This window comes from Lepus europaeus, chromosome 7 (assembly GCF_033115175.1).
Source record: "Lepus europaeus isolate LE1 chromosome 7, mLepTim1.pri, whole genome shotgun sequence".
Lineage (NCBI taxonomy): Eukaryota > Metazoa > Chordata > Mammalia > Lagomorpha > Leporidae > Lepus > Lepus europaeus.
The window spans coordinates 112,994,264-113,138,442 of record NC_084833.1 but is presented as its reverse complement, the minus strand read 5'-3'; the positions used below and the strand labels follow the sequence as shown (position 1 = coordinate 113,138,442).

The following is a 144,179-nucleotide window of genomic DNA, read 5'->3' as shown; positions in this document are numbered from 1 at the left end:
GTCCTAATTTGCAGAAGGCTTCTGCATTTGTAGAGTAGCCATACTAGCTGTGTCTGATCTGGAGAGAGAGAGGCTGGACTGTAAAGGCAACACCAAAAGCTGAGTGCATAAGGCTGAATGTTTCTCCAATTCAGACTGTGTAAGTGGAGAAGCTACAACACAGCAAGAGGATTTGAAATATGTACCCATATCGCTCCCAAAGCATACATACAAAACTTCCAAACATTCAATAATGATAAAATAAGCTCAAATATTCTATCAGTATCTTATATCTACTTTTTATGACATTATTTAAAGCCTTTGAATTTGAACAATTTTAGTTACAAATATTATAAAATGTCATTTTAACTAAAAAGTTAAATAAGTTACATTTTTCAGTTCAATACAAGCAATCTGTCCTGAAAAATGAGACTGTTGATTTCACAGAATTGACCCAGGCTATTTGCTGATTTGTCCTCCACCAGGGAGTACTCCTTACTACATCTAGTACTCAGACCACAGTAATGTCCTATGCCTGTGGATTCACATTGTAGTTTTTTGTTGAGTACTAAGTATTCATAGACATGGATGTCATGGCCCTTATTCTATATCATTTTTGAAAGCATGTGAACTTTCAAAATAAATACTTTGGGCAAGTGATGGCTCAAGTACTTGTATCCCTGCCACCCATTTTGGAGGTCTGGATGGAGTTCCTGGCTCCTGGCTTCTGGCCCAGCTCCAGTCCCAGGCTATTTAGGGCATTTGGGGAGTAAACCAGCGCAAGGAAGCACTCTTTCTCCTCTCTCTCTCTCTCCTTTCTCCCTCCCTCTTTTTTTTTTTTTTTTTTGACAGGCAGAGTGGACAGTGAGAGAGAGAGACAGAGAGAAAGGTCTTCCTTTTCCATTGCTTCACCCCTCAATGGCCACCGCGGCCAGGAGCCAGGTGCTTCTCCTGGTCTCCCATGGGGTGCAGGGCCCAAAGACTTGGGCCATCCTCCACTGCATTCCCAGGCCACAGCAGAGAGCTGGACAGGAAGAGGAGCGACCGGGACAGAATCCGGCGCCCCGACCTGAACTAGAACCCGGTGTACTGGTGCTGCAGGCGGAGGATTAGCCTATTGAGCCATGGTTCCGGCCCCCTTTGTCTGTCTTTCTTGCTCTTGCTCACTCTCTCTGTCCCTGTGTATGTGATTTTTCAAATCTTATTTTTCAAATAAAAATAAATAAATGAAATCTTTAAAAATAGTAAAATACGTACTTTAGGTTGAAATTCAAACCAAATCAGTTTAAGATTTTTATTTAACTAAGTACTATAATGAATATAGACAAAAGAAGTATAGAAGTAATACAAAGCATTTAGATTCTGATTAAGGAATGAAAGTCTTAAAATTATAATGGTGAGATCAGGATTATCATAAATGAAAATACTTGGCTCTTCCCTAAAACAATAATTTTACTCAGATTGAAGTAAAGATCATAGCTGGCATCATTATCTTCTAAGGCTAATCTTAAAAGCCAGTCTTTTAAAAATTTTTCAAAAATCATGATAGATTTCCATAAATATAAAAATGCAGTGGTAAGAACCATGGTCTCTTGAAGACTACACTGAAATCATTCAAAGTAGGGATGGATAGGAGAGAGCAAAATATGAAAGTACTACTGTGAAAATCATGACCCGTCTCACCAGGAAAACTTGACCTAAACTCCTCAGTCTTATCATCCCAGAAAATGACTGACTATTGAAAGAGAGCATGACGAAGCTTTTTCTTTTTGCCCATCCTATTTACCCCATTTTAAAATCAATCTTTAAAGAGTCATGAGTGTGTTCTCATTGGCCATCAAAGTCTGTGGTTCATCTGTCAGCATCCTGGCTGAGAGTCAATTCCCATACCACTCACACTTTTGGCCCATTCTACAAGAGTTCTCCAGAAGTTCTCTCTATTCTTTCACAATTTCTTTCTTCATTTTTTTCTTTTCTCTTTCTTTCCTTCCTCTCTCCTTCCTTCCTTCCTTCCCCTCCCTCCCTCCCTCCCTCCCTTCCTTCCTTCCTTCCTTCCTTCCTTTCTTCTTCTCCCTCCCTCCCTTTCATTTCTTCTTAGCATGTACAATGGTTTGAAAAACTAGTAGCCAACTGGGGAGTAAACCAGTGGATGGAAGACCTCTCTCTCTCTCTGCCTTTCATTCTCTCTCTGTGTAGCTCTGACTTTCAAATAAATAAATCTTTAAAAAAAAGAATGAAGGAAAAACTAGCTTCTATGTGATTAGTTGTGCGGCCTAGAAAAAGTCATATAACTATATCCTAATCATAGGATATGTAGGATATTTAATAGGATTTGTAAAGAAGGTGGCATACAGTAATGAACTCAGATTCAATTATTTCTTCTAAGAAAAAAAGGATAAATAAAATTTACATATTAAACAAACAAATCTCAATTAAGCAAGATCCTCACACATGTTTTTGTGTTTTAAAAGAAGTAAATAGAATTTCCTTTACAAAAGGAAACCCTGGTTATACAACCAGGGCAACAAAGACACTTGACATCACATGCGGCTCTTGATACTGTAAGCAGGAATATCATCGTGTAATTTTTCATCACAATCACAGACACAATCCACATATAAATGGAAAAATTATCAATATTTCAATTCTATTTATCACAAAGTATCAGTTGACCCAGGCCTTGTTGTTTTTGGTGGAGTTTGAGAAAGGTGGGCAGAACTGTGAGCCTTACCTAAGCATCAATTACAATAGAAACTTAATCCAATAAAGTATATGGTCCCTATATAGATATGAAGCTAAAAATCCAGAATAAGAACCATGACTGAAAGAATCCTAAAAAATTGACATCTGTACCATGCCCCAAGTTCTGTCATGGCTCCTGTTTTAATGCAGTTTTAAGTAGTAAGATACTTGAAAGAGGAAAGCACTCTATGTGATAGTTTCAGAAGAGGAAGAAAGAAATGAACACATTGGACAGTACCCAATGCCTTGCCTTGCCTTGAATAATGAAGACACATAAGAAATAACTAGTAAGTAGGTTACCTTTAGATAGGAAAGGATATCAGCTCAGTGTCTGCATCAGGTATAAAGATGGAAACTGGGGCAGAGCCCCCTTGGGACCAAGATGACCCTCATCCAAGGAAAGACACATGTAGCTGTATTGCATGCAGAGAGAAGAAAGTGTTTTAGAGTAGAAATCCTGCCAAGACTATAGAAAGAAAGAAGAAGAGAGGAAAGAAAGAGACTAAAAGGAAGTTTACAAGGAGGTGTAGGAAGAGGACAAAACGACCTTGCCACGGAAAAGGACCAACTCAGCCCTAGCGGTGCTGCTTAATTTGTAATTCTCTTCAGAGTTTTCTTCAGAGCAAGTTTGACATCCTTGTTTCTGAGGCTATAAATGAGGGGGTTCAGCATGGGCACTACGATAGTATAAAACACGGAGAAAATTCTTCCTTGGCTGAAAGATTCAGCAGAAGATGGCTTCACATACGCAAGCAACCCAGATCCATAGAACAGGCCAACAGTTATGATATGGGAACCACAGGTGCGGATGGCTTTGGACCAACCTTTAGCTGGAGACATGTGAATGACATTAAAAAGAATGAAAGCATAAGATACTAGGATAATGAGGCTCGATGCAATGATAACGGTACCCACAATGACAGAACTGGCAAGCTCATTGGCATAGGTGCTGCTGCAGGAGAGCTGAAGCAGGGGGAAGATGTCACACATGTAGTGGTTGATGGTTTTGGAATCACAAAAGGTGAGCCTAAGCATAAGCCCCGTGTGGACCATGGCACCAGAAAACCCCATCAAATATGAACCAGACATCAGCAGAAAACAAACCTTTGGGGACATGACAATCGTGTACTTCAGCGGCTTACAGATGGCCACATAACGATCATAGGCCATGGCTGTCAGCACGTAGCACTCAGAGTTGACAAAAAAGCAGAAGAAAAATAGTTGAGCCATGCATTCTGGAAAGGAGATGATGTTGCTCTCTGAAATAAAGCCCATCAGCATTTTAGGGGTAAAGACAAATGAATAGCAGAAATCAATGATGGACAGGTTGCAAAGAAAAAAGTACATGGGGGTGTGAAGGTGCAAATTCAGGCAAATTAGAGTAACTAAGCTCAAGTTGCCCAGCACAGTGACCACGTAGTTCACCAAGAACAGAAAAAACAGGGGCAGTTGGAGCTCAGGTTGCTCTGACAATCCCACAAGAAGAAACTCCACCACTGACGAGTTTTTTTCCACAGCCATTCACTTCACCAGTAGATCTGTGAGCAGAGGAATACAAGGTGATATTAACAATGAACTTCATTTTTGTCTCCAGAGGAGAAGGAACTTCAGGGCTATCTGGACTCAAGCAAGATCTCCAGGGAGCGAGTTTTCTTGGGCTGATTCCTGAGGGTTCCCCATCTCCTCCTTCCCTCACCTGTGTGTGTGTGTCTGACCAGGAAGAATGCTGATACACCTCCCAATGTCTCCGCACTTCATCCCCCTGTCTCCTCAGTCGTCACTGAGTGCTGGAAAGAGCAACACAGGTGGTAATACTCATAACCCTTCATTTATATAGTTTTGGATTTGAAGGGAAATTATTGAAAGAAAGGTAATTCAGTGCTCACTTTTCTTTCTCAGCAAGCCTCACTGAGCTGCACATTGAGGGCTCATCCTCTCCACTCTACTGAGGAGACAAAGCTTCTAATAATGAAAGAAGTTGCAGCCATCATCACCGACCTCAGCCTTTGAGATGTTAGAAGAGCTATGAGAGAGGAAAGGCCATGATTGCTATTTAAGAGCTCTCCCAGAAGTTTTTTTTTTCTTTCCTTGCTAAGAGGTAAACAGTAATCTTTTTTAAAAGCTCCACAAGTCATCTGATTCATATGAAAATCTGTTCCATGTTTCATAGTTCTGAGACAAATGAGTAGAAGTACAGAACACTCTTCCTGCCTTTAAGTTTTCTTCCCAATTGGCTGAGCCCCTTGAGGGTATAAATTACTGAGCATGTGTTTACACTCTGTGCATCATAAACCCAGTACCAGATCTCTGGGGACTCGAATTTCTACTCAATTTACCAACAAGAATTCCTCCTGGTCCTCAGTGCAAAGTAGTGCCCATTCTCCCTACACAGCTCTACAGGAGGAAAGTCCCTATCCCTAATGCTGCCCTACAAGCACCTTGGGACGGAAGTAAATAATACTAAATCATAAAGTTAATACCCCATATACTTGTAGATCACATCCCCTGAAACAGATATTGTAGCAAAGTGATTGATAAAGTGCAATGAGCCTCAAAGTTACTGAGTTGAATCCAGACTTCTCAACTTCCTGATGTGAGATGGTAGACAAGAGATATTGCCTCTCTCTCTCTCTCCCTCCATGTGTGTGTGCATATGTGTGTGCACACACATATGTAATATATATATACACACATATATATAAATCTTTAACATTGTAGGATTGTATCCAAGTGATAAAGTCTCTCTCTCTTTCTCTCTTCTCTCTCTCTCTCTCTCTCACACACACATACCTCTGTCTATTAGTAATGGAGTTAATAAAAGAACTGTATCATTGGGTTATTATAGGAATTATGTGAAATAATTAGCATAAAGTAATGCTATGTGCCTGACCCATGAAAACAGCCCAGTAGGTTATAAATATCTCTTTCTCTATTTGTCCTCTATATTCATGCAAACCAGGATTTCTCAGCTTTGGCACTACTGACATTTTGGACAAGATGATTTCCTGTTGTCAGACTTTCCTGTGTGCTAAAGACACATTGCAGAAGGCCACATATTGAAGAGACCAAGCTGGGAGGAAGAAGGTGAAGATCTGAATCCCAAGTTTCCTGATGATTTTATTTTAAACTCACAAGTGAGGGCTATGGAAAACATTGGTATCTTCCCTGCCCTCAACATTGACTCTGAGTTGAGGTGAGGTGGAATGAAGGGGTTTAAAGGAGGAAAATCATTCTTTTCTTTTCTCTTTTTTTCTCTATCCCTCTTTCTTTCCTCCTTCCCTCCCTTCGTTTCTCTACTCTGATGAGCTAAGTGGTGGTAACATTGTTCTTAGGGCACAAAGCAAGGCATTGAGGGATTAGGCTGGGAAACATTTGTAAATTCCTCTTCATGGAGACCATCATATTGCATATTACACTGTAAGGAAATCACCTCAAAGGTGAAATCAACACAGGTGTTGGCTGATGGAAAAGCAGTGATTGGAAGTAATGACAAGGGTTTGTGGTACTGGGCAATATTCTCCACTTCTTAAATCAGCGGTCAATTAACTTTTTCTGAAAAGTGCCAGATAGTAAATAATTTAGACACTGTGAGCTGTATCTTCTCTGTTGCCATTACTCACCTCTGTTGCTTGTTATGCTAAAGCAGTCATAGGCAACATGTAGATGAATGTACGTTTCCTGTGTTCCAGTAAACTTTCTTTAATAAAACAGGCAGTGAGTAGGATTTGTCCAAGGCCCTTACAATAACCAGATGGCTTTTGGCTGTTCCCCAACACATATTACCAAAAAGAACAGTTGGTGTCTCTAGGGGTACATGAGTTCACAGCCAAACAATAGACAAGGAAAAATGTAGTTTTTATTATAAATAAAGACAAATATCATCATATAAAAACTGAAGTGGAATTACTCATTAGAACAAGAATTTAAAATTTACAAAATAAGGATACTCCAGGATTTAAGGGAAGATGTTAAGAAACTTTAAAAGGACAGAAAACCACATTGAGGAGCCAAATAGCAAATGTTAGTATGCAAAACACAATTGTTAAAATAAGGACCACAGTAAACTCTAGGATTAATATAGTTAAGAACCATATGTGAGTTGAACAATTGCACTGAGGACTCTTCTGAAGGCAACAGAATAGGATAACAAGATAGAATGTGTTTAGAAAGCAAAACAGTAAAACACAACAAAAGCTAAGATGTCGTCTACAGATTGGTCTTAGTAGGAAATAAGAAAAATGGAGAGACGATGGTTTTTGAGGAAATCATGGAGAGAAATGTCTCATAACTAGAAAAACAAAAAAAAATTGCAAATTAAAAGGCCTAAGAGAGTGTTAAACAGAAGAGAAAATTAAAACCATATCCCTACAAACCATATTGCATAAAGGAAGACTCCAGATGGATTAACATTTTTAATGTGAAGACAAAGTGAAACAAAATCAAGAAACAAATAGAAGAAAATATAAGATAATATCTTGTAATATGGGTTGGGATGCTTTAATTTAGATCTTAAAGTTATAAAATATAAATCATAAGACAGATGATTGATAAATCTGAGTTACCTTGATTTCACAGTATACTACAATGTACACTGTGGACAAGCTTAATATATAGATAACTAATTGGGAGACATATTTACAATTTTTATAACCATGTAGAAGTAACAGTCATAGTGTTCATAGAACTTCTACAAGAATAATACAATAAGAGTAATACAGTGAACACAATAGAAAAATGAGCAAAATTCAGCAATTTAGAAGAAAACTAGATAGAAACATGCACATAAATGTAAATTCTAATTTGTCAATAATCAACTGCAAAGCCAAACAAATGACGGGCCCAGCGCTGTGGTGCGGCCGGTTAATGCCCTGGCCTGAAGCGCCGGCAACTCATATGGTTCGAGTTCTGGCTGTTCCTCTTCTGATCCAGCTCTCTGCTGTGACCTGGGAAAGCAGAAGATGGCACAAGTCTTTGGGCCACTGCACCACATGGGAGACCCGGAAGAAGCTCCTGGCTCCTGGCTTTGGATTGGTGCAGCTCCAGCCTTTGCTGCCATCTGGGGAGTGAACCATTGGATGGAAGACCTGTCTGTCTCTACCTCTCTTGATAACTCTTTTTTTTTTTTAATTTTTTAAGACCAACTTATTTATTTATTTATTTATTTATTTTTATTTTTGACAGGCAGAGTGGATAGTGAGAGAGAGAGAGAGACAGAGAGAAAGGTCTTCCTTTTTGCCGTTGGTTCACCCTCCAATGGCCGCTGTGGCCGGTGCATCACGCTGATCCAAAGCCAGGAGCCAGGTGCTTCTCCTGGTCTCCCATGTGGGTGCAGGGCCCAAGCATTTGGGCCATCCTCCACTGCACTCCCAGGCCACAGCAGAGAGCTGGACTGGAAGAGGGGCAACCGGGATAGAATCCGGAGCCCCAACCGGGACTAGAACCCGGAGTGCCGGTGCTGCAACGCGGAAGATTAGCCTGTTAAGCCACGGCGCCGGCCGATAACTCTGTCTTTAAAATAAATAAATAAATCTATTAAAAAAAAAAGGAGTGAGAACATGCAAAAAAAATGACAATAGAAAGGAAGATAGTGAGGAAGTCAAACAAAGCTCAACTATAGATTATTAAGCTACTGTCAGGAGGAATGAAGCTGACATACACATAAAATCATGCTCATATCTGTGAAACATAATTCTCAGATAAAACAAGAAGCACAGTATGATATATAAAATAATGCTATCTGCATACATTAAAATTTTGCACACCATCAAAGCAGACCTTGCACCATGCAAAGTCAAACAGAGAGGACTTTATTCACAGCTCTTGCCATAGGAGAAGGAGGCTGGAACTCAGACTGAACTCAATTCCACTGAGATGATGTGAGAGGATTTTACCAGTACGGTGAGATAGCATAAAAATGATATCATACTGCTTATTAATAATCCTCAATATTAATATGCCTGTGGGCTCTTGCCACATATTCCGAGAAGAATTCTAAATACTGGCATAAATAGACCAGACAACGTGGTTAAGTTTTAAAGGATTTTATTCAGTGAGAGAAATACGCAGGAGAGTGAGGGCTTTGTACAGGGCAGAAAGGGAAGTCTAGAAGCTAAGCTGGGTCCATACTAAGCAGAGAGCAAGTAGGCAGGCAGGAAAGCAGAGAGCAGGGGCCCAAAGGCCACGCACCTGCGGGGCAACAGGGCAACAAAGGGAGGGGCCCACCATACTCCAGGCCTTTTATCCACTTCCAAAGGGGAGTGGTTATGTAGCCTAATGGGCAGGTGGGCTTCTACTAGGGGCATGAGATCACACAGGGGCGTGGTGAAAGTGTTGTCTTCCAGCTCACAGACCTAATCAATTTTATCCTGAATCTACCTGCCTACACCAAAAGTACTAGGGGATATTGGGGGAGGTTCATCAAGGGGATATGTCCAGCACAGTGAATTATGCTTAATCGATAAGTGTTTTCCTCTGTAATTAGACCATCAATGCTTGCTAATTGGGGCCCATCAAAGTTAGGCTCCTACAATTCCATAGATACAGGTAGAGTAGGGGCACTACTTTCATTGCTTAAATTTCAAAGGGACGATTCTCTGGTTAGAGTAGGATATCCCCAGGTCATGAAACTGAGGACAAGGTCTTGACGCTATTTGCATCTCAAAGATGGCAGGTTTTCTAAAGAACTACCTAAATGAAGACTGCCTGTCTGGAGAGGCTAGGAAAGGGGGTGAGGGGAGGGAATTGGGATAGAAAAGGAGTAAGATAAGTGAGGGTAGAGAAAGAGGAAACAAAAGGAAAAAGAAGTAAAAAAGCCCAGAGCTTCCTGATAATGATACTGTTAATCAGATACCCAGGATTCTCTAGGCTATCACGATAAATAAGCTTCTTAATTCTTTAATCAACTGCAGTGCTCACAACTCACTTTACAAATGAAAGTTCCCTGGAGCTGTGGATCCATACTGAATCAAACACTCCTACCAATGCTCATTTTTTATTTTAAAATGTTTTTCCTATCAACACCTACTTGCATGGTATACTTCAGTACCAGTTCGTCATAGTTTTGGATTGTGCCTGTGTTCCTGATTAATATGTTGGTCTAATCTCTGTTCCACTCACTTATCTGCCTCACCCCATAATCTAAAATGGTAATCCTAACTGTTCCTTTATTGATCAGTTCTGCCTAGGAGAATTAGCAAATTGTAGTGCTCTAGTACAAAAAATAAACAAATGATTGAATTTTGTGTGAACCTGTTGGAAACACAAGATACTGGATCTCAATTAAATTCAAGTAATTTAGTTCTGCATTTTTGATAAGCTTCCTAGGTAATTTGCTTGCATAGTAAAGTTTGATTAGCATTGATCTAAGTTTTGATGAAGTCTGATGTCCTAGGTAATAGCCGCTTTATTTTACAGCTGAAGCAATTGAGAAAATAGGAATGTATTGATTTACTTGAAGCTGTTGCTTTTGTTTGTGGGTGGGCCAGGATTGGAACCCAAGACATTTGATCCTCATTTAAGGACTACTCTAATTCATAATGTAGCTCGCCATTTCCAGGTTTCCAAAAATTAATCTTTGAACAGGTGTATACTTCTCTAATCTGTATCAGTTTGTCACGAGTCTCAGCTGTTCCTGTCAGCTGCTCCTTCGTTTGTCAATCCTGTTACGGTCCATTTATAGGAGACAGCTGTGTGTTCCCCACCAGTGCCCTTCCTGGCACTGTGTAGCTGCAATATGTTCTCATGCATGAAGAATAGTGTGTACATTTACACTCCCCATCAACATGCCATGTAATACAGCCCTAACTGAAAATTTATGTCACCTATGCCTTATTACTGTTCAAAGGCATGAGAATAGCTGTTTAAATCCAGAGAATTGGGTCAGGCATAACCTTCTGCCACTCCTGGTATTGGAGGCTTCTGCTTCTTACATTTATTAAGAATCAATTTTTTGCTAAATGAAATGTCAGTCTTCCACTCTGTGAACCTGGTTCTGCTCCAAGATCAGTTGAGAATTTGGAATTGTTATGTAACTTACTGAATTTTGCAATTGCTAACTATTTCAAACTTTATCTGTAAACTCTTTATCAGTGAATTTCCTTTATCTAGAAGATAATCTATGAACAATAAAAAGTGTGATTGCCCATTTTTGCTCTGTACAGTTTTTCCTGAAATTTTAAGATTTGTTTCTCAGGTAGAAATCAACAGAAAGAGAGGTGGCGAGGACCTATGATACCAAACCCTTAATTTTGTGACCAGCTGTCTCCTGTAGCCGTAGCCTCTCCCATGGGTCTCTGAAGAACAAGAACAACAAGAGGAAAGCTCCTTGTTGTTGGCCTTGAAGCCTACTCGAGATGTATTCTGGGTGGTGTAAGACATGCCAACACTCCTCTTGCCCATTACGGGAGGGAGGCAGATTTTGCAATTCAGAGTCACTCTCCTTCATATTGGACCTTGGTATCTCACACCTGTGATGGCGAAAGGAGCATAGGGGGACTCTAAGGGAAAGCACCACCTGTAAAGAGTTTTGCTCCTGATACGCAGAGCCGCAAGTCTACAACATGAACTACATGTTTCTCTTTCCCTATACCGTTACTAATGTGGAAATTGTAATAGGGGGACATCTCTCTTCAGCAGTAGGAGAGTACAGGCTGCTCTTACAGCCCAGCTACACAGGGCTTCAAAAAGTTCCTGCAAAATGTTTCTTATGAGAAAACTATGCATAAATTTCAATCATTTTTGCACCAAAAATGTTTTAATTCTGTTTTTGATGAACTTTTTGAAGTATCCTTGTATAAACGTGAAAAGAGGAATCTAAGAATTCTTAAACTCAACGATTGTGCCTGGTTCACTTAGTGTATCCAAAGCACCCAAACACCGAAGTCCTAATACATATTTTCAATTTATTTTTATATCAACAGATGAAAGTATGTTTATTGTGCACGACACCTTGCTTTGAAGTACATTTACATTTTAAATGACTAATTCTAGTTAGCCAACACTTGGATTTCCTTACATGGTTACTATTTTTGTGGAGAGAACCGATTACATCCACTCTCCTAACATCTTTTAGAATAGATCTCTTGATCTTATTTCTCCCATACTGCTGAAATTTTGTATTCTTTTTTAAATTAATTTTTTTAAGTTATGGTTTGAAATTTTGTATTTTTTGACCAACATCTCCCCAGTGCCCCTTTCCATAGCTAGGTCCTGGTAACCTTGCTTTGATGAGATCAACTTTTTAAGATTTCACATATGAGTAAGATCATGTAATATTTATCTATTTGTGCCTGGTTTATTTCATGTAACATAATGTCCTCCTTGGTTCATTAATGTGTTGGAAATGACAGTTTTTCTTTTTTTAAAGGCTGAATAATATTCTATTATGTTTACCTACATCATATTTTCTTTATCCATTCATCCATTGATGGACATTTAGATTGATTCCACATTCCCTTTTGTGAATAATGTAATAAACATGCAAGTGCTCAGTTTGACATACTGATTTCATTTTAAGTACATATATAAATGTAATAGCAAGTAGGGGCTGGTGCCGTGGCTCACTTGGTTAATCCTCCGCCTGCGGTGCCAGCATCCCACATGAGTGCCGGGTTCTGGTCCCAGTTGCTCCTCTTCCAGTCCAGCTCTCTGCTGTGGCCCGGGAAGGCAGTGGAGGATGGCCTGGGTATGTGGGCCCCTGCACCCACGTGGGAGACTGGGGGGGTGTGCCTGGCTCCTGGCTTCGGATCGGCTCAGCTCACTGGCAGTGGCGGCCATTTAGGGGGTGAACCAACGGAAAGAAGACCTTTCCCTTTGTCTCTCTCTCTCTCTCTCTCACTGTCTAACTCTATCTGTCAAATAAAAAAAAAGTATTTAAAAAAATAAAAATAAATACCAAGTAGTAGATTTGCTGGCTTATATGGTATTTGTATTTTTAAGTTTTTGAGGAACTTCCATACTGCTTTCCACTATAACTTCACATCCTCACCAGCACTTACACCATTTGTCTTTTTAATAGTAGCCATTCCTCCTCCCCTCCCCCCCCACTGGAAACCTTTTATCTAAGATATACAAACTTCATGCATTTCGTAAATACAACTTTAAGAACATAGTGATTCTCCCCATCCTACATGTAATCCTAGCCATTCTAAAATAATAAACAAATAAACATTAACATTATAAGTAGAGGGTCCCTATGAAGAAAGTAAAGAGATCTTGGAGATATGGTGTATAAGCAACCTTACATCTGTGACCAGAGAAGTAGGGATAATGGAAATCCTTCTCATTTCTGGTTTGAATATAGCTTAGTTCCCCTATCTATAGCAGGAATACCAACAAACAAAACAATATATCTACCACCTCAATGATCTGTGTCAAGGTTGTGGAAAGGCAGCCCTTTGTCACTGACACCCACTTTCATATAGAGAATAGACAGCAGTGACCATGAGGAAGCTTATCCCGCAAGTGGCTTGAAAGACTGTAATTCAGGGCAGGACCACCTGAGTCAGAATATTATTAAGTGACAACTCATAAATATAAATATATATGAAGCATCCCTGGGGGATTCCAGGATACATTTGGTAGTACACAGGAGAATGAGAGCCTATGGAATGTGTCAGGGTAAGAAAGATGGACAAGGCCGGCGCCGTGGCTCAACAGGCTAATCCTCCACCTTGCGGCGCCGGCACACCGGGTTCTAGTCCCGGTCGGGGCACCGATCCTGTCCCGGTTGCCCCTCTTCCAGGCCAGCTCTCTGCTGTGGCCAGGGAGTGCAGTGGAGGATGGCCCAAGTGTTTGGGCTCTGCACCCCAGGGGAGACCAGGATAAGCACCTGGCTCCTGCCATCGGATCAGCGCGGTGCGCCGGTCGCAGCGCGCTACCGCGGCGGCCATTGGAGGGTGAACCAACGGCAAAAGGAAGACCTTTCTCTCTGTCTCTCTCTCACTGTCCACTCTGCCTGTCAAAAATTAAAAAAAAAAAAAAAAAAAAAAAAAAAAAAAAAAAGATGGACAAGGGTCAGGGACACTTGGAATTTTATTTTGACGTCCTCCACAGACTGATGGGGCCAAGAGGAAATTGGGTCACACTTCCTGAATGGAGTTTTGAATGTGAGAGAAAGAACAGAACAAATAGAAATCACCCTTTCTGGGTGCACTTCAGGCAAAAACATTCCTGCAATTTTTGTTTAAATATTGGATAGTGCAAATTTTAAATTGCTATTGATAGATTTTATTGCATTCTTTCTAGTCAATAGTTACTCGTGGACCAATTTGATCCTTTTAAAATCTTGTTTCAAAATTGTGTTAAGCGAAAACTAAGTTTGCTTTTACTCTAGGGATAATTTATGTTTATTTCATTATCTAGTGCCCTATATATTAAGAGGTATTTCCAATATGACTGATAGGAACACAAACTATTTTCATCCCTATGTTAACACTGAAAAATATTTGGCCTATTGGTTTCTTGTGGATTCTTTCATACTTCCAGGTAATTTCTTTTTCATGCATTTTTTTTCTTTTTTTTAAAGGAGAGAGAGAGATTTCTTTCTCTCTCTCTCTTTTTTTTTTTTTTTTGGACAGGCAGAGTTAGACAGTGAGAGAAAGAGACAGAGAGAAAGGTCTTCCTTCCATTGGTTCACCCCCCAAATGGCCGCTACTGCCAGTGAGCTGCGCCGATCCGAAGCCAGGAGCCAGGTGTTTCCTCCTGGTCTCCCATGCGGGTGCAGGGCCCAAGCACTTGGGCTATCCTCCACTGCCTTCCCAGGCCACAGCAGAGAGCTGGACTGGAAGAGGAGCAACTGGGACAGAATCCGGCGCCCAAACCAGGACTAGAACATGGGATGCCAGCGCCGCAGGCGGAGGATTAGCTTAGTGAGCCGCGGTGCCGGTCTCATGCATTCTTTTTTAAAAAACTATTTACTTCCATCTTATTTGAAAGGAATAATGACAGAGAGACTGAAGCACAGACATACAGATAGAGATCTTCCATGCCCTGATTCACTACCCGAATTCTTGCAATAGGCAGTGTTGGGCCAGGCTGAAGCTAGGAACCTGGAACTCAATCCAGAGCTCCCATGTGGGTGGCAGGGACTCAAGGACATGCTGCCTCTCAAGGTACACAGTAGCAGGAAGCTAGAATCAGAAACAGAATTAGGACTCCAATCCAGGCACTATGATGTTGGATTTGAGCATCTTAAATGGTGCCTTAATCACTGCCCCAAATGCCTGATGCATGCTGAGCTGTGGCTTCAAAAGCCAGAAAAATTTCCACGCTCTGTTTGCATGTTCTCCCACATGCTGCATTCTAGTTGTAGGCCAGAGCATTTGCTTCCCTTTTCTCCATGATTGCAGTCTTTCATTTCCCACCGTGCAGTGTCTGAAAGTGTTTGCTTCATGTATTTTTGTCATTTCTTTAGTTTCTTAAGTCAAAAGATAAAACAGAATCTCTGTTATTCTACCTTGGCCAAAATCATAAATATTAATTCCTTTATTTTTAGAATGTGTCAGTCATGAAATTTTCTTATATATCCATTTCTCTCAAACTAAGATATAAATTACTTATTTATATCCTGTTCATCTTTGTATCATTAGCACCTCCCATAAAATTTTAGAAAAGGTCCTGGAAAGAATAGACAATATTTATCCAGTGTTTCTATAACATACACTGATATAACTCCTTTCAAGTTTATGCTACATTGTCCCTGCAAAAGCAACTATTTTGGAATTCATTTTGTTGATAAGAGAATTGAGATAGAGAGGATGATGGAACAAAGACATAGCCTCAGACATTTTAGGTTTCTTGTTACCCCTGCCTTCTTTCAAAAGATCAGCTCTGTCTCACACCCTGTATTGTCCCCCACCCCACCCCTGCATTCTTCCCCAGGTTTGGAAGCCAGTGGGCCAAACCTGAAGAACCAGTATAGAGAAGTTCATCTCTGTCTACTGCCCTACCAGTAGCCAACCTAAGATATAAAATGCGCCAGCCTGCTGGGGTCAAGGCCTCTGCCATTTTTGGTTTCTTTGGTCTGTGAGCATGATGGCAATTGATCGGCCTCTGCAGATTTATTTTCTCTGAATAAATCTGGTCTGGCTGCGAGTTCCTATTCTGTTTCTTCTCTGTTTTGCACTCCTGTTCTTACATTTGGTGTCCCGTGTGAGGAGGCACCAAACTGCATTCTTTTCCTAACAGAGAATAAGCGACTTGTCCAGGATCACAATTCAGTAAATATACTCAACATATCTTTCGTGAATAAATACTGAGCTGAATAGTGATAATCATACATACGACTGTAATTAATTCATATAAACTAAGGGTCAGGCATTTGGCATGCTGGCTAAGATGCTGCTTGGGCTCTTCCCCTCCCTTATCAGAGTGACTGGGTTCAAGTCCCAGCTCTGCCACCACTCACAGCTTCCTGCTGAAATTCACCATTGATGGCTGAAGTACTTGGATCCCTGCCACCCACATAGGAGAACTGGATGGAGTTCTGGGCTCCTGGTTTTGGTCTGGTTCACCCATGACTGTTTAAGGCATTTGGGAGTTGAATCAGTAAATCATTGGATGGGAGATCTCTCATTCTCTTTCAAATGAAAATGAAAAGAAATCATATGAACTAAACTTTTTTTTTTTTTTTTCAGAACCAGAAAAAGCTAGAGAGAGTTGGAACATGGAAGATTTAGGTGAGTGAGGAAAGGACTGGTCGATGGGACCTCTTTATTTGGTAAGTCTGCCTCATTTCATTGCCAGGTGCCCAAGGCTCATAAAAAAAGTTATGAGGGGATTTCAAAAAAACTTGTGGAAGGTGGAATTAAAGGAAATGCTTATTTTGGTGCAGAAAATTTTTGATATTGATGCATTTTTTTCATAATACACTTTTCTCATGGGCTTTCTGAAGACCCTTTGTATTTATGGATTTCGAAATTTTTATGCCCAAATAAATTTATCTTTTAATTTGAGTTTTCTGTGAACTTTCTTAAGCACCCTCGTACTATGTTCTGTATGACTTAAAAGATCACTTGTCAAGTACATTTTATGGCAATTTTTTTTTTTTTGTGATATTTAATCAAGACTCTTCTTGGGCCCAGCAGTGATGCAGGCTTCTTGGTGATGGTAGCTAACCTGGTTCTCCATCATTCATGGTTCTCAATCTTGGCCTGCTTCAGGATCAGCCACAAGGATTACTAAAACATGTGTTGCTGGGCTTCCCCTCCAGGGTTTTCTGATGTAGTGGGTCAGGGTTGTATTAATTTCTTATGTCTTTCCAAGTGATGTTAGTGCTGCTGGCCCAGAAGCCAAATTTTGAGGACCACTGGTGCAAATTCTATTTCAGATGATCTTTTTTATTTTTTCTTTTTTAAATCTTTAACTTCAAATTGTTATGGAAGGAATTCATTGAAAGAAACTTTCAGAATGACGCTATGAGTAAATCATATGGCTTTACTTGATCGCTTTCTTACATTTGGTTGCCAACATGTGACAGTTACTGATGGCCAATTCCTTAGCATCTTGGAATCAGTTCAGTCTTCTAGGTATTCTCGCTTTCACTTAGAGTGCCATGTGTTGATGAACTTGGGTCCCCTCGGCAGCAGAGGCTCTCAGATGATTTCTGCCCTTGGTGAATGATTGATACAGCACAAGGACCTGCTTCTTACACTCTGGCTTGCATGTAATCCTTTCTCCCAGATATCCACATGCCTCATACACTCATCTTCTTTTCATCTTTATTTAAAGATCACCTTCCCAGAGAAGGCTTTCTTAACTTCCTCATATAGAATTGAAACTCATTCTCTAGACTTCATGTTCCCCTTGCCTTAGTTTTTCTCATAACATTTGTCACCTTGTATCTTTTCATACAGTTTTTTTTCTATATTTTATTTGTGATGTGTCACCACCTACTGTATTTAAACTGATTGAAGTCATATATTTTGTTTTTTCTGTTCACTGTCATACATAATAGGCACTAAAGCATATAGCAAATGGATGACTAAATAATTTTTGACCTCTGAATAAATAATACATGGTAATATTCAATGATGGACTTAATTATTTTGTTCTACTTTGCATATGTTATTAAAGTTATACTTTTTAAAAAAATTTACATTGACTTATCAACTTTATTAATTATTTTTATTTGAAAGGCAAAGAGACAGATAAAGACAGAAACATATGGAGAGAGAGAAGCCCAGAATTCCATCCAGTTCTCCCATGTTGGTGGTAGGGAGCCAAGTCCTTGAGCTATCCCTGATTCCTCTCAGGATAAACATTAGCAAGAAGGTAGAACTGGAAACAGAGCTGAGACTCAAATTAAATTATTGTACCAAATGCCTACCCATAATTATACTTTATTTTGTGATCATTTTCTACTTGCAGTCAAGTGCCAAGCCTTTAGGTCTTAAGATTCACTTTAGGGTAGCTGTCAAAAGGCACTGTGAGGGACTGGTGCCATGGTACAGTGGGTTAAGCTGCTGTCTAGTGCTGGCATCCCACATGGGTGCTGGTTTGAGTCCCAGCTGCTCTACTTTTGATCCAGCTCTCTGCTAATGTTCCTGGGAAAGCAGCAGAAGATGGCTCAAATGCTTGGGCCCCTGCACCTACCTGGGAGACATGGATGAAGCTTCTGCCTCTTGGCTTTGGCCTGGCCCAACCTTGGCTACAGTGGCCATTTTGGGAGTGAACCAGCAGATGGAAGAGCTCTCTGTGTCTCTCCCTCTCTCTTTTTGTAATTCTGACTTTCAAATAGATAAATAAGTAAACAAACAAACAAATTATTTTTTTTTTAGTGCACTGTGATAATTTGCATGTTACGTGGTATGGCTCCTCTTCTCAATGCATCCATCTCTAGTTACTAGTCTGTAATCCAAATTTCTCCCAACAACTAGCTTTCCACTAGTGTTCCAGATGTCCCTTACCTTTGGCCATTCCTGGGAACCAACCCAGTGTTACTCCTCCCCTGTGTCCTGTAGCCTCAGCCTGTCCCCACATCTGCACTCTTACAGCCAACATTTCACACAAATGTATCTTGTATTTCAAAATAATCTTTGCTTTAATCCACATTTCCTTCATATTACAGCACTGCTTATATTCCAGACAATTTTCTTGATAGTATTGTATTTTATGTTCCCTCTTTCTTTTTTAGGTTTTATTTCCCAGATCCTATATATATATTTTTTTATTGAAGTCATTCAGATCTGTTGCCACTGCATGTAGAAGATACTTTCAATCTGTCACATTGCTACTTGAAGTGTTCTCCCCTTGCCTTTTAGCCTATTCTGTGGTACCATACTCTCTTAATTTTTCTTCTTTTGGTTGCCCATCCTTCAACTAATTTGTAGATTGTCTGCTTTTGTTATCTTCCCTGGTGATCTAGGTCACTTTTATAGATTTAATTATTGTTAATATATTTGATGGCTTCCTAAACTTCCTCTCTAGCTCTTATCTCTTTCTTATAATTATGCAACTGACAACTTACAATTGCATGTCCACAGAAATCTCTAATTCTACCACTAATCCACCTCGTGTTCCTTTTCACCTGAGATGTCTCCACCTCTCACTCAGTATAGTTGGAGGCTTGATATCCTGGGTTATACCTTCTTTTCCATCATTGCTTGCATAATATCTATTTGATCTGGCTAACAGAGGTTAAGATTAGGTTCCTTGAAATATTCAAGAATATTTGATAAGAATCACAATTCTCTAGCTTTACATGCCTCATGACAAATAGGGACATTTTATTACTTATTATTTCATTTGGAGATGGAGACATTGAGGCTCACATAAATTGTGACATGACCAAAGTTCCTGGAAAATGATTAGGATTAGAATTGGCGGCCTATAAATAACTGCAAATACAAGACAGACCATGGATTGGATTCCTTTCTATCCCTGGACATGAAAAGAATTTTCTTTCAGTTTGGTACAGTCATTGCTCATCCAGTTGACATGGTCTCAAGTTTCTGGCATACTATTATATCACTGTTTTCAAGCAGAATGAAAGTGCTGAAGATAAGAAATGTTTTGTGATATACTAAACACCAGTGGCGAATTTTCCTTAGTATCAAGGACACAATTCTGTCCTTTGTCTCTCTCAAATCTTCTTTTACAATTTCCAATCCTCAACCTGCAGATGAAACAGTTCAGGAGGGGTGTTACTACTGTAGTGAGAACAACAGTGACCTTGTCAATATCCAGTGAATGTGTCTAATTTGATCTTGCATACACAATAATGTTGCTTCCATAAGCAATAGAAATGACTATGATGTGAGAAGCACAGGTAGAAAAAGCTTTCTGATGGCCTTGGGCTGAGGTGATGGGCAGGATGGTAGAAATGATGTAGGCATAGGCTCTAGTAGTGAATGCAAAGGAGCTCAGAATGACAAGGGCAGAGGGGAGAAAGTTTATCTTCTTAATGTGGGAGTATCTACACTGGCCACCTGTAGAAGAGGGGCAATATCACAGAAAAAAATGATTAATTTTTTCCCTACAGTAAGGTAGCCTTGTCACTAGAATGGTTGGTACCAACATGGGAGGGCTGCCACCCAGCATCCAAGAACCAGCAGGAGGCAGGCCCTGCTGTTCATGATGATGGTGTAGCACAGAGGGTTACAGATGGCCACGCAGAAGTCAAAGGACATAATTGCCAAGAGGAGAAACTCCACTTCCCCAGGAAGAAGTAGAAATACACTTGAGTTATGCAGCCAGCAAAGGGTATGATCTTTTTCACTTCTACCAGACAAGCTAGCAACTTTGGGGGGTCAACTGTAGTGTATAAAATACTGAGACAGGACAAATTGTTGAGGAGGAAGTACATTGGGGTTTGCAGGTGATCGTCCGTGCATATGAGGGAGATGATGATAACGTTCCCTATTGCTGTTAAAATGTAAGTCAGCGAGAGAAGTGCAAAAAGGAATATTTGAATCTCCAGAAGACCTGGAAAGGCCGTCAGGATGAATTCAGTGACAGTGCTCAAATTTCCCATGGCCACTGCTACACAGTTGGCAGGCTGTCCCTGAAGAAACAAGGAAAGGAAACTCAGCTTGGGTGATTGTACAAATAACCATCGAAAGCGTATTATTGAGAGTGGGTTATATTGAGAACTGGGTCACGGCATATCGTCCTCCATGTAAAGTCACTACTGTGGCTTTGACAAAGTCAAAATACTATTTAGACACACTTCTGTAAAACTAAGAATAAGATTGCTTAAAAATCTCTACACTTCCTTCAGTTATAGAATTCTATACTTTTTAATGGGGTGGAATTTTGTGCATTTCTACTCTTTCAGCTTCCATTATCCAGCAAAAAATGTGCTAAAGTGCTGACTCATGCTTTAAACATGGAAATCTTTGTCTTTGAAACTTCCAAATACACATTCACGTACAGATCGGACAGAGCAAACATCACAACAATCCTTCAGACACCACCACAGTCCAGACACCATCTTTTCCCTGCACCATCTCAACAGAGTGATTTTAGCACCATACAAATTCTAGAGTTTGTTTTTGCAGTTAGGAAATATGATGGATACAGGATGTGGTCTGACAAAGCTAGGGGGAAAACACAGTCATAGCTGGAATATAGTAGAGCGGTTCTGCCTTCCATTTAAGAAACCTAGAAAATTATTGATTTATAGTTCCCAAATATTCTCCCCCACACAAAGGCTATGTTTTTGTGTCTCTTGTTAACTCTCAGTCATTGAAATTATTTAGTATCAAGCCTTTTAAGATACAGAATCCCATGTAGATGTGGCCAATGAGGAATCCTTCCTAGGCTCAGTGAAGGGCCTCAGGGACGTTTTTGATGTCTTGCTCTACCTTCTGGTTACTAGAACATCCTGCCGTTGAAGCTTTTACTAAATGCTCTTGAATACTCTAAATGATTCCCCAAAATAAAATGATTGAATCTTTAAAAATTTGCTTATTTCCTTTTCTCTGTATAACTTCCTTTTTTTTCTTATCATTTTTTTTCCCCAAGTGGCTGAACTATGTTCCACTCCTCCCCGCCATGGGCTTGTTTGCCTTAGAGATTTAGATTAGAAAATCTCATGGGGATTTGGGTCACAAGAAGTTAATTAACAATCTTATTGTAAAAGAATGTTGGTTTTGCAATAACTAATCACAAATACAAAGTTTTAGAAGGGACCAAGCAGACTTGCTAGGGGATCTTTGGGGATTTCCCCAGTTAAATTGATTTATTCACTTAAAGGAAAAAGAGTAGTTTTTTAAAAAACAAAAAAACAAAAACAAAAACAAAAAAAAAAAACAAAAACAAAACTATGAGGAAGCTGAAAGCATGGAACGTGTGTCATATTTCTTAACTCATTGATACAATGAGAAATCTACTCCAACTACCGAATATTTTAGCATTTCAGGCACCATGGTACTTCCAAATATATTAGCATAGAATTAAAAAAAAATTCCAGATGAAAATATGGTCATAGTAAATTCCATGTTTTTTTTTTTTTTATCCAAGTGCTGTTCCTGTTAAAAAAGGTGAGCCCTTGACTTGAGCTCAGCTCAGCACAATTCTGTCCAACAGTCTCCACTTATGTTCCACAGCTGCAAGCTTGCCCTAAACTTCTGCTGTTTCAATAAAAATTCCCCTTAAGTATTCTCTTCTTGAATAAAAAGTCTACTTTTTAACCTTCACAGAAATCTGGCTTTTACCTAAGAACCCTGGTTCCCCTGCATGTCTTTCAAATGAGAATGGGCACCCTGTTTTCCATGTTCCAGAGGGTTGGGCTGGAGGAAAATCCTAATTATAATAATACAATAATAAGGTTATGTCATTTTATATTGAATTTTAATTACCTCATATCAAACTTATTAATTTATTAATATCTTAAAAATTTTTTTTTGACAGGCAGAGTTAGACAGTGAAAGAGAGACAGTGAGAGAGAGAGACAGAGAGAAAGGTCTTCCTTCCGTTGGTTCACCCCCCCCAAATGGCTGCTACGGCTGGTGCACTATGCTGATCCGAAGCCAGGAGCCAGGTGTTTCCTCCTGGTCTCCCATGCGGGTGCAGGGCCCAAGCACTTGGGCCATCCTCCACTGCCTTCCCAGGCCACAACAGAGAGCTGGACTGGAAGAGGAACAACCAGGACAGAATCCGGTGCCCCAACTGGGACTAGAACCCAGGGTGCCGGTGCCATAGGTGGAGGATTAGTCTAGTGAGCCGCGGCGCCAGCCTGATTTATTAATATCTTAAAATTAATTTATTAATGTATAATATACATAATTTAATCAGTTCATTAATTTATTAATTGATTTATTAAATCATTAATTTAATTGATTATTTTATATCGATTTTAATTATGTTACGTGGTATATAATGTATTATATTATTCATTTTGTAAAAAATCATTTTGTTACTTTGCTCCCAATTACAACTTGAGATTAGAAAATTATTTCAGTTTTTTATGAAACTCCTCTGAGGGTTGTAGGATGTACTTTTGCAAGGTTTTTCATTCTGCCATTTATTGCTTAACTGAGTTTCAAGAAAGTAGTAAAAACTCTTAAGCAAAACAACTATGGAAGAGGTTTTTTAAAAGACTGGACTTGAAAATCCCCATTCACACTGTTAGTAAAGACTATTTTACTGGATGGTGTGAATAGTTCACAAAAGGCCCTAAGATTTGCATAGCTTCATCTTAAGTTCCACGACCATCTCCTGCATTCCTCTTACATCATCAACTTCACTAGGAGAACTGCTCAGTCTCTGAAGTTCCAAGCTTCAGAGTTTCAATCTTGGACCATTACCTCCAATTAAACAGTCCTTTATATTTTTTAAATTATTTATTTTAAAGTCAGAGCTATATATATATATATATATATATATATATATATATATAGAGAGAGAGAGAGAGAGAGAGAGAGATCTTCCATCTGCTGGCTCAGATTCAAATTCACACCTGTACGGGATGCGACATTGTAGGTGGCAGCTTTATCTACTTTGCCACAATGCTGCCCCTTCCCCCCATTAAACATCGTTTGGTTCCCAAATACTCTCCCCATGGTTTCCTTCAGACGTCAGCTTCTGAATGGCTGTGTGTTCTCTCAGGCCTTGTGCCTTGAGCTGTATGTGAGTGTGTGAGGGCCCTTCAGAAGATTCATAGGAAAACGGAATTGTAAAGTAAACTGAAAATAGACCTTTGTAAAAGTTAAGAATGGGAATAGGAGAGAGAGGAGGAAGAAGGGTGGGGGAGTGGGCAGGAGGGAGAGTAGGATGAGAAGAATCACTATGTTCCTAAATCTGTATATATGAAATGCATGAAATTTATATACCTTAAATAAAATTTAAAAAATAAAATTACTACATAATAAAAAACAAATCCATTCAGAAAAGTAAAAAAAAAGAACATTTTCCATAAATGTGTGAAGACCATAGTTGAAGATTTGAATGAAGCTAAGAGTACATATATATATATATACCCACACATATAAAATATATATAATAATATTGTAGCAAGTGCACTTATGTATGTACATGGATGTACACATGAGGGTACCTCATGGTTTGTGGAAAAATGGAGTTAAAAAATAATGCAAATTTTAAAAAGTACTTTTGTATGTGTACGGTTATATGCTGTGTAACAAGGGGTTCAGCCTAAAATTTTATGGCCTGCCTTGCTAAATTTATGTCTCATGGGGCCTCACTGTGAGTTGCCCTGCTTGCTCCAGCGATTCCTCGCATTGCCCAGCAGGAAGGTACCCTGCACGCCTACCACAGTCAGCAGGCCAGCTGCTCCCCAGCGGCAGTATTCAACCTAATGAGCTGGAACTGCTGGCCAGCCAGGCAATGGTTGACAGGGCTCCTGAGCACAACCCCCACCACCCTGCATGGCACACGGTGTGCTCGCCTGGCTGTGAGGACCCAGGGGCCAATAATAAACTGCTGCAACCTTATCTGCCTGGATCCAGTGCTGTGCTTTGGCCATCTCCAGAATCCTGGACCAGGACTCCCTCCCTCCCCAGCAAGGTGAAGGGGAGGCAAACACAACTTGGGAAGGCAGCACTTAAGCCAGGCCTGTGTGTATTTTGTGTGTGTGTGTGTGTGGGGAGGGGGGAGATAATACTCAGAAGTATGAGAGGGTTGAGGGGGAATTCTGGTGAGAAAATACATGTGAAATATCGAGTGAGAATCGTGATAAAATGGATAGGATGGCAGCACATGACTGCTTAGAAGTGATAACTGCCATTTAAACTCTTCATGCTCACCATCATTTTATTTTTAAAGATTAATTATTTATTTTTAAAATTTATTTTGAAAGGCAGAGATATGGGGAGAGGGATGAGAGAGAGATAGTGATAGATTTTTTAAAAAAGATTTATTTATTTATTTGAAAGAGTTATACAGAGAGAGAAGCAGAGAAAGAGAGAAAGAGAACTTCCATCCACTAGTTCAGTCCTCAAATGGCTGCAACAGCTAAGCCTGGGCGAAGCTAGGAGACAGAAGCTTCTTCCAGGTCTCCCATTTGGGTACAGGGACCCAATCACTTGGGCCATCCTCTGCTGCTTTCTCAGGTGAATAAGCAGGGAGCTGGATCAGAAGTGGAGTAGCTGGGACTTGAACTGACACGCATGTGGGATGTCAGCACTGTAAGCTCCGGCTTAATGCATTGTGCCACAGTACTTGCTGAGGGAGGAGGGAGGTAGGGAGGGAGGGAAAGAAAGAGAAAGAGAAAGAAAGAGAAAGAGAAAGAGAAAGAGAAAGAGAGAGAGAGAGAGAGAGAGAGAGAGAGAGAGAGAGAGAGAGAAAGGGAGAGAGAAAGGGAGAGAGAAATGAATATCTTTCACCTGTTGGTTCACTACCCAGATACCCACTACAGCTGGAGAGCTGGGCCAGCCTAAGCCAAGAGTGTGAACGCAGTTTGGGTCTCCCACGTGGGCAGAAGGGACAGAAGTACTTGAGCCAACACCTGCTGCCTCCTAAGGAGAACATTATTAGGAAACTGGGATTCGGATCAGAGCAGGGATTCAAACTCAGCACTGAGATTTGGGATGTGGATGTCCCAAGCAGCATCTTAACCACTGGGCCAAATGGCATGTGCTTATCACTTTAAATTAAATAGCCCAGCTACTAAAACCCAAAGCAAGTCCCTTGTTTGTAACTTTACAACAGGACAATTTTTAAGGACTCCCATAAAATGGAGATAAAATGTACAGGTGTGGTTTGGGGTTCAGACTAAATCTTTTTCATGCACTGGCAGGGCAAGGGTGTTATTTTATGCTGAGAACATTTGACAAATAAAAATGTTATTAATGCTTTCCTAGTTTTTTTTTTTTTCCTGTGAACTCCACAACTCTTATTATATAGGTTTTTTGGTAATCTGATATTCTCCATAGTGTATCATAGACACTCTCCCCCAACATTTAGTAAGTGCTTCATAAATGTTGAATGAGCAAGAGGCTACATCCACAAGGGGAGCTACTATTAAGCTGGCAGACAGAATGGCAGGTTGTGGTTCTGCGCTCATATTGCCTAAATTTGAAAGTTCTACCCCACGTGAGCCTTTGTTTTCTCATTTCTTCATTGAGAGGCTGGAGCAGTGTGCCCTATTCTGTATCTGTGGTTGTGGGGAAACAGTACTGTGTGACCACTGAGAAAATGGGTGTTAAGTCAGAGAGTCCTCAGGTTGACTACACTTATCACCTAGGTGATCTGGGGGCACTTAATCTCTCCACTCCTCAGTCATCTCAGCTGTCAAATGAGTAATACTGACACCATAAAGTCATCCCCAAAAGTGAAACAAAATGAAGCATGTGAAGCCTTTAGCGGTTTACCTGCCACGTGATAAATGCTTGATATTGTAGTGAGATGTGCCTGGGTTAAAGACCCATCAGCACCCTGGTGCTTGGAGGACAGACGTAGAAAAGTTCAGTGTGTTTCCATAAATATGCAGGCTTGTTCCTGAAACATTGCTCTGCATTGGCCTGCTGATCAGTTTTTATTACATTGTGAAAGTCTTTCATCTACAGACTTATGGAGAAATAGATTCCTTTCTAGTATTAGAGCTTTTTCCCAGGTTCATAGACCTCTCATATGTATAAAAAAGGTCTGTGAACTGGTATTTGCATGAAAAAATTTAAATTTATGAACATGTGTGCTTTTCTCCCTCCTAAAGGATAACACCCCCCAATGAAACTTGCACAGTATTATTTCTGACGTAGCTGTATTCTCACTTTGAAATTGTAAGATTGCAAACACTGTTTTTTTGAATGTTTGAAACTCCCCAGCCATATTTATCACATTGCCATTATCAAGTTTTCCTTGTAGACTTGCTGTAGCCAGACACAGGTGAATGTAGGAATAGTTGCCCTGGCAGGAAGGTAAGAAGAAAAATTAAATAGAGTTCAGGAAAGTAGAGTCCAGATAGATACAGTTTGCTTTAAAAAGTTAAGAGCATTCAGGCAAGGACCCTTGAGAAATTCTGCAACTTATGCTGTTTTGTGTGTGAACGTGCTGCCAGTCTTACATGTTTAGTCACACTAAGAATTCCAGGGAATCCTAAAATATATGTGCTGCTTTGATATAGTCCGTTTTATGTATTTATCCATACATTTACTGTGCCTTCATTCATTGCGTACTGGATTCCTCTTTTGTGCCAGACTGTTCACGGACCATGTCTATGGTATCTTCTTGCTGTAGACATTTGGCTCCTACGGTTCTTTAGTTTAGACATGCCACTGTCATTGAGTGGAATTCACCTTGCTTTTTTAAGAAGTCCTAAACTACCTGAAATAGCCAGCTGACAAAGACGTTGAACTTCTTTCCAGGTGTCTAATTGAGAATTAAGTGATGTTTTGATAAAATGCAACATGCTAGGAATGGTCTCACGACTCTCTTGAAGCATCCACAAGAACTAAGTCTGACTTAGGGCACATCACAGGCCAGGATTCATTTGAAACAACAGGGACTCTTCAAAAAATTTAAGCCTTTTATTTCATGCATGCTTTAAACACATGAAAATAAACCTGAAAATATAGATGGAGAGACACAATCAATCGTGGTCTTGTTTATTTTTTTATTTACTTCCAGGCAGAGTTGGACAGTGAGAGAGAGAGAGAGAGAGAGAGAGAGAGTGAAGACAGGGAGAAAGGTCTTCTTTCCATTGGTTCACTCCCCTAATGGCCACCATTGCACCGATCCGAAGCCAGGAGCCGGGTACTTCCTCCCGGTCTCCCACGTGGTTGCAGGGACCCAAGGACTTGGGCCATCCTCCACTGCCCTCCCGGGCCACAGCAGAGAGCTGGACTGCACGAGGAGCAACCGGGACTAGAACCCGGGGTGCCGGCGCCGCAGGCGGAGGATTAGCCAAATGAGCCACGGCGCAATCTTGTTTTAGAGCCGAGATTATCGAGGTCCGGCAGGCGACTCAAGAAGACGCGCAAGTATGACGTCATCACCACGCCGGCCGAGCGCGTGCAGATGGCCCCGCTGAAGGAGGAGGAGGACGACGACCCGGACGCCGCGGTGTTCGACATCAGGTACAGGTGCGCGTCCGGGGAGGGCAGGCGGGCGGGGAGCTGGGCCGCGGGGCCGCCCCGCATGGCGGCTTCTCCTCAGGCCCGGGCCTCCGGCCAGCGGCGTGCGGGCAGCAGAGCCCCTGGGTCTCCGGGTGCCCTCCGGGACGCCGCGGGCAGCAGAGCCCCTGGGTCTCCGGGTGCCCTCCGGGACGCCGCGGGCAGCAGAGCCCCTGGGTCTCCGGGTGCCCTCCGGGACGCCGCGGGCCCCCGCAGCCAGCGCGGTTTTCCACGCAGGCACCGCCTTCGCGCCCCCAACCCCTGGGGACCCTCGGGCCGCAGGTCTCTGTGCGTGCGGGTCCCTGCTGGGCGCGGGCCCAGGGTGCGGGGCCTCGTGTGTTCACAGCGTGCTCGGATCCTGCCCTTCGTGACCGTGAGTTTTCTGAAGATACGGCCTTTCGCCTTTTATGCAGCAGCCTTGCCAAGTTCTTAGTGATTCCAGGACTAGAAATGTGGCTGCTTTGGGTTTTCCTTTTAACATTTTATTTGAAAGGGGGAGGGGGGGAGGGGAGGGAGGTCTTCCATCGTCTGGTTCACTCCCCTAGTGCCTGCGTCAGCCGGGCTGGGCCAGTCCGGAGCCAGGAGCCTGGAACTCTGCCGGGCGCTCCCCGTGGCTGACAGGGGCCCGGGTACTTGGGCCATCGGCCGCCGTCTGCAGGGTGGGCGTCGGCAGGGTGCTGGCATCAGAGCCAGGCAGATAACTTCCTTCTTATTCAAACCTCTTCTTGCTTTTTGTTTCTTTGCATTAATTATTTCATCTCTCTGCAGTGGGAAAGGAAGAATAGTTATGCATTGTTTTGAAAAGTTCCTTTCTCTACACTGTTACTTTTCCTCCAGATCAATCATTTTTTACCTATGTATTTGTTTTGGATTTAAATTTTTCAGTGTGATTTTTGGTGATCTTTTCTTTCTATTTAAATCAAGAGCAAAATATTAAGGTTCTGTCTGGGAATGGCGTTAATGGACGAGACTCACTGATGTTTGGATGGCAGTGCATAGCAGTCACGTTGTGCCAGGGTTTGGACGTGATTGTTCTCCCTGAGTTCATGCAGGAGTTTAGTCCCCAAAGTCTTACGTGAATGGTATTAAAGAGGAAATCCTGTTATGGCTATAATGTTTAGAGGTGGTGCCATTAGGAAGTGATCACATGAATAGTGGGAGTCCACATGACTGAATTCTTGTGGCTTTATAAAGAGAGAAAGGCACAGACAGAGATGAATTCGTGCTCTTGTTGTGATGTCAAGAAGCCCAAGGAACCATCACAAGAGCCTGCACCATGATGTTTGGGTATTATACTTCCAGAATCATGGTCCAAAAATAATTTATTTTCTTTATTCTTTTTGTAAAGATTTATTAATTTCAATGGGTTCACTCCTCAAATGACCTTAATGACTGGGGTTGAGTCAGACTGGAGCCAGGAGGAGGAAGCTTCATCTCCCACATGGGTGCGGGGCTCAAGCATTTGGGCCATCTTCCCAGGTGCATAAACTGGGAGCTGGATGGGAAGCGGAGCAACTGGGTCTTGAACTGCTACTCTTTTTTTTTTTTTTTTTGAGAGGCAGAGTTATAGACAGAGAGAGAGACAGAAAGGTCTTCCTTCCGTTGGTTCACCTCCAAATGGCCGCTGCGGCCGGCGCACTGCACCGATCCAAAGCCAGGGGCCAGGTGCTTCCTCCTGGTCTCCCATGTGGGTGCAGGGTTCCAAGCACTTAGGCCATCCTCCACTGCCTTTTTAAAAGATTTATTTATTTATTTGTAAGTCAGAGTTACACAGAGAGGAGAGGCAGAGAGAGAAAGAGGTCTTCCATCTAATGGTTCACTCCCCAGTTGGCCACAATGGCCAGGGTGGCGCCGATCCGAAGCCAGGAGCCAGGAGCTTCTTCTGGGTCTCCCACGTGGGTGCAATGGCCCAAGAACTTGAGCATCTTCCACTGCTTTTACAGGCCACAGCAGAGAGCTGGATTGGAAGTGGAGCAGCTGGGTCTTGAACTGGCACCCATATGGGGTGCTGGCACTTTTGGCCAGGGCATTAACCCACCTCACCACAGCACCAGCCCAAAGATCCACTTTCTGACCCTATTACCAAACTGTTGTCTACTTCCCAAGACTTACCGTAAATCTGTACTTAATCATAGTTTTTATTATCTGGTTCCTTCAATGCTGTGGAGAATAAGACTCTTACTTCTGCCCATTAAGCATATTTATCTTTTTGTTCTTCAGAATGTAGCCATTGGAGAGTTGCCACGCAATTACCTTTCCAATAAAATGTTAGTCTCCACTCTTGAGCTACAGCATGTGGCTTACTTGGCAACCTCTCATAACTGATTAGAGGGAGAATCCTATTCGGCTCTGGCATTAGGTAACTTATTAGGGCCATCCAAAATAAGGCTGAAAGGCATTGCAGCCACTTGCTTATGTATTCAATGAGTGCCTACAGTGCCCCCTGTTTTGTAAATTTCCTTAAATACCACTTATTTTTATTAAGGAGCCTCTTTTAGCATTTATCTTTCTATTAGAAAGTTGATCTCACAAAGATTAGGTAGTATAGGTATTTGAATTCTCAAAATAATTTTATTATCTCTCTAGTAGAAGTCTCAAAGCCAACTAGCAGTTTCAACTAAAGTTGAAAAGTTGCCTATCAAAGAGTATACTTGAAGGCAGCCTCACAATTTTCTAGACCCAAACTGAATGAATCCTTTTCTCTAGGTGACAGCCATGGGCCTTGGCAAAGCTTAAGTTGCCTAAGTGTGCTCTGCTGATGCTTCTAATATCATTTGAGCAACAGGGTTGTACAGTGCCAAAGGGATCAAATGGCTCTTTGAAGCTGTAACACAACCTGATGTTAATTACAGCCCTTTTCAAACTCAGCTATTTCTCTACTAACTTTATAAATAGAAACTAATAAAATTCTCACATGTAGCACGATTTCTCCAGAAACCAAATAACCCTTTGATCTTTTTGCTTCCTCTTTTGATTTTTGAGCAGTTAGAAACAACTACTTATTTAGTAATTATTTGAAAAATATTGCTGTTGGCTTCAGTCTAAGAATTGTATAGCTTTGCTGCATTTTAATTTCACCCAGGTTATCAGGCCACTCATCATATAATTAACTAACATTGGAATTAAATCTTCGCTTGCTCTATAGATTGTGATATCAATGTTAGACTATCAATGTAATGAGATTAAAATACTTTTTAAAATTTTTTTTTTAATTTTTATTTTTTGACAGGCAGAGTGTATAGTGAGAGAGAGAGAGACAGAGAGAAAGGTCTTCCTTTTTGCCGTTGGTTCACCCTCCAATGGCCGCTGCGGCCAGCACATCGTGCTGATCCGAAGGCAGGAGCCAGGTTCTTCTCCTGGTCTCCCATGGGCCCAAGCACTTGGGCCATCCTCCACTGCCTTCCCAGGCCATAGCAGAAAGCTGGCCTGGAAGAGGGGCAACCGGGATAGAATCCGGTGCCCCAACCGGGACTAGAACCCGGTGTGCCGGCGCCACAAGGCGGAGGATTAGCCTGTTAAGCCACGGCGCCGGCCGAGATTAAAATACTTTTACCTAATATATACTAAACTAATCTTTTGTATATAAAGAGAATTGAAAATGAATCATGATGTGATTGGAAGGGGAGAGGGAGCGGGAAAGGGGAGGGTTGTGGGTGGGAGGGAAGTTTTGGGAGGGGGAAGCCATTGTAACCCATAAACTGTACTTTGGAAATTTATATTCATTAAATAAAAGTTCAATTAAAAAAAATAAATAAAAATACTTTTCAATGAACTCATTTTTAGAAAACTTTCAGAAAATAAAGACAAGCCACATATTGAGAGAAAACAATTGCAAAATAAGTGTGTCTGATAAGTGACTTTAATCTAAAACATACTTTAAAATCTTTACAACTCAGTAAGACAAGTTAATAGATATTTTTAAAAGTTGATCAAAAGATTTGAACATTTCAAATATACATTTCACTAGATGTTTCAAATTTGATGCTAGACAAACAGGAAGTAAATGCCTGTCAAGATCAGTTATATTATTAGTCATTAGAGAAATGCAAAGTAAATATAAAATTAGATGCTTCTGTTATATATTATGCACCAGAATGGCTAAAATTGATCCAGACAACACCAAATGTTGGCAAAGATGTGAAATTACAGGATTCTCACACAACACTGGTAGCAATGAGAAAGCAACACTGATTTTGGAAACCTCCTGAATAATTTTTTTGGAGTTAGACCTGTACATATCAAACAATCTAGTAACTGCACACCTATGAATGTATTCAAGAGAAATGAAAACACAAATATTTCCACAAAAATGTGAATTCTAGGGGCTGGAGCTGTGGTGTAGTAAATTAATCCTCCACCTGTGGCGCCAGCATCCCATTTGGACATCAGTTCTAGTCCGGCTGCTCCTCATCTAATCCAGCTCTCTGCTATGTCCTGGGAAAGCATTGGAAGATGGCACAAGTGGTTAGGCCCCTGCAGCCACATAGGAGACCGGAAAGAATCTCCTGGCTCCTGGCTTTGGATTGGCGCAGCTCCAGCTGTTGTGGCCATTTAGGGAGTGAACCAACAGAAGGAAGACCTTTCTCTTCTCTTTCTCTCACTGTCTGTAACTCTACCTCTCAAATAAATAAATAGAATCTAAAAAAAAATGAATTCCAGCATTTATAGGAACTTTATGCATAATAGTAAAAACTTGAAACAACTCAAACTTGAAACAATTCAAATGTCAACTCAAATGAGATAAACTTTGATACATACTTATTATATATATGTAATATATAAAATACATACATAGAATCCCTATCATAGGTAATCCTCAAAAGTACAAAGGAAGAAATGCCTTGAATTAATTAACACTTGAGTTAATGTCAGAGCATCAGATTTAGTGAAAGAAAATAGACAGAAAAAGACTACATACTATAAGATGACAGATATATGCTAGAAAATTCAGTAGCAGGAAACAGGGAGGTGAGGAGAAAAGAGTATTCACAATAAAAAGTTATAAGGAGATACTTTATGGTGATGAAAATATTTTAGACCACTTCTGTGGTAATGATGGCTGTCTAACAGTACACATTTGTCAAAACTTAACAAATTGTACATTTTAAATTGCCTGTTGTATATAAATCAAATTTCAATAAAATGGATTTGAAAATATGTACATAGGCATAGATATATAAAACATTTTTCAATATATTTTGTATATTTTAGAAAAAAATTTTAAAAGTTTTCCAAGTTTTTATTTTCCTGAAGCTTAAAATCAGGTGTCTAAGATTTTCCTTTTTTTTTTTTTTTGCTCTTGGGTTCTAAGAATTTATTAAAAAATAAAATATACCACCCAAGAGAGTCTCTTCTCCTAGGAGAGCTTACATTTGTAACTGTAATTTGTTACTGTAGTTCTAACGTTCTTTTATTGCAATACCAATGAACAACTCCCAACCCCCCTTACCTCTCAGAAACCTTTTGCTTAAGGAATACATACTTAATGTATTTTATACATACAACTTTAGGAATATGGTGATTCTATCCACTGTACCTGCCCTCTTACTGCTCCCTCTTTTATTCCCATTTTTATTTTTTACTAAGATTTATTTTCTTTTTTAAAATTTTTTATTTATTTATTTTATTTTTGACAGGCAGACAGAGAGAGAGAGAGAGAGAGAGAGAGAGAGAGAAAGGTCTTCCTTTGCCATTGGTTCACCCTCCAATGGCCGCCGCGGCTGGCATGCTGCAGCCGGCGCACCGCACTGATCTGAAGGCAGGTGCCAGGTGCTTATCCTGGCCTCCCATGGGGTGCAGGGCCCAAGTACTTGGGCCATCCTCCACTGCACTCCCTGGCCACAGCAGAGAGCTGGCCTGGAAGAGGGGCAACTGGGACAGAATCCGGTGCCCCGACCGGGACTAGAACCCGGTGTGCTGGCGCCGCTAGGGGGAGGATTAGCCTGTTGAGCCACAGCGCCAGCCAAGATTTATTTTCAATTAACTTTATACACACATAAAATGTATACTAAGTAAAAGGTTGAACAAAATGTATAAAAAATAATTTTTCCTCAGCAGTCGAGACAAGGGCTGGTCAAAGTCATTGCATCTTGAAGTGTTAATTTCACTTCTACAAAGTACTTTTTAGATGCTCTATTAGTTATCACAGATCAGGGAGAACATATGGTATTTGCCCTTTGGGACTGGCTTATTTCACTAAGTATGATGTTTTCCAGTTTCACACTTTTTGTTGTGGACAAGAAGATTTCATTTTTTTTAAAATACTGTATAGTATTTATAGATAGAGTACATATCCAATACTTTCTCTATCCAGTCTTAATTGGACGGGCATTTGGGTTGATTCCATATCTTAGCTATTGTGAATTGAGCTGCAACAAGTAAACATGAGGGTAGAGAGAACTCATTCATATGTTGATTTTATTTCTCTTGGTTAAATTCCCAAGAATGATGGCTAGGTCATATGGTAGGTCTATATTCAGATTTCTGAGGTATCCTCATACTGTCTTCAACAGTGGCTGGATCAGTTTATATTCCCTCCAGTAGTGGATTAGGGTGCATTTTTTTCCACATCATTGCCAGCATTTGTTGTTTGTTGATTTCTGTATGAAAGCCATTCTAACTGGGGTGAGATGAAACCTCACTGTGGTTTTGATTTGCATTTCCCTGCTGGCTAGTGATCCTGAACATTTTTCATGTGTGTGTTGGCTAGTTGGATTTCCTCTTTTGAAAAATGCCTGATTAAGTCCTTTACCCATTTCTTAACTGGGTTGTTTATTTTATTGTTGTTGAGTTTCTTGATCTCTTTATATATTCTGGTTATTAATCCTTTAGCAGTTGCATAGTTTGCAAACAATTTCTTCCATTCCATCAGTTGCCTCTTCACTTTGCTGAGTGTTTCATTTGCAGTGCAGAAGCTTCTCAATTTGATGTAATCCTTTTTGTCAATTTAGGCTTTGATTGCCTGTGCCTCTGGAGACTTTTCCAAGAAGTCTTTACTGATGCCAATGTCTTGAAAAGGTTACCCAAGGTTCTCTAATAATTTGATGGTATCAGCTCATAGATTTAGGTCTTTGACCCATTTTAGATGGATTTTTTTTGGTGTAAGGTGTAAGGTAAAGGTCTTGCTTCATGCTTCTTCTGCATGTGGAGGTCCAATTTTCCCTGCACTATTTGTTGAAGAGACTGTCTTTATTCCAGGGATTGATTTTAGCTCCTTTGTCAAAGATAAGTTGGTTGTAGATGCATGGGTTGATTTCTGGCATTTCTATTCTGTTCCATTGGTCTACCCATCTGATTTTGTACCAGTACCAGGATGTTTTAATTACAGTTGCCCTATAGTATATCTTGAAATCTGGTATTGTGATGCCTCTGGCTTTGACTTTGTTGTATAATATTGCTTTAGCTATTTGGGATCTCTTGTGTTTCCATATGAATTGCAGCATCATAAACTGCCTTGATTGTGTTGAGGAATATTCCTTATATACCCAATTGCTTAATGTTTTCATCATGAAAGGGTGCTGTACTTTATTTTGTTGTTGCTGGCTGTTCCAGGAACTCCCCTGAAAGCACAAGTTACTATACTCTATATCCTAAGAGCAGGACCGTGAGCTACTAGCTTTTTTTTTTTTTTAAGATTTATTTATTACTCACTTTTTCCCCATGAAGGATCTCTGTCCTTAATGTGTTGTACAATGTAAATTAATGCTATAACTAGTACTCAAACAGTACTTTATACTTTGTGTTTCTGTGTGGGTGCAAACTGTTGAAACCTTTACTTAATATATACTAAATTGATCTTCTGTATATAAAGATAATTGAAAATGAATCTTGATGTGACTGGAATGGGAGAGGGAGTGGAAGATGGGAGGGTTGTGAGTGGGAGGGAAGTTATGGGGGAAAGCTGTACTTTGGAAATTTATATTTATTAAATAAAAGTTTAAAAAATATTTATTTATTTAAAGATTTATTTATTTATTTGAAAGTCAGAGTTTCAGAGAGAGAGAGAGAGAGAGAGAGAGAGAGACCTTCCATCCAGTGGTTCATTCCCCAATTGGCCACAATGGCCGGAGCTGCGCCCATCTGAAGCCAGTAGCCAGGAGCTTCCTGCAGGTCTCCCATGCAGGTGCGGGGGGGGCGGGGTCCCAAGGACTTGGGCCATCTTCTACTGCTTTCCCAGGCCATATCAGAGAGCTAGATTGGAAATGGAGCAGCCGGGACTACAACCAGTGCCCATGTGGGATGCCAGTACTTCAGACCAGGGCATTATCCCACTGCACCACAGTGCTGGCCCCAATTTATTTATTTTTTTGAATGGCAGAGTTACAGAGAGGTAGAGGCATAGAGAGAAAAAAATGTCTTTCACCTGCTAGTTCACTCACCAAATGGTTGCAACGGCTGGAGCTGGGCCGATCTGTAGCCAAGATCCTGACACTTCTTCCAGGTCTCCCACATGGATGCAGGGGCCCAAGAACTTGGACTATTTTCCACTGCTTTCTCAGGCCATAGCAGAGAGCTAGATTAGAAGTAGAGTAGGCAAGACTTGAACGGCAACTATATGGATGCTGGCACTGCAGGTGGCAGCTTTACCTGCTATTTTACAGTGCTGGCCCCAAGTGATGTTGTATTTTATCAAATACTTTCTCTGCATCTATTGAGATAATCATGTGCTTTTTGTTCTGCAGTTTGTTAATATTTTATATCACATTGACTGATTTGGGAACGTTGGACCATTCCTGCATACCTGGGGTAAATCTCACTGGTCCAGATGAATGGTCTTTCTGAATGTTGTTGGATTCAGTTGGCTAGTATTTTGTTGAGGATTTTTGCGTATAAGTTCATCAATGGAAATTGGTCTATTGTTCTCTTTCTGTGTTATTTCTTTTTCAGGTTTAGGAATTAAGATGATGCTGGCTTCATAAAGGGGTTTGGGAGGATTCCCTCCATTTTTATTATTTGAGTAGCTAGAAAAGAATTGGAGTTAGTCCTTTAAGTGTCTGATAAAATTCAGCAGCGAAGCCATCTGGTCCTGAGCTTTTCTTTGTTGGAATGGTCTTTATTCCTGATTGAGTTTCTGTCTTGGTTATTGGTCTGTTTAGGTTTTCTGTGTGTTCATGGCTCACTTTAGGTAGTTTGTATGTGTCGAGGAATCCATCCATTTCTTCTAGGTTTCCTGATTTGTTGGCCTACAGCTCTTTGTAGTAATTTTTGATGATTCTTTTTATATCTGTGGTGTCTAGTGAAGGAAACGAATTTTTATATACGCCACCTGTAGCAGAGGGTAGATGTCACAGAACAGACTAATTTCCTTAGTTCTGTGGTTGGGCACAACTAAGACAGGAAGGTTCTCACCTGGCTTCCCTGAGCCAGCAGGAACACAGCACTGCTCTTCATAATGATGGTGTAGCCCAGAAGCTTACAGATGGAGACATAGTGCACAAAGGCTATGACTACCATGAGGGGAAACTCCATTTCCCCCTGAGAGAAGTGATGCAGTCAGCAAGTGATGTGATCGTCCACTCTCTAAGAGATAAGTTAGCAATGTAAAGGTAATGGGAGTTGTGAACAAAATGTCCTAGAATGAAAAACAATGGAAGAAGAAGTCCATTGGGATTTGGAGGCATTTTTGTTCATATTAAGAGAATGAGAACAATGTTTCTTGTCATGGTGAGTGTATATGTCAGCAGAATGACAAATGAGAAAACCTAAAGTTTCTGGACAATGAGGAAGGAGACCAGGGTAAATTCAGGGACTGTGATCTGAGTTCTCATGGTTGTTTCTACTTGAGCAACAAGAAACTAGAACAGTGGATGATAGCTTTCACATTTCCTGTGCCCTTGCTAAATATAGACAGAACATTCCCAAAGGGGGCGAGTCCTAGTCCTGCTGGTGACTCCACACAGCCTTGGACAAATCCAATCAACCCTCTTGGCCTCTGTTTTCACTTACATAATTAATGAGTTGGAAAAAGAAGTCTATGTGGCTCCTTTAAATTCTAACTTTTTATTTCCATTAAACTATTCATTCTTTCATTTTTCCTTCTTTAGATCCAAATCCATGTAAGCTAACTGAAATGTATAACTAACTGAAAATTCCTCAAATTTTACTGTTATTTGTATGGATAGCTTAGCTTATAACTTCATATCATTTTTTTTTCTTAAAGATTTATTTATTTGCTGTGATCCCAAAAACTACAAAAAAAGGAAAGAAAGGAAGAAAGAAAAGGAGAGGGTGTGAAAATGGAAAGAAGGAAGGAAGGAAGGGAGGGAGGGAAGAGAATATTATTATAATCTTAGAATTGTAACTGTGAACTATTGAATCTGTTAAAAACTAATTAAAAAGTTAAAAAATGAAAATATTTATTTGAAATGCAGAGTTACTGAGAGAGAGAGAGAGAGAGATCCTCCATCTGCTGGTTCACTCCCCAGATTGCCACAACAGCCAGAGAGCACCTGTGACTTGAACCATTTCTCATATGGAATGCTGTCATTGCATGCCACAATGCGGGCACCACATATCATCCTTTCTTGAGGGATGACATACAATCAGACATAAATTATATTATCATACATGTACCATGGCTGACTAACAGATCATTACCTGAAGGATTCTATTGACCTACAACTGGATAAGCCATACTCTGCACCATGGGTTACCTGGGTTTACTTCCTAAACAATAAAGACATGGACATGAGTTGAGAGTAGTGGGGGCTGGGCAAGGTGTTAAAGTTTCAGTGGCCAGCCAGCCAAAAGCAGGGTGACTGGGACCTGAAGCAGCCAAGGCAGAGAGCTGGCAAGGGAATGGTAGAATTGGAGAAGCTGGGATCCACCAAAGCAGGTTTGACTTCTCCAGTAGGCTTCTGGGAGGAACAGGACTACCACATGGTTATAATGTTTGGAAACCATTGCCATGGCCACACAATATGGTAACCTCAACAAAGATGGAAGATGAATCTTGAGGCATCCATTTTGTTCTAAGATCTGCGAGAGGGACTTGAGTGGCCCCAGATGAGGCAAGCATTCTGGCAAGTAGCAGGAGAAGAAATGCCTTGTAGAGGAAAACATCTCAAAATCAGGACCTAAAAACAACCAGATACTAAGAAGAAGCAATGCACATTCAGATAAATATTTCCAAACACAAGTCCACCACTGCAAATGAGAGTCAGCAGAAAATATAAAATAGTGGAACAGATTTGACACAAGGTAATAGACTTGGGGATTTCAGATATAGAACTTAGTACACTCACATACAAAATAGTTAAAGAAATAAAGGATATATTTTTTTTTATTTGACAGGTAGAGTTATAGGTAGAATTATAGACAGAGAGAGAGAGAGAGAGAAAGGTCTTCCTTCCATTGGTTCACTCCCTAAATGGGCGCCACAGCCGGCGCTGCACCGATCTGAAGCCAGGAGCTAGGTGCTTCTTCCTGGTCTCTCATGTGGGTGCAGGGGCCCAAATACTTGAGCCATCCTTCACTGCCCTCCCGGGCCACAACAGAGAGCTGGACTGGAAGAGAAGCAACTGGGACTAGAACTGGTGCCAGTTAGTTGGAAAGACCCCCTGACAGGAGAATGGAAGGGACCACAACCTCTGCTAACCAAGGGTCCAGGTTATGCTTGTGTCTTTCCAGAGAATGTGGGACAGCCCATTTGGGTACCAGCCAGAAACATCAAGCCTGCAACTGACAGCCAACCAGAACCAGCTGAACAAGACTGAGAGTCCGCCTTGTTAGCACATGCACCTGCCCTATCATCCTACCCTGAGGAACTGCCCGTAGCCACATCCATTACTGTTTTATACCCCACTAGCTCTGGTCAGCCACTCAAATGGCCCACAGCCTGTGTGCAGTCAAGCTATTCCTGATTAACATTGTTCCTCATTCCTACCCCCATCTGAGCAAGCACTCCTGTGGTCTCCTGTTTTTTTTTTTTTTTTTTTTTTTTTTTTTTGACAGGCAGAGTGGACAGTGAGAGAGAGAGACAGAGATAAAGGTCTTCCTTTTGCCGTTGGTTCACCCTCCAATGGCCGCCACGGTAGCGCGCTGCGGCCGGCGCACCGCGCTGATCCGAAGGCAGGAGCCAGGTGCTTCTCCTGGTCTCCCATGGGGTGCAGGGCCCAAGGACTTGGGCCATCCTCCACTGCACTCCCTGGCCACAGCAGAGAGCTGGCCTGGAAGAGGGGCAACTGGGACAGGATCGGTGCCCCGACCGGGACTAGAACCCGGTGTGCCGGCGCCGCAAGGTGGAGGATTAGCCTAGTGAGCCGCGGCGCCGGCCGGTCTCCTGTTTTGAGCGCTGGTTAGTCAATGACGGGTAAGATCCCCTGGGGGACAACTTAAGACAGGCACAGTGCGTACGGAGATCATTCGGAAATGGGGTCAACAGTGGTATGGCCAAGAATCATGCCTCTCGTTGCTCAAAAATACATGAAAAGGGGGAAATGTGGTGGAATGAGGAGGCCATGCCAAGATGGCCGCTGGCAACAGAATCTGCCTGGCAACAGATGGTGATTGGATGGTTTCGGAAACCACATGACAGTGGAGTCTACCTGGCAACAGGCTGTGATTGGATGGCTTCAGTAACTGCCTGGCAACAGGGTGTGATTGGTTAGGACATAGACTGCCCCTTGACCAGATTGGCTATCTTGGCTGTATAAGCTGCTGTACCAACTGAAATAAACGAGTCTGCAGGCTGCTCACCTCTGGCCTGCTTTCACCTGACTCCCAGGGTCTGTGTGGTGACTCCATGCCTCTTGCCCTCACCACGCTCCTCCTCCCAGAAACGAATCCACAGCAACAGGCACCCATATGAGATGCCAGCACCACAGGCAGAGGATTAACCAAGTGAGCCATGGTGCTGGCCCCAGGATAAAAATTTTAATTTAAGAATGTCACAGAATTATCAGTTGTTTTTGAAACTGACACTCAAATGGGATATAGGCATTGCAGGCAGCAGCTTAACCTGCTGTACCACAATACTAGCCCCTTACTTATTTATTGTAAAGGTAGAGTGACAAGGAAAGAGAAAGAGACAGAGATAAACTCAGAGACATCTTCCATCTGCTCTTTACTCCTCAGAGGCCCACAACAGTAGGGCTGGTCCAGGCCAAAGCCAGGAGCCTGAAACTTAGTCCATGTCTCCCACATGAGTGGCAAGGACCCAAGTACTGGAACCATCACCTTAAAAAGACAATGCAAATGAAATATTTCTGAAATTCTGGAGGAATGATTTCTTATTAATACAAAAGAAGTTTAAGTATAGAGGTAATATTGACTGGTTAAAATATTTTAAAGATAAGAATTCTTGCTATTCATAATGCACCTGATAGAAAACGAAAACATAAGCCTCCAGCTAGGCAAGATATTCACAAGATCTTTGTGTAAGGTAGGGAGTAAACGTCAGTTATCAAAAGCATCCATAATGTTTCAGGGTGTGTATTAACAGGAAGCTGGAATCAGAAGTGGAGCTAGGACTTGTATTCAGGCACTCTGATACAGGGATGTGGCACGTGGGCTCTTCAGGTGGCATCTTAACACATTATCCTTTGAAATCATTTCTCACAAACTTTTTGAAGTACCCTCTTGTATAATTGATATGAATGGTGAATCCATGGAAAAAGAAGACATATTCAAAAAATTAACGTTGGAAAATGGATATATGTATCAAAATGAAAAACTATATTTTCCATATATGGAAATAGCATATTTATGTGTGTATATAGAAAAGCAAAATAAAAAATTTGATTTCTGCCTTTACAAATATCAATTCTAAGTGGGTTAGGGATTTAAATATAAGGGGAAAACACATACTTAAAATATATGTAAATATTCCTGAAATTTTTAGGAATTATTTCTTCTTAATATTAAAGATGTCTGCCATAAAGGTAATATTAATAGATGTAAATATCTTAAAAATAAGAATTCTTGCTAATCAAAATGCATCTGATACAAAATGAAAACAAAAGTCTCCAAGTAGGCGAGGGATTCATAAATGCTTTATGTAAATTTTGATATCTGAGTAAACTTCAGATATCACAAGCATCCATAAAAATAAGAAGGGGCAGGTGCTGCGGTGTAGCTGGTAAAGCAGCTGCCTGCAGTGCTGGCATCCCATATGGGTGGAAGTTTGAGTCCTGGGTGCTCCACTTCTGGTCCATCTCTGTGCTGTGGCCTAGTAAAGCAGTGAAGATGAACCAAGAACTTGGACCCCTGCACCTATATGGGAGACCTGAATGAAGCTCTTGGCTCCTAGCTTTGGATCGGCCCACCTCCGGCCTTTGGGGCCATTTGGGGAGTTAATGAGCTGGTGTAAGACCTCTCTCTCACTGCCTCTGCCTCTAATTGTGCCTTTCAAATAAATAACTATTTTTAAAAAGTCAATAATGAAAGTAGAAACAACTCAATGGGAAAATCAGCAAAAATTAATAATGGAAACTCACAGAAACCCATGTAACAATAAACAAATGAATAGATGTCCAGTCTTACTGGTTAATAGGAAAATACCTATCAAAACCACACTGAAATACTAACTCATATGCACATAATTGTCCAAAACCCATGAGTTCTGAAAGTATCACATGATAGGGAAGATGTGCATGAAAAATATCTTAGACATTGCTGATGGGTGCATAAAAGGAAACAATTGCTTTCTAAATTAATTGCTCTTATTTTGTCGACTGAAATAATTGCCTATCCTACAACCCCCTGCTCCACGCAAGAGAAACTTGGACAAATGCAGAACTGTCCAGAGATTTACTGATTATGATGGCAAAGGTGAAAGCAGTTTAAATGCCCTTTTGGCAAACTAGAAAAACGTAAAAACCGGCATCCTCATAGATCCATTGGTCTGCATTTTCAGATTCAATCAAATGTATTGAAAATATTAGAACAAGTAGTTGCTTCTGTACCAAACATGTACAAATTTTTTTTGTCATTATTCATAAACATTATGACAACTATTTGCCTAGCATTTATATTGATTAGGTGTTATTAGGAATCTAGAGATGATTTAAAGCAAGTGGGAGGATGTCTATAGGTTTACGCAAATACTACCTCATTTATATGAAGAACTTGAGCGTTTGCAGATTATGATATGGGAGGGTGATTTCTGGATCTAGACAGAGAGTGAGAACAACTGTATAGTAACAATGAAATACAAATATAGTGAGAAAATGAATGAGGTACAGGTACATGTAAAAAAATCAATTTTAGTACCAAATATGTGAATAGCAAAAGCAAGTCTCAGAAAACATTATATAGTGATATTAAATTCCTTTTCCTAAGTTTCAAAAACTAGAAATGTGTATTTATGATAAAGCAATTCACAAACAGGTAATTATAAATGCAAAATTTATCATTGGTGTGGGGAGCTTGGGTGGAGGTAGCTGCTATTATTGATATGGTTCTTGTTCTTGAGTAGTGGTAGGATAATAGATGTTTATTCCATTAAAAACAAATACTCAGCAAAGTGAAAAATGTCATAACTGGATTAAAGGTCGGATTACATTATGAAGGACAGGTTATGATTGTTTCAATCCTCACAGAAGAGGCTGAGGAGCAACATCCAACAGCAATAGCAAAATTAACAGTGGTAATGTGAGTGATGGTGTAAGGACTCGCATTGAACACTGGAGTAGATGCCCTGTCAGTCTCTGCATGGCTGTGATTCTATGATAATTACTCAGGGCATCCTCCAGAGATTTCTCCTTATATCACATACAGAATTTCCCCCTAGCACTCCATTGTATAGGCCATCAGTACCTTATATTTCAGGTAGATCATTTTGAGGAAAAAAATTCTGGTTTATTACCTTGTGAGAAAATCTTTGAGCACAAACTATGTAACTAGAAATATAAAATTTATTGATTTCATTCATCACTACCCAGATAAACACAGATAACTGTTATATTACATCATTCAGTTTATTTAGAAGTCAGAATTCAAAATCATTCCTTCCTGTATGACTTCAAATATATTACATATATATATATATTTGCAGCGGGTCTTTGCTGTACCCTGAGTTATGTGCAATTGCTTTCTATAATCCAACAGTCATATGACCTCTTTATTTTGCATCTTTTCTTGTACTTTTTTCTCCTGGGTAAAATACCTTATTGCTTCTTGTTCTGTTGCTGCTGCAGTTACCTGTATTCTCATGTGAGATAAGTTTTAATCCTCTGATGACATAAGATTTTCTGAACAGGGTTTGTTTCTACTTTGTTGTAACCATGTATCACCACACAGTTAGCAATAATTTAAAAGCAAAGAACTAACTTATTTCTTAATGTATTTAAAATATTTTTAATTTTCATTGTATTTGAAAGGGAGAGAGAGAGAGAGAGAGAGACCTCCAGCTGGCTTACTTCTCAAATGTTAGGAACAGCCAATCCAGGAGCCTGGAATTCAATCCAAATCTCCCATATGGGTAGTAGGGACCCAGGTATTTAAGCCGTCATCTGCTGCCTCCCAGACAGCTGGAACTGAAAGTGGAATCTGGAATTGAACTTGACGTGTCTTAATCATGCACTAATTGTCCTATGCAATATTTTAAATTTAAGAACATTTTAGTTTGTGAATCAACTCAACAAGACATTGTTTATAAGAGTAATTAATATTTCAGTGTACATATGGTAACTAGTAATACCGCTACTACTTCAAACCTAAAAATAGAAATCAAGGCTCATTGAAAAGATGGGAACAGGCCGGTGCCGTGGCTCACTTGGCTAATCCTCTGCCTGCGGTGCTGGCACCCCAGGTTCTAGTCCCGGTTGCTCCTCTTCCAGTCCAGCTCTCTGCTATGGCCCGGGAAGGCAGTGGAGGATGGCCCAAGTGCTTGGGCACCTGCACCCACATGGGAGACCAGGAGGAAGCACCTGGCTTCTGGCTTCGGATCGGTGTAGTTCCAGCTGTAGTGGCCATTTGAGGGGGTGTACCAACAGAAAAGGAAGACCTTTCTCTCTGTCTGTCTCCCTCACTGTCTAACTCTGCCTGTCAAAACAAAAACAAAAACAAAAGAAAAGATGGGAACAGAGAATTTGAACATTTCAGAGGAAGTTACTGGGGAAAAACAAGATAAGTGAGCATTGAAATGAGATAAAGTACTTACCAGCAAACAATTGACATAGTCCAAGTAGTTGTTCAATAAATATTTTGCCTGAATGGCATTAGAAAAGAATGTATCTTCTACTTTTCAGATGCAAGATTTTCTTGCTAATTTTTAAAAAAAAATTGTCTATTTGAAAAGTAGAATAACAGAGAGAAAGGGAGAGATAGAGATAGATGGACAATAGATGGATAGGTAACTAGATAGATGACAGATAGAGATAGATATCTCTTTCATCTGCTAGTTTACTTCCTGAATACCCTCAGTAGCTTGGGTTAGGCCAGGTCAGAACCAGAAGCCATTTATATAATGTCAAGATTTTATAAGGTTGGGCAAAAAACATGGGTGGTTATTTTGTTTTTTTATTTTTCTGTATATTAAAAAAAATGATTTATTTTATTTTATCTGTAAGGTGGAGTTATTGAGAGAGAGAGGGAGAGTCAGAAAGAGAGATCTTTCATCCATTGATTCATTTCCAAATTGGCCACAATGGCCAGGGCTGGGCCAGACAGAAGTCAGGAACCAGGAGCTTCATCTAGGTCTCCCATGTGCGTGTAGGGGCCCAAGCACTTGAGCCATTTTTTGCTGCTTCCTCAGGTGCCTTAGCAGGGAGGTGGATTGGAAGTGGAACAGCTAAGACTCCAACCAGCTCCCATATGAGATGTCTGCATTGCAGAAGGCAGCCTTACCTGCTACACCACAATGCAGGTTCCATATTTGAAATATTTTATGTTAAATTATTGGATTATGTCAAATTACAGATTGATGCATCTTATTAGGAAAAAATCAAATATTTCAATACATGCATCAAATATTCAACAAGATATTTGATTTTTATAAATATACTCAGGAAATTAAATATATGAGAAAGTCTTTTTTTAAAAAAAGATTTATTTTTTTATTTGAAAAGCAGAGGAATGGAGAAAAACAGAAAAAGAGAGAAAGTTCTTCCATCCACTGGTTCACTCTCCAGATGGCCACAGCATCCAGAGCTGGGCCTGTCTGAAGCCAGGAGTCAGGTGCTTCTTCCCAGTCTTTCATGTGGGTGCAGGGGCCCAAGCACTTGGACCACCTTTTGCTGCTCTCCCAAGCCATTAGCAAGCAGTTGGATCGGAAAAGGGGGTCTTGAACTGGCGCCCGTAGCCTACTATTCCTCAGTGCTGGCCCCAAAAGGAAGTCTTCAAACTTGAGACAAATATGCCAAATTATACAGACTGTATAATATCAAATGTTGGGAGTATAGTGGCAATCTTACTAAAATGACAAAAAGAAAAGGATGTTTACTAACTTTTTTCCCCCACTGAACTTTATCTTGGAGGTCTGAGGCAGTGTTATCTATATGTAGATGTGTAAAGTGGAAGTTAAAAGGATAATATGGATGTAAAATGATCAGCAATGAATCCTTAAAGCATTTTATAATTGTAAACAAGGAAGGAGAGGGGCTGGTGATATGGCACAGTGGGCTAAGCTGCTGTCTGTGATGTTGGGCATTTTGTGTCTGAATCTCATTTCGAGTCCCCACTGCTCCACTTCTGATCCAGCTTCCTGCTAATGTCCTAGGAAGGTAGCAGAAGATCACTTGAGTAGTTGGGCCCCTGCTACCAACATGGGAGACTCAGATGGAGCTCCTGGCTGTTGGCTTCTGCCTGGCCCAGCCCTTGCTTTTGCAGGCATTTGGGGAGTGAAGCAGGGGATGGCAGATCTCTTTGTCTCGTCTCTATCACTCTGCCTTTCAAATAAACAAAATAAATGTTAAAAAAAAAAAGGAGACGAATGAGATTAGGAAAAGATTAGAGGAAAATCAATTATACCTATTTATTTTTTGTATTGATATTATTTGAGAGACAGGGAGAGGGAAAGAGGGAGGAGAGAAAGACAGAGACAGGCAGAGGTACATACAAAGAGTTCCCATCTGCTGGTTCACTCCCCAGATGTCTGCAGTGATGGGGGCTGGGCCAGGCCAAAGCTGGGGGCCCAGAACCCAGTCTAGGTCTCCCACATGGGTGACTAGGACTCATTTACTTGAGCCAAGATCTGCTGCTTACAGGGTATGCATCAGCAGGAAGCTGGAATTGGGAGCAGAGCCAGGATTTGAAGTCAGGCACTGTCACGTGGGATATAGATATCCCAATTGGCAATTTAGATTAAACTCCTGCTCCTCCATCTCTAAATTTAGTTGAAGATTTTCTAGAGGAAATTTTAACATTTCACACAGTTCAGGGATGTGTATATAGGTGTTTGTCATATTGTCTTGTATTCTTTTCTGTATATTTGAAATATGTCACAATGAAATAAAATGTATTTTAATCTTTGTGGTGTACACAGTTAAGAATACAGCAAGTCTTATTTATATGGAAATATTTATTACACTGGCAACAAATATTGTAGAAGAAACTATTTATTCAACATGTCAGGATAAAAAAGAAAGCCATCATCTGGATCTTTTCACAGGTCTCCAAACCATTCACAGTCATTAACACAAAGCCTAATGCGGGCAGATGGTTGGAGACCACATGGCACACAGTCACAAAGCAGTTGTATAAAGATGGGCATGTACTGAAAGGTACCCACTGTCAAATCGTAAAGCCCAGGTCACATGACGCGTCTGGACTTGTGATTTGCTTGGAATATCTTCCTTCGAGCTCATGGAGGAGTGCATGCGGACAATGCTGCGAGGCATTATGGTGTTTTCTGGTGATGACATCACCCGGACAGAAGTCTTAGGCAGCTGTGTATTCTCACGTTCCTTGGCAGGATTAGTGAGGTGCAGCCAGGTGCTGCAATTTATGGACTGCTTGCACTGTATGAGAGAGATGATTCCTGGGGAAATGAGAAACCAGGGAGTGGGATGAAGGAACAATGGAGAGTCCTAGGCATGCTTCCCTCCATGTTGGCAGAAGGTCCTGACCCAAAGCCCAGGGAATCCCATCCAACTACCCTATTCCATCTGGGAGGGGAATGGTTTAGTGGAGGAGACTGGAATTATACGCACAGTAGCTTAAACACTTTTTTTGAGGGAAGAGATGTCTCTTTACGGGTTAGGAAGTACAATTGCAAATGAAAATTTAAAGGCTTATTAAGAACGAAGGTTTCTGGTTTTGGTAGGTGCCCATTTAGCATCAGCTGTTGCTTTTCCCTGTCCTCAAGCAGGCTTGGCACTTCACTCTGCTTCTGCAGTCTGTTGCCCCTCTCTATAATTGAGCCTTTTGTCCCAGCCATGCTCTTTGACTGTGACTGTGGTGGTCATCTCTGCCTAAAGGTGGAGAAGGTGTGAAAGACAGAAGACACTCTTCACACAGGCCCGATCTCCAGCTCTCTCCCTATAGGAACTGTCTTACGGAATGGATCAAGGTGAGCTTTAGCCTGTCAAAATGCAGGGGTAGATTTTTTTTTTCTTTTCCCTGTCCCATCCTTTCACCTTCTTGTCTATCTTGGCTGCATTGGTTCTTATTACCCTTCATAGACATAGTGCAGACACTCACCAGTGACAAAAAAGAAGAAAACATTTAGGTAGGCAATGAAAGTGGCCAGGGAGATCTTGTATCTAGTGAAATATACGGTTTCACCTTGTCTTAGCTTTTGGTGATATAGTAGGAGTGCACAGACCAGAAGGATACCTAATGTCCAGACAGGAGAAAAAAAAAAAAAAGAGTCCTTTTTCAGGAACTTTCTTTTGCTCAATTCATTCCCCCAAGATACACGTGACCTCCCAGGTTTCACTCTGATTGTCTGTGTCTTTGACCTGGCTTTGGTGATAGACCTAATTCAGAAGCTGTATATAGGTCTGACCGAGAGAACTGGGAAGGCCAGTTAGCTAGAGGCTGCAGCTTGGACCCATAAACCCGTCACACCTCCCACCTGTGTTAGAGGAGCTCGGAAGTTACCTGAGAGGAGACCTTCGGTGGCAGTGAGGAGGTGCATATATATGTTCTGAGGAATCACATAGGTGAATTCCAGACCCAGGATCAAGTTAAGGGAGAAGGAAATGCCGAGGACTGCAATCATCATCATCCGGATTCTTTCCAGCTCACCTGTGGGGAAGCAGAGCTGTAGTGAGGCCAGGGCCTGGGAAATCACTAGGTGGAAATGGGAACAGAGTGAAGATTTGACTAAGTAACAGATAAAGCAAGAGGGGCAGCATAAAGGGGCAGGGCCCCTCAGCTGAACGAGAGGAACCCAGAAACTGCTCCCTGTCTTGGTGTCTCTGTAAGCCTCTTTCTCTCCTGTTATTTTCTCAGAACTTATTCCTTGTTAAATACTCCAATTCACCCTGCCTTCTTTCAGAGGCAACGCGACCTATTTTTCCTCCTCGCCAGTTCCCTTCCTTTCACACTCCTCACACTCGAGTTGTGCTTTACGCTGCCCTCACCCCCACTCCTACTGCCAACGTTTCTCAGTTGCCTAGCAGATAAATAGGTAAGCTTCTGAACTTTTCTCTCAAACATGCAAATGGTGGATTGTGGAGTCTGCCTTGCCTGTGTTGTTTCTGGACATGGACACACTGCCGCTTGAGAAAGTTGTGCCATAGAAGAATGGAAAAGCTGGTGAGGTGCAGGAAACTAAAGCAATGACGAACCCTTCCTCACCACTCATTTCTTCCCAGAGAGTAGTTCTGACCTTCTGGCCAAGTAGTAATGCAGCATGTCATCCATGGACTGTGGTTCACCTTGATCTTTTGTCTTTTGGGGATCAGCTCCACCCATTCATCCACGATGATTCCTATTGTCAACAAGACTGTGGCCCAGGAGGAGGAGAGCATGTTGATGGCCTGCATATTTCTGCTTGATAGATACACCATTGCGAGTGGGATTTCTAGCTGAGACTGGGCGGATATTTCTTAGACTTCTCTGATTTGATTAGTCACAGGAGGAGGGGCAAAAATCTGGGGTTTTGGTGACTGCTGAGGCATTGGCAATGGCAGAAGCTGAAGTATCTTGTGGAACAGAGAAGATAACTTCCACCCTACAGCACTACAGTGAGACCAGCCTGCTCTCAAGGCTGCTAACTGCCATGGAATTATTTATGTTTGACCCTTGACCCTTGGGCTTAGAGTACTGGAAAAACCAGGTATACCTTCCATCTAACCAGTTACTTCCAGTAACTGTGCGGCTCATTTTGAAAAGGGATTGACCAGTGTTTTCGAATGCTGCAGAGAAATCAAATTAGGTGCAAAATGAACATAGGTTGCTGAATTTGGCAATCTGGTAGAATGATATGGGAGAAGTGGATGTAGCAGTAGAGGCAGTTTCTTTTGAAACAGGTAATTTTATTCAAATAACAACAACAACAAAAAAAGGTGAATGGTAGCTTCAAGGGAAATTGTGTAATTGGAAAAAGCTGAGAATAGTATAATGAATATTCATGAATCTTTCATCTCACTTCAGTGACTGTAACCTGAATTACTCTGAAACAAATACCAGACATAATTTCATATTTTAATATTCTTAAAGATAAAGATGGACTTTTTTGTGGGAGTTGGGGGACAATATATCATTTGCTTTCTCTCTCTTTTTCTTCTTATTCTAGTTATTAGAGGGTTAGTAGTTTTATCAGTCTTTTCAAAAATCTCTTTACTTAACATATTTACCCAATTGGAAATAAGATTTTTAATACAATATTTTGCTATTTTAAAGACTTTAAAAAAAGGTTTGTTTATTTATTTGAAAGGCAGAGTGACATAGACATAGACATAGACAGAGGGAGAAGCAGAGGGAGTTTGTCCATCTGTTGATTCGCTACCCACATGGACATAATTGGTAGGGCTGGGCCAGGCTCAATCAAGAAGCCAGGAACTCCATTTGGATCCCCTCCATAGGTAGTAGAGGCCCAAAAATCTGGTGATTTTCCACTGCTTTCTCAGGTGCATTAGCAGGGAACTGGATCCAAAGTGGAGCAGCTAGGCTGTAAGTGTTACAAGCCAGGTCTTAACTCACTGAACCACAATGCCAGCCCCTACTTCAAGCTTTTGTATTGATTATTTTTTTTTTCTATTCTAGAATTTTTTTTGCTTTTATCTTCTAAACTGCTTAAAATAATTTTATTCTTTAACATTTCAGTTGAACTGTTTCATCATTATCACAAAACCTTGGAGGCAGTTAATGTCACAAGAGAAAAGGTTTATTTAGCTCATGGTTTGGAGGTTCAATGTACAGGTGAGTTGAGTCCCATTGGCCTGGTCTCTAGTGAGAGTGGGGTGGCAGTACATTACAATAGAAGTGCACGTATGTGGAAGAGTTTGTATCACCAAACAGAGATTCAGACTGAGGGGGGGGGGCAACAGTCTCCTCCTAGAGCATCCTCCTTATCACCAAAGGACCTCCTACTATGTCCTCTCTCTCAAAAGTTCCACCACTTCTCAGGAACACCATCCTGGGACCAAACCTTTCATCATCAGCCTCTGGGAAGCACCCAAACCCATTACCAGACCACAGCACCAGCACTAAGACTAGATTTATCTATTATTCTTTAGGCAGGAAGTTTGCTTGTGTGTCATACATTTCATATGCATCCCCCCCTTTTGTTTCATATTAGATCATTTAAAATTTTAGCTTTTATTTCACCATTGATTCTTCATTACCAGCAGCTATGGGTTTCAGCTTGCTTTTTTTCTAATTCCTTTCCTTTGTTAAAATGGATTGTAATAAGAATGTACCCTGGGCCGGTACCATGGCTTAACAGGCTAATCCTCCACCTTGTGGCGCCGGCACACCGGGTTCTAGCCCAGCTTGGGGCGCCAGATTCTATCCCAGTTGCCCCTCTTCCAGGCCAGCTCTCTGCTATGGCCTGGGAAGGCAATGGAGGATGGCCCAAGTCCTTGGGCCCTACACCTGCTTGGGAGACCAGGAGAAGCACCTGGCTCCTGGCTTCGGATCAGTGAGATGCACCGGCCGCAGCGGCCATTGGAGGGTGAACCAACGGCAAAAAGGAAGACCTCTCTGTCTCTCTCTCTCACTATCCACTCTGCCTGTCAAAACAAAACAAAACAAAACAAACAAACAAAAAGAATGTACCCTGAAACAATGTACTGTTTGAATGTTAAAGCTTCCCTGGTAGCCAAACACATGACAAATTTTGAGTATTTCATAGATTAAAAAAAGTAAAATGTTTATGCAAATAATGGTCTTTAAAATACAACATTTTACAAATCACTTTGTTTATTGATTTTCTCCATTCATTTATGTCATTGCTTATGTTTAAATCTGCTGGAAAACAACTGTGAAGTAATGTGTCGATCTCTCATTATGGGTGTCATTTGAATAGATCTTCACATACACTGTGTTTTTGTATTCTCTATTATTTGTGTATAAAAGTCTATTGACTTGAGATGTTCATTTTTATACCATTCTCCTATTGCGTGCCCTTATTATTCTTTTATGGTATTATCTATTATCTTTGGGTTTCAAGTTTTATTTTCATATGTTCTCAGATATGACACCATTTTACCTCATTCTTTATAATTCTTAGATCTCTGATTGTTTTCACTTGTTTCTTTTTTGTTAGACATTTGCATTACAAAGTCAAATGAGAGTGGCAAGACTAGTTTTTTTTCCCCTTTTCCTCAATTAATTAGAACAATATTTCCCCCATTATTTTTTTAAAGATTTTTTTTTTAATTTGAGAGGTAGAGTTATAGACAGTGAGAGGCAGAGACAGAGAGAAAGGTCTTCCTTCTGTTGTTTCACCCCCCAAATGGCTGCTACGGCCGATGCTGCACCTATCTGAAGCCAGGAGCCAGGTGCTTCCTCCTGGTTTCCCATGCGGGTGCAGGGCTCAAGCACGTGGGCCATCCTCCACTGCCTTCCTGGGCCACAACAGAGAGCTGGACTGGAAGAGGAGCAATCAAGACAGAATCTGGCACCCCAACTGGGACTAGAACCCGGGGTGCTGGCGCTTCAGGTGGAGGATTAGCCTAGTGAGCCGCAGCGCTGGCCTTTTTTAAAAATATATTTTAATATATATATATATTTAATGATTGACTTATTTGAAAAATCACAAGAGGTGGTGGAGGAAGGGAGAAAATTTTCCTCCTATTGGTTCACTCCCCAAATGACCATAATAGGTCTGGGATAGGCTGAAGCCAGCAATCTGGAATTCCATCATGGTCTCCTACATGGGTGGCAAGGGCCCATGTTCTTGGGCCACCTTCTACTGCCTTGGAAGTAGAGTAGGTGGGACTCTGATATGGGATGTGAGCTTTGATTTGCATTGTGGATACTTTTAAAAAATTCTGAGAACTTCTTTTATACTAGGAGTGACAGTGATGTTTTAGGAGCATTCTACACACTTAAAAAGAAGGTGTTCTCTGATACTGAGATTTAAATTTGATGTACAATCATAATATCTTTTTTTTCATTAAATTTAGTTAGGTCTTCTATATCATAATTTTACTTTTTTTTTTTTGACAGGCAGAGTGGATAGTGAGAGAGAGAGAGAGAAAGACAGAGAGAAAGGTCTTCCTTTGCCGTTGGTTCACCCTCCAATGGCCGCCATGGCTGGCGCACTGCGGCCGGCACACCGCGCTGATCCGAAGGCAGGAGCCAGGTGCTTCTCCTGGTCTCCCATGGGGTGCAGGGCCCAAGCACTTGGGCCATCCTCCACTGCATTCCCGGGCCACAGCAGAGAGCTGGCCTGGAAGAAGGGCAACTGGGACAGAATCTGGCGCCCAGACTGGGACTAGAACCTGGTGTGCCGGTGCCGCAGGCAGAGGATTAGCCTATTGAGCCACGGCGCTGGCCATAATTTTACTTTTTAATTATTATTTTAACTGCGTATATTTCCAGAGTATAAAGTGATAATTTAATAATATATTCAATGTGTAAAAATCATATCAGATGGGTTAACATTTCTGTCTCTTTAAATATTAAAAAGAATTTAAAAAATTAGGAATAGTTTTACAGATTTTTGAGCTATACTCTGACATTGCCAAACACACAATGTGGGCTGATCAAGTCAGGGTAAATTATTTTAGGTCCACTTCATTTTGAACTCAGAAAGTTGCATTAATGATATCTTTTAATATTATGGCTATGATCTTTACCTACCCAATAGTCTCTGCTATACAAAAATTACTGCCATGTTAGTTGTTAAATAGTATTTGTAAACATTTCATATGTTTGCTGTGAATTAAAGCTTTCATCATTATTTGTTATTGTCTCTTTAGTAATTCTTGGAACTGGTTCTATTTTGTTTGGCATTAACATTGTGACTGTTGATTTCCTTTTTTTTTTTTTTTGCATTTTCTTGAACATCTAGTTTATTCTTATTTTTAGCTTTTCTATGTGACCATATTTTCTTGTCTGCAGTGTAAAATTGAATTTTGCTTCATGTGCTGATGAGAAGAATGTGTATTCTGTAGCTGTTGGGAAAAATGTTCTGTAAGGTCCTTTCCAATTCTTAAACATTTTTAAAGATATGCAGCTTAGGCCCACATTCATTCAACATTTGGAGTCAGTTCATTAGGCCATTTTATATATTCATTTTATGAGGTATATTTGATATATATATTTGATTAATGTTTATATTATTTTGATTAATATATTGATTAATGCATGTAATATTAGTTATGTGATATTTATGCTTTTTATAAAATGGTTTTGCTGTTTAGGGAGACATAGCTTTAATCTAGCCTTTCCATTATTCTACTACTTTTATTTAGTTTAGCTTTTTATTTCTAATGTTTATTTATTTTTAATTATTAACTACAGTAAGAGAATTTTAATATTCATTCAAACTTCCATTTCTTCTTTAAGACATAGAATTTTCATCAGATTTACTTAACTACACTTAATAGTTATTTTTTGGTATTTTATTGGAAGGCTTTAAGTGATTTCCTTTGATCTTACAAAGTAATAAGTGATATTCAATTTTACTTACTCTCTTCCCATATTAAAGATTCTGTTGTGTTCAATTTGTGTGAATATGAATTTTATTTCTGCCTTTCCACTGACCATGCTGATCTGAAGCCAGGAGCCAGGTGCTTCTCCTGGTCTCCCATGCAGTTGCAGGGCCCATCCTCCACTGCATTCCCGGGCCACAGCAGAGAGCTGGCCTGGAAGAAGGGCAACTGGGACAGAATCCGGTGCCCCAACCAGGACTAGAACCTAGTGTGCCGGTGCCCCAGGCAGAGGATTAGCCTATTGAGCCGCCGCACCGGCACAGATTGTTTTATAATAAACATTTCCCATGAACTATTTGAAGATTCCTTGTATGCATGAATTTCAAAAAATCCCTTTTTCACTGAGGTTTCAGATGTGGATGGCAGGAACCCAAAGGCCAGATTCCTTGCTTGCTGCTTCCCTGGGTACACATAAGCAGAAAGCTGAAATTGAGAGGGAAGTCAGGTACTCTGATGCGGGGTGCAGGTGTCTTAACCAGCAGGTTAACCATTAGACCAAATACCCCTCCTGGTGAAGGATCTTAATGGACCTTGAAAATGAGAATCTCAAAAAAGTATGTATTTTCTCTCTTTCTCTGTATATCTGTGCCAGTCAGATATTGAACTATCAGATTTGCAGGGTTTGCAAGTGGAAAGTACACCATGACTCATGAATCATGTTATCCTTATAAAAGATAAGCATGAAAGGCTAAGGGATCATTTCTTTTTAAAGATTCATTTATTTATTTGAAAGTCAGAGTACACAGAGAGAGAAGGAGAGGCAGAGAGAGAAAGAGGTCTTCCATCCGCTGGTTCACTCCCCAGATGGCCTCAATGGCCAGAGCTGTGCCAATCCGCAGCCAGGAGCCAGAAGTTTCCTCCGTGTCTCCTACATGGGTACAGGGGCCTAAAGACTTGGGCCCTCCCCTACTGCTTTCCCAGGCCATAGCAGAGAGCTGGATCAGAAGTGGAGCACCTGGGACTGGAACCCATGTCCATATGGGATGTCAGCACTGCAGGCAGAGGTTTTACCTGCTACGCCACAGTGCTGGCTCCCAGAGATACCATTTTAAAAAGTGGAATCCATTTGAGGTAGTATGCACATGAAAAAAATGTTTCCCACCTGTAGGTATCTAGAAATAGTAATGTAGCATTACTATATAATAGTATAATATTATAGAATTCACCTGTAAATAATTGAACATAGTCCCATCTGGGGCAATTAAATCTTTTTCTAAATAGCATAAGCTCTGGAGACCATGAAGAATTAGAAATGTTATAAATCTAAATCAGAGTGTAGTCTCCTTAGCATTCTGATTAGGTGCCTCTGTGATCCAAACAATAATTGCAAGTCAGAAAGCTTAATAAGTTACAAAGAACTCCTGAGGTTCTGTCTCCCAGAGCTGAGATTTTGTAGACAAGTCTTTAATTGTGTGGTTTCTGGGACTTTCAATTGAATACTTTTTTTTTCTTTAAGGTGAAAAGATGGTATCAAGGACCTCCCTATATGCCACCATAAATGCTCATTTTTAAAAAATTATTATTTATTTGAAGTGCAGAGTTACAGAGACAGAGACAGAGAGAGAGAGAGAGAGAGAGAGAGAGAGAGATATCCCATCCACTGGTTCACTCCTCAAGTGAGTGCAACAGTCAGGACTGGGCCAGGGTGATTCCAGGCACCTGGAACTCCATCGGGTTCTCTCATGTGAGTGGCAGGGGCCCAAGTAGTAGGGCCATCTTCTGTTATCTTCTCAGGCTCATTAGCAGGGAGCTAGACTGGAAGTGGAATAGTCGGAACTTGAAGTGGCACTCAAATGAGTGATTTAACCTGCTGTGCCACAATACTGACCCCCAGAAATACTCTTTTGCTTAGAGTTGAGAGGTCCTTGCAGGTAGTCTGGTTCCCGTGGAGGGTTATGTATCCAAGGCAATACTATATGCTGTTCCTTGTAGCCAAAACAGTTCCGATTTACATCATCCTTAAAGGAAAGGGACAGAGTGTGGGGCACACTGAAGGCACTTACAACAAAAGTTAAATGTTTTCTCTCTGACTGTTGGGTCCTACTGAAGGTGGTGATGGTGGCATTTATGGACAAAAGCTATCTACACAACATTGTTTATGGTGTATGTCTACACTTCTACTCAGGAGCATTTGCCAGTCATTTGACTTCACTGCTCTCTGATTCATCAGGATATCTTTCAGAGAACTGGGGATTGGTATTTAGGATGGATTCCCTGATGTGCAGAACTTTCTTAACTGAATAACCCACTGAGATGTTATTGATATTGGAGATTCCTTTCTCTAACCCTGGTTTATTGAATCGAAACTTAAAGGGGCAGGCATAGAATCCATTGTTAGCAGGTGCCCTGGATGATTTTCCAGCATGCTAACCTTTGAGAATCTCATCCAGTGAGCCCACTCTTAGCCTAAGGATGTTGTAAATGCTGTGAGTAATATTTGGATGTATTACTTATGCTCTGAGGCCCTTTGCACTATTCTCAGTATTTCTGAGATGGAACACAAGGAACTTATTAGTTCAGGAGTTACAAATCTGGGGAATGTTTGGTTTTTGAGTTGTCTCTTCATGAATCACCTGTATATCTATGTAAACTATCTAAAAACATTCTACCATCTTTTTAAAGCAGACATATGAAAATTCTACGCAGTTGTGGAGTACTATATGATATTGTGAATACGTGGATGTATTGCATCATACCAATCAGGATAAGTTTATTTCCCCAAACATTTAACATTTTTTATGGTAAAATATTAAAAATCTTCTAGTTTTTCTTAATAGAGAAATCTGCAGTACATTAACATTACTTATAGCCACCCTGTTGTGTGGCAGAACCCCAGAAATTTTAGTCTCCTCTAGCTGTAATTTTTGGTACCCATTAATCAACCTTTCCTAGCCTTCCTTTCCCCTTCCTTCCACAGCCACTAACAACTTACATTATCTTTTAAAGTCTATGAGATCCCTGTTTTTTTAGGCTCCATCTAAGAGTGAGATCATGTGATACTTGTCTTTCTTTGCTTGACTTTTTTCATTCAACATAGTGGCCTCTAGTTCCACCCATCTTGTTGGAAATGACAAGATTTCATCCTATGGCTGAGTGATATCCTCCAGTAGATATCTACCACATTTTCTGCATTCATCAGTGGATGGACACAGGTTGTTTCCATTTTTTTGGGCTATTTCGAATAGTGCTGCAATAGACATATGGAGTACAGATATCTTTGACTTCATTTCCCTTGGATATATACCCAGTAGTGGGCTTGCTGAATCTTAAGGTAGTTCTAGTTTTAATTATTTGAGGAACTTCCATACTGTTTTCCACAATGGTTGTACTAATTTACATTCCTACCCACCTTGTACAAGGTTGCCTTTTTTCCGTATCCTTTCCAGTACTTGTTGCCTTTTGTCTTTTTGATAATAGCCAATCTAACAGTGGGTGAGATAATATCTCACTGTGAGTTTATTCCCATTTCCCTGATATTTGGTGATGCTGAACATTTTTTTCCATTTATTTGTTGGACATTTGTATGTCTTTGAGAAATGTCTATTAAGATCTACTGCTCACTTTTAAATTATATTATTATTATTATTATTGTTTACAACTGAGTTGTTTGCTTCAGGTTATTATGTCTCTGTCAGATGTATAGCTTGAAATATTTTCTCCCATTCTGTAAATTGGCTCTTCATTCTGCTGTTTCCTTTGTTATGCAGATATTCTTTAATTTAACAAAATACCATTTATCTATTTCTTTTTTTTTAAAGATTTATTTTATTTATTTGAAAGACAGAGTTATATAGAGAGGTAGAGACAGAGAGGTCTTCCATCTACTGGTTCACTCCCTAGATGGCCACAATGGCTGGAGCTGCACCAATCCAAAGCCAGTAGTCAGGAGCTTCTTCCAGGTCTTTCACATGGGTGCAGGGGCCCAAGGACTTGGGCCATCTTCTACTGCTTTCCCAGGCCATAGTATAGAGCTGGATTGGAAGAGGAGCAGCTGGAACTGGAACTGGCATCCATATGGCATGACAGCGCTTTAGGCCAGGGCTTTAACCTGCTGCGCCACAGTGCCAGCTCCAGCCATTTATCTATTTCTAGCTTTACTCCTTGTGCTCTTGGAATCTGACTTTTTTTTTTTAATCCTTGTCTAATGCAATATCCTGAAGCATTTCTCTTGTGTTTTCTTCTGGCAGTTTCACAATTTCAGGTCATAAATGATCTTATATATAGAAATCATCAAAGACTCCACCACAAAGTTGTTAGATAAGAAATAAAAGATTCAGGGGCCCGTGCCGTGGCTCACTTGGTTAATCCTCCACCTGTGGCACCAGCATCCTATATGGGTGCCGGGTTCTAGTCCCAGTTGCTCTTTTTCCGGTCCAGCTCTCTGCTGTGGCCCGGGAAGGCATTGGAGGATGGACCAGGTGCTTGGGCCCCTGTACCCGTGTGGGAAACCAGGAGGAAGCACCTGGCTCCTTGCTTCGGATTGGTGCAATGCTGGCCATGGCGGCCATTTGGGGAGTGAACCGATGGAATGAAGACCTTTCTCTCTCTCTCTCTCCCACTGTCTATAACTACCTGTCAAAAAAAAAAAAAGTACAGTTAGTGTTAAATTAGTGGTGGTGTTATACTCTGAAAGTAAATTATCTGAAAAAGAAATCAAGAAAGCAACCTCAGTTCCAATAGCTATACTACAAAGTGAGGTACCTGGGATTTAACTGAACCAAAGAGGTAAAAGAGCCCTACAATGAAGACTGTAAATCACTGCTGAAAAAAATTGAGAGGGCACCAAAAAAAAAAAAAAAAAAGATTGAAAGACATTCTGTGTTCATAGATTAGAATTATCAATATTGTCAAAATGTTCATGTTTTGGAATGTAATTGATGGATTATGTAAGCTTTTGAGTCTAGTACACTAACTTTGTTGGGTTTAACTTTTGCTCCAAATCTGTGTTTTCTTTTCGAATTTTGTGGTGTTTGCTGAATCACTTAGAAAGAAACTCCAGAATTATTTTTGCTGCTTTATTATGAGCAACCATCTTTCTGCTGGCTTTTCTCTTGGAGAAGCTGGACATGGGGCCCAGTGCCAGACATTTTTAGCTCAACTTTTTGGCTTTTCCACTCTCCTAGTTGTGTAGCCTTGAGCAAGTATTATGATCACTCTGTGCATCAGTAATAATCAGGGTGAAATGCTTACTTTATTGAATAGTTTCAGCATCAAAATGGAATAATGTTTACAGAATATGTGGATCAGTCCTCAATAAATATCGACTCCTTTGCCTCTTCTTCCATTCTGGTGTGTGTGTGTGTGTGTGTGTCTGCCTGTCTGTGGGCAGATGGGCAAAGCAGACATATGTAGACATAACTTGGGATGCAATGTGGGCCATCTTCAAAATTCTATTTTCACCAAAATGCAGAATTCTTAAAAACTTCAAATGAAGAAAAACCAGAACTTGGATTTGCTCATTTTGATTACAAAGGAAGCTATACCCATTGAGAGAGAGGGAGGGAGGGAGGGAGGGAGAGAGAGAGAGAGAGAGAGATGAACTAAAAACAGAAATTTTATTTTTTCAAAAGATTTATTTATTTATTTGAGAGGTGGAGTTACAGACAGAGAATGGGAGAGACAGAGAGAGAAAGGTCTTCCATGTGTTGGTTCACTCCGCAGATGACTGCAACAGCCTGAGCTGAGCAAGAGCCAGGAGCTTCTTCTGGATCCCCAATGTGGATACAGGGGCCCAACCACTTGGGCCATCATCTCCTGCTATCCCAGGCAATAGCAGAGAGCTGGAACAGAAGAGGAGCAGCCAGGACTCGAAGTGGCACCCCATGGGATGTTGGAGCCACACCTGCAAACAGCCTACTACCCTACAACACTGGCAACCAGAAATTTGCTTTTAATATAAATCTTGGTGAGACACTGATGTACCATTAGTATTTCCTGAATGAAACATCTAGCAAAACACAACCAAGTTCACCTGCCCTTGGCTCTGTTAGGGCAAAGGTAGCAGTGGAGGTATCCTTTACTGGTGGAGCCTGCAGCATTTAAGATGGTGATAGTGAGAGTGATTGGAGGAGGCAAATGGGTTATGTGATTCTTCCCAAACCTAACACCCCAACTAAAACCCCCCAAAGGCCCTAGCTGAGGATTTAAAGGTTGAAAAATATAAAACAAAGATAGCAACAACAACAACAATAGTAAAGTCACCTCTCCATCCTCCCTGACTTTATGATTTTCTTATTTCTGGCCTAAGGGTTCTCATTATACTTTGGGAGTAATTTCTGGCATAATTGCAAAGACACTTAGCCAACTTTGATTTATTAGTTTTAGCAAAGAAGAATAATGATAATCTGAACATTTCTCTTTGCCTTTGAATTATATTTGCTCATTTGGCTTTTTGTAATCAACTATATTTTATATGATATTTGTGTAGGAAATTATAAATAAATTTTAGTTCCATAATAAACTGCTTGAATAGTGAGATAGTAATGGACATAATCATGACAGGTTGATATAAGAATTGTTTTACCAAAGGTCATTCATTATATAATAAGCTAGTAAGAAGTATCCTGACTATGCTTGACATTTTGTACTTGACTCCAGTAGCTTTCTATGCAACGGACCTTCAAGGATAAGTATAACATGTGATTATGCATGGTATTTGACTTTAAGGATAAACAAGAATATTGTGCCATATTCTTTACTCTTCTAACATCACAGACCTCATCATTCATGATTTGTTTCATTTAGTTATAGAATTCATCTCATTTTGTGAGTTATCTGCTAAATGAAAATTTTCCCCATAAGCCCATTTTCTTTAGCTTTTCAGATCATGATTTTCTAGACAGGCAAGAATGAAGCATTCTGATAGAAATAGATGCCTGATGAGAGTGAGGATGCTAAAAGAATTAAAGCAACTGTATGCCAACCATTGTCCTAAGTCAACAGGGAAAACAGTCATAGATGAGAAATTGTTCCTTGTCTCAACAAGCTCCCAAATAGTTGAATGAATAAGGTATGAACTGCCATTACTCTGTCTCCAAAACACTGTCTTTAACAGTGCAAGTGCATAATTATTTTTGAGGTAATATGAAATAATGTCACAATTTTTCTCAAACTCACATCTGGACCTACTTGTTTGTCCCTGAAAATTTGGAACTTTCAAGTGAATGTAGTGTTTCAAGAGCATCACAAACAGATCATCCAAAGCTCACCAGGTATATTCCACCAGGTGTCCAAGAAAAGCCTCCTTGCAGACTGGATTCTGGGCTTAGAATCATCACTGACACAATTTGCTTCCATAATTAGTCAATACTGAATTGAATCCACTGCCTTTATGCCACTGTCAACGTTTTTCACATATTCATTTCTACTTCTTTTTCCTCTGTTTATATCTGAATCTAAATCTTGAATACCTTTATATCTTCTCAGTTTAAGTGAATTATCTTCAACTTTGAAAGCAAAGTTCAAAATCTGCCCTTTCATGAAGATCCTCTTGACTGTTGAAGATGGTAGTGATTGAGATGTTTGATCTATGAGCCCAAACCTTATTATGCCACACATGGTATATGTTTCTTCATTCATTTAGCAGTAAATACATTTGCTTGACTAACTAATGAGGTTCCAAAGAGGCTTATTTTTCTGTCAGTGTACTTAATCTATTGTAGAAGCCTCAAATGATAGGCTAGCTTGGGAACAGTTCTTACAAATACACAAACTTGCAAACCTCAGGAGATAAGGAACTCTTGGGACTACTGGTCTTTATATTTCTAGATATTAAATACTGAGACTGGGAATGAAAGTCACAGTTTCTTGTTATCTGTTAAGGAAGAAGTTATAGTTCATCCATCTTAATTCCTACAGTGAGGAGGGTAAGAGAAACTCACCTGCAATCTTCAGGAGGAAGAGAGTGAGTTTTGGAGTTACGGTGTTCATCTTGTGTGGCCATTAAAACATATTCTAAAATCGACTGCTGATTGTCCACATATGAGCTCTAAAGTTTCTGCATGTTTTCAGGTCACCAAGACATAGGAGTAGACAAAAGAGGCCATGGGCAACCATTTAAGCCTCATTTGTACTTTGACCACTGATCTCATTTAGTAGACTAGAGCTGATTTTGTGAATTAATATGTGAAATCTCCAGCTTTAAACATATTTACACAGACATGACAATGCACAAAGTGTGTTGATGCCATTGTCTTACTTGATTTGCATGATACTTTGAAGCAAGTATTATTTTTTTATGGGTGAAAGCATGACACACAGGGAGACTCTAATGAGTCACATATTGCACTGTAAGCCTTAAAGCTGGAATTGGAACTAAACCTCGTGACTCATGATTAGGGCTCTTTTTGCCACCTCTATACTAATGGTTTCTTTCTTGAAAGGGAGGCAATTAAGATTTGGCAACTCAGGTTCAGAAAAAAGTATGTATTCTAGACTTGTGCTGTCTAATATATAACTACCAGGCACAGGTGGCTACTGAGCATTTGAAATGCTTTGACTTTTGTATTGTTAGGTATAAAATACACTATGGACTTTTAAAAAAGAATGTAAACTTCATTAAGATTTTTATATGGATTACATATTGAAATGATAGTATTTTGGCCACACCAAATCAGTCTGCATTATTAAAATTGATTTTATCTGTTGTTTTTGCTTTTATAAAAATAAGTTTCTAGGAAACATGTGGCCATGTTATATTTCTAATGTGCAATGCAAAGCAGACTCTACTTTCAAAAAATATTTTCAATTGTCATACGTTTAATAATATTGTGTCATATACCAAAATGTTTAAAAGCCATCTTACTATGCATTCTAAATTACATTTTAAAATGTATTAATATATAGAGAACAGATTTCATGAATTTTATAGATATGACTCCAAGAATACAACATTATTTCCTCTCTTCCTCCCTCACTGCCTCCTGCCTTCTTTCTCTTAATTTTTTTTTTTTTTTGATAATTGCTAACAACACGTGAGTCCCATGAGTCAGGGTAGTGGTTTATTTTAGAAGGCATTCAGACATGCCATCTAACAAAATTTCATCTCTGTTATTAGTAGTTGATTAGATATAGTAGATACTGGTTACCATTTCTAATTTTTATGTGTATTAAGACAGATTTATGTAACATTTCTTCCTATAAACACAATAGCATAATAGAATTTTTTGTAACAAGCTGTTTAATGTGACTATTACACTGCTATAGAACTACAGCATTCAAATACAGGTGGAAAAATATTGATATATAAAATTATATAGTTTCTATGTTTTATTCAAGAGAGCTTTTCTTTAGAATATACTTACAGAGATGAGCTTAATGTGATCATATAATGTTTTTGGCACAGAGATAAAAAGGGAGAGGTTTAGAGGAGGGAAAAACACAAGAAAGAAAATTTTAGCTTCAAGAGGGAATAATCTAACATAGTACCTCTCAAACTTTGATATGTACACAAGCCCTGTCAAGATCTTGTTAAAATGCAGATCCTGATTCAGTAGGGGATGAGGGTAGGACCTGGAGCTGCACATTTCTAACAAGTTCCCCAGGGGTACTGTTGCTGCTGGCCTCTGGATCACACTGATAACAAGGACATGAGCCAAAAATATTTGGGAAGTACAATACTAGAAAGAGAGATCTAACCAAGAAGAGCAGAAAACATGACACTGGAATAAAACAAAGACCACAGGCAACATGGAAGACATGTTTCTTTGATGGCGTGCCCAGTTGGGTTAGGGGAATGTGGGAAAATTAAATACATTCTGGGAGTGGTCAGTGTGTTTGTGATATTTGGGATAGATTAAAGGAATGCATGGAAAAACCCATGAGATAAAAGCAGAAAACTGTACATGAGTGCCCTCGAACACTCTTGATATTTTTGTGTAGTCTCTGTGACTACACTGTACCTGTGCATGCTAATTGATGAGAGAGGACAGGAAAGGAAGACTCAGGTGTTTTGGTAATGGGCACAGGGCAGCAGGACACTGTTTTGCAGATGATTGCCCATCTCCATCCCTGAGGATGGCAGAAGAGCAGATCCAAAAATATATATATTCTGTGGAATTTGAAACCTGCTCAGAGCTCAAATTGCCAAAGAAGACTTCCTTGTCCTATTAAGCAGTAATGACTGTGAGGAAAATGACTCAGGCAGCCTCTTGAAGAGCCAAGGAGTGAGGCAGATCCTGAGCTCAGCAACAAGAGAAAATGCTGACTCAGATGTCTGAGCAGAGCTGCATACTGTCTCTGGACACACGTGAGAAGGTGGAGGGGGCTTTGTGAGCTGCTCAACATTCAGAGAACCATGGTTAGATTTTTCAGAGTTAAGGACATGGTAGATCCCAGATCAGGCAAGTCAAAGAAGTGCAACATCTTTGCCCTCTCCTGAAGAGAGGTGTGTTTGTAGACAGGAAGTGCTGTTTGGATGCCTCCATGAGGAACACAGATATCTGGATGTTTGACATTTCAATATTGCAGCAGTTGAATATCATGAAATTCTCAGTGACTTGGTAAGAGGTAGGCTTATCCCATAGGATGGCCAAAAATTCAGAAGATGGAAACACTTCGGGGAGGTCTGCTGTTAACCAACACCTACATGTGCTGAAGTGTAAGAAGAATAAACTTGCCACTTGGACATCAACTTACAGTTGGATGAAAAATAGAGTGATCACGTAAATGCAAATATTTTCCTGAAATGTGTTCTGAGTCACACTAGTGTACAGTATGTTTTCAAAATAAGTGTGAGGAAGATCTATTATCAAATAAGTTTGGAAAAGACTGTCTTGTGCAGTCCTCTAGGAAGACTGAGTCATCCTTTGGTTAAGTTAACTCTGTGTAAATCATATAATGTTTGGTCACTTATTTCATATGTCTATTAGCAACTCCTCAGAACTAAAATTTTGTGGAACACTCTTGGAAACCTTGACATGACATAACCTCTTCACAGGAAGTTCTGGAGACGGGGTCAGCCTAGGTAACTGTGTCATCAACAAAAGTATCTTCACCCCCAGCATCCTCTTTATACACCTCTTGAACTGATTTGCTTTAGACGCCAGCATGGTCTGGGTCTTGTCTTCAGCATTAATCTTGCCTCTCACTCTGGAGTGAAAGACTTGTTTTCTGAAGGAACTGGAGAGACTGGTGGGCACAGGAACATATGTTGATTGTTCATAAAATCTACAAGCAAGGTAGATGTTCTTAATGACTTTTTTTCTGGGTGCTGATTTTTTGGTTTTCATCATACAAAGTCAATGTTTTCATAATTAGAAATATCTTGGCTCTGGGGAGTTGGAGAGAAGTGGGATTCTCTCTGTCTAATGTGACTCTTTCCCTCTCATCTTCACAGAATTATCAGAGGAGGCTGACTATGAGAAACCATTCCACAGTGACTGTCTTTCTTCTTTCAGGGCTCACTGAACAACCAGAGCTTCAGCTGCCCCTTTTCTACCTCTTTCTAGGGATTTATGTAGTTACCACTGTGGGAAACCTTGGCATGGTTGCCATTATTAGGTTGCACTCCCAACTTCACACTCCCATGTACTATTTCCTCAGCAGTTTATCTTTTTTAGATTTCTGCTATTCTTCTGTCATCACTCCCAAAATGCTGGCTGGGTTTTTATATGGAGATAAAGCCATCTCCTTTTCTGGATGCATGGCTCAGCTGTTTTTCTTCTGCATTTTTGTCATTTCTGAATGCTACATGCTGGCAGCCATGGCCTACGATCGCTATATTGCCATCTGTCGCCCACTGCTCTACAACAGCATCATGTCCCCGCGGGCCTGTTCTCTGCTGGTGGCTGCTGTCTTCTCAGTAGGTTTCACTGATGCTATGATTCATGGTGGCTGTATATTAAGGTTGTCTTTCTGTGGACCAAACATCATTAAACATTATTTTTGTGATATCATTCCCCTCATTAAACTCTCTTGTTCAAGCACTTACATAGATGAACTTCTGATTTTCATCATTGGGGGATTTAACATGGTAACCACCAGCCTGACAATCATCATTTCCTATGCTTTTATCCTCACCAGCATCCTCCGTATTCACTCAAAAGATGGCAGGTCCAAAGCCTTTAGCACCTGCAGTTCCCACCTGCTGGCTGTTCTTATGTTTTATGGGTCTCTCATGTCCATGTATCTCAAACCTGCTCCTAGCAGTTCACTCGTCCAGGAGAAGGTGTCCTCAGTATTTTACACCACGGTAATTCCCATGTTGAATCCCCTGATTTATAGTCTGAGGAACCAGGAAGTGAAAAATACACTGACAAAACTTTTAAGAAGAAAAATATCTTCATAAGGAATGTGTTCTTTATTAATATTCATTGATATATTCATACCTATGTTTATATGTATGTGAACATAAATATATACAATATATGAGGGTATTTCAATAAATTTATGCAAAATGGAATTGAAAATTTATTTGGTAAAAATTGAAATTCATGCATAGAGCAGCTTTCAAAAGTTGATGGGTGTTAATATGAAAAAAACTATATATTTCCAAGATTATTTGCACTAAACTAAACTAAACACCCTTGTGTGTATTTTGAGATAATAAAATATATGCACAAGAGTCCCAAAGGGAAAATATCATATGTTCTCCCTGATCAGTGACAACTAACTGAGCACCAAAGGGGAAACCTATTGAAGTGAAATGGACACTATGAGAAACAGTGACTTGATCAGCTCTTGTGCTGACTGTTGATGTACAATGTAATACTTTATCCATTTTAATATTTTTTTTGTTCTAGTACTATTGGTTGAACTCTGTAATTAACACACAATTATTCTTAGGTGTTTAAATTTTAACTGAAAAGTGATCCCTGTTAAATATAAAGGTGGGAATAAGAGAGGGAGGAGATGTACAATTTGGGACATGCTCAATCGGACTTGCCCCAAATGGTGGAGTTAGAAACGTGCCAGGGGATTCCAATACAATCCCATCAAGGTGGCATGTACCAATACCATCTCACTAGTCCAAGTGATCAATTTCAGTTCACAGTTGATCACACTGATAGGTCTAAGAGTCAAAGGGATCACACAAACAAGACTAGTGTCTGCTAATACTAACTGATAGATTCAAAAAGGGAGAGAACGATCCATCATGGGAAGCAGGATACACAGCAGACTCATAGAATGGCAGATGTCCTAAATAGCACTCTGGCCTCAGAATCAGCCCTTAAGGCATTTGGATCTGGCTGAAGAGCCCATGAGAGTATTGTAGGCATGGAAAGCCAAGACACTCTGGAAAAAAAAAAAAGAAGACCTAAATGAAAGATCTCTGCAAGTGAGATCCCAGTGGAAAGAACGGGGCCATCAAAGAAGGAGGTACCCTTCTCTGAAGGGAGGAGAGAACTTCCACTTTGACTATGACCCTATCGGAATAAGATCAAAGTTGGCGAACTCAAAAGGCTTCCATAGCTTTGGCAACTCATGACTAGAGCCTAGGGAGATTACTGACGCCATAAACAAGAGTGTCAAATTGTTAAGTCAACAACAGGAGTCACTGTGTACTTACTTCTCACGTGGGATCTGTCCTTAATGTGTTGTCCAATGTGAATTAATGCTATAACTAGTACTGAAATAGTGTTTTACACTTTGTGTTTCTGTGTGGGTGCAAACTGATGAAATCTTTACTTAATATATACTAAATCGATCTTCTGTATATAAAGATAATTGAAAATGAATCTTGATGTGAATGGAATGGGAGAGGGAGCGGGAGATGGGAGGGGTGCGAGTGGGAGGGAAATTATGGGGGAGGGAAGCCATTGTAATCCATAAACTGTACTTTGGAAATTTATATTTACTAAATGTTAAAAAATAAATAAAATATATGCACAAGATACAACCAAGATGCTGGAACAGGGAGGGAGATTACTGCTCCTATCTAGGGGAAGATAGTTAAAAAAAAAAAAAAAACTTGGAGAGAGTCCAATCTCAGGGAAGAGTTAGGTAGAAAATGGCAGAGGTAATTCCACGCAAATTAGTGGAACACTGTGGACCTACAGGGAGGGTGTGGAAGTGTACTACTCAGGACCCCAGCAGCCAAGAGCCTGAGCACCAGCTTTGGGGAGTGAGGTGAGACCAGACTTCAGCAGCCCAAGCCAGTGGTGATAAAGCTGTGGGAAGAGCCTGGCATGATTCAGGCTTGGAGCCTTATGCAGGACAGTGTACCTGCCAACCCAGAGGGAAAAAAAAAGGGGGAACATGTTTCTGTCTCTATGACAGCCGGGCACCAACATCCTGTAACTAGCTCAGACAGAGCAGGCACCATTTTGGACATATGTAAATGTACGCCAGCTCATGTCCATGAGCCCAGCATCCAACTGAGCAGAAACACCTGAGTATGGCTGGGAGAACTGACAGAGGGCTGGGTGCTCATGACTGTGGGAGCCTTGTGTGTTGGGACTGCGAAAACACTGTGGTTTTGTGTGAGGACCCTGGGAGTGGCTGGGCCTTTGGGCAGTCACTGTGGCTGGCTCCACACATTCTGGGCTCCCTGATTCCCTGATGAGGGTCATTGCTGTGGGAGCTGTGCTCACACCAAGGACTGCATGGATCCTTTGTGTGGTTCTTGTGGTGGCAGTGTGAATGAATACTGTACACACTGGGGCTAGTGGTCAGGCATTGGTCTCCTTGGAGGAGAGGAGGTGAGCATGAGACTTTGCCAACAGAGCAGATTAATCCTTCTCTCTGATGAAAAAGAAGAAGATATTTACCAACCCAATTTTTGTGTCACCTTGAACAATCTCCTCACCCTGAAGCACTGAACAGAACTCCCTGGCCACACCCAGCACTGAAAAAGCAGATACTCCACTAATCCACAGAGGAATAGTCCAGAGATAAAAAGCCATAACATCACAGGGAAAAAAAAAAAAAAACCACCACCAAGTATTTCCACAAATGCCCAAAAATAAATGCAGCAGCTCAAGAGACAGGAATATGGAAGACAACAGGATGCCTCCAAAAGAACATAGCAATCCTTCAATACTAGAATGAGAAATGAAGAGATTGAAGAAATGCTGGAAATAGAATTCAAAAAATTGATCATAGGATTACTTAGAAGTAATCAGAAGCAAATTTACAAATTAAAGAAATCCATACATGGCATGAATGAATATTTTTCCCATGAAATTGAGATTTTAAAGAGAAGTCAAAATAAATTTTGGAAATGAAGAATTCAATAGAACAAATGAAAAATGTGGGGGAAAGCCTAAAGAACAGACTTGTTGAGACAGAAGAAAGAACATTCGAGTTAAAAGGGGAATCTATGGAAATTTTATAGTCAGACCAAAAAAGTAGAAGAAATTAGAAAACTAAAAACTAGTGATAGTGATGGAGATTTATGGGATACTATCAACTGATCCAACATGTGGGTCTTAGGAGTTCCTGAAGGCTTGGAAAGAGAAAATGGATTACAATGATATAATTACAGAAAACTTCCCTAATTTGGAGAAAGAAAGGAATGGCCAAATACAAAAAGCACATAGAACTCCTAATAGACATGACCAGAAAAGATCTTCACCACGACACATTGTAGTCAAACTCTCCACAATAAAACATAAAGAAAAGATGCTAAAATGTGTACGAGAGAAACACCAGGTTTCTTCCACAGGATTTCTGATTAGACTCACAGCTGACTTCTCATCAGAAACCCTACAGGCTAGGAGAGAATGGTGAGATATATTCCAAGTCTTAAGAGAAAAAACTGTCAACCCAGAATACTGTACCATTCAAAGCTCTCATTTATGAATGAAGGTAGAATAAAGACCTTCCATAACTGAAACTGAAAGAATTTGTCACCACTTATCCAGCCTCATAAAAGATGCTTAGGGATGTGCTACAAACAGAGGCATGGTCATCACTATGAAAGGTGAAGGCAGAAAATCTCCCAGTAAAGTACATGGAAAATCTAAGGTAAACAATCTAAGGTAAATTTATGGGAAAATGGCAGAGAAATTGAATGTACTCTGATTTTTTTTTTTTTTTTTTGTAGTTCCTTAGATTTCAGAATATCCTGTTACTGGGAATCTAGCCACGTATTAAGACAATCTGTTTTTGAATCTTGAAGAAGAAGACATTGATTACATTGGACTGTCTTTTTTTTTTTCTTATTACATATTATTTGTGCAATTACAGTGTTAAGTCTTGGTTCTTACGTCTTTGGGCAGAAGAGTGTATTAGTTATTTTATATGAATTTTTCCTTGTATTTAATACTCTGTAAGTGTTTTCCTGGCACAAAATAAAATACTTGGGTTCGTATTACCTGAATACTTGAAAACTGAAATTGATAAGATGCATTATGTAATGAATTACTTTTTATTTCTGGGTAAAATTAGAAATGAAATAAAGATTTGTACTACCTAAAGGATGACAATAATGATAATGGTAGTGCTTAAAAGCACTGTGAGCCTTTTTGTATTTGAGGCATCCACAACTGAAGTGTTTACTAGATTTTTCTCTGGAAATTCTGCTCTTCTTTTTGTGCTTCATGAATTTCCTCTTATTATTGATGTTGTAGAACAGCAGGGTTAAAGTGGCATATATGTATCTGTGCTCATTATGAATCCCATAGCCTTTCTAGTTAGGAAAAAATAGTCTCAAAAATACTGTGTCATTTTTATTAATATTTTACCCACTAAAGTTATTTTAGAAATCTTTAATCATTTTAATAAGGTGTCTATAAAAATTTAAAGCATTACATATTGCATTTGGACTAGTTAAGAGTAAGAAAAAAAAAAACTAGTTTACTGAGACTTTAGATGCTCCATTAGTTAAATTTCAATTTTTTAAAAAAAAATTGTATTTAAGTTATACAAGTTTCAAATATTTCATATATACAGATTTAGGAACATGGTGGGATTCCGCGCCCCCTCCCCCCGCCACTTCCCCACACTTCAACCCCTCCTCATAGCCAGAAGTACCACAGATAAAACAGAGAGCCCTCACCAGGCTCTCAATCTGCTGGCACCTCAATCTTGGACTTCTCGGCCTCGAGCACTGTAATAAATAAATTTCTGTTATTTGTGTAGAAAATTTTAGAATTGTATATATGAACTACATGAAATTTGTTCTTTTTATTAATATTACATTAGCTTGAGCATTGATAAGAATTGTGTTGTAGTAATTATCATGAATTTGCTGTGACTCTGGAAATCTAATGTGTTAATAAATAAATTCCTTTAAAAAAAGAAACAAAACAGGAAACTATTATAATATCAATAGGTATCTTATAGTTTTCTAATTTGTGGTTTGAAATGGAGCAGCAACCAGAAACAAATCCTCCTCAAAATCTTCAATAATTTAGAAATACAATGGTCTTAGTTCAACAGCAACTAGATTTTTAAAAAATTCTTTGGATAAAGATTTTATCTTTGGATAAAATCAAAGGATAAAAATTGTGTGTGTCTATGTGTGTGTGTAATTAAAGTGGCAAGAAGACAGCTTCCATCCACTGGTTTACTATCCAAATATCCAAAATGGCTGAAGTTGGGCCAGGCTGAAGCCTGGAGCCAGGAGCTGGGAGCCATGGAGCCAGGAGTCAGGAGCCAGGAACTCTATCTGGGTCTCCTATTGGATAGCAAGGACACACTTAGCAATCACCTACTGCCTCCCTGAGTTTGCATTAACAGGGGGTTAGAATTAAGAGTTGAGCTGAGGGGCTGGCTTTGTGGTGCAGTTGGTTAAAACCCTGTCTGTAGTGCTGGCATCCCACATGGGTGCTAGTTCAAGTCCTGGCTGCTCCATTGCCTATCCAGCTCCCCGCTAATGAGTCTGGTAAAGCAGTGGAAGATATGTACGTATATTATTTCAAAAACAATAAGGGTGAAGTTGTATTGGTAAGAGAGTTGACAGATTCTTCAAAGGACTGATATTATTCTTGCAGCAAATCTTTGCATACATTGAAAAACTTAGTATGTGATTTTTTTTTTTTTTGGACAGGCAGAGTGGACAGTGAGAGAGAGACAGAGAGAAAGGTCTTCCTTTGCCGTTGGTTCACCCTCCAATGGCCGCCGTGGTAGTGTGCTGCGGCCGGCGCACCGCGCTGATCCGATGGCAGGAGCCAGGTGCTTATCCTGGTCTCCCATGGGGTGCAGGGCCCAAGGACTTGGGCCATCCTCCACTGCACTCCCTGGTCACAGCAGAGAGCTGGCCTGGAAGAGGGGCAACTGGGACAGGATCGGTGCCCCGACCGGGACTAGAACCCGGTGTGCCGGCGCCGCAAGGTGGAGGACTAGCCAGAAATCACAAACCAGCGTAAAGGTGCGACACACAAAAAGCCCAGTTTATAAATTCAGCTTTTTAGAAAAAGCATTAGCTCTTTAATCAAGAAAATGCCACACTCTGTAGATTTAAAGGAAAAAAACAAAGGAAAGCAGCAGAATAAAATTTAGGAGATATAGGATGAGGATTGGAATTGGTGATGCCTTTCTAAACATAAAACATAAACTATTAGATAACATTTAAAAGACAAAAATGTGGCTCTTGACTGCTAAAAAAGAATCAAAAGTGGCATCAAATTTTGGTGCAAAAGATTTTGAGATCTAGGTGAATATTTTTAATAAGTGCATTTTCCATGAACTTTTTCAAGCCCCCTTGTATAACAAGCATCAATAGAAGACATTGGTAATTTGAGAATTTGTGCAGCAAATAATTTACCTTATTAGGCATACAACATTATCAAATACTTAAATAACTTTTTAAAAAAAGATTTATTTATTTATTTGAAAGGCAGTGTTACAGAGAGGCAGAGGTAGAGAGAGTCTTTCACCCATTGGCTCACTCCCCATGTAGCCGCAATGGCTGGAGTTGAGCCTCTTCTGAGTCTCCCAGGCAGGTGCAGGGGCCCAAGCACTTGGGCCATCTTCTACTGCTTTCCCAGGCCAGAGCAGAGAGCTGGATTGGAAGTGAAGCAGCCAGGACTGGAACCAGCACCCATATGGGATGCTGGTATTACAGGCAGTGGCTTTACCTACTACGCCACAGCACTAGCCCTTTAAATAACTCTTTAAAAAGAATAATTGCACAAAAAGTGATTTGAGAATCCAAAAAAAAAAAAAAATCAGATTGAGGTGTAGTTTTGAGATAATTGGCTGGAGTTTTACTCTCACAGTAAATCTTTGGCATGGCAATAAAATTGATATGTGAAATATATGAATTTTGAGACAAGTAATTAAAAATGGGATGCTTGAACTACAGCACTGTGATGTGGTGACAAGGGAGTGCAGTTAATTTATTCTACAGGGATGACCGGCTTGGGTCACTGCCCTTCCAGGCCCTGGTTCCAGGTGTGGTCCCCAGGGCATCTGGGTTGGGTGAGCACCAGAGGTTTGCCTGCCCCATGCTTTGCACTTGCCTCCTGCTCTGTCAGTAATCCCTTTGCATGAGAAAGTGCCAACCTCAGTTCCTGAAGCCCTCTCAAGGGCTTTGCAGTTTTAAATATTTCAGCCCGAATCCACCTATTCATGATTGCTACAGGGCTATCTTAAAAGGCAAGTTCCAGGTGAGTGAACCACAGCTATTCCATGCATTTCTTAAGCTTTCTCTTATTCATTTGGAAGCCTGAAAGGATCCATTGGAGGAACGCTGTGGCATTTAATTGATCATGAGAGACTGGGGTGCCCTTTCACTTCCCTGAGCCTCCTTTCCAAGGGAGTGACTTGGTAATCCAGCCAAAGACCCTCTCCTGGATTAGCTGTCTCCCTTTTTAGCATAAGATTTTAAACTAAACTAAGGGTTTCCTCTCTAAATAGAAATAGAGTAATTAAGCAGAAGCATAAAACATCTGTGATTCTAACTAGTGCGTTAAAGGAAAAGTCCCCAGTTTAAAAACATTCCTTAAACCGAAAGTTCAAATTCCATAGCCTGGATTTTTATAGATTTTATATCTTTGCTTCCCTGCTCATTAACCCTACCCAAAGTAGGATTCATTACTCTGACATTTAAAGTTGAGGCCAAAATCTTCCCTTCATCTACTTTTCTACTACTACTTCTTACCATAGTTTCTCTTTTAAACTGGACATTTTCTACTTTACCCAGACATTCCCTCCACACATCTATATATTTTTTCTTTTTTTAAAAAAAGATTTATTTATTTATTTGAAAGTCAGAGTTACACACAGAGAGAAGGAGAGGCAGAGAGACAGAGAGAGAGTGAGCACTTCCACCTGCTGGTTCACTCCCCAATTGGCCACAGTGGCTGGAGCTGTGCCGATCTGAAGCCAGGAGCCAGGAGCTTGCAAGTGCAGGGATTCCAACTACTTGGTCCATCTTCCACTGCTTTCCCAGGCCATAGCAGAGAGCTGGACTGGAAGTGGAGCAGCCGAGACTTGAACCAGTGCCCATACGGGATGCTGGCTGTGCAGGCCATGGCCTTACCCACTACTCCACAGCACTGGCCCCCATAGATTTTCTTAATCCAGCCAGACACTCTGATATGCATAATTTCTGTCCCGCTCTATTTTTGTCAATTAAAATACATTTAACATGTCAAGATAATAGCCCTAATTATATTTTTATTAGATATTGCTACCTGGTATTTTTCTAAGTGCCAGCCTAAATGATTTTTGTGCATTATCTGATTTCATGCTTAAACCAGTCCTATAGGGTACATGTTAATATCTTCATTTTACAATTTAGAAAACTACAAGTTAAGCATCGTTGCCTACATTTTACAGATTAGATTCAGAGCAATTATACTCATTGCTTCCAGCTTATGGATGCCGAGCCAAGGCCTGCACAGATGATAACTCCAAAGCACGTGAAAGTGCTTCAGTACCCATTGGCTACCTGCACAGTGACCCTAAGGTGAAGGAAACATATAGGTTTCCATCCTCCAAATAGGAAGACTTTTTTTTCCTCTCAATAGAACTATATAAACCACCCTTTGGTGACATTAACTGTGTTTAAATTTATTCTTAAATTTTATTTTATTCTTAATTTATCAAGGTGATCATTTTCTTATCTTTTCATCTAAAATAAGAAACAATAGATTTTAAATAACTTTATAGATTTTAAATAACAACTTATAGTTGTTAATATTTTCCATTTCACACACAATAGTCTGAAAATAAATGACCACTAAATTCAGTGGAATAGAAAATTCACACATGGGAATACAGATTTATATCTAAAATTACAGGTTGAAAAAATATAAAATGTGTATTTACATTTCTCATGATAAGACACATGACTGTGAAGCTCCATTGAATCTAAGGAGAATGTCGGATATAAGGACCCAGAGCTTAAACTAGATGCTGGAAAAGCAGGCCTTATCTGAGAGCACTTAAAAAGTTTGTGGTTAAGTTCATTTTGGTGCAATAAATTGGAATCCATGCATACAAGGGGTTTTCAGACTATTCATGGAAATTTCATATTCTGCAAAAAAACTATGCATGGATTTAAAAATTTTGAGCATCAAAATAAGTTTATCTTTTAATTTCATTTTCCACAAACTTCTTGAAGTAATCTTGTATTTCTACTATTGGGTGTCTTGCATTATTTGATACTTAAAATATCAAAGTGCAGAAAATTGGAAGCATTGTTATTAGTTCAGTTTTACAGACAGCAAAACTAGAATTAAGAGAAATTAAGTAAATTTAAAGGCTACACAGATTTTTAAAGGAAAACCAAAACTGGAATCCAGGTTTTTTTTTTTTTTATGTATTTATGCAGCTCTATGTTTTTATGAGTCTGTTCAAAGGAGCTCAAATCCAGACTAGTGGCCTAGGCAGGACATCTTGCCCAGTACTTCCAAGTTTGGGGGTTGTTCTTACAAAATGTTTCATATTGCGCACAAGATTAGTTGAAGCTGTTACTCATATTATGATTTTCTAAATAGTTGTCTAGTGTCAGGGACATATTGACAGAGAATCGAAAGTGGATCCAGATCGTAGTGTCACAACCAACCTTGAAGGCCATTGAAATGAAGCTCGATTTTTTAATTTTTTCAGTACTGCTCAGAAGAGCTTTCTGTGATGAGGGAAATGTTCTCTGAGCTGTGCAGCAGAGTAACCCCTTGCCACCTGGGGCTATTGAGAGCACATAAATATAAGGCCAGTGCAAGTTAAAGAAGTAATCTCTATTTTTTCAAAGATTTATTTATTTGTTTGAGAGACTGAGAGAGAGAGAGAGAGAGAGAGAGAGAGAGAGAAAGAGAGAAAGGTCTTCCATTCGCTGGTTCACTCCCCAAATGGCTGCAATAGCTAGAGCTGGACTGATCCAAAGCCAGGAGCTTCTTCTGGGTCTCCCAGGCAGGTTTAGGGACCCAAGCAGTTGGGCCATTTCTACCACTTTCCCAGGCCATAGCAGAGAGCTGGATCAGAAGAGGAGCAGCTGGGTGCCCATGAACAGGTGCCCAAATGGGATGCCAGCCCTGCAGGTGGGGGCTTAACCTGCTGCACCACAGCACTGGTCCCAATCTTTATGTTTAATTCATTGAAATGTATTATAAATTGAAAATAATAATTGTACATATTTGTGGGGCACAAAGTGGTATTATGACATACATGTACAAGGTACTGTTTTTAATTATAGCTGCAATGCTGTGCAAGAAATCTCACAAAATTCATTCCTCCTGTCTAATGGAACTTTTTAAAACTTTTTCATCATCTCTCCATCCTCTCCATCCCCCAGACTCTGGAAACTATATTTTTAACTCTGTGGTTCTATTCGCTCAATGGCTGTAGATTCTACATCTAAGTGAAAACATGGGATATTTGTCTTTCTGGGTCTGGCTTATTTCACTTAGCCTAATGTCCTCCAGATTCATCTATGTTGTCACAAATTACAGGGTTATCTTTCTGTGAAAGTGTGAATGGTGTTTCTTTGTTTCCTTATCCTATATTTCCTTTATTCATCCATTGATGGATACTTAGGTCTCTTGCATAACTGGGCTATTATGAATAGCAGTGTTGTTAGCATGGAGATGCAGATAGCTCTTCAAAATTCTGATTTTATATCCTCAGATATATGCCCAGAAGTAGGATTACTGGATCACTTGGTAACAACAGTTTTAGTATATTGAGGAAACTCCATTTAGTTTTCCTTAATGATTGTACTAATGTCCATTCTCACTAACAGTGTACAAGGGTTTCTTTTTTCTCCACATTCTTACCAAAACTTAGTTTTCATCTTTTGGATAATAGCCATTCAGATGTGAGGTGACATCTCATTGTGGTTTTAATTTGTGTTAACTTAATGATTAGTGATGTTAGAGAGCAATTTTTGCATATATCTGTTGGCCATTTGTACATCTTCATTTGAAAAATGTTTATTCAGATACTTTATATGTTTTTATTTTTTAAAAAATATTTGGAAACATTTGTTTTTATTTGAAAAGCCAGAGACAGAGGGGGCAGGAGAGAGAGAGAGAGAGAGAGAGAGAGAGAGGGAGAGAGAGAGAGAGAGAGAGAGAGAGAGAGAGAGAGAGAGATTGCTATAGTTTGCTTCCATTCTCTGGTTCACTACCCAGATGCCCACAGAACTGGACCAGGAGCTAAGAACAGAAATCAGATCTCCCATGTCAGTGTCAGGGATCCAAATACTTGTGTCATCATTGCTGCCTCTCAGGGTGCACATTGGCAGAAGCTGGAATTGTAAACAGAGCTGGCATTCAAACTCGGGAACTCAGATATGGGATGTGGGCATTCCTAGTGGCATCTTATTGTGACAAATGCCCAACTCCTGCCCATTATTTTTTTCTTAGCTACTGACTTGCATTAATTTTTATATATTTTGGATACTAACTCCTTATCAATATATGACCTGCAGATATTTTCTTCCTATCTGTAGCTGGTCTCTTCATGCTGTAAATTGCTTCTTTTCATTGCTCAGAAGTTTTTTAGTTTAATATGATCCAATTTCTCTATTTTTTCTTTTGTTGCCATGCTTTTGGGAGCAAATCAGAAACCATCGTCCAGATCACTTTTGTGTGGTGTTTCCTTTAACTTTTCTTCCAGTAGTTCTATATTATCTGGTCTTACGTTTAAGCCTTAAATGCATCTTCAATCAATTTTTACATATCAAGGATCCAATTCCATTTTTCTGTATGTGGACATCTAATTTTCTGAACATCCTTTATTGAAGGAACTGCCTCTTTGCCACTGTGTGTTCTCAGACTTGGCTAGCAGTTACTATACTGGACTGCACAAGCTTCTGGTTTCTTGTTAATCTCATTGGAACTAAATTGTTTCATAAAGGTGAATTTAAACAAATAATGAATGCTTCCCATCTAGGTCTTTCCAGGATTTTTCTTCTCTTTCATTTCCTGGTGTTCCTTTTTTTCCTTTTGTTGGTTTGGTTTTTCCTTGGATGTCATTGAAATACACATGCTGTAAACATTTTATGGAAAACATAGCTTGATGAGTAGGCACTCTGTTGGGTGCATTATTGGCTTTAGACCCTAATCAAGAGCACTTCTGTCTCTGCCCCCTCCTAACGCTTCCTGTCATGAGGCAAAGCATCAGAGATGCCATGATAAAATGTCTATGTTGAACTCCCCACTCCCGCTACCCTCTCCAAGTCTCTAAGTCATGTTTCTGCGTTCAGAACTTTGCACAAACAATCCTGAACACATTTGTAGGTGCTTTTCTAGGACTTCTCTGCTTCTCTAGGACATACTTCTCACCATTCCCAAGGGTGGATGGTGGCATAAGTATGTGCCCTCCTATAGCCAAGGAGTGGTTGCTGTTTTCTGGGTGGTGAGGTTGGAGACAGCTGGGGCTACATCCACATAAATAAAAAGGAGGCCCATCATGAGCAGCATGGAGGCAGGGGTGAGGAGAAAGCAAAAAAGATAGAATTGTTTATTCGTACCCCGTTACATGCCAGAGAAGACCTTCTCAGTGATTAACAATTCCAAAATCATACCTGGCCTTTTGAATCACTTGCCAAGAATATTCATCATGTGAGGAGGAATTTTTTTTTTTTGACAGGCAGAGTGGACAGTGAGAGAGAGACAGAGAGAAAGGTCTTCCTTTTGCTGTTGGTTCACCCTCCAATGGCCGCCGCAGTTGGTGCGCTGTGGCTGGCGCACCGCGCTGATCCGATGGCAGGAGCCAGGTGCTTATCCTGGTCTCCCATGGGGTGCAGGGCCCAAGGACTTGGGCCATCCTCCACTGCACTCCCTGGCCACAGCAGAGAGGTGGCCTGGAAGAGGGGCAACCGGGACAGGATCAGTGCCCCGACCAGGACTAGAACCCTGTGTGCCGGCGCCGCAAGGCAGAGGATTAGCCTAGTGAGCCGCGGCGCCGGCCGTGAGGAGGAATTTATTGCATTTCAAAGTTTATTTGCTTGAATTATAACTCTAAATACATATGCAGGTATTACCAGTTTCCATTGTGCTTTTTCCATAGACCCTGAAACTATTAGGGATGGGCCTGGTTAGGTGACTGAATGGATTGATGGATTAAATCCTGAACTATCTTTGAGGGAAACTTTAACAATTCATTAACAAGTCCAGTTGATTTATGTGGCACAGTTCATCAGTAGAGAAGCGAGATCTACTGCCTACATCTGTGGCGTGTGGTTAAGGGTTACAGGAAACTCATATAGCTCATGTATGGCCAGACACTAGTGCCAGAATTGTACCATTCACTCATCCATTCATTAAAAAATTATTGATTTCCTGTTATGTGTCACAAGCATTTAAGATTCTATATCAGAAAATGAGTAACACAAAACCCTTACTTATAAGATCTTAGAGGCAAGTGAGAGAAGCCAATGCTCAATTAGTGATTTTTAAAAAGATTTTATTTATTTATTTATTTGAGAGGTAGAGTTACAGACAGAGAGAGGGGGAAGAGAGAGAAGCCTTCCATTCACTAGTTCACTCCCCAAAGGGCCATAATGGCAGGATCTGGGCTGATCCAAAGCCAGGAGCCAGGAGTTTCTTCTGGGTCTCTCAAACCAGTGCAGGGACCCAAGCACTTGGGCCATCTTCCACTGCTTTCCCAGGCCATAAGTGGAGCTGAATCAGAAGAAGAGCAGCTGGGACACAAACTGCTGCCCATATGGGATGCCGACACTGCAGATGGATGCTTAAGCTACTATGCCACAGCACCGGCCCCTCAATGATTTGATGAAGGATGAAGCTCCAAGGAGATATTATATTTAGAGGTATCTATCATTTGAACACCAGTTTGAAATAGCAGCTGTTGTAAATTTGATAGGAAGTTGAGGAGGGGATTTAGAGCATGCAAAATACACTATTTTTCTTACTTGACATTTATTCCAATCTGTGTTAAATAAGCATTTGGACTGTTTACTTAGCCAAGGATGGGTTTGCTTTCTTTGGTCCGGAAATTGGTCATGAAAAAACCATAAGTCATCTCATGTTGGGGAAGACCTTTCTACAATATCCTCTCATAGGAGGCAGAGTACTTCGATTAAATATCTGAGATTGAACACAAACAAGCAATAATTCAGAGTTGAGAAGAAGTAAGACTGGGCACAGAAGAGTCTGAGGTAGAGAGCCCAGGGAATCTGCTGGTGCCGTTAGCAGAGGAATTCCACCTGGGCTGGTGAGAGACAGGAAACAAACCCAGTGAACAGAACATTGATAATTTTTAAAGTTTTATACTGGGCAATCTCTTCCATGCAAGTAGCAGCATTCCACTGGCATAAATCTGTTTTCAAATATATCATAGTAAAAAAATGAGGATTAATTATTTCAGCACAAATCATGACTTAAGAAACTCCTCAGGGCCGGTGTTGTGGCGTAGCTGTTGCCTGCAGTGCCGGCATCCCATATGGGTGCCAGTTCGAGTGCCGGCTGCTCCATTTCCTATTCAGCTCTCTGCTATGGCCTGGGAAAGTAGTAAAAGCCCAAGTCCTTGAGCCACTGCACCTGTGTGGGAGAGAGAGCGATTGATTGATGGATCTCTCATCCTCTGGTTCACTCCTAGGATAGTAGCAAAGGCCAGCAGTGGACCAGGCTGAAGCCAGGAGCCAGGAGCCTCATCTTTTCCCAGGCCATTAGCAGGGAGCTGGATCCGAACTGGAGCAGCCAGGACACAAACCAGCACCCATATTCAATGTTGGCATCACAGGTGGTGGCTTTACCTGCTACTCCACAATGCCAGCTCCTCAAAATACAATTTTGTAAAAACAGATAGGATATTAAAAATTATGTGCTTCATTTTATAAAATTTCCGTAATTTATTATATTTTTATAGCAAATAAGATTGCAATTTCCTCAGTACATTCATCTTTGTATTTCTTATGATTTCCATATGTCAGTTACCCTGAAGTGGCATTTCTGAGTCAAAATGTGTGCTTATTGGCATTTTAGACAGAAAATGCCAAATTAATTTCCAAAAGGAAGCACCAGTTGACATTCAGTGATGTACATGAGTGACTGTTTCTTCTGCCCCTTTTATAACAACAGGAATTTTCAGCTTTCAGAAAGTTTTGTCTTATTAATGTACCTAAGTTAAGTCATGTGCTCTGGACTGCTTTTGCAGCTGAACATCTTTTCATACCTTTACTGTACTTCTGAGGATTATCTTTACAGTGGGTATTGCTATTGAGTTTCCAGTCATTGATTTATAGGGGATGGTCTTTGTATTTGGAAGGTATTGCTCCTGTGTTAATCATATGGCTTGGTAGCCTGTGTATTCAATGTTTTCTCACAAATTTGTAGTTTCTTTTTATACTCAGCAACGTGTACAGTGTACCAAAGTTTTAAATTGTGTAACACATTTTCTGTTATTTCTTTTTTCTATTATTTAGTAAATATAAATTTCCAAAGTACAGTTTATGGATTACAATGGCTTCCCTCCCCCATAATTTCCCTCCCACTCGCACCCCTCCCATCTCCCGCTCCCTCTCCCATTCCATTCACATCAAGATTCATTTTCAATTATCTTTATATACAGAAGATCGATTTAGTATATATTAAGTAAAGATTTCATCAATTTGCACCCACACAGAAACACAAAGTGTAAAACACTATTTCAGTACTAGTTATAGCATTAATTCACATTGGACAACACATTAAGGACAGATCCCACGTGAGAAGTAAGTACACAGTGACTCCTGTTGTTGACTTAACAATTTGACACTCTTGTTTATGGCGTCAGTAATCTCCCTAGGCTCTAGTCATGAGTTGCCAAAGCTATGGAAGCCTTTTGAGTTCGCCAACTTTGATCTTATTCCGATAGGGTCATAGTCAAAGTGGAAGTTCTCTCCTCCCTTCAGAGAAGGGTACCTCCTTCTTTGATGGCCCCGTTCTTTCCACTGGGATCTCACTTGCAGAGATCTTTCATTTAGGTCTTCTTTTTTTTTTTTTTTTCCAGAGTGTCTTGGCTTTCCATGCCTACAATACTCTCATGGGCTCTTCAGCCAGATCCAAATGCCTTAAGGGCTGATTCTGAGGCCAGAGTGCTATTTAGGACATCTGCCATTCTATGAGTCTGCTGTGTATCCTGCTTCCCATGATGGATCGTTCTCTCCCTTTTTGAATCTATCAGTTAGTATTAGCAGACACTAGTCTTGTTTGTGTGATCCCTTTGACTCTTAGACCTATCAGTGTGATCAACTGTGAACTGAAATTGATCACTTGGACTAGTGAGATGGCATTGGTACATGCCACCTTGATGGGATTGTATTGGAATCCCCTGGCACGTTTCTAACTCCACCATTTGGGGCAAGTCCGATTGAGCATGTCCCAAATTGTACATCTCCTCCTTCTCTTATTCCCACTCTTATATTCAACAGGGATCACTTTTCAGTTAAAATTTAAACACCTAAGAATAATTGTGTGTTAATTACAGAGTTCAACCAATAGTACTAGAACAAAAAAAATATTAAAATGGATAAAGTATTACATTGTACATCAACAGTCAGCACAAGAGCTGATCAAGTCACTGTTTCTCATAGTGTCCATTTCACTTCAACAGGTTTCCCCTTTGGTGCTCAGTTAGTTGTCACTGATCAGGGAGAACATATGATATCTGTCCCTCTGGGACTGGCTTAATTCACTCAGCATAATGTTTTCCAGATTCCTCCATCTTGTTGCAAATGACCGGATTTCATTGTTTTTGACTGCTGTATAGTATTCTACAGAGTACATGTCCCATAATTTTTTTATCCAGTCTCCTGTTGATGGGCATTTGGGTTGGTTCCAGGTCTTAGCTATTGTGAATTGAGCTGCAATAAACATTAATGTGCAGACAGCTTTTTTGTTTGCCAATTTAATTTCCTTTGGGTAAATTCCAAGGAGTGGTATGGCTGGGTTGTATGGTAGGGTTATATTCAGGTTTCTGAGGAATCTCCAAACTGACTTCCATAGTGGCTTAACCAGTTGTTAATTTCATTTATGGTTTACTATGGGCGATCCCCTGAGACTGCCTGCCTAGCCCATGCAGTTAGCCTGACTGCTGCCAGGTGGCAGGTGCTCCAGGCATATTTCCCCCACGCCCACCTTCTGTCAATCAGGTAAACTGCTCCTGGGTGTGGCCCAGGCCACCAGGAAAGTTATTAGCCTATGTGACCTTCAAGCTAATTTGCAGAAGGCAGGGGTGAAATCTCAGGCAGGCAATCTCAAGGGATCACTCACAATTTATGACTTTTGGCTTTTGTGTCTTGCTTAGAAAGGGTTATCCACTCTAAGATTATAAAAAGTCTAAAAAGCCTTTTTTAAAGGTTTATTTATTTATTTAACAGGAAGAGGGAGAGAGATCTTCCATCCACTGGTTCACTCCTCAAAGGGCCATAACAGCCAGGCCAAAGCCAAGAGTGAGGAATGCCATTTAGTTCTCCCACATGCGTGGCAGGAGTCCAAGAACTTGAACCATCATTCTCTGCCTTCCCAGGCACACTAGCAGGGAGATGAATCAGAAGCAGAGCTGGGCATTCAGGACGGGAACCAGTGCTCCAGTTTGGGATGCCAGTGTTGCCAGAGGCTTAGCCTGCTCTTCTGAAATGCTGGCCCCCAACTTTTAAAGAAAAGCTTCATTTTGGGGCCAGTGCCATGGCTCCCTTGGTTAATCCTCCGCCTGTGGTGCCGGCATCCCATATGGGCACCGGTTCTAGTCCTGGCTACTCCACTTCCAGTCCAGCTCTCTCCTGTGGCCTGGGAAAGCAGTAGAAATGGCCCAGGTGCTTGGGCCCCTGCACCTGTGTGGGATACAGGGAAGAAGCACCTGGCTCCTGGCTTCGGTTCGGTGTAGCTCTGGTCATTGCAGCCATATGGGTAGTAAACCAATGGAAGGAAGACCTCTCTCTCTGTCTCTCCCTCTCATTGTCTGTAACTCTACCTCTCAAATAAATAAACAAAAAAAATAAAAAAAGCTTCATTTATTTATTTGACAGGCAGAGCGACAAAGAGAAGGAGAAATGGGGAGGGGGAAGAGCAGGATGGGGTGTGAGAGAGTGAGACAGAGGGATTTTCCATTTGCTCGTTCACTCCTCAAATCAGCACAGTGGCCTGGGCTGTTGTTTTCTTCTAGAACATTTGTTTTAAATGTTATTTAAATAGAAATTTTTATCCACATGGAATTTGCTTTTTATATACAATGTGTACAAGTCAAACATTAGTTTTTCCTAAAGAAAATAGATTTTTAGAAAAACTTTACTCAGTAGCTGATATTGTCTATTAATTTGAGATACTACCTTCATCATATCTTAAATTCCTGCACGCAGTATGAGTGTATAGTGTCTGTATATTTATGTGTGTGTGAGTTTATGGGTGTATGCATATCATTTATTCTGTCTCATTTGTCATTTTGTACGATAACAGTGCATCCCTTTAATTATTGTAAATGCATGAGCATTGTTCTTCTAAATATCTGGTAATGGAAGATTTTTAAAAATATTTCCCACTTTTAGCATGTTCCTTTTTTGATGAACTTACGAATGACCTGACTTCTTAAAAATTACTATTAGCATTTTTGGCTAACATTATGTTGAAATTATAAATTTATTTTTATTGAGTTGAACATTGCTAAAGCTTTTTTTCTGCATCTATTGAGATGTTCATGTTTTTTCTCTTCCATTTTGTTAAGGATGAGTTGTAGCACTTTGATTTGTGCATGTTGACTCTCCTTGCACCACAGGGATAAACCCTACTTGGTCATAGTGTGTGGTCCTTTCAATGTGCAATTGAACTTTGCTTGCTAATATTTTTTTGAGAATTTTTGCATCAGTTTTAATCAGGGATGTTGGCTTGTAATTTTCTTTTCCTGCAGTATCATTGTTTGGTTCTGGTATCAGGGTAATGTTGGCCCCACAAAATGAGTTTAGAAGTGTTCCCTCCCCTACTGTTTCGAACAGTTTAGAATTCAACAGAGAAACCATCTGGTCTTGAAATTTTTTTTGTTGTGAGGTTTTTTGATTACTGATTCATCCTCCTGTTGTTATTGGTCTGTTCAGCCCTTATCTTTCTTGATCCAGTTTTGTTAGGTTGCACGTTTCTGGGAATTTATTATTTTTTGTTTGTTACCATTTAATAGCTTATAATTGTCTCATGATTCTTAATACTCCTGGAGAATTCAATGTAAAATTTTCTTTCACTTCTGATTTTATTTATCTAAGTCTTCTTTCTTTTCTCTTAGTTAAGCTAATGGTTTGTTAATCTTCTCAAAAAAGACATGTTTTTTTTTTTCATGTTTCTATTAACATCATTCACAACAGCCAATATGTGGAGGCAACCTAAATATCAATGGATAAATACATTAAAAATAATTTGTCCCATATGTGTGCATGCTCACTCTCACATACACAACATAACCATATTTTCAGCCTTGAAACAAAAAGACATTCTGCTAATTGCAACAACATAGAGGAACCTAGAGGGCATTCTGCTAAGTGAAATAATCCAGATGCAGAAAGACAAATACTACAAGATTTTCCTTGTATGTGAAATCCAAACATGTCATAGTCACAGAATCAGGAGGATTAGTCATTACCAAGGTTTTGCAGCAGGAGGATGTGGGAAGATAGACAAGGAGTTCAATTTCAGAAATGCAGGATGGGCTGGTGTCTGTGTGCTGTTTAAGGTAACACAGGGAAGGCCCACATCCCACGTCAGAGGGCTTGGATTTGAGTCCCAGCTCCACTTCCAGTAAAGCTTCCAGCCGGTGTACATCTTGGTGAGCAGCAGTGATGGCTTAAGTACCCGAGTCCCTGACATCCACATGGGAGACCTGCATTGGGTTCCAGGTTCTGACTTTCTGGGATTCTGTTCAGAAGTTCACACCTATATTCTGGTATTTTATTCAGAACTTCACACCTATATTTGTGTTGAGATTAATTAATATTTTTCTTCTAATTGGGTATGTGTTTGTCTCATTGTAGTGGTAAAAATATATTAGCCTTATTGAAAAGAATAGGGGTGGTCACCACATTTTTACAAAAGCATGTATTTAAGAGGCAAGGAGGGGGAGTGAAGAGAGAGATACAAGGAGACACACACACATACACCCATACACCCACCCACACACACACAGACACACACACGTAACAGAGGGTCCTCATGGGTTGGTTCACTCCCCAAATAGGCACAGTGGGTAGCACTAGGCTGAACAGAAGTTGGGATCAAGGAATTCAATATCCATGCTCCCACATAGGTGACAGGAATCCAACTAATTGAGCCATCCTAGCCATCTCTCAGGTCTGCATTAGCAGGAAGCTGGAGTCAAGGCCTGGAGCCAGGGATTGGAACTGGGCACTCCAGTGTGGGATGTGGGCATCCTAATTGTAGGCCAAATGACTGCCCCATGGTTGCCATCATTATCTCTGCTAATTAGTGGTTAGTGTATTTTATTCTTCCTATAAGTATATATTGAGTTACTGAAATATTGTGTGCTAGATATCTGTTAGGTTCTGGTAATACAGCAGTTCAGGACTCAAGTGTATCTTGATGGGTTAGTGTATTTTCCTCATTGAGTATTTTACTGTTTAAGGGGCAGTCTTTTACAAACTCTTGAATTTATATTGTTATTATTTGCACTGTTATATTTTCCACATTCAAAACATTAGTTGGCTTGTTTATATTTTACTAAAACATCCATGTAACTAGATCTTAAAATTTATTTGTGTGTATTTTGCACAATTTTCTAAAAAAAACCAAAACTCTTGTGATTTGTTCTTTTGATAGCTCCCAGTGTTGTGCCTCTATATTTGCATTTCTTTTTCTATCTTGTTTAAGTTTGCCATATATTTGTATATAGGTTGTTAATTTAGGCAAAGAATGAGCTTTTTCTTATGTCCATTTTTTATTTTGGGATTGTGGGAGATGGAAGAGAGGTACGCTATTCTTGACTCTATATTTTTCCTTCATAGTGCCTTTTTTTAAAAAAAAAGATTTATTTATTTGAAAGACAGAGTTACAGAGAGAGTTAGAGACACGAGAGAGGTCTTCCATCTGCTGGTTCGCTCCCCAATTGGCAACAATGGCCAGAGTTGCACTTATATGAAGCCAGGAGACAGGAGCTTCTTCCAGGTCTCCCATGTGGGTGCAAGGGCCTAAGGACTTGGACCATCTTTTACTACTTTCTCAGGCCATAGCCGAGAGCTGGATAGGAAGAGGAGCATCTGGGACTCGAACTGAAGCCCATATGGGATGCTGGTGCTTCAGGCCAAGGCTTTAACCTGCTGTTCCATAGTACCCTCATAGTACCTTTAGAAAAAGAGATTCTTTTATGTATTTAAAAGACATTTTCAGAGAGAGAGAGAGAGAAAGAGGAGGAGAGAGAGAGAGAGAGAGAGAGAGAGATTGATTTTCCATCTGCTGGTTCACTCCCCAAATGGCTGCAATAGCTGGACCAGGCTGAAGTCAGAAGTCAGGAGCTGCATCTGGGTCTACAACTTGGGTGCAGGGGCCCAGATGCTTGGACAGTCTTCTGCTGCTTTCACAGGCACATTAGCAAGGAACAGGATTGGATGTAGGCCATCAAGGCCTCATATGGGATGCCAGCATGGCAGGTGGTGGCTTAACCCATTGTGCCACAGTGCCAGTGCCTTCGTAGTGTCTTTTGTTGGATTCTAATTTATCTATTTTCCTTCTTTTTATCTTAAAATACATGAAATTATGATTATAATTTTATTCTTACTAATTTGCCTAATGTCTGTAAGGTTTTTTTAAATTTTTTAATTTTTTTGACAGGCAGAGTGGACAGTGAGAGAGAGACAGAGAGAAAGGTCTTCCTTTGCCGTTGGTTCACCCTCCAATGGCCGCTGTGGTTGGCGCGCTGCAGCCGGTGCACCGCGCTGATCCGATGGCAGGAGCCAGGTGCTTCTCCTGGTCTCCCATGCGGTGCAGGGCCCAAGGACTTGGGCCATCCTCCACTGCACTCCCTGGCCACAGCAGAGAGCTGGCCTGGAAGAGAGACAACCGGGACAGAATCGGTGCCCCGAGCAGGACTAGAACCTGGTGTGCCGGCGCTGCAAGGCGGAGGATTAGCCTAGTGAGCCACGGCGCCGGCCTGTAAGGTTTCATATATAGAATGCTCAACTGTGTTTTCTAAATATATTTTAAGTTTAAATGTGACTTTTCCTTTTTTAAAAAAATATTTATTGAGAAGAAGAGAGAGAGAGAGAGAGAGAGAGAGAAGGAAAGGGAGAGAGCGAGAGAGAAATATGAACCATTAGTTCACTACCTAAATGGTTGCAAAAGCCGAGTCTGGGCCAGGATGAAGCCAGGTTCCTGAAACTCCATCCATGTCTCTCATATGGGTGACAGGGACCCAAGTAGTTGGATCATCATCTGCTGCCTTCCCAGACACATTAGTGAAAAGCTTAATTGGAAGAGGAGCAAGTAGGATTTGACTGGCGCTCTTTTTTCTTTTTTAAGATTTTTTTTTTATTTGAAAATTAGAGTTATACAGAGAGAGGAGAGGCAGAAAGAGAGAGGTCTTCCATCTGCTGGTTCATTCCCCAATTGGCAACAATGGCTGGAGCTGCGCCGATCCAAAGCCAGGAGCCAGGAGTTTCTTCCAGGTCTCCCATGTGGGTGCAGGTGCCCAAGGACTTGGACCATCTTCCATTGCTTTCCCAGGCTCATTAGTGGGAGCTGGGTCAGAAGTGGAGCAACTGTGATAAGAACCTTCACCTGGGGCCGGCGCTGTGGTACAGTGGGTTAAAGCCCTGACCTGGGGTGCAGGCATTCCATATGGGCACTGGTTCTGGTCCCGGCTGCTCCTCTTCTGATCCAGCTTTCTGTTATGGCCTGGGAAGGTAGTGGAGGATGGGCCAAATCCTTGGGCCCCTGCACCCATGTGGGAGACCTGGAAGAAGCTCCTGGCTTCAGATTGGCGCAGCTCTGGCCATTGTGGGCATCTGAGGAGTGAACCAGCAGATGGAAGACTCTCTGTCTCTACCTTTCTCTGTAACTCTAACTTTCAAATAAATGAAATAAATCTTAAAAAAAGAAACAAAAAACAATAAAAACAAAAACAAAAGAACCTGTATCCATATGGGTTGTTGGCATCTCAGGCCTTGGCTTGACCCACTTCCTCACAAGGCTGCATAACCCCACCCCACCCCGTCTCTACTCCTCACCCTGCAGCTTGACAGGTTTTGAGAACTGAATTGTTTGGTGTCTTCCAGATCACGTGGTTTGTGTGACAGAAGCTTTGTGCTGTGCAGAATGATGAAACTAAAGACATGGGCAGGAAGTCAGGAGGGGTAGGCCCTCTGCAGAGTGTTACACACCTGGAGTTGCCCTAAGTCATTTATGCTCTTGTCTTTAAATCCTTTGTGGTGAACATAGTGCCCAGTAAGGGAGAAGGTGCTTAGCAAATGCTTAATGAGTGAATAGAGACAAGAAAGGAACATATTATTAAAACATCTGTTTAAAATTAAATTCAAGTGATAGTTAACATTTCTATTAAGGAATTTGAAGGGATTTGTTCTGGAGTTCATTTTGTCAGATTTCCTAACATCTTTATAAAATACTGAAATGCATTTTAAAAACCTTTCTTTTCAGTATTTTGAAATGTTGAGGTTATTCTGCATTTAGTTGATGAGTTTTTAAATTTCAATTGATCTTTATAGTCTCCTTTGTTGTTCTTCACCTGACTGAGCAGGTAGTCTGGGTATTGTTCCTGAAACTAACAAAGATACTCAAACTCTTCAGAGGTGGGTAAGTATTGTGGTTACCCTTCCCTGTATTTCTCCACAGACTGGTTTCTTTGAGTTTCCCAGAGCCACAAGACGGGAATCTTTTTCTTTCATGTTTTCTTATTTAACTTAGTGGAAAGAGTTATTTTTTAATATCCTTGAAAAGGGTAAACCGTGTTTTCTATTTTTCTCTCTTTCCCATAATATCAACTTCCTTCACTTGAGCTTAGCCAAAAGGCTGAGAAGCGTCCTTCTAGGACTGATAATATACATCCTAGGTAGAGCTCTCTCAGAAGGCCATGGTATTTATCCATGGATATTATGGGTATCTTTCAGATGTTTTTTATTTGGGGATATAAATGAGAACTATGTCAGGGGATCTCTCTACATGCCTGGCATGTGGAGATCCATCAGGTTTTCTAAATCAAGGCCACATATACTATAACACATTAAACTATAGAAGACTCTGGGGGTATTTTGGTTAATCTATCATAGATGAGAGAATTGAGGCATAGAGAACTTCAGAGGGTTCTTAACAATGATACAACTAGTTAATGACGGAATTTATGTTCCTTTTCAGTCTAGAGATTTTTCCTTTATACCTTACTTCTCAGTTTTTGAGGGTTGATCACTGTTTATTTTTAAAAAATCAAAAATAGCACCATCACAGTCCTGAGCTTTATGCCCTTGAGTTTCATTACATCAGCATATGATGTTCAGGTGCTTCATGTCCTGTAGAACCACTTATAACCCCCTGCTTGTGGTGAATGAAGTAGTGGAGAATGGGGGAGATTGTGTCAGGGTACTTTGCTGATGAATGTGTGTTTTTTTCCTTACCAGATGCATTTCACTGGTCACAGCCAGCAGGTGAATCCAGCAAATCATTCACAGGTCACAGCATTTGTCCTTCTGGGGCTCTCTCAGGTATGGGAGCTGCGGTGCTTCTTCTTCATTGTCTTCTGTGCTGTATATCTTGTGACTGTAACCGGAAATCTTCTTATTGTGGCCATTGTGACCTCTGACCCACGTCTGCACACAACTATGTATTTTCTCTTAGGTAATCTTTCTTTCCTGGACTTTTGCTACTCTTCCATCACGGCGCCCAGGATGCTGGTTGACTTGCTCTCGGGCAGCTCCAGCATTTCCTTTGGTGCCTGCCTGACTCAGCTCTTTTTCTTCCACTTCATTGGCGGCATCAAGATCTTCCTGCTGACCATCATGGCGTATGACCGCTATGTTGCCATTTCCCAACCACTGCGCTACACATTCATTATGAATCAGACAGTCTGTGGGCTCCTCATGGCAGCCTCCTGGGTGGGAGGTTTCATCCACTCCATTGTACAGGTTGCATTGACTATCCAGCTGCCATTCTGTGGACCTGACAAGCTGGACAACTTTTATTGTGATGTGCCTCAGTTGATCAAATTGGCCTGCACGGATACTTTCATCTTAGAGCTTCTAATGGTGTCTAACAATGGCTTGGTGACCCTGATGTGTTTCCTGGTGTTGCTGGGATCCTACACAGCACTGCTGGTCATGCTCCGAAGCCACTCACGGGAGGATCGTAGCAAGGCACTGTCAACCTGCACTTCTCACATTGCCGTGGTCACCTTAATCTTTGTGCCCTGCATATACATCTATGCAAGGCCTTTTCGGACATTCTCCATGGACAAAGCAGTCTCTGTGCTGTATACAATGGTTACCCCCATGCTGAATCCCGCCATCTACACCCTGAGAAACAAGGAAGTGATCATGGCCATGAAGAAGCTGTGGAGGAGGCAGAAGGACTTTCTCGGTCCCCCAGAGCGTTGACCCCAAGCTGGAATGTGGGACGAGTGTCCAGAACTGCTCCCAAGTGCCTGCTGGAGAAAACGTTTTGAGTGCTGTATAAAAGTAGTCTTTGGCTCACAGAGCACCTTCCCAGGTGAGTATTCTGTTGGCCAAGCTGAGAAAGTTCCAACTGCAGAATACATAAAGGTGGTAAACTTAGGGTTTCTTTTCTGATATCACTTCTTGGAAACAAAATACATTTGAAGAGCTCAACACATTTTTTAAATTTCCCAGAAAGAAGAGGGATCCAAATGTTAAAATAAGTGTAGGATGCTGATTGAATGTCAGTGAAGAAAAAGAAAATTACATTGTGCTACATGACTTCTTTCTGTCAATTTCTTAATGATTACCATTGTTGCTATCATTATTGTCAGCACCACCTTCATTGCCATGATTATATAAGTAGCATTTGGTAAGAGTTTACTATGTCCCAGGCATTGTACCAATTATTTTATATTTACTATTTATTTTAATTGTATCATTATTTTTATAAGGCATATATCATCCTCATTTTGGAATGAGTCATTTGTAAGTTTCATACATTAAATTACCTACTAATGCAACCCAGGTGTATACAAGTTTGGAACTCAAATTACAGATGATATAAAAAACTTGCTCTTGCTTCTATAGTTTAACATGTCTTTGTGAGTTTATGTCAGTTTAGAGTGACATCATGGATAGGGTTGGCATGTTCAGTTGAGCCAGACCAAGTGTTGTTGAGAGAGTCAGGAAGTCTGCTTATTGGAATAAGAAGGATGGAGTAGAAGAAGATTCATGGAGAACTGAACACACAAAGAATGAGGAATTAGGAAAGGTGGGATAGAGAGTCAAGGGGGGAGTGTTCTTGAGGGAACTGATGCTTGGAAGATTTGTATGTGGGATTTTTTTTAAACTACATATTTGCTTAGAAACTCTATTTTTTATTATTATTATTTTTTTACAGATAGACTGTGAGAGAGAGAGACAGAAAGGTCTTCCTTCCGTTGGTTCACCCCCCAAAATGGCTGCTACGGCTGGAGCTATGCCAATCCAAAGCCAGGAGCCAGGTGCCTCTTCCTGGTCTCCCATGCAGGTGCAGGGCTCAAGCACTTGGGCCATCCTCCACTGCCCTCCTGGGCCACAGCAGAGAGATGAACTGGAAGAGGAGCAGCCAGGACTAGAATCTGGTGCCCATATGGGATGCCGGCGCCGCAGGTGGAGGATTAACCTAGTGAGCCATGGCGCCGGCCCCCAGAAACTCTATATTTTAAATTCAGCTATCTTTTATTCTGTTCAGAGCCAGTTGACTGCTTTGAAGGCCATAACTGCCAGGGCTGGGCCAGACTGAGGTTAGGAGCTAGGAACTCTATTTGTGTCTCCTCGTGGGTGGCAGGGACTCAGGTACTTGGGCAATTCTCTGCTGCATTCCCAGGCACATCAACAGAGAGATGAACCAGCCCTCCTATATGGAATGTAAAAGAGTAGTATGTTTTGGTTTATACATCAAAAACATAGCTTATATATGAATCAATAAATATGAAGTTTAATACCTAATGATACTATATATATGCATATGTGTGTGTGTGTATGTGTGTGACTGTGGTTGAACTCATAAAACAAAATATAGCTGTGTGTGAACTAAAAAATAAATATGAAGTTTAATATATAATGATACTAGAGTTGGTGTTGTGGCATAGTGGGTAAAGCCATCCTATATGGACACTGGTTTGAGTCCTGGCTGCTCCACTTCCAATCCAGCTCCCTGCTAATGCAGCTAGGAAACATCAGAAAACTGCCCAAGTACTTGGGCCCCTGTATCCATGTAGGAGACCTGGAAGAAGCTCCTGGCTCCTGGCTTCCAACTGGCCCAGCTCCAGCCATTGTGGCCATTTGGGGAGTGAATCAGCAGATGGAAGACCTCTCTTTGTGTCTATCCCTCTCTTACTCTCTCTGTAACTCTACCTTTCAAATAAATAAATAAACCTCTAAAAAATCTGATGATACTATACATATATGCATATAGTTATAGATACATACAGTATTGAACATGTAGAAACCAAAAACATAACTGTGTAGTGTACAGAAAAAACAAGAATACCTAATCCAATCTCAATCATTGAGAGGAATTTTAATGTGCCTTTCTTGGATATTTATAAACTAAGCAGACAAAGAGATACATGCATACCTGTAATTACAAAATTGTTTTTATCACTCATTATGTGCTGTGTTTTTACCTCTGTGGGAGTAATAAATTAATTTTTATAAATTAATAAATATTGAATATTTTTAAATGGAGACAACTGTGGGTAGTTTATAGAGAATTAGAAATGACTACATAAATATAACAATCCAGGAATTCCCACAATTGAAAGATCTGACTTCTAATATTTTAAGTGTGCTAGCTTGTTAACAAAATATAATTGTTCCTCACACATTTTTTTCTGTGAAAATATCCCCTTAATCAAGATGAATTTTCCAATAAATCTAATTTTTTGCATAATCTTGGTTTAAGACCTCTTTTTTTTTTAAATGATTCATTTATTTATTTGAAAGTCAGAGTTACAGAGAGAAAGAAGGAGAGGCAGAGAGAGAAGTCTTCCATCTGCTGGTTCACTCCCCAATTTGCTGTAATGGCTGGAGCTGTGCCAATCCAGAGCCAGGATCCAGGAGCTAGGAGTTAGGAGCCAGGGGCTTCCTCCAGGTCTTCCCACGTGGGTGCATGGGCCCAAGCACTTGGTCCATCTTCTACTGCTTTCCCAGGCCATAGCAGAAAGCTGGATTGGAAGTGGAGCATCTGGGACTCGAACCAGTGCCCATATAGGATACTGGCACTGCAGGCAGTAGCTTTACCTGCTATGCCACAGTGCCTGCCCCCAGTTTAAGAAATCTTACAAGGATTTCCCCAGGTATTGTGATGTGGAGTTCAATACAAACACACAATTTAAAAATAAGATTTAGGTTTCTCATGAAGTGCCCAGATAGTATGAATTGTTTAAATTTTTCATACCAGTCTACTGATCAAGTAGGCTATTACATGAAAATATTATTCAAGATTATGAAAAGTATAAAATTGTGTTAAGCTAATTTGAAATATAATTTTGAAAAACCTTTTATAATGGTAGTGACTATGTTCAGAGGTATGTCTGCTTAAACATAACTTAGATAGTATTATTTGACTTTAGGACCTCAGAATAACACTAAATTAGATTAATTTGTGGATTATTTCTATGGAAGATACAATACTAAAATTTTGGTGAGCAGTTTTTGCTTACTGTTTTCATATTATGAGATTCCATTTCTTTTAATTGTATTGCTGGACACGTTCATTTTGGCACTTTAAGAAGGTACAAAAATGGTACATGGTTATTTTGATAATGGTATTATGGTAACAGTATGTGGTTATTTTTAAAGTGTGCTGATTCCTTACCTCTCAGTTTTGTTTGTGAGAGGGAAGTTAGATATTTGGTTAGAGATGAATGTTAAAGCTGTCCTGAGAGCAGTGATTTCAGAAAGACTAAAGGTGACTGCAAAGTATTGGGATGTGTTTTTTCACTGGAAAAAGGGAATAGTTTTGTCTTAAAGCCAAGAGTATGGTTATCCAGAAAAAGGTTTTTTTAAATCAGGATATAAGTGGATGTGCTATTTGTGTAACTGAGACCCCACCTGGGATATCATATTTGGAAACCACCCTTACTAAATCAGACATCAGAAGCCCACCATGAAGAGACAGTGTTGTATATCTTGTGTGGAATGGATATATTCAAAGCCTTCCTAGGAAACTGGACTGACTATGCTCCACGGCTTACAGTCTCTGCCTCACAGGTGGTAAGGAATATCACCTCCTCAAGGCCAAGCACTTTGACAGATATTGAGGAACTCAGGGATGGAGGAATTCACCCACATCTGTGGGTGCACAGAAAAATCTAGAGGAAAGAAACTTTTGGGCTTGGTTTCCTAGACTAGATTAGAAGAGAAAATTTAGCAGCATTCCAAAATATTCTACAGATAGATCAGTAGAAATACTATGGGAAGGATGAAAATGGTTATAATCCTTTTGGGGACACATTTGGCAACACCTAGGAAAGTTCCTATGGTCTGATCTTCAGGCTCAGTAATTCCACTTATATGAGTTTACCATGAAGATAATCTCCAACATGGGAAAACACATATGTACAAATTCATTCACTGAAGTGCTATTTCTTTCTTTCTTTTTTTTTTTTTTTTGACAGAGTGGACAGTGAGAGAGAGACAGAGAGAAAGGTCTTCCTTTTGCCGTTGGTTCACCCTCCAATGGCCGCTGCTGTAGCGCGCTGCGGCCGGCACACTGCGCTGATCCGATGGCAGGAGCCAGATGCTTCTCCTGGTCTCCCATGGGGTGCAGGGCCCAAGGACTTGGGCCATCCTCCACTGCACTCCCTGGCCACAGCAGAGAGCTGGCCTGGAAGAGGGGCAACCGGGACAGGATCGGTGCCCCGACCGGGAATAGAACCCTGTGTGCCGGCGCCGCAAGGCAGAGGATTAGCCTATTGAGCCGCGGCGCCGGCTGAAGTGCTATTTCTTTTTTTCTTTTTTTTTTTTTTTTAATTTTTTGACAGGCAGAGTGGACAGTGAGAGAGAGAGACAGAGAGAAAGGTCTTCCTTTTGCCATTGGTTCACACTCCATTGGCCGCCGCGGCCAGCGCGCTGCAGCCGGTGCACCGCGCTGATCCGATGGCAGGAGCCAGGTGCTTCTCCTGGTCTCCCACGCAGGTGCAGGGCCCAAGGACTTGGGCCATCCTCCACTGCACTCCCTGGCCACAGCAGAGAGCTGGCCTGGAAGAGGGGCACCCGGGACAGAATCCGGCGCCCGACCGGGACTAGAACCCTGTGTGCCGGCGCCGCAAGGCGGAGGATTAGCCTAGTGAGCTGCGGCGCCGGCCTGAAGTGCTATTTCTAACTGCAAGATTTAGAACAATATAAATAAGGCAGTACCCTCAAGACAAATATATATTTTTCCCGATTTGTGGTAAGTAACAAACAGAAGATAGAAAATGTAATATATATGAATGAAATTGATGATTTGAGACTTGGTCATTGTTTATAGCCCTCATCTATACTCTTGAGGAACAGTGGTTTTTCTACTAACTACTTGTTGGATTCTTTATTTATTGGAGGGTTAATCCTGTGATTTTAAAGTAAGTTGAAAGCATGGCATTGTAAAAATTAAAAGAAAAATAAGAAAGGAAAGTAGAGGAAAAGTGGGATTAAGGAAGGAGGGAGGGTAGGGTGGGAAGTAACATTACACTCTTAAAACTGTATATATGAAATACATGAAATTTGCTCCCTTTATACAAATTTATTAAACAATTCCTAAATAGGGGAAATGTTAGCCATGATGCATTCACACACAGGATTCCACCTCAGCTTTATATCATAACCTGGAAATCTCTATATACCCTGAGTTCTTTCTAGCATGTGTTCATAAGGGAAACCAAGAATGTAAAAGAGATTCTATAGCATAGTATCTTACATGTGAACGAGGATGAAAAATTAGAAAATACACATGTTGGCAAAATTATCACAAAAGAAAACCAAAGAGGATAGAATATAAACCAGTGAGATTGGTTACCTATAGGCATGAATGAGAGAGTGAGACAAGAGTAGAGGAATGAGAGAGAAGAAGTGCCTCTCTGAGTAGATTTCCGCACAGGGTTTTGGATGGTTCTGATTTTTAGAACCATGTTGATATGTCACAAGGTTAAAGAACACTCCCCAACTCACTTATAAAATGAACCATGCCAGGTGGAAGTGCAAGATGGAATACAAACAGAACACCCCAATTTGTCACAATGAATTAAATGAGGAAGTGAAGAACTCACCTGAGTAGCTTTGGGAGATGGCATTTGTTCCTGTACACTCTAAATCAAGACAAAAGCACATTTATTGTACTACACATTTATTGTACTCTAGGGAGTAAATGTACTTTTCATAGAATTATGGGTTAGAAATTTGGAAACTACTCTGAGCTTATGATAGGATTAAGCAAAAAGTAAAAACATAATGGATAATGATAGATTTCCTACTTTTAGAGAGAGGAAAAATAAAATGGTAGGTTAGAATAACCTCCGTGGAATGGTTAGATTTAGAGATATGAATTTGTGTTTTCTTAAAGATTTATTCTATTTATAAGCAGAATTACAGAGAGAGACACACACACACATACCTTCTATTCTGTGGTTCACTCCCCAAATGATTGCGATGGCCAGGGCTGGGCTGGGCCGAAGTCAGGAGCCAGGACCTTCTTCCAGGTCTCACCCATGCCTGCATGGGCCCAAACATTTGGGCCATTCTTCGCTGCTTCCCTAGGCACATTAGCAGGGAGTTGGATCAGAAGTAGAGCAGCAGGGACTCAAATTGGCACCCATCCAGGATGCCAGTGCTGCAGACTGCATTGTAACCTGCTGCGCTACAGTGCTGGCCCTGAATTGTGGTTTTTAGAAGCTTTGGAAAAGTGGTAATTTTGTTTATATATATATGTATGTATTCCTGCAGATGTGTGCTTGTGTATGTGATAGATACAGGAAGGGGTACGATGTATGCATACATTTGCATTCCTCTGCATTTCCTGGCTGGGGCCACAAGTGGCAGGTTAACCTGCTGCACTTCAATGCCAGTCTCCTGCTAGGTATTTTTTTTTTTTTTTGACAGGCAGAGTGGACAATGAGAGAGAGAGAGACAGAGACAAAGGTCTTCCTTTTGCCATTGGATCACCCTCCAATGGCTGCTGTGGCCAGCGCACTGTGGCCGGCGCATCGTGCTGATCCGAAGCCAGGAGCCAGGTGCTTCTCCTGGTCTCCCACGCGGGTGCAGGGCCCAAGGACTTGGGCCATCCTCCACTGCACTCCCTGGCCATAGCAGAGAGCTGGCCTGGAAGAGGGGCAACTGGGACAGAATCCGGCGCCCAGACCAGGACTAGAACCCGGTGTGCCGGCACCACAGGTGGAGGATTAGCCTATTGAGCCGTGGCGCCGGCCCCCTGCTATGTATTTTAAACTATATGTTAAAACTTCATTGGCATTCATAATGTGTCAGGTTTTTTTGATAGTTTTCTGATACTTTTTTGTGTTAATAGTAAATTTTTCTTAAAATTACTGTACATGGAAGATCAGACTAGCTAGCTAATGTTCCATTGTAACTCCTACATTTTCCACCAGATGTCACTAATGCTGTAATGTTCAAATTGAGCTGAATGTCTTCAGACTATAAGACTAATATTCAGCTTTTATGTTTGGAAGTTCACATGGGGATTTCTGGGTTCAAACATATTAATGCATCAGATTAAAATCACTTAGCATCTTTGGTTTACTACATCTTTCATGTGAATTACTTCACTGAATTTCGTGCTGTTGTGAGAAGTTGAATTGTGGGCTCTATGGGCATATCAGTTGTACTGTTGTTTAAAGTTGAGATGGACTCTTGCTTCTGTCTTCAGTCAAGGAAGCCCATCCATGACTCCCCTCAGCTTCCATTACAGAGAGAATTGGAGGAATTTCTTTTTGGCTTAACTTGCAAATAATAATGTATTGTTCCAGCTTATTAATATATGAAATACATTTCAAATTATTGTGCTAGTGACTATAATCAAAATTTATGTTGTAATAAATATAGAATAAAAGCTGTCCCCTCTATTCCAAATGTTATTTATATTTTCTAAAATCAGATCTTTAGAGATCTTTCCATTCTAAATGGGTTATGTCTTTGAAAGCCAACAGTATTCAGTTTGGCTACTTCATCTATTAGAGTTACAATTCTGTTCTAGTCTGGCAAAAAGCTTGTAGCCCAACCAGACCATTTAAAAATGGGTTGGGAGAAAAAAGTCAGAGCTGACACTCTAATAACTTTAATTGTTTTGTGTTAACTCATTCCCTATTATTCTCTGCTACCATCTGATATATTTTTATAAGAGAGAAATGCAATATAATTATTTATTTGTAGAGTCTACTTCAACTATGTTTATTTGCATCATTTTCTTGGCAAACATGTTTTCTTTTTTTAAAAGAGTTTTTATTTATTTATTTGAGAGGTAGAGATATAGACAGACAGACGGAGAGACAAAGAGAAAGCTCTTCCATCCATTGGTTCACTCCCCAAATGGCCGCAATGGCTGGAGCTGGGCTGATCTGAAGCCATGAGCTGGGAGCTTCTTAATTGTACCCCCTGTGGGTGCAGGGGCCGAAGCACTTGGGCCATTTTCCATTGTTTTCCTAGGCCATAAGTGGAGAGCTGGATCAGAAGAGGAACAGCCAGGATATGAACTGGCACCCATATGGAATACTGGTGTAGCAAGTGGAGGCTTAGCCTACTATGCCATAGCACTGGCCCTGGCAAGTTTTCACAGTCAGACTTAGAGCAGACCAAAATTTTTAAAATGTAAGAGACTTTTATTTTATCAGTTTGGAAGGTAGAGACAGGAAGACAGGGACAAATGGGTAACATGATCTCTCATTTATTGATTCATTCCCCAAATGTCTTCCGCAGCCAGGGCTGGGTCAAGCTGAAGTCAGGAGCTAGGAACTCAATGTAGGAATCCCACATGGATGGCAGAAACCCAAGTATTTGAACCATCATCTGCCTCCCATGGTGCACATTAGCAATAGGCTGGAATCAAGAAAGGAGCTGGGTCTCAAACCCCAGGAATCCCATGTGGGATACTGGCATCCTGAGCCAAACAACTTCCCACAAAATCTTTATGGTCTTGGAATTTTATCTGTGCACCAAAAGGCCTCTAAATATAAAATGGACCACATCTACTCCATTTTGATGCAAAGGAAATATCTTGAACATCTTTGAAAACTGTATAGACATGGACATATAACAGTGGATGCCTTGGGTCGTGGGTGTGAATTTACTTTCAGAAAGGGCAGACTCACTTTCCAAGTATAGAGATTAGTTGTTTTGAAGACACGTTGATTCTGTGGTGGCCACAATATTTCTACAAAACAGCTTTTGGATTGTGTATTTGCAACGATTAATAGCCAGCATAGCTCTGTAAAACAGGCTGTGAGTATAGAGCTTCCAGATCTGGAAAGGGAGCTTCATGGGTTTGGAACTTCTCCTGTGCCAGGCACCAGTGAGGTGCTCACACCTGTTCAGTGAGCTTGAATACAGGTTGGGTTGATGGGGAAGTGAGAGACTTGGGCCACATGCTGTTTTGGAAAGATTCCTTTGCTGCTTGAGATAGAGTGAGAGAAAGAAGGCTCCAGTACCATTTTCTGATATCAGGATTGGAATGCAAACTCGAATAGTGGAGCATCAAGTTTCCCTCCCTGCATTTGCCTGTTTGTTCTTCTCTCAGCACGGAACAGTGTGTGTTCCATTGTCCTTGTTTAAGGGGATTTGAGGTAGCCTGCAGACAGGCAGTTCAAGACATTTTTTTCTGATCATAGATACTTAGATAAACAGATAGGTGTCCATCTGTATTCAGAAATATGTATACCTAAAGTATTTTGGCACATTGCTGTAAGCAAAAGATTTCAAAAGTACACCATGCATATCTTAATACATCAGGATTCAATGGTGATAAGCTGATATAGAAAAATCATGGAGGAGGATTGAGAAGAAATGCCACCACCCACAGGACTGCAAGAGTAATCAGAGGTGAGCTAGGGTGGGCTGTTCATCCCTGTGGGAAGTCTGCACGCTCCTAGGACTGTTGCCTTCTCTATGTCTAAGCCCTGCATCTTTCTGCTGTTAAGTCCCTCTTAAACTGCTGATGAGCATTCTAAACTGAGAATCCATTCCCTATTCTAGTACTTATCGCTAATCATGTCCAGTTATGTTGTCTAAAAAAGCTCACCAGACTCCCTAAAGCAATTGCAAAGACTGGATAGAGAACATAAAAGTGTTCCACTTTTTTCTTCACACGTGAAAAACCAACAGATGTAAAATTTCCAATTCCTTTGTTCCCGTTTCTTAGGAGCAGCTCAATCTCAGGCAGAGAGTCTTCTTTGGATACCTAAATCCTTATAACTGCCTTTGTATCCTGGGTTATCTTTCACAGGGATGGACATGGCTTCTGTGGCTCATTTGAAATTAAATCCAAGGCCGGCACCATGGCTCAACAGGCTAATCCTCTGCCTTACGGCACTGGCACACCGGGTTTTAGTCCTGGTCGGGGCGCCGGATTCTGTCCCAGTTGCCCCTCTTCCACGCCAGCTCTCTGCTGTGGCCCGGGAGGGCAGTGGAGGATGGCCCAAGTGCTTCGGCCCTGTACCCCATGGGAGACCAGGAGAAGCATTTGGCTCCTGCCATCGGATCAGTGCTGTGCGCCGGCCACAGTGCGCCGGCCGTGGCGGCCATTGGAGGGTGAACCAATGGCAAAAGGAAGACCTTTCTGTCTGTCTGTCTCTCTCTCACTATCCACTCTGCCTGTCAAAAAGGAAAAAAATTAAATCAATTCAAATTCCTACTTTTGTTCAGCTCTCCAAGAGATTAGTAGTCAGAAAGGAAACTACAGTTCTGCTGCAAAAGTTGTCACAAATAGAATCATGGAAATGACTCTTGTCAACCAAAGGGAATAGTTGTATATTATATTGTGTATTATAGCCGGCAAAGACCAGAGCACATTTGGGTCCCAGCTGCATGGAAGACCAGTTGAAGAGTATACAGCCATAAGAAAGGAAGGAGGAAGGTGGGAGAGAGCAAGGGAGGGAGAGTGAGAAGTATTATTATGTTCTTAAAACTGTATATGAAATGCATAAAATCTGTCCCATTTATATACATTAAAAAAAGAAAAATGGAGTGCACAGCTAGTGAGTCTCTATTTCCTGAACCCAAATGGCCTGTTAGCAATTGTGTTCTCACAAATCCATGTGTGTGAGTTTCCATGTGTGTGTGTTGTTTCTGGTGGCATTGTTGTTGCTTCTGGGAAACTCATCATGTATGTCACTGTTTTGTCATTGAACACTGGAGACATTATTCTTTCTTGTGTTTTCATGTCCTCATGTCTAGTGTCGAATGCTTTCAGCACCTCAGTGCAAGTTGGGGTACGTATAAAGAAAACTTCTGAAGTTTCTCAGGTATATTCTTTTGGAGTGAAGTGAAATTTACTCTTCTCTCTGAAAATAGGAGTAATAGAATATCGACTGCTATCCTTCTCCCTCAGCACTGTAACTTAATAGATGACTTTCTGTTTATTTGGTTCTAGTAATTTCATCACCCTGCCACAGACTTGTCATTCTTGCCTAGAGAGATCAAATCGGTCTCAACTGGCAAGTAGTTGATGCTAATCAATAATTAAAAAAAACTATAAGGACACAGGAATGATCAATGAATCAGTGTTAACTCTTGTCAAGAAATAAGAGAATAATTCCATTGCTCTGTAAAACATTAATGAGATTCTAGATGCCATGGATTAGTCAAAAGTTAGTTCAAAAGGTTGGTCCATTAAATAGAGAGATCTTGAGAACCAGGTAGAAAGACCCCAGATAGCCCACACATGAGCATGACTGTTTTTTATTATTCTCTTTTACTTCTTCTTAGAATCTGATCATGAATCTAGGAAGAATGGCTGCCACCGGGGGAGGGGTGGGAGTGAGGGTAGAGCCGAGAGCAGCAGGTGCAGCAAGCTTTGCATTTTTTTGTTCTCATTTTAACTTTTATATACAGACACGTACAAAACATCAAACAACAAAAAGTAAATTCTCCTCCTGGCTTTTTTCCCCACACTTCCCACTTCTAATCTAGCTCCCTATTTTAAAGCCTCTTCTGTTATGTTGGTGGTTATTGTATTTTTTTTTATCATATGCTAATACTCCCACTTCTTGGCTTTCAATGCAGTTAGTGCCTTAGTGAGTTTTGTGATCCGCACAGATCACTACACACTGTATAATTTATAAACACTGGAAATTGATTTGGCTTGTGGTTCTGGGGACTGGGAAGTCCAACATTAAGAGACCACATCTGATGAAGACCTTCTTGCTGTGTCATAACATGACAGCTAATGGAAGGGCAAAAGAGCAGAAAGGAACATGTGAGAGACAGCAAGACAGGCCTGTTCCACTCTTTAAAAAAGATTTATTAATTTATTTTAAAGGCAGAGGGACAGAGAAAGATCTTTTATCTCCTGGTTCACTGCCAAAATGGCCACAACAGCAAGGTGTGGGCCACTCTAAATCCTGGAGCCAAGAACAACATTCCGATTCTCCATGTGGTTGGCAGGGGACCAAGTACTTTGGCCATGATCTGATGACTTCTCAGGTGCATTAGCAGGGAGTTGAAGTGGAAGTGAAGCAGCTGCAACTCAAACCACCACTCCAAATATGGAATGTCAGCATCCCAAGTAGTAGGTGAAGCACTGTGCCACAGTACTGGCCCTCCTAACTCACTTTCCTTTCATACCATTTCCTTGGATATTGAACCCACTCCTGAGTAAAGGACTTTAATCCATTCATGAGGCAGAAGCTTCATGATGAAAATACTTCCCAATGGACCTTACCTCCCAACACTGCTGCACTGGGGGTTGAGTTTCTAGCACAAGACTTTGGGAAACAAATTCAGAAAACTATAGCAGAAGGAATCTACTGAAATAAGAGATAGTTTGGCCACATTTCCACCATTTCCATGTCTATCTACACCAATGACTTCCGAGTCATATTGCTTGGGTCTTCTGGTGGTTATCTTTTCAATTTTAAATATGTTGAAATTGTATATTTTGTTGTCTGTTTTAGTAAACACATTTGTGTGACATTACCTGCCATATGTCTCCTCTACTTTAACATTTATGTTGTATTATTTTTAGATACATACTTCTATTGCTTTTACTCTCAATCAGAGTTATTATTGTCTTTCATGTTTTATTTGTATGCTGGCTGGGCAAACTAAAATAGCATTTACATTACTTTAATTATTAAATTGCCCCATACTCATGGACCACTTAGCATGGGTTTACCTGTTGAGGAAAAACATGTAATCTTAGGACATTAAAAACTGAAATACGTTTGTCAAGTATTAGATCAAATGGGATTCCTTAAGGTTAGCCTTCAAACCCTCAAGAAATTAACATTAAATGTTTCTGATTGTTCTTAATTCATAGTCACTCATTCTTTCCCTTCTTGATTCTGGAAGTGTTAACTATTTTTAAATATCAATTTTTCTTCTTTTCTTTTAGGTATCTATTTTCTTCAGGAGTCAACTGTTTCATCTGTTTTCCTTGAACTTTCTCCCTTTGCCTCTTGTGTTATCCTGTTTTGCAGCTGAGTTTTTTTTTTTCCCTTCATCTCTATGAATCATGGCAAAGAGTTTGTAATATTAGTACCACAGTTTTTTTCTGTGGTGTTAGAACTCTCCTTTTAATGAAAAGATGACAGTGCCTATGTACCTATTTAAGGTGCATTTAGATTTTTAAAAAAGATTTATGTTTTTAATTGAAAGGCAGATTTACAAACACACACACATATGCACACTCAGAGTGGGGGGGGAGAGAAAAAGAAAAGGTGTGTGTGGGGAGAGAGAGAGAGAGAGAATGAGAATCCTTACTTCATTCCTCAAATGGCTGCAACACCAGGGGCTTGGCTAGGCTGAAGCCAGGAGCTTGGAACTCCTTATGGGTCTCCCACATGGATGCAAGCTTAACTCACTGCACCACAACACCATCCCCAACATAGATATTTTGTACATCACATATCTTATGGTTGCTTTAAATTTTTCAAATAGGGAGGCGGCAAGATGGCGGAATAGGCAGGGAGCACACTTAGTCCGGGGGGAGAGAAAGTTTAATATAAGTGGAGATACTGCAGGGTCAAGGAAGAGTAGGGGATGAAACAGCAGAGGAAACTCTTCCGGAACTAGTGATTCACAGTGGACCTGCGTGGAGAGCGTGGGAGCCCAAGTTCGGGACACCAGCGGCAGACTCAACGCACCAGCCCTGGAACGCGAGGTGAGCCGAACCTCCATAGCCCGAGATACCAGCAGGCAAGCGGAAAGAGGAGGCTAGAGGGAACGAGGCTTGAAACTCCGTGGGGAAAAGTTCACCAGGCTAACTAGAAGAGAGAGAAAAAAAATAAAAAAAGTGACTGATACGGACACAAGTTTCTCTCTCTCCGCTCACCTCTCAAAGGCGAGCAAGACAGAGCAGGTGCCATTTTGGACATACGTCATAAGCAGGGCGACCTCAGGTCTGCACCAGCCCTGAGCCTAGCAGAAAAACCTGACTCTGTGGGGAGGGGTGAAATAACAGGAGATTAGCATCTAACTTGGCAACCCAGTGGGAGACTGCAGGAGAATTGGAGCCCACACTGAGGGCAGCAGAGATTCCCTGTGTGGTCCTTGAGAAAGAGCTTCCGATCTCTGGCTCCTGTGGGTATATCATTTGCCTGCTAACTACCTCCAATTACGTTCAGCTGTGCGGAATTACTTCCCTTTTAAATCAAAAAAAGAGAGAGATTTACCACACCTAACCTGGGAGTGTCATCCTTGACACACCCTCAACCCTGAGGAACCAAACCCAGCTCTCAGTCCACACTCATCTCAAGCCTCTAAGGCGCCACTGAAAGCAGACAGTCCACTTAATATAGAGCCATAGTGTAACAAGAAAAAACACCACAGTGAAGAAACCAAATATCTCCAACATGCCAAACAACAAACGCAAAAACCAAGCTAACAAGAACAAGGAAGACACTATGACGCCCCCAAATGAAAAAGACACCCCAATTCAAGATTATGAAGATGATCAGATGGAAGAAATGCAAGAAGCGGATCTCAAAAAATTGATAAGAACATTAAGAAGTTCTCAAAAACAAATTCTTGAACTACAGAAATCCTTCATGGACAAGATAGAAAATCTCTCTCGTGAAAGTGAAATATTAAGGAGGAATCAAAATGAAATGAAACAACTAGTGGAACAAGAAACTGTGATAGTGACGAGAAATCATAATGAAATGAAGAGTTCAATAGATCAAATGACAAACACATTAGAGAGCCTTAAAAACAGAATGAGCGAAGCAGAAGAGAGAATATCATACTTAGAAGACAGAGAACAGGAAAGGAAACAGGCAAACCAAAGAAAAGAAGAAGAAATTAGAAATCTAAAAAACATTGTCGGGAATCTACAGGATACTATTAAAAAACCCAACATTCGGGTTCTAGGAGTTCCTGAAGGCATGGAGAGGGAGAAAGGATTAGAAGGCATTTTCAGTGAGATACTAGCAGAAAATTTCCCAGGTTTGGAGAAGGACAGAGGCATCTTAGTACAGGAAGCTTATAGAACCCCTAATAAACATGACCAAAAGAGATCCTCACCACGACATGTTGTAATCAAACTCACCACAGTGAAACATAAAGAAAAGATCCTAAAAGGTGCAAGAGAGAAACGTCAGATCACTCTTAGAGGATCTCCAATTAGACTCACAGCAGACTTCTCATCAGAAACCCTACAAGCTAGAAGGGAATGGCAAGACATAGCCCAGGTACTAAGAGAGAAAAACTGCCAGCCCAGAATACTATATCCTGCAAAGCTCTCATTTGTGAATGAAGGTGAAATTAAGACTTTTCATAGCAAACAGAAACTGAAAGAATTTGTTGCCACTCATCCTGCCCTGCAAAAGATGCCTAAAGATGTGTTACACACAGAAACACAGAAACATGGTCACCAATATGAAAGAAGGTAAAGGAAGGAAACCTCAGAGCAAAAGATCACAGGAAGCTCAGTTTCTCTTTGACATAGAATTAAACTCTGATTCTCTGTTAAAGCAATGTGTTAAAGTAATCTATTATGTTCTCTTGATGTCTGTTAAATTCTAATTGTTCAAAAACAGCTGAATTTTTATTAAGAGCTATGGGTTATTTAAATATGTGCTTTTTTCAAAAATTTGAATAATCACCTTGTAACGATCAAATTTGGTCTATGTTATGTCATGATTTTAAGAAATCTTATTTCAACCAGATATTTTGGATTTTGAGCCTTCTTGGCATTCTTGACAGGCATTCAAAAAATCAAAGTTTCAAACAATCTGGTCTCTAAAATTTCCAATAAATCCTGGACTTTGGTTTTTCCAGTTTGTGCCCAGCTGAAAAAATCGAAGGACCTATGTCTCTCATCTTATAGAGACACCAACTAATCAGTCTATTTGGAGTATATTAGAAGGACTGTCAAGATGTGATGTGGTACCAGACTTTAAGTTTCTATAATGGAAAATGCTATTAATACAACTGTTTGAGAATTAAAAAGTCTAATGATCTTGTGTTACTAGACATGATAGTTATCTTAATGAGAAAGCCCCAGAGGCTTAAAGGGTTAAATACTTGTAAAATCCTACAGGTGCTTTCAAAAATACTGTGAAGTAAGCAAGTGCCTCTTGTTGGTTGATGAGTTTATAATTTGAAACATGGCGACTTAAAGTCTTTTGTCATCCACAGTTATATATGATCTGCTGCTCATAAAACTAAAGTGTTGTTGGTTCTGTGTTTAGCTGTCCTCCTATAGGTTCCTATGGACTTTTTCCAGCCACTTTTATTGTATTCAGTACTTTGGGATGGCTCTGTAAACAGATGAAGCCAATAATGTATTAACAGTACCAACTGAGAGAAAGTATGGTTAACTGAGGTTACTAAAAAGAAAAAGCAATTCAAATCAATTGGCAATCTACAAAAAGAGTTAAAGATTTTAAAAGCTATTATTAAAATTGCTATATTGGTCTATTATGCTATATTATATGTGTGTACATATTGTATGTCCACATGGGGAAATTTTATTAAGAGTTTTATTTTAAATGGCTTATGGATAAGATTGTCCATAAATTTAAGCTGCTAAAATCAATCAAAGATACATTTTAATTTGTGGGACCTGAATCTGTGTAACATATGTTTTAGACTTGTTGGTAGAAAGAAACTAAAAACATTTTATATGGTTGTGCTTAAGTTTACTGGCTAAACAAACTACACCATGTTAGATATTTAAGAGGTGTTTTCAAATACATGATTCTTAAAATTTATAGAAGGCATTGGACCTTCTGGTAAATGTTTTCTTAAGTTGTTATCTAATGGTTGAAACGGTTTGCTAAGTATTCATGTGATATTGCTATTGTCAGCAAGCGATCTAGGACTTGCTCCCTCATTTCTCTATTCTAAGCCCAACTTGTTCTTTCATTTCTCTATTCTCTTCAAGGTAGGAAACTAATTCTATTATGAAGGAATCTGTAGGATGCACAATTTAATCTTTAGACCTTATAAAAGAGATGGCTAACATTTTTCTGCAATAGCATAGCCAAAATAAGAACTCAAATAATAATCTCATAGCTAGATTCACTTCGCCATCAGCGAAGTATACAGTAAGTAGAAAAAACCTCCCTTTCAGACCAAAGGGAAAGAAAGTTTTAAAGTGAGAATATAATTTTCCTCATGGGCATTGTCTACCTTAGAAAAACTACTACAGAACATGCCTGTGACTATAGACTTGTAGTTCAGGCCACCGAAGATTAGAGATGGGACTTGGGCACTCCCTTGACTTGCATCCTCTGGTCTGCTTTAACACAAACCAGGAGGAAAAGAAAGCTCGGCATCAGAAGCAATGGGTGGCAGGCCTATTAATGGCTGATCTGTACAGTGATCTGCCCTCAAGGAGACCCAACTGTTGAAATCTTTATACTAAATTGATCTTCTGTATATAAAGAGAATTGAAAATGAATCTTGATGCAAATGGAAGGGGAGAGGGAGCGGGAGAGGGGAGGGTTGCGGGTGGGAGGGAAGTTATGGGGGGGGAAGCCATTGTAATCCATAAGCTGTACACTGGAAATTTATATTCATTAAATAAAAGTTAAAAAAAAATTTTTTTCAAATATTGTCTCAAAATTTTATTTATTTCTTAGTGTTATGGCACATTCTTATCTGGCACTCAGGGTTCCACTCATATCACTGAATGCAGCTTTGTCCTGAGCTGGGTTCCCAAAAGGCTCAGTATGATTTCCAGTTACATTCAGCAGAGGGCAGAAAAGGGCACAGAGACAAGTGCTTTCTGCCAGGATGTGGGGATGCGTCACATGGTGGAGCAAATATGAGAGCATCAGAGTAGCAGATTGAGAAGGGAAAACTCACAGTAGCAGTGACTCAGGATGAAGATCAGGTTGAGCACAGAGTGGAAAGCGTTTTTTTTGTTGTTTGTTTCACAGGTAGAGTGACAGACGAAAGGGGGAGAGACAGAAGGAGAGAGAACTCTTCCTTCTGCTGGTTCACTGCCCGGTGGCTGCAGGGACTGAAACTGGGCCAGGCTGAAGCCAGGAGTCAGGAACTCCAACCAAGTCACTCATGTGGGTGGCAGGGGCCCAAGTACTTGCACCACCTTTGTTGCTTTCCCAGACACATCATCAGAGAGCTCGATCAGAGGAAGAGCAACTAGAAGTGAAACTGGCACTCCCAAATGGGATGATGGGGTTGCATACAGGGGCTTAACATATTGGACCCCACTGCCACCCCAAGAAAGGGCTGTTAAAACTGGCCACCGTGGACAGCCTGGCCATTGTCATGAAGGTGGGTCTAAATGCTTAAATTAACAGGTGTCTCCTGCCAGCTCTGATAGCTGATGCCAACTTGCTGTCTGAGAGTTGGCAACAAGCTGCCCACAGAGGTTAAAATGTTCAGAACCAGCCGTGAAAGAGAAGAGAGTGAGTGAGTTTGAATGAGCACCCTATCTGAATACAGAGAGTGATGAAGCCTCAGATACATGCCAGGTACATGAGTCTGCAACCTCCCTGGACAGGATGTAATGTCACAAAGAGGAGTGTTTTTCCCTCCACAGGGGGAAAGCATTGCTTGATTGTGGAAATGCTGTGTAACTCAGGAATCCAACAATCCTGGCTACAAAAGGTTAAATATGTGGCCCTCAGTTATTTAACTCCACTAAGCATCAGTCGTTACATCTGTGGAATGGAAACAAAGATTCTTAGCTCACAATGTGAAGTGGAGGAAGTGAGATTGTGTCCGTAGGCCACCTGGCCAGGAGCTTGGCACCTTGTCATTGTTCCATGTATTTGATTTTACCACTTGTTCCTTCTCCCTTCTCTGGGCATGGAAGAACACCCACGATACCATTTGCTAGTTTGCAAGGTGAAGGCTTCCTGCCTCCAGGAAGCATACCTGATGTTTACAGGATTACTGTGTTAGGTACAATCCTCAGTTCTCTGTAATATGATCTCATGTAATTGTCCTGACACCCTCTGAGGAGCTCTGCCCATCATGTCCGCAAATACAGGCACTGAGACTTTAACAGATACTGCTTTGCTCAGTGTCCCATAGGTAGTAAATAATGAAAGCAGATTCAAAGCCATGTAGTTTGACCCCAAAGCTCCTGCGATAGTCTCTACAAAGTCTTCTTTTCTATATTGCCATTTAAACACTCATTTAAAGTTTTAAGGAAAAAATAGAATGAAGAAAATAGCTTTGTGTTGTGGTGTGATGTGGTTAAATATTGGTATTACTGGCATAGCATCACATTGATATGCTATTTGGCATTTAGTGTAGAAACATCAGTGTTCAATGCAGTAACTGAAATAAGACTGCTGTGGTATGAATTGTGTGTCTCCAAATTCCCATGTTGAATCTCACCTCTTTCTCCCTGCCTTGTAAAGAAACAACAAGGAGATGCCAGCCAGGAAAGGTGGCAAAATCAGTGGGACATCTGATCTTGGCCTTTCAGCCTCCCCAACTTCCAGATAAATAAATGTCATTTTTTTTACACACTACCCAGCCTCAGATGCTTCTAAAGAAACAAACAAATCAAGACAAAAATGATAAAAATACCTACTTTTGGGGCTGGCATCATGGCGCAGGGATCAAGTTGCTGTTTGTGATGCCAACACATATCAGAGTGAGGGTTGGGTTCCCTACTGCTCTCCTTCTGATTCAGTTTTCTATTAATGCACCTGAAAAGACAGAGAATTATGGTCAGAATACTTGGACTATGACTATTCATGTTGGGGACCAGGATAAAGCTCCTGGCACAGCCTTAGGTGTGGAGTGAACCAGAGGATGAAAAATCTCTCTTGGCTGTCCCTCTGCTTTTCAAGTATATAAATAAATATGTAAATAAAAACTTATTTTAGTATTGTATATAATGTTACTATATACAATATTATATAATTTTATAGTAATATTCAATTGTACTATATTTTTTGGGAGAACTGAATGTATCTCTGTGTTATTTGTTACAACTCTGTGTGAATCAACAATTGAAGAATTGAAACATGGGGCCAAAATCAAGGAAACCAGTATGTCAGCCTGTGAGAATCCTGGTTAGGACATGAGCCTCAGAGTGGTGACATCATAATGGTGGGCTGTCCTGACTACTGCAGAATCTAGTCTTTGTGGATTAGTCCACAGTGCTCTAGCGATTGCTGCAGTCAGGACTGTATTCTAGTGCTTAAAATTGAAGAAAAAAATATGTTTTCATCAACCAAAAAACGTTTAAAACGTTTTGGACGTCATTCAAAAGTTCACTGCGCCAGGTAGGCCCTCCTTTAACTGTTGCTGATCATCCTGACAGACTGGGGGTCCCAGGAACTGTTCTCTGCTGGTCCCTGAAACAGGAACTTGTAGCCTTAGCACTGATTTAATGAAAAGCTGATCATGCTTCTCAGATTACTGCCCTTGAGCTCAAGAGAGCAGATTTGTATGCTTAGGGGAGACATTGGCTCCATGGGAGATAATTTTCTGTAGGTCTCTGAAAGGGCTGCCTTATTTATGAAAGAGCTTCATTTGTTTTCACTCTAGTTTTCTTTCTTTCACTCTGATTTCCCTTCTCCCTCCCTCTCTTCCTCCCCCTCTCTCCCTCCTTTCCTTCCTCCCTCCCCCCTCCCTTTTCCCTCCCTCCCTTTTCCCTCCCTCCCTCTCTTCCTTCCTCCCTCCATCCCTCCCCCCCCCCTTTCTTTCCTTTTCTTTCTTTCAACTGATATCTAAGCATGCTCTGGTGTTTTGTAACTTTTGGATGTTTCTATTATCATTTGGTATTATTTAGCACTTTCTCCTCCAAATGTGAATATTGATTTATGTAACATGGGATTAAATTTAATAGACCCACCATTATACAAATTTTAATGTTAACATGAAAGTCAATTATAATTACTTTTTCCCAAATCTTCATGTCATTTGTTTTACCTATGGTGGGTAAATTAAATAGGTTTAAAAAAAGTGTTTTCTCCTTTTTAAGCACTTGGTAAGTAAAGGCTCATATCTAAGTGGCCCTTCCAGCATGTAGATAGTGACTGAGGTAGAATAAGTGTTTATTAGGTAACTGAATGGATATATATATATATATACATATATATACATATATATATAGATAGATAAATTGCTTTAAAATATTAAGAAAATATTTTATTTTCCAGTAAAAATGTGACAGGAACTTTTGTCAATGGACATACCTGTTGCTGTCAATCAGAATGAAACAACAGCAAATGATTATGGAGAACTTTACAGAATTTTGCTTTTGATATTTTACTTTTATCTTTCAATCTAACACTATAAACTGATATTGTTTTTCGACATCACACATTTTCTTATTGTATGTGCTCCAGTGATACTTGTCTAGGTAGAGACATTGGTACTTTAATTTTGTTAATGTCTCTCAGTACCTTCAGAGCCTTCAGTGGCAGAATCCTGAATGTCATGGTTCTTCTCAGGGAGTCTTCAAGATCTTTTTTCTCAGCTTCCTCAAACTTCTTCTAGTTTCCATTTCCTGCTGACTTCAAATCTACATTCAGATAGTTTTGTGCTTATTACAGCAAAGCACAGTCCCACAGAACAAAATCTTTTTTTTTCCCTAAGTGCAGCTACAACTATTATCAGAGACTTAGTGACTTAAGATTGCACAGGGATGTCTTGTTCCAAGCCTGTAGGTCAGAGGATTATTTGGTCTTCTCTGGGTCCTCTGATTAGGGTCTGCTAGGCCTGGTCATGGTGGTGGCAGGCTGCCCTTCTTCCTGGAGACTTTGGGCTAGGATCTGCTTCTGAGCTCATCCAGATCTTTGGCTGAATTCTGTTCCTTGAGGATGCATTACTGAGCTTTCCCCACACTGGTTGTCAGCTCATGGTTGATGTTGGCTCTTGGGAGCTGGCTGTGTCCTGTCTCACGTTCACATGTGGCTCCTACCCGTGTGATTGATTCGGCCTCTCTCTTACCCTTCAGCTCTCTTTGGTTCCCCCTTTTGTGCATCTCCCTGACTCAATCCATGTGACATTTCTCCAATTTGGGGGCTCCTGTGTGTAGTTTTGGCTCACAAGGTTAATCTCCCTATAATATTGTTCACATTCTTACATCTGCACAGCCTCTTTTGCCAAGTGGTGCATTCATTGGTTGTAGGGGTCAGAGTATGTGCATCTTTAGGGTGGCCACCCTGCCTAGCAAAGGCCTCCAAACAACCCTCCTCCCTTCAATTCTCCAAACTCATTTGTTCAGGGTCACCCATGACCTCCATGTTACTACATCCGGTGGTCAGTCCTCAGAAAGTGTCTGCCCAGCATTAGACGTGGTGGTTGCTCCCTTTTGTTACACTCTCAGCCTAGGGCCCTTCTTCCCCCTTCCCCATGGCCTCTAATCTGAGCTGCTGCTGCCTTGTTTGCCCCACCTCTAAGGGCCTGCCCTTGGGCACTGCCCTTGATTGTGGTTTCCATCCAGCTCCCGAAGTGTCCTCTTCTCTTTGATAGCTTTGAAAACTACAACCTCACTTGGCTTGTAGCTATAGAGCTGTTGGGGAGTACAGTCTATAATTTTTAGCACAGGGCAACCACTAAAAATTGGCATAAACTGTCATATATTTGATCATGACTGTCTGTTCTGGGTGTTTGGTGTACCTAAGGGATAGCTCACCCCCTGCGGTTGACAACCGAATTGAAAAGAATACATTGTTGGAAGGTGTCGATCATGAAATCCTGATCCATGGCCCTGTGACCTTAAGAGTTGGATTGAAGAAAAAGAAGCATTTGGCAATTTTGTATCATTCAGTTTTACTAGTATCTAACTCAAGGTATGTATGTACTATATACTGTCCTGGTTTTCATAAAATATATTACCACTAACAAATTGTGTTTTCATGAACTCTTACTATAAACTCTTACTATAAAATAGATTTTATTTTGCTTTTGCAAATATTTTGATTCTTCATTTAATCAACAAATAACATGGAGGTCCTGATTTGTGTTGTGCCACTGTAGAAAATACAATCAAGAATGGGGCAGTTTTTAAAAGACAATTTTATTTACTTTGTACATCTATTGTGGATATCAGAAAGGATAAGCAGTCAAAGGTATTTGAATTTGGCTTATATACCTCAGACCTTTGAGAAAGAGAAGACATAGATTTGTTTGATAAGGTGCTTTTGAGTGCTGAATGCTGCCACCTTACCTAAGATCGTATCACATATTTTAGAAAATTGACTGCAGCCATTACCATCGTAAATGTTTGGGTACATTCACAGTCACTATCAGTATGACAAGCTTCTTTGTTAAGCAATAATATACTTTGTAAAGAAATAACCCCTTTATAGGAACAAACTTATTTCTTCTTTGTAACACCTCACTCTCACAATGGAACAATGTGTTATGCCTTGATTCAATTAATTTGGTCAAATCAGTCACCTCAAATCAGTGCAGCATTGTTCCTCTTATCCTGAGAGAGAAACGGGGTGACTTAGGTTCCCTTAGACTTCAGCCCATCTTCAGGTTCTGGGGAAACTTGCTGACATTTTAGGGTGATCTAGTAATCAAGTTCAACAAGTACTTGATCAAGTGACATGTATGCACTTTGTACAGTAAGTGAATTTTAGTTTGTATGCAATAATGAAGAGGATTTAATTGTTTCTTCACAAAGGCCATTTTCAATCTTTGGCCTCTGAAGTACTTTTTGAAGTACATCATATGTAGATAATAAGAGTGACTTTCTCAAAAAGTAGCATCTTTAATATACAGAGTGTGCTCCATGCCCCATAGTCAGCATTCAGAGAAAGAGCAGTCCATTGGTAGCTATTGGCTACTTGCAGTTGTATGTTCCAGGTCTTCCTGGGCCAACCTTTTCTGAGGACACTCTTGGTGAAGGCCTCTCTGTGCTCTGCACTGAGGGAAACAGAGGTGAAGGAGAGGTGGTTGTCCTGAAGCAGGGAGAACCTGGGGTTCCTCAGGAGCTCAGCTGTTGAGAATTTTGTTAAGAAGCCAACTAACGGAGACTTTGCTTGGTTATCTTTCCTAGCTATGAGAAGTCTCTCAACATAAACTACAAAATACCAGTGAACCACCTATGGATAGCTGAATGTGGACGTGATACACAGAGAAAAGGAAAACCCTGTTTAGTCGAGAGATCGTTCCATCTGGGATGGCCACTGTTGAATTTTGTGGCCACTTTCCCGTAAGTACCACAACTCTATCTTGTTTTACTTTGACATGGAAGGACACAGTTGACCACCTCTTGTCCAGGATAGATAGAAAAAAGTCATTAAATTTTTGTCCAGACTTCTTTTTGAAAAGGAAAGCACCTTAATCTGCTCATGTAATATGGCACTGCTTCACATTTTGACCTCTAGTCATAGCACTTGGCTGCATTGTGCTTTCCCCGAAGAGGTTTTCGTATGCAAATACAATTGAAAGGATAGTCAAATAGTGGGAATTAGTGTAGTAACTTCATTTTTTCCCAGCAATGACTTTTCAAAGGGGCTCTGGGAACTAACTGGGGAGTAGGTGTTTGGTGTTTAGAAAGAAAATTGGAGGAAGTGAGGCTTGAAATCCAATCCACTGTCCAACATCACTCCCCTCAAGATGCAGGTATTATCTTCCCCAGTAGAGTTTCAGATGAGTTTATAGACTTCTCATACATTCGTTATTGATAGTTGCTCACCAATTCCTTTGCACATACTAAACTTTATCACAACAAGTGTATGGCATTCAATACAGAAAAATTATTAGTGTTTGACCCTTTATAGTGGGCAGCTGTGAAGTTAATAGCTAAAAAGTAGTTTTTACACAGAGTAGGGCTATTTTGTGTTCTTACAGCCATTTAGGTTCACAAAGGGGATTCAGTTCCACCAAAACTTCAGTTTGAAGAAAGTTTGTATTTAGAGATAAAGGATCGATAAGAAGGAGATGGTGGAGGATAAAGAAATAGGAGAGGGAGTAAGTGAGATTCAAGAACTCTCTGAGGTTTAATTAACCACTTTTTTCAGTTGTGGAGACTGAGGCTTACAGCAGTTCAAATACTTTCCCATGATCACAGAGCTTGCATTCCATAGTCTACTGTTTAAATTTATATTTAATGCTTAAATTCCAAATCAGTGTCTTTCACTGTGAAACCTGTTTCTGTCCTTGTGATGTTGCTGTACAAGAGCAGAGTTCATCGAGAACCTGAGTATGAGAGAACTACCTACACCTGCATTCCCACCAGCCACCATTGCCTTCTGTATGGTGATCTGCAATGACTGTCCCAGCATGGTAGAATCTATGTTTTGTGACATCTAATTTTTCCCATTTGTCTAATTACAGATCTTCAGCGATAAAAGAAAATTGGTATTCATTACTTGAAAGGTATTTGGCCAGAATACATGCTTTGAATCTTTAGTTTGTGATAGAAGGGTGTAAATTTCTGCAAGCCATGGCCCCTAATTATTTCACTATTAAAAATAGATACTTTGTTAGACTGTCCTCAAATAATTTCTGATTTGTACTTCTGCATATGCTTTCAATAATATTCCCTCATTTACATGCATGCTTTGTTTATTGTTGAGGAAGTTAAATGCCCCTCTCATCTTTTCCTTTTTTGCCAGCCTGTGGCTTGGAGCTGATGTTATTCTTATTATGTATTGCATTCCTGTGAGTGCAGCTTGCTCTACTGAGTGAGGCTCAAAATAATTGCCCCCTCCTACTCTTCAACCCTAGAAGGTACAGGGCCTTCAATCCAGGCAGGAGTACTTTGAGTAGTGGATCACAGCACCACCTGTGATTCTCTGTACCATGTCTTATTTTCCAGAATTATTTTTGTTTATAGTTCCTACTTATACTTTGATCTTGCTGAATTATCCTATAATATATATATATGTGTGTGTATAAAACATCAAATATACAAAAATTTTTGCAATATGGATTATCTGAAATGAGCTGATAGCTAATTCATCTATTTTTGGTTATTACTGAATTTTATTAGGCAAATAGATTTAGCCAAAGAAGAGAACTACATGCATAGCATCCTTACTGAAATCAACATTGAGGCTATGAACAGAAGTGCTTCTGTAAGTGTGTTTATTCAATTTAAGCTTCAATTTCCTGACTTAGAGTAAAAGGGAGGTAGACAGGAATAGAGGCAGGGATTGTGAGAGACAAAGAAGTTGTGTGTGTGTGTGTGTGTGTGTATGTGGAGGTGAGGAGCAATGGAAGGGGGAGAGAGAGGAGGGAGAGAGAGCAAGCGAGCGAGCATTTGGAAAGGACCATATGGGAAAATATATTTTCACATATAGTTCTATGTCTTTGTATACATACAAAGTAATTTAATGGTAATATGAAGCAATAATAACCAGTAGTAACCCATAGTATCTGAATGGGCATGCTCAGAAATAATACCTGTTAAATGTACATAAACTGTAGTGTTTTGCTTTATTATTTTCCACAAGGTGGTATTTCTTTTGGAATTAAAACATTTCTTTCAATTATTGCTACTTTCAGAGTGTTGTTTCTTATTTCCATTTTTAATGATATCTATTTTAAAATGCTTTTGTTTATTTTGGATGACTTGTCAACATACAGAAATGTACAAAAGAGTGCTAACTATATCAAATGTTTTTTATCCCAAGGTACCTCTTTGATACCATTTTGCCCCACTTGCATTATTATTTATTTTTTCTGGTTTCTCTAGGCATTTGCATGTGAATATCTATTTCCAAAGGCTAGTTACATTCACTAAAGCCCTTCAGTACTGAATGCCTGTGTATTTCCAGGCAGTACAGTGGTTATACAGTCTCCACCTATAAACTGAACACTGATATAATATTGTAATCTACCATTCATGCTCCTGTTTTATCAGTTGACTCCATTTCCTGATAGGGTGAACTGCAGGGTCAAGTATTGCATTGAGCTGTTGTTCCACATAGAGTGGATTTTGGAAAGGTGTTCCTTTCTATAAAATGTCAGGACTGAATTGACTTGGAGGGATCGCACTTTTAGGAGATCAGCATGTGTTTACCTCATTTTCCCATGCTGTTGGGAAGAATAGCTTCAATTGGGTAAAATTTGATTTATGAACTGTTGTGCACTAGATGTCCCAGATATCTCATTTCTTTGTTCTTTATAGTAATTTTAGATCACACAAAATAATATTTTAGGAGGAAATAAGGCTAGTATAGAAAAGTGATTTTAGGCATGGAAAGCCAAGACACTCTGGGGAAAAAAAAATAGACCTAAATGAAAGATCTCTGCAAGTGAGATCCCAGTGGAAAGAACGGAGCCATCAAAGAAGGCGGTACCTTTCTCTGAAGGGAGGAGAGAACTTCCACTTTGACTATGACCCTATCGGAATAAGATCAAAGTTGGCGAACTCAAAAGGCTTCCATAGCTTTGGCAACTCATGACTAGGGCCTAGGGAGATTACTGACGCCATAAACAAGAGTGTCAAATTGTTAAGTCAGCAACAGGAGTCATTGTGCACTTACTCCTCATGTAGGATCTCTGCTCTTAATGTGTTGTCCAATGTGAAGTAATGCTATAACTAGTACTGAAACAGTATTATACCCTTTGTGTTTCTGTGTGGGTGCAAACTGTTGAAATCTTTACTTAATATATACTAAATTGATCTTCTGTATATAAAGATAATTGAAAATGAATCTTGATGTGCATGGAATGGGAGGGGTGCAAGTGGGAGGGAAATTATGGGGGGGGGAGGAAGCCATTGTAATCCATAAACTATACTTGGAAATTTATATTTACTAAATAAAAAAATTTAATTGAAGAAAAAGAACAACAACAACAACAAAAGAAACTTAGGAGCATGGTATCCAATGAATGAAATTGTTTTAGTAAATTACAATCATACTTTTTTCTGATTTCCTTAACAAATGTCCTTTTGTTAAGAAAACATCAGGGGATGAAACATAATAAAGACAATCTTCCCATTTAAAAAAAAAGAATTCAAAGGAAAGAAATAAATTAGAAATATATTTCTACCCAGTTTGTTTTAATATACTTAAGGCCTGTGGGAGTCCAATTTTGCTATTTATTTATTCTCTTTAAGCATCGCTTCTCAGAGGACCCAGACCTCATTATGGATTTGTCTGATTTCTCCAACTACATCCATGATACATGTTCTTGATTCTATATTATCTTATTTAAAAACAATGTCTTGTATAGTATCTAGTGAACTCTAGATTTGATTTCACTAACACTATTCATGTAATTTTTCTGTAAATCCTCTCCGGTTTCCATAGAGGAGTCTATGAATGTGAGGGCAATAGAAAACTGTTTTAGATCCCTTCTTTACTGGCAGAGCTGGGAATGGAACTTCAGTTTCTAAAACATTCAGTTGTAAGCCCTGGATTTATTGTCTCCATAAGTTTGGTGATTAACTCAGATAAAGTACTCCTTCCATTCTGGTTGGTCAAACAAGAGTGGCTGTGATAGCCAGTTCTTAAGGGACTAGAAATGAATGTGTGAGAAGTTATGGCACTAAAATAAATGCCCTCTCATTATTTGAAGCATTTCTTTTCCTCACCTAAGCCGTTTTATTTTGAGTGTCATAGCTTCTTTATTTAAAAAGAATTATATGCTTTACTGAAATTCTTTCTGTTGGCTTCCTGTTATATAAAGGAATGAAAATAAATTCTAACTAAGGACTAGTGCTCTACTTTTCACTTTGTGAACTTTAAAAACAAACTTTGTTTTTAACTAATGGATAACAATTGATAATAATTTTGTCATATGCTCCAAAATTCTTCCATTTCAGCAATGTTTTTCTCCTTTTCCTTTTACAGTCTATAATTGTGACAGTAACCAATTTAGACACAGCGAATGATGTCATCAATCTATTACTGCCAGTACTAGGATTAACTGTAAGTAACTAAAAGCCACTTTTAAATAGCAATCTTGATTTTTTGTGGCTGATGTATTTTCAAAAAGACATGTACAGAGAGAGAGAGACAGACAGAAAGACAATGGCAGAGATGTATATAGAGAAAAAATATATGTTATATATATTATATATATATATATGTATAGAGATGTATAGAGAGAAAGAAGCTTGTATAGAGAGGTCTAACTCATTGGTTTAGTGCCTGAATGCACACTATGCACCGGGGTGTTCTGGAGCTGAAGCCTGGAACCGGGAATGCAATCCAGTCTTGGAACAGAGTGAGTTGTTAGGGGGTCACAGGACACTGATTTAAAAAACATAGTTCATTTTCTTTAGTATGCAGTGTTTTCCTTTGTTGAAGCTACTGGTATCATCAGACAAGAAATAATTCCATTTTGACAAAGAGTTTGTCATGTCCAAGTCAAGGTATTTCAACAGAAGCTTTTTAACTCCTACCTTAAAAGAAATGACTTTTCTGAGGTCTCACTTCCTATTGGCAGAACAATTTTGAGAATATTATGCTGCGTCTGTGTGTGTGTGTGCATGTGTGTGTGAGATAGCCTTCTTGTCTGGGATACTCTGTAATGTCAAGGTCTTGTGTTCTCATCAGGAATCAAGAGCAATCATACTAGCATCCCACACTAACTCCATTTGAATCATGTTTTCGCTTCACTCTCCTTTGGAAGACACGAAAGTTATTTAAGAGATACACAGTATAGGTGTGCTGGTTTCAACTGGCATTTCCAGAGCTGTTAGGGGGATTGTTTCCTGGACTTGGCCTATTCCTCAGATTAGAGTCCTTGTCCCTTTTGTCTCCAGAAAGAGGCTTGTCTGAATGGAAGCCAGTGCACTGACATTCTGCTCTTTCAAGGTATCTTATGATATCCTCCAAGTGTTATTTGGTTTAAGCATAGTCATGGCAGGTGTGTGACTCCATAGGCAAAAGGGTTGTGTGGACAAGGACATGTGAGGGTAAATGCAACATTCTCTAAAGAAACTGGAGGTAGCAGAAGGTAGAATTCTCAGTATTGGACTTTCCTTTTGAAAAGGCTTAAATGTGATTTCTCATTCCATGGAGCACACAGAAAGCACCCAGCCAACTACACTGTGGTTCCACAGATACATGGCTTATCAACAGTGATACAGCAAAAATGTGTGGTAGATTCCCGGAGGTTCTAACAGGGACAGGAGGTACTTAAACAAACCAGTCTTGCAAACTCAAAAACTGTGGTCACCCCAAATGGATGGAATAGCATTTACAATGGTCCAGTCCTTTTCTTGTTTGGAAATGTGGAAACACTAAGGAAATAAGTCCTGCAGGTATGTACTGATGAAGATTTGTTGTGATGCTTCATTCTTTTTTCTCCAAGGGCTCTGGAAAAGGCTACCAGCTCTTGGTCAACTCTGCAAAAGGAGAGGCTCCACAGCCTCTTATTGGTAAGATTTGTTTAATGCCAAATCTATGCCCAGAATGTATATCAGTGTAATAAAAAAAAGAATAATCACATTTCTGATAGAAAAGCCTGTAAGTTGAGTTTTGTAGCATTTGATCTAGAGGTCATTGATAAAAGGATTATACCACTCCTAAGATAGTTTTGGAGCAATTTAGCTACAGAACAAACAATTCAGGGATGAGCAAACTTGTTCATGTCATTAATAGAAACAGAGTGGTTAGAAGGAGAGGAGGGAGAACGTTTGTCACAGACCTTTCTGTAAAATATTGAAGATGATTCCTAGGAAGATCACACAGCATTTCCTCTTACCTGCATTACAGTTCAACAATCTTGTAAGCACTTTCATGTGTAACTTAGGATGTCTTCACGTAATCTATAAAATTTAAATATGAAATTTCTTTTTTGGAAATATATACTGCAGTCTCAGAATACAGGAATTGCTGAGTGCATCTGAGGAAACTTCCACCTGCACAATGCACATTTATTTATTTATTTTTGGTGTTTTTGTTGAACATTGAAATCTTTGCAAAAGTCATTTGGCAATAAAATAATGTAAAAAAGGTAAAAACTGGCAATATATTTTAACAAAAGGCTCTAGTTTACATAACACATGTTCTACACGTAGGCATAGAACAGGTTCATACATCACGACTGGCTCTGAAGATTTTAAGAGCACATCATTAATGGTGGCCCCTTGGCTGCCATCCTGAATGTGTACTTTAACAGGCTCTCAACACGCAAGTGTTGATTAACTCCTGTGTATCCTGACATTTTGGTTTTATTGTGCTAAAGTCATGGAAGTTTCTTTTCCTGTAAGACAGAAGTTACTATAATTCTTGTTCACTATCTGTGCCTGATGGAAAGGAAAAAAAATAAATTAAAAAAATAAAATTCAGTGATAGATTGTAAATGGAAAAAAGAGAACATTTATTCTTTGTAAAAAAAAAAAAACAACATCTTAGGTCTGGCACTGTGGTGTAGAAGGTTAAGCCACTGTCTGCAATACTGGCATTGCATATGGGTGCTGATTTGTGTCCTGATTGTTCTACTTTTCATCTGGCTCCCCACTAGTGGACCTAGGAAAGAAGCAGAGGATGGCCCAAGACTTGGGCCTCTTCACCCACATGGGAGACCCAGATGAAGCTGTTGGCTCTTGACTTTGACCCAGCCCAGCCCTGTCCATTGCAGCCATTTGGGGAATGAACCAGCAGATGGAAGATCTCTCTCTCCACCTCCCCTCTCTAACTCTGCCTTTATAGTAAATTAATAAAACATCAAAATATACATCTTAAGGTACAGGATATTTAAATTTTTAAAATTTATTTTCTGAGAAGCAGAGAGAGAGAGAGAGTCAGGAGAGACTGAGTAAGTGCTAAACTGTGCCTGAGGCAGGAGCCAGAAGCCAGGAACCAGAAACTCAATCCAGTTCTCTCATATGAGTGGCAGGAATCCAGTTTTTCAAGCCATCATGTCTGCCTCCCAAGGTCTGCATTAGCAGAAGGCTGAAATTAGGAACTATGGACAGGGATCAGACCCAGGCAGTTCAATGCGGGACACAGGAATCACCACAGGTATCTTCACTTTTGTGATAAATAACGACCCCCTATTACAGGATCTCTGAGAATTTCTTGGGTCACCAGCAATTTCAAGGATGTAAGAGCAAAATAAATGACTGGGCTTGCACTCTGGAAACAGCACTTTGCACAATGCCTCTAGGTTTCCAACACCCTATTGCCTTCCCTTGGCTAGTTGGCTGGGAAGGCCCATGAAAGGGAATTGTCACAGCAAACCATGGTTCCACTGCTCTTGAGCAGTCCTGACTATGGAGCTGACAACATGAAATGAAGTTTCTCTTGATTGCCAACACAGGGGCCAGATTATTGATCACAGCAACTCATGACATGTATGGTCTAATAATTCACAGAATGTTAACCACTGATGTTTCTTCATGCATTTGCACTTAGATGTTTATGTGACAGTGGAGGTTAAGGATTGAAAATGATGAAGGTAATCATAGTGGGGTCAAGTAACTTGCAGGAGACATAAAAATCTAGTTGGTGTGAAGGTGGAAAATCAGGAGGCCTTATATATTTTCTGATGGAAACAGCAGATGTCACCAACATAGAATGCAGAGAGGAATGTATGCATTCCAAACTAGGCGACAGGTTTCCACTTTTGACTTTTGAAAAGTTCCTTCCTGGGACACCTGCTTTACGTGGTGTCTCTTCAGAGAGTTTGCATGATACTCACTCACAAGACAGCCCTCTTCTTTCCCAAAGCCCCAGGAGAACTACAGCAGGCCCTGGTGTGGTACCCATGTGATGACAAGGCAAGTTTGATCATCCCAATCAGCCTGATCTATATTGAAATTTTTCTCTGCATAGGACACGAAAATATATACACAATTCAAACAACCTACCTTCGAGCTGCGCACCCGTCACCTGCATCTGAGAATGCTGTCACTCTTCCCAGCCTCCACGAATCTACCTTAGAAGAGTTGTGCTCACATGTATGTGGCTATTTCATTCTGAAACCCAGGTGCCAGGCCACAGGCAAGCGCAAGAGTGGTGAGTCCTTTCTTTTTCAGCAACTTTCTTCTTTCAGGTCACATCCCTGGTAAGAAATTCATGACCCAAAGCTCGTCTCCATAGGGGAGGGGGAGCAGTAGAAACAGAAACCCTATGCCCATGCAAATTCAGGCTTACAGAATCCATTCAAAGACCAAACTCTGGTCTAGAAGTTTGTCTTCATTTCTCTGTGTTAGGTCTTTAGTCTTCTCTGGATGCCCTGGGTATTTTCTGTACATAATTGTGCCTGTACCCACCTATGTCACATTACAGCACAGCTTCTGAGAAGGCATGACTTTCCCATCCTGGGGCTTCTCTCTGAATCTCAGCTGAGAGCAGCAGGTGATCAATTTACTGCATGACTTAGACACACTCAAAGTGGAAGATCTCTAGGAGAGCAAAGATTTGTGCAGTTGAACTGGGATTTGTTCTACCTTGGGCAGAAGTGGCTGAGGGGTTGTAGCCTGAACTGAATCTTTTTAAAAGATTTATTTTATTTATTTGGAAAAGCAGAGTTAGAGAGAGAGAGAGAGAGAGAGAGAGAGATCTTCCATCCCATGATTCACTCCCCAAACGGCCCCAACAGCCAGGGCTCTGCCAGGCCAAAGTCAGAAGCGAGGAGCTTCTTCACCTGTGTCTCCCACATGGGTGTAGGGTCCCAAGGACCTGAACCATATTCTGCTGCTTTCCCTGGTGCATTAGCAGGGAGCTAGAAGGGAAGTCAAGCAGCCAGGACTTGAACCAGTGGCCATATGGGATGCAGTATCTCAGGCAGCAGCTTAACCAGTTATGTCTCAATGGTGGCCCCTTGAATGGACTCTGAATGAGCCCACAGCAAGCTGACTTTACACATCTGCTTCAGACACAGATCTAGATTAGACCCGGACTGAATCTTTGTGGTTAGGGGTTTCTGAGCTTCCTGCTTTCTATTTTCCTGCTACCATTCCAGTGTTCTTTTTATAGATGTATCTCTGCTGAGAAACTTGTTAGGAAAATGAGAAATATGGTGGCAGTAACTGATTTTCTTTTTTTTTTTAAAAGATTTATTTATTTATTTGAAAGTCAGAGTTACAGAGAGAAAAGGCAGAGAGAGAGAGAGAGAGAGAGAGAGGGAGGGAGGGAGGGAGGGAGAGTAGTCTGGTTCACTGGTTCACTCCTTAGATGGCCACAACAGCCAGAGCTGTGCTGATCTGAAGCCAGGAGCCAGGAGCTTCTTCTAGGTCTCCCACATGGCACAGGGGCCCAAGGACTTGGACCATCTTCTACTGAACCTGAGTCTCTTCAAACCTCTGTATTTCATTGGCAGTTGACTTCAAAAGGGGGGGGGGAGAGTTAATATCACAGTGAGATAGAAATTTCATATCCTTCAATTCACTCCCCAAATGGCCAGAAAGGGTCATGGCTGGGTTAGGGCCAACACCGGGATCTGTAAATTTAATCAGATCTCCCTTGTGAGGAACCCAATTTCTTGAGTCCTCAGTGCTGCCTCCTTCCCAGAGTCTGCATTTGGAAAGATCTGGAATCAAGAGGAAGAGTTGGAAATCAAACTTAGGTATTCTGATATGGGACTCGGGTATTTAACCACTAGGCTAAATATCTGCTTCCTATCTACAAGTTTACAGGAAATGGGAAAGAAGAATTCATTAATACCACATGAATGTGATTGGCTGATTTCAGAATGTAGGAGTTTCTACACAATAAGTAACGCAACTTCTCTCTTCTCTCTAACTATGGTCAAAAATGTCTGTCAAATAGAAAGGTGGAAACTAGAATCTAGTTCACTCATCTACTCTAATAACCTCCTTTCCTCTCCAGGTAGGCGCATGACCCGACTGTTCAGGCCAAACAAGAGCAAAAAGCGGGGTGATCTGGCCAAGGGGCACTCTTCAGGAGCTCCTTTGTCAGTCCAGTTCCATGCAGCCTCCCTCATGGCGCTGTCTAGGAAGAAAAAACTGACTAGCCCACTTTCGGTAGGTCTCACTTCAGTCTTCTACAACCCTCCAAGGACAGCAATGTTGAGTGTTAGGTGTCCTCCTGTTATTCTGTTTCCAAATGAGGAAATCTTGTGTCAGCCCCTTCCTTTGGCTGAAATGCTTTATTACTACTTCAAGGAAGAAAAATCAGATTTAGATTTCACAGTCAGACACAAAAGCAAAAAAATGATATTCTTATTGGTTCCACTGATTTCAGCTAAGATCCACATAAAACTGATCAGAAAAACCACAAAGGGCTATGTGTGACTGAACCACTGTGTCCACCTCACCCTCAGATTCTCCTTTAACATCTTCCTTGAACTCTGCACTAGTTTTAAGTGTCCTTTCATTGCTTCCTCCTCATCCAAATAACTCAATCTTGCAACTCAGCATATCTCACAGGTATACTATTTGTAGCTCAAATGCTTCCATACATCCTTTGGCATATATTCATGCTTCTATCATGTAAGAATGTGGCCCATTTTATTTCCAATTAATATACTTCATAATCACCGTATTTGTTGATTGTCCAGTACTCCCATGTACTCTACTAGATGTAGGGAGTGTTATGCTAGGTGGGAAGGAGTTTATCATGTTAGTTTCATGTTAAATATTGTGCAGACCTTGTAGAATTTGCAACAAGTTTAAGGAGTTGCTAGGATCATCATCCAGACATCAACAGTGGATAAAAAGAAAGCATTAGTTAAGGTTGTATGTAATGCCCAAAGTTAGAGTGAAAATGAGTGGGCTAGTAGATTAAACATTCCTAGAATACCTGACCCTGAAAATCCTTTACCTTCTCCCGTGGGCATGAAGGTAAAGCAATAGGAAATGAAAATCTGGTGAGTAGGGAATGCAATCAGAGATAGATTCAGGGAAGAGATGGATTTTCAGCCTGGATTTAAATGAGTACAAGGGACTACAGGAAGTAGGAATGGGTCACAGTCACTGAAGCATAGTAAACCAATGATAAATAAGTGTGACAGCTAAGTTTCCCTATGTGGGCAAGATCCAGGAAGTTCTGAGAAAAGTATGGTAAATTAATAAAGTGTGATTCATTAGAAGCTTGAATCAGAGAAGTTTGATTTAAAAGTTCAGTGCACTGAAAAAGAAAATATGATTAAAGCATGTTGAAATTCTTCAGATGGAAGTGTTAAAAATATATTCAGAGATCTGAAAACAATTTCCTTCATTCCTGTCAGCTCTCTCAGTGTCCCCTCACACACTCTTGCTGTTTTTGTCTAAATTGGAAAGGAAGAAAGAAAATAAAGTAGGGATGAAAGGTAGGGAGAGAGCGTGAATAAATGGATATAGAGGAAGGGGAGAGAGGGAAGCATCATTATATTCTTAGAATTGTATCTGTGAACTACATTGAATCTCTTATCTTTGTATTAATATAACAGTATTGTGAAAATAAATGGAAATAAGCCTTTGTTCAAGGCTTCTGGATCTGGAATGCCCTATCTCTTGTTCTCCTTTTTATTTGCCATAGGATTTACTTTACCTTATTGACAAAGGATCACAGGCAGAGGGAATATTCAGGAAACCAGGAAGCATAGCATCTTACAAAGCCCTGAAGCAAAAAATAAGTTCCAGAGGTACAATTGACTGGAGCAATGAATCTCCTCTTGTGGCAGCCGCTGTATTACAGGTAGGGAGAGTTCTAGCATCATGTATGCACAACATGGAGGTGTGTGGATGGTTTCGTTCATCACGACTACTCCAAGGCTTAATAGGTTTAATAGATGGAATACTCAAGAGACAGAAAATCGTAGCAGGCAGCTACTCCCTTCATTGTGTGAACATTGGATGTCAGATAAATTTTCCTTTTTCTTCAAACTCTGACCTCTGAACATTCCATGCTTAGAAGTTTTTGATGATCAGCAAACATTTGCCATACAATGAATCAACAAGTGCACATAGATGCAAAGAAAATCTTCAATCATTTCCCCTGTCTTTTATGCCTTTTTAAAAGAATGTGGTGGACAAAGGACTCTGCCATTGTACTTGACTTCACTTTGATCACCTTTGGTATACTTTGTTTTTTGGATTGGGCTTAGCCCAATAGTCATAGTTGTATTTGAACAGTAATCCACCTATAACACCAGGCACATCTCAGAAATCTGAATTTGAAAGTTGATGCAGCAGTCAGAATTGGATTAGAATTCTGAAAATATAATCAATGTAAAATATAAGTAGGTTTCAAAAGATGCAAAAAATTCTAAATATCTATGAACACTTGCAAAAAGGAAAATAATAACAACCACATACCCTTCCACATACTTGAATTTTGTTAACAGCTATGGGAAAATATGTTAACATGATAATGTCTACAAATGGACCTTCAAAACCTATGAGAATCTGTATCACATTTGGTCTTTCTTTATCCTACATGTTTGGCCATATGAGAAATAGCAATAGGCCACTGATGACTTATAGGTGACAAATACTACACTCAGCTCATAGCAATATATACTAGGGAACATACATGAGATTCATGTCACTTTCCAGCAAGACATAGAGAAACCCCACTGAAGGCTTTAAAATCTGATCCTTGGGAAATACCATGGGAAATACCTGGAGAGGTGGTCCAGACTAGACATGAATATTTGATCAGGACCAAATTGAATTGAACTGTTAATTAGAGTTAGTGAACTGCTCCTGGATTCCAATTGCAGTAGTTGTTGGAATGCATCTTCTATATTCATTGCTATTGAGAGTCTTGAGGCTTCTAGTGAGACCAGTCGAAGGAAAGCTGGCAAGGCAATATGACAGCCTGCCCTCACTGTTGTCCAAAAAATGTGACTGTTTCATGAAATTTAGGAGAAGGACTGACTTTACAGTGGTAAGACTTGTTCATCAGCCACATGATGTGACCAATATTCTGAGGCATCAGTTAAGAAGCTTTCGTTTGCATGCATCTAGCCCAAATACTCTGAGCCCTAGACTGGTGCTTTGATTAAGTTGTATGATTCCCTTGTATAGAGGGCATACATGTTCCAACACAGGGATTCATTCTGAAGTCTACCTACCTATTGGGAATTCGGAAATGCATATTCCACAATCCTCTGCTTTCATGTTGAGAGCACTAAATGTTAAGGTGTGAAAGAAATCTAGAGTGAGGCTGTTAGGGAGTTTTTTCCCCCAAGAACAACACATAACTGCCATCGGAAGCTCGAATCCTCACTTAACATTGTAAATGAGTGCATGTGTTTGTATATTTAGTTCATTTGATTAAGAACCTTTGTTGTTAAGGTTTAAAAGCACTGGGTCTGATATAAACATGTAAATCAGGTATTTTTCTATACTTTTGGGGAAGTGATAGGGTTGAAGTTGATGCAGAACCAGACTCTGTAGGTTTGAATGAGTTTGCTAGAATGTACAAACAAGATGATTCAGACAGGAAGAGGAGACTTTTTCTTCACTCCCAGAACTTCCTAGCTACTTCTTTTTTGCTTCTAGATTTAGTCAGAAGAAAGTTGAGCACCCATTTCCACATGAGCCCTTCAGAGAATTGGAGGTCATAGTTTGGATGTCTAAGAAGAGAGTTGGGATTAAACTGAATATTTCAATTAAATATTTTTCTTTGTAATTAACCTCATATATATTTGGCATCAAATTAACATGACTTATCTTTTAAACTCTGTAAGGATTTTCTTCGAAGACTGCCAGGAACTATATTTTCAGCCAAGCTGTATGACCAGTGGCTTGATGTATTTGAGAAGGAGGACGAGAATAAAGTACCTGCGATTCAGAGGTGTTGATACAATAATTACTGTACTTTAACTCTGCTTCACAACCACAACCTACACAGCATGCAAAAAAGTAGTAGTTCTGCTTTAGAGCTCTATCCACTAAACAAAGGAACAATGTGAAAGTGTCTCATTGGTCACACAGGTGAAAGCCAGAATGAAAAAAGATACAGGCTTTGCCGCTGTCATTTAGTTCTTAATTCTCTCCTAATGTTATTGATATGGAGTCCTTCACCATTGTACACATTCTGAATTTGTGACATTGATATGGGAGGAATACCACTGGTCCAAGAGATAAGACCAATTTATCAGTGGTCTGACCTAAACATAATCCAAGAGCTAGCTGAGCAGAGAGGTCTATGTGCGGTGTACAATGCAACATTTTTGTATGTGTTTGTACCTGGAGTGAGTCTGTTAAATTATAGCATTGGGCTCTTGTCATGAGGCAGCATTCTTGTACTACTACCTTTAAAAAGGAGGTGGCGCTTTCAATTTGCTTGCTGTTTAATTTCAACAGTAAATTTTCAGTGCAACACATATGGCATGCAACACTGTTTTTTAAAATTTACTTATGCTTACTTAGGTATTCAGAAAGTTTGCTGCAGTTAAAGCACATTGCTGTGGTTTCACCAAAACTGCAGGCAGTGATTTTTAGACACGTTGGTTCATTTTCTGTATTTTCACTGTGTTGTGTTAAAGGCATTCAAAGTGCCCTATTTTCTTTGTATATGCAAGTTGCTGAAGAAAATGACTGTGTTTTCTGTGTTTAGGCTCTTAGCCCAGCTGCCAAAAGCCAATTTTATTATCCTGAAGCGCCTGTTTGTGACCCTAAACAAAATTGTTCAACAGTCTACATTCAAAATTATGACTACCTCAGACTTATCATTATGTCTTGCCCCAATAATTCTTCCTCTGTGGCATTCAACTTCCAGAAGCTCAGAGGCAGCAGATGAATTAAGGAAGAAGGTAATTAGATGTCTCATTTTTATGCCCTCGAGGAGTAGGGTCCCCTTTGGAACCTGAAATTCAGGATATGAATTCTGAAAGACCATTTTTTAAAATGAACATTTTAGTGATACTGCTCCGGAGTGTTAAGTTCATTTATCCTATCCTGGGAGCTACAGGAGGGTGGCATGTTAGGTAGGAAAAAGGTAGCAGTGAGTCACTTCTCCTTTCCCTTTCAGGAGACAGAACCGTGATTTGACTTACCCATGGAGAGAGTAGGAACTCATGCAATATGATAGAAAGGAACCTGGGGTTTGTGGCACATATCAAGGTGCAACAATTCTAATTCTCATTGTTGAAGGTTGTGTACATTTGAGCCAGGTTTCTACACCAGGGTTTTCTCAGCTGAGCAATGGCAGTGGGGGTAGCATCCATCTCTCCTGGCTGTCAGTGACACTGTCTTGTTTGCTTGCACAAAATGAACACACTTAGCTCCACACACCTTGACCTTACTCTGCCAGCTGTGGCTCATCCAGAGAAATGCTTGTCTATATCTTCTCTGCTACTGGCACTGGATGCAGAGCATCCTAAGAGAGCCACAACATTCCAAATGCAGACACAGGTCTTCCCTGAGCTCCCTCTCAATGTAAGGCTGAGGGGAGACAGAGCAAGGCTACAGGAAGCCTAGTGAAGCAGAAGTTCTGTTTGTAACTATTTCCTTTCTTGTCAAAGGATTCACTGAGAATTTCTGCCTCCCAAGTTTAAGGTATATCATTGGGCCAGTGCATTTCACAAGTCTTTGTATACTGAATACTTTACAGATTTTACCATGCAACCATACATCTTCACCCCAAACTTCCTTTATGGATGACATTGAAATTATCTTTATGGTGAAGCCATTGATGTGAAAATGTTAGCATTTCAGCAAATCCCTAGTTACCCAATATTCTAGAGAGTATAATTGTTATTTCTGAGAGAAAACTAGTTTATATAATTTTATGTTAACTCTGAATTTTTCTCATAATTCTGAATTTCATGTTTCTTATAATGTTAAAATTCACATAGGACATGATTTATGGCTATGTAAAATTAAAACGAATACCTTATTTTCACCCTTTTGTGTCACAGATTTCACTGACATACTTTCTAATACAAAACTGTCCTGAGATATTTAAAGATGCCACCAATTCAGTCTTGCGGAAGAGACCCATGATTTCATACAACAATACTGGGGATAATGCTGTGAATTGCAATAATGTCTCGGGGGACAGTGACAACATTGTGGGTGAGAGCTCTCTGGGATCTCCATGAGAACATGGCAGATCCTCCATCCGGGGTCACTGGCTTTGCTGAGAAACAGGTGTGAGAGAAGATGCTTAGATAATGTCAGTTCTAGAACTCAGGGGTCAGTACCAAGAACAATGTTGTACTGCCCACGACTCTACTGCCTCTGCCTTTTCAAGGCTTCCACAGTTCAGGAGCAGTTTCATAATGTCTTGAGACCAAAGAAAAGTTGAGAAGAGGTCCTTAATGTACAGAATTGCTTGTTCAAATCATAACTGCTTGAGAGACATCATGCTATGATCCATTGTGTGGATTCATTTTCTAACTTAATTTAAATGGGGCCTTTTCATATGAGAGTACCTCACAAATTCTATGGAAACATGGAATTAAAATGTCAGGCTTATGGCACAAAACATATTCAAATCAATGTATAATTTTTCATAATATGTATTTTTGACATCACGTGAAAATATTTTTGATCAACATGAAGTCCTACTTTAAAATTCTTTCATCCATAAACTTCTTGAAGTGCTCTCAGCCCTATCATTAATATGTCCAGGTTGAAACTCATAGAAGAGGCTCACAGTATTGCCTGCTTTATATCCAGCTCCTTTGACACTCTGCGGTACCTGAAGCATCCCACATTTCCAGTGCTCTTTGAAAGGGTGTGAAATGAAGCAGCATCACTGAGGAGCAAAGCACTTGCTCTGATGTCTTACAATTGTTCTGGCAGCTAGAACCCTGTGCCATCATTGAGTAGTGGCCCTGTCTTTGGCATTTATTCTGTCACTCAGGCTCATACCTGTAAAATATGGGAGGAAGGAATATCTGCATTTTACGATTGCTTTAAGGATTAAAGATGATGAATGCAAAACAAATTAGTTTAAAAAGAACATCACAAAATATGACTAGTAGAAATCCCCATGAGCCTAGAAATTTGTACCATTCAATCCTAGGTAGATGTAGCTAAGAGACATCCAGCAATTTGATAAGGGTGAGTTTTGATGTAGGACTTGGGGGCATGTATCATGAGTCCCTTCCTATGTTTTCCAATCAGTGATTTTTATCATATTCATCTTATTGGTTAGAGGAAATATTTTGGAAAGCTCATTTGATCATTAATTGACCTGACTCCATTATATGAGAATATTGATAACCAAGGCAATCTTTGTTTTTTTCTTCCACAGATACTAAGGAGGTGCAATCTCTTGATTGCCAACCCATGGATGTGACGCTGATTAAAACAAGTGAAGAGCTGAAGGGTGACTCTAAGCCCACCTTTGATATGGGCCCACCCAACCTTGTGTCAGAATTTTTACTAGGTTAGAATCTCCATAATTACTTAACCACTTTGATTTTTCCTGAACTCCTCTTAACAATACACTAATAACTTCTTTAAAAAAAAAAAAAACTTTGCAAGATGTTTCTTACTTTGGATGAAATCTTCCATTTCTGTAAAGAAAGAATTGAACTTCATGATAAAGGATTGGACATGAGGCACCTAAAGCTAAGACAACCTTTTTGCTTCATGGTTTTTGATTATTGGTTCTCAGCTGAACACTGTATGAACAATTTCCAAGTTACCAGCTCACCCTATTGGATCTTTTTTTCCTTTTCTTTTATCTAAGAGGACATTTCCTGCAGAAATGTACTCAGAGATAAGAATAAAAAATATAAATTAGAATTGAAAATAGGAGTTTATTTGGCCAAAAATTTTAAATCCATACATCATTTTATCATAAAATATATTTTAATAAATTTTCCCATGAAGCCTCAAAACATTCATGGAATATATATTATGACTAATAGATAAATGGATTCAAAACTTATCAATATTAGAAATTGACATGAGTCTGGAATCTGAGAATATTTATACAAATTTTTAGACAACAAAAATTTAGACAACCTTTTGGTTTCTTTTTTACAGATAACCTGGTACCGCTCCTGGTGCCTACCCCCATTTCAAGCATAGATACTGATTCCACAGATCACATAGAGGAAGACCTCAGATCCATAACTGGTATGGACCCATTCAGCTCTCTGTCTTCTATTTTGTATATCACTGATTATTAGAATCTGCACTGTTATAATGACTCTTGTTATTCCTTGCTTCCTTTAATATTACACTAAGAACTTTTCCAAAAATATCTGCAAGATTTTTCTCACTGCTTCTCACAGCTTGTGTCCAGAAAAAATGGAATTTCCTGGTACAGAACTGGACATAAAACATTGTAATTTAAGACAGCTTTGTAGCTTCATGTTTTTCGATGATTGACTCTCAGCTGGACACTGGATGAGCATTTATGATGTTGCCAGCTCATCCCATCTGATCTCCCCTTCTCCTTTATGCAGGGGGACTTCACATATTTCATTCAAAGATGGTATTTAAAGTTAAAAATAAAATATAAAGATGGAATCTATATATTTATTTTGGTCAAAATCATTTTTAAATCCATGCATAGTTTTTTCATAATGTGTATTTTCATAAACTTTTTTTCATGAAGCTTAAAAACTTAAGAAGATACTTATCATGAGGAAGCAGTGCATGTATTTAATAATTTTTTGTCCCAATACCAGGAGTTCAGTCTGGTATCTGAGCATATTCATACTAAGACAACTGTTTTTATTTTAACAGAGGAATTGCAGACACCTCTGGAGTCCTGCTCAGGCATAGAGACTGATGAGAAGGCACAAGTTGTGGAAGTTGACAAGGCCACACCTGGTATGAGTCTACCCAGCTCTCTGCTGTCCATTTTCTGAGTTATGAAGATAAGAATCCTATTACTACTTCCTTTGTTTTCACTATACTTTCATTAACATTACCTGAAAAATATTAAGGCCCACCTTGCTCTCTGTCTTCTATTTTCTAATCTCCATAGATTTGAATCTCCATCACTACTTTGGATTTCGCTTTTGCTTCATTTCCTTTATTAGTGTGTTAAGGACTATTTCCTTAAAGTGTCTGCAGGCTTTCTGTGAGTTCAAATTAAGGCCATATATTCCGTCCAATAATAACCAAATTTCTGGTAAAACGATATCCATGAGGTACTTTCTACTAAGAGAAGGCACTTTTTTTTTTTTTTGACAGGCAGAGTGGACAGAGAGAGAGACAGAGAGAAAGAGCTTTCTTTTTCCATTGGTTCACCCCACAATGGCCGCTGCGGCCCAGTGTGCTGCGGCCAGCACACCACACTGATCCAAAGCCAGGAGCCAGGTGCTTCTCCTGGTCTCCCATGTGGGTGTAGGGCCCAAGGACTTGGGCCATCCTCCACTGCACTCCTGGAACACAGCAGAGAGCTGGACTGGAAGACGGGCAACTGGGATAGAATCCAGCGCCCTGACTGGGACTAGAACCTGGGGCGCCAGCACCACAGGCAGAGGAGTAGCCTATTGAGCCACGGCGCTGGCTAGAGAAGGCACTTTTGATCATGTTTTTAGATCATTTATCTTTAGTTCATCACTCACTTTTCAGGCATTAATTGTGAAACTAGGCCCTTCTGAGAAGTCAATGGTGTTTTCTTTCTTTCTTTCTTTTTTTAAAGATTTATTTATTTGAAAGTCAGAGTTACACAGAGAGAAGAAGAGGCAGAGAGAGAAAGGTCTTCCATCCACTGGTTCACTCCCCAAATGGCTGCAATGGCCAGAGCTGTGCCGATCCAAAGCCAAGATCCAGGTTCCAGCATCTAGGATCCAGGATCCAGGAGCATCCTCCAGGTCTCCCATGCAGGTGCAGGGGCCCAAGGACTTGGGCCATCCTCCACTGCTTTCCCAGGCCATAGCAGAGAGCTGATTGGAAGTAGAGCAGCTGGGACTCGAACCAGCACCCATATGGGATGCTGGCACTGCAGGTGGTGACTTTACCTGCTACGCCCCAGCACTGGCCCCAAGTCAATGGTGTTTTCTAAAGTCTCTGCTGCTACTGGTCAGTTCTCTTCCATCAGGGCAAGTGCAAATTTTTGTAGATGGTATGTTGTTGCAGGCTTCATCATTAACATCCTGTTGTCAGTCCTTAAAATTTGTAAACTGCTGATTTTTTTCAGGACATTGTCCTCATCACTTTTTCATAAAGCATCAGTGAGTCCACCAGCATTCACCCATGCTTCCATATATAAAAATAAAGTTTAAATTGCATTTCCACAAACATTTAGAACTTCCTCAGACATATTTGATAAAATACCTATTCTTTCCATACCTACCATATTTAGAAATATTCATATACCTAGTTGTTTACCATAATGTATATGCTTCTTATGAATGCAATAAGAATGATTCCATAACACACATCACTTATGTAGCCATTCATTTGCTTGATGACGCATGTTAGTACTTTAGTGAAGATTCAGCTGAACAGTTCTTTTGTATGAATCTCGGTTATCCATGGGCTTACAATCAACCTGAAGCTTGACCATAGGACAATTGTGTGTCCTTAAGTGTAGGTACATCAGGTTGCATTAAACTGGACAAGCTATGTACTAATGTAAAATTTGAACAAAACTTTGCACATGTTACATACAGAAATAGGTCCTTGGATTTAATAATGCATTGACTTTCTTCTTTCTTCCTTCTCTTCTTTGCAAATGGCACAGAAATGAATTCTGGGTAGATCTGACATTTTTCTTGCTTCCATCTTTCCTAGAGACTATTAAACTGGATGTAGTATTAGGATTGAGTCAAATGATGTCCAGGCTGCTTTGGGTCAAATGAGTGAGAACTGAAATTACTTGGATCAGGGCTTATATGAACCAAAACTTCTGCTAAGTAGCCAATTCAGACTGGTACCATGAAGTGGCAACAGATCCAGGAGCCCTCTTGATCTTTCTTACCACCAGGAGAGTTGCCCTCATGTGTATGCAAAGGTGATACACTCAATACCCTTGAAGTGGCCAGTAGATGTGTGTTAAAGTCTGATTATGGAACACAGCCATCTATCAGGCTACACCTTGGCTCCTCAGTTGAATTTTACAGTGTTTGCTGTAAGGGGATTACTTGAGAAAATGTTAAGATATCTTATTGAGAAGGCATGCACACTTCAGCAATAAATTTTTTGAACTCAGCTGTTTGTTACTGATCACCTTTTCTTTGAAAAGTGACTCTTGCCGGCGCCGTGGCTTAACAGGCTAATCCTCTGCCTTGTGGCGCCGGCACACTGGGTTCTAGTCCCGGTTGGGGCACCGGATTCTATCCTGGTTTCCCCTCTTCCAGGCCAGCTCTCTGCTATGGCCCGGGAAGGCAGTGGAGGATGGCCCAAGTGCTTGGGCCCTGCACCAACATGGAAGACCAGGAGAAGCACCTGGCTCCTGGCTTCGGATCAGCGAGATGCACCGGCTGCAGCGGCCATTGGGGGGTGAACCAATGGCAAAAAGGAAGACCTTTCTCTCTGTCTCTCTCTCACTATCCACTCTGCCTGTCAAAAAAAAAAAGTGACTCTTGATCAGCATTCATTTTGCAGGAACTGCTGATAAGTTAGAAATCATTTTGGTTTACTTGGTCGGATGTCACAAGGCACAAGACCATAGAGGATTATTGCACACAACCAAGGACACTACAAATGTGGGTTATCCATTAAGCTGCCTGAAGTTGCCATCCCTACAGATGAGTGGGCCAGAGAATGACTAGGGAGTAGGCTCAGGCAACTTGTGTGTGGAAGGGTGGATTCCTATGATGGTAGATAGTTGGCAGTTGCTAGGCATTCCAAATGCCAGGGAAGATAAATGAATTGGAGGAGAATTACTATGAAATAAAATGATCATCAATGTCCAATTGGTTTGAACACCAAATGCCTTTTACTTTTTCAGGTGAGATCTTACCCATGAATTTACTATAAACTTAGCATCAGGAAACTTGCACCTTTATAGATTAAAAACCTCATGGTACAATGCAACAAGCTATGGCTAGCACCATCTAACAAATATTCTCATTGCAAAAGTTGAACATGAGACTGTTCTAGATTTCCTTACCAGTTTCTAGGAGATGGGGAAGGAGAGCACATGGGTTCTGGGAGCCAATTTCAGAATGTAGACCTTTCTTCACAACAAAGGATACAATTTCTCCCTTTCTAATCACTCAACACATGTGCCATAACCTGGAAATGCTGTAAATGAGTATCTATGACTTCAACTCTGCAACTAATCATCTCACTTCTTCAGATCCCCACCAGGAACCTACTCAAAGAAAACATTCTTTAAGAAAATGGCTGAATCAATGGGGCTCATATGGAAGCAGGGACAGGTCGCTTGAAGAACCTACCCTGCCCACACCTGAGCCACCTCACCTATTTGGGTCTCTGATCCAAGATGTTTGCAAGGATGACAACTTGCCCAGACCTCTCTTGGTAGGTCTCATTTTGGTTTTCAATAGCCCATCTTTGTTGAGAGAACTTGGAGGGGTCAAGTCTCCTCATCGAAATCTGTCCCCCAGTGGAGAAAACATGAGATAGCCACCATATTTGGCTGATAAGCTTTGTTCATGCTATTGCAATACAGACAATCTCATTTAGGTATTGCAGAGTGAAAAAAGCAAGTCTGTGTTTCAGCAAAAAGACCCCATGCTCTTGCACAGAAAAATTAAAATGGGCTCTGTGTTTGAGTCTCTGTGAGTCCACCTCCCCTTCACATTTTCCTTGGATTCTTAAGAACCAGAATCGTCTGCTAATCAGAAGTTTCCTGTCATTTTCTCTTCCAGGCAATTTAATCTTACCACTCAAAATGTCTCACATGTATTAAATTTGCCTCTTCAGGGCTTCAACATAAAAATTTCATCCCCTGGCATGTGTGAATCCTTCATTCTAAAGGAATTTGTAAATTGAAAGCTACAGGTTGAGGCCTATAAAAATTGGGGTACTACGTTGTGAGTGGTACATTTATTGAGGGTTCAGCCAAGCTCAACTGTTAATGTAAGGATTTGTAGGCTAGATGTGAAGAAATTCATCATGGCAGCTACATGGCAGATGCTGTACTAGACTTTGCACCTTCCATAAGTGTATGTAGAGGAAATCTGTATTGACATCCCCATGTCACCAAAGGAATAAAAGTCTTAATGAAGTTCTTTATTGTGACCAAGCTCACTGAGCAAGCAAATAGCATACTTGATTGAAAATACTGCAGAATAACTGACTCTGAAACTTACTGTTCTTCTGCATTAGACATGTAAATAGGGAAGTAGGAAATTAAAAAAATAAACTTGGTAAAAGGGAATGCAATCAGAAGGTTTCAGAGAAGACAGTTTTCAGCTTGTTTTTAAAGGAGAAGACAACTCTAAGAGGCAGAAATGGAATATATAGTCACTCTAAAGGGAGTATAACATGGAAATGGATCTAGAAATAAAATGTCCACCCTTGGGGACAATCATTGGGAAAGTTGGATTTAGAGGTGTAAATTCACTGGAAATGATAACACTGTTAAATCAAGCATTAACATGTTTTGGTGTTTGAACATAGAATGACTGGTGAATACAAAATGTATTCAGAGACACCAAAATGAAATCTTCATAGTTATTTTCATTCCATTCTCTGTAGAGCTAGCTGTAAGTTTTCATACTTTTGGTACCTTTCATAACAGAGACATACATGTGTTCTGGGTTTGTGGAAATGGAATGTCATGTAATTTTATACCCTTTATTTCACACACAGGATATGCTTTTCATAATTGAGCACAAAAGTCTGTGCACACCAGGCATGTTTAGAAAACAGGGCAATTTGAAATCATGTAGAACACTGCAGAGGAAATTGAATTTGGGACGCCAGGTGGATTGGAAGAGGCAGTCCGTTCTGGTGGTTGCAACCACCTTCATGGTAGGAAAAGTTTTAGCATCACCTATATTCACTCGTTATGGTTGCCTAAGAACAATAATAGGCCTAAATTTAAGATTCTGAAACCAGTGTCATAAAGTACATGTTGAAGGGAACTACTTCATTGGTTGTTGAAAGCCCCATGGACTTCATATGCTTTTTTTGATCATCACAGATGACCCTGTCCTTGTTCATCCTCAGCAATCCATATAGAACTAATATTATTAATAATGCTGTTCCCAAAATCATGTCAGAACTTACCCTTCCTGACACAGAATGAGGATCCAAACAAACCTTCTGTATTTGATGATTTTCACACCATATTATCATCAAGCTCTCTTTTTAAAAAAATTCTCTTAAGCTTTGAAAGCTGTTACAGTATTTGCTTTACACTGAATCAACAAGGCTAAAAAAAAAAAAGAGCCATCAAAATCTCCATTTATTTAATGATGATTTTTTTCCCCTGTCCCCTATGCCTGCACTTTAAAAGTAGTATAGGAACAATTTCACCATTTATGCCTTCTTTCAGTTTCATGAACTCTGGTATGCTTGGTTAGTAACTATTTAATTTAACACACTATCCATGGTACTAAAAGTAGAGTAACTTTCTCTCAACAAAAGCCTTGCTTTGAAAATGACTATGAATTCAGATATAGTACCCAAGTTAGTTCAGAATTCTGAATATTTAGTTAATCTCTATGGAAAATAAATACATTTTGAAAAGATGAGGCTAAATCACAAGTACCTGCTATATTTCTATAAGAGAAAATAAAAGAGCAGAGAAAAATAATTAATCCATCTTGCTGCTTTTTAAGAGCTATGTACAAAATATGTCACTGTAGTGATGATTAAAAATAAATTTTATGATTACCAAGTATGATAACTAGAGAATTATTTTAGACAAGAAATAGATATATAACCAGGGGCACGTTGATTTTGTCATCCAGGTGTCTAGAAGCAGAGACCCAATTGCAAATATCTTTGGCATAATCTTCTTGGGTTGTGTTGTGACTTTAATAACCAGCTCCCAGGGGCCAGCACTCTGACATACCCAGTTAAGCTACCTCCTGCTGTGCCAGAATCCCATGTAGGCACTGGTTTGAATCCTAGCTGCTCTATCTCCCATCCATCTGCCTGCTACTATATTGTTCCTGGGAAAGCAGCAGAAGGTGGCCTAAATATTTGAGCCTCCAAAAAAACCCACATGGCACACCCAGAGCAAACTTTGGCTTCTGGTTTCAGATTGGCCCAGCTCCCACCATTGCTGTCATTTGGAGAGTGAACTACAGATGGAAGACCTTTCTCTTCCTCTCTCTCTCTCTGTAATTCTACCTTTCAAATAAATAATAAATAATTTTTTTTAAAAAATCCAGCTTTTCATCTAGTTTAAGATATCAGAAAGAAGGCACATGATGCAAATGTGTGTTCAAGTGGTTTGCATCACTAAAAGTGCCTTGAATTTGGCAAACTTCCAGAGCCAGCCACAGCTGGAGGATTTCCTCTCTCCACAGGCTGATCCAACTCCACAAAATACCTGCTTAACACATATTTTTGATATGGGTGCTATTGCAGACCAATGACATAGTAAAGTTTTACTGGAATGGGACTGTGTCTTCTGACTTTGTTGCTTCCTCTCAAGTACTACTGACTATGGGACAAATAATAGCTCAATGAATATTAAAATGTATGAACCTTCATTGGATTATAATGATGATAGTTGCCTGGACGCATTTCTTAAACCAACTACTCATGCTTAGATAAAGAAACTGAAATTTCATAAAGTTTCATGGGCTCAATTTCATGATATTAACATTGTTCATCAGTGCCATAAATGAGCAAACTTTCCTTGGATCCACTGGGAAGCTTATCTATAGTCTGAGTAACCAAAGGCCTGGATTAGTGATATATCTAAATTATGCTTTAAATCTTCTTGTGGGGATTATACATGTTTCAACCAATGGATGTAAAAAATAACTTGTAGGTAAAAACTAGGCATATGGTAATATATGCAAGGCCTTTCTGCTTATAACTATAAAGTGGGGCCGATGCTGTGGCTAGTAGGTTAAACCTCTGCCTGCAGCACTGGCATCTCTTATGGGTGCCAGTTCAAGTTCTGGTTACTCCACTTCAATTCCAGCTCTAAGCTAAAGGCCTGGGAAGGCAGTGGAAGTTAGCCCAAGTGGTTGGGCCCCTGCACCCACAAGGAAGACCAGGAAGAAGGTCCTGGCTCCTGGCCTTGGATCGGCCCAGCTCTGGCCATTGTGGCTATCTGGGGA

General features: G+C 40.3%; 4 protein-coding genes and 1 pseudogene across 4 annotated transcripts; 2 read left to right on the top strand and 3 right to left on the bottom strand.

Annotated features, from left to right (window-relative positions):
- Positions 1-3,309: 3,309 nt before the first annotated feature.
- On the bottom strand, positions 3,310-4,248 carry LOC133764754 (olfactory receptor 143-like). Its single transcript, XM_062198438.1, has one exon. It carries the CDS (start codon positions 4,240-4,242, stop codon positions 3,310-3,312), a length of 933 nt encoding a protein of 310 aa, XP_062054422.1. The 5' UTR covers positions 4,243-4,248.
- Positions 4,249-19,643: 15,395 nt separating this feature from the next.
- LOC133763971 (olfactory receptor 6M1-like) lies at positions 19,644-20,692 on the bottom strand (annotated as a pseudogene).
- A 7,462-nt stretch (positions 20,693-28,154) lies between these two features.
- On the top strand, positions 28,155-93,089 carry LOC133764753 (olfactory receptor 4D5). Its single transcript, XM_062198437.1, has 2 exons — positions 28,155-28,202; positions 92,118-93,089. Exon 2 carries the CDS (start codon positions 92,118-92,120, stop codon positions 93,087-93,089), a length of 972 nt encoding a protein of 323 aa, XP_062054421.1. The 5' UTR covers positions 28,155-28,202.
- LOC133763970 (transmembrane protein 225-like) lies at positions 47,855-50,128 on the bottom strand. The gene is made up of 4 exons (XM_062197643.1): positions 49,948-50,128; positions 49,215-49,361; positions 48,813-48,947; positions 47,855-48,150 (listed from the first exon to the last, which is right to left on the bottom strand). Exons 1-4 carry the CDS (start codon positions 50,126-50,128, stop codon positions 47,855-47,857), a joined length of 759 nt encoding a protein of 252 aa, XP_062053627.1.
- LOC133764752 (olfactory receptor 8D4) lies at positions 66,582-67,511 on the top strand. The gene has a single exon (XM_062198436.1). It carries the CDS (start codon positions 66,582-66,584, stop codon positions 67,509-67,511), a length of 930 nt encoding a protein of 309 aa, XP_062054420.1.
- Positions 93,090-144,179: the final 51,090 nt, after the last annotated feature.

Bases quoted from the DNA above. Each gene is read 5' to 3' on its own strand.
- LOC133764754 (XM_062198438.1), bottom strand. From the start codon at position 4,242: ATGGCTGTGGAAAAAAACTCGTCAGTGGTGGAGTTTCTTCTTGTGGGA.
- LOC133763970 (XM_062197643.1), bottom strand. From the start codon at position 50,128: ATGGTGTATCTATCAAGCAGAAATATGCAGGCCATCAACATGCTCTCC. The intron at 48,948-49,214 runs GTAACTTCCGAG...TCTGGACATTAG, and splicing joins CACCGAAGGTCTCCTCTCAG to GTATCCTTCTGGTCTGTGCA. The intron at 48,151-48,812 runs GTGAGTGTCTGC...TCATTTCCCCAG, and splicing joins TTTCTTCTTTTTTGTCACTG to GAATCATCTCTCTCATACAG.
- LOC133764752 (XM_062198436.1), top strand. From the start codon at position 66,582: ATGAGAAACCATTCCACAGTGACTGTCTTTCTTCTTTCAGGGCTCACT.
- LOC133764753 (XM_062198437.1), top strand. From the start codon at position 92,118: ATGCATTTCACTGGTCACAGCCAGCAGGTGAATCCAGCAAATCATTCA.